Source organism: Rutidosis leptorrhynchoides, chromosome 10 (assembly GCF_046630445.1).
Source record: "Rutidosis leptorrhynchoides isolate AG116_Rl617_1_P2 chromosome 10, CSIRO_AGI_Rlap_v1, whole genome shotgun sequence".
NCBI classification, from domain to species: domain Eukaryota; kingdom Viridiplantae; phylum Streptophyta; class Magnoliopsida; order Asterales; family Asteraceae; genus Rutidosis; species Rutidosis leptorrhynchoides.
In genome coordinates, this window is record NC_092342.1 from 9,243,742 (window position 1) to 9,361,877 (window position 118,136).

Sequence of the window (118,136 nt, forward strand, 5' to 3'; positions counted from 1 at the left end):
TCCTTTATATATAATATAATATGTATGTATATTTGCAAAAATAAAAGAAAGAAAAAAACTTGTTACACACACTAATCACCGGCCTTGATATATAATAATAATAATAATAATAATAATAATAATAATAATAATAATAATAATAATAATAATATATAATATATAAATAAATAAATCATTAGAACATGTGTTTCATCAACTATTTAACTTAGTTTTCAGAGTATTTGATTAGCTATCTGCATTGTATCCAACAAACTTGTAAGTTATTGATCTCATCCTATTTTTCTATAAATTCAGTTAATTGTCATTACAAGCTCTTTTTTCGTATGTCATGAAAACTCCATCCAGTTTTTCGAATCATTTTTTCAACGGTTCTATGTACGAACCTGAAAATGTAAAACTTAATATAAGAATGATCTATCATTTTTAGCTTTGTATGATCATTAAGTTTACTGTGTTTATTCAATTAATCTTTACTACCATACTTTATGTGTACATGTGTGGAATTTGGATTCTGTTTGGATCCGAATCCAGTTCCATTCTTCAAATTTACGCAATATCTAAATCAAATAAGCTTCCTATATACTATTGAACGAGTATTAATGTCTTTATAGTCTAGTTTTGTTATTACATTTTTCCTGATACATATTCCATTTCCTTGTAGGTATAATATATGATCACACACCTTTTTGTTTTGTTAAGTAAATATGGACTTAATTTTCACTATTTGTTTTCAGGTAACTTATAATTATTAAACTTATTTATTTAACAATAATTAAGAAAGCCAGTATGACGAATACCGGTGATAACCACGACAAGCCGGAGGCATCCACATCCGGCACATCCACCGCTGGTGTTCAACATGACAAAGAAGACGAAAAAGAGAGTAGTAATACGGTGTCGTTTTATAAGCTATTTGCTTTTGCTGATTCCACTGATTACATGTTGATGTTACTTGGTACAATTGGTGCTATTGGAAATGGAATATGTATGCCTCTCATGACTGTTCTTTTTGGTGACATTATTAATTCTTTTGGTGAGAATCAGAACAGTCATCATGTAGTTGCTGTTGTTTCTAAGGTACATCAAGAAAAGTTACAATTCATATTTATTATATTATGTTTGGGTTAAGGCTACCAATTAGCTTTATATTTTTATTTTTGTTCCAATGTAGGCTATATACTCAGAAAAATACCATTGTACGTCACATACTTTCAAAAAGTGTTCTAACGTAGGCTATTGGTGACCGGTTACCTACGTGTGCAGTCCCTGGGGCTAACAAATGTTAATAAGAATCATTTATAGATCGAATTTATTAGAGTTTCATGTTCCTGATTACTCCTTCAAGCTTCGTGTTGCAACAGACCGTGTTAATCGTCTCTAAACAGAAGATCAAAAATTCAAAGTTTATGAGATTTTGGTCAACGATTCAATTGGACTGTTCTCGAATTTTCAGGTCTGGTGGTTTTTGTTCACGAGTGTTAGGTGATGGAATTAGAACAACTTTCAAGAAAAAATCGTATCCTAAAACCGCCTAAATGTTAACGTCCGTTAGCTTCAGGGACTTCACATACGTGTAACTGGTCACCAATAGCCTATATTAGAACACTTTTTGAAAGCATTTGACCTACACCGGTATTTTTCTGGGTATATAGCCTACATTAGAACAAAAATAAAAGTATAAAGCTATTTGGTAGCCTTAACCCTTTATGTTTTGTTGAAGCCCTAAGATAGTCTGATGGTTGGGGCTTTGATTTTCTCACAAAAGGACCCCAGGTTCAAACCTCACCATCAACATATCTTGGGTGGCCATGAAAAAGGGTCAGGCGCGCGTGTACAGTAAATTTATCTTATTCTTCTACCCGTTATATTATGTTTTGTTGATCGTTTATGTTGTTGGCCTATAGGTATCGCTGAAAATTATTTACCTTGGTGTTGGGTGTGGTGTAGCAGCATTCCTTCGTAAGTACATGTTTTATAACAAGATTATCTTTGAAGGCATTATTCAAGTTATTTGATTATAGCTTATTCAAGTACATGAGAATTTGTTTTTACGTTTTGGGATGATTTATATCCTTTAATAAACAGATTTGTGAACATGCAAGTAGCTGACCATTTTTAAAACACAGTGCCAAATAACCCCTTGCTTATGACCATATAAGTGCTAAAATGTTGGGTTTTATGTAGAGGTAGCAGCATGGATGATAACGGGAGAACGACAGGCTGCAAGAATAAGGAATCTGTATTTAAAAACAATACTCAGACAAGACATATCCTTTTTTGACAAGGAAACAAATACGGGAGAAGTAATGGGCAGGATGTCTGGTGATACGGTCCTTATACAAGATGCCATTGGGGAGAAGGTTAGTAGGTAAACCGAAATAATTTTTGCAAGCAACTCAAAAAAGACTCAGATGTACGTGGGCTATTCGGGTTATCCCGTGACCTTTTCTTATCATCATCTCAATATAGATTTATCAGATTTGCTGCTAAAATATCGATATTAAACCCGAACTCCCGGCGGACGGCTAGTGGCCCAAAGAAACGAAAGAATCGGTTACATTTTGCGTATATGTGTTCATGCCTTGTATAAAACATCCTATAGATGAGGGCTATATATAGGACCCCAATGATCCCTTAGTTAGGGTTGATAACCATATATAGAACTTCACATATGTACAAAAGAGTTGTGGAAAATATTTTGACCGTTTGACTATTTCGCTACGCTCTCTACACTCTTATGGCTTATTCATCCACATTCATCGATGTTCATTCCTAAAAGGGACAAAGTCTTTACATGTTGTACAAACTTAACTTGTACAAAAATTAGTAAATTATGATATATTTTATGGTTTTGAAGGTTGGAAAATTTATACAATTGGTGGCAACATTTATCGGAGCTTTTGTGATTGCATTTGCCAAGGGATGGCTTCTTGCGCTAGTCATGATGTCTTCGATCCCTCCGTTGGTAATTACTGGAGGAATTATGTCAGTAACAACAGCTAAGATGGCATCACATGGCCAAACTGCTTATGGTAAAGCAGCTATTGTTGTTGAACAAACAATTAGCTCAATAAGAACGGTAATGAAATAAGAATAACTAAAGTTTTACATCATGTTTATTTCCAGATGCATTGTTTACTGATCACTAATTTTACTTTTCTAGGTTGCTTCTTTCACAGGGGAAACAAAAGCTGTTTCTGATTACCATAAATCTCTTGTGAAGGCTTACGATTCTAGAGTTCATGAAGGCCTGGCAAGTGGCGTTTGTTTTGGTACAATGAAACTCTTCATATATTGCAGTTATTCGTTAGCTGTTTGGTTTGGCGTTAAGATGATACTTGAAAAGGGCTACACTGGTGGCACTGTGATGACTGTAATGTTTTCATTGCTAAGTGGATCCATGTGAGTGAATTTATTTTTGTTTCTCTTCTTTAACGAATTTTATACCTTGGAACTTTAATAATTAAATGTGTGGTTCAACAGGTCTCTTGGGCAGACATCACCTTGTTTAAGTTCATTTTCTGCAGGTCGGGCAGCAGCATACAAGATGTTTGAAACTATAAACAGAAAGCCTGAAATAGATTCTTATGACCTACATGGGAAAGTATTAGGTGATCTTCGTGGTGATATAGAATTAAAGGATGTGTATTTTACTTATCCCACAAGGCCAGATGAGGAAATTTTTAGAGGATTCTCTCTTTGCATCCCAAGTGGCTCGGCTACAGCTTTGGTTGGACCAAGTGGAAGTGGAAAATCTACGGTTATAAGCCTAATTGAGAGATTTTATGATCCTCGAGCAGGAGATATTCTTATTGATAATTTTAATCTCAAAGAATTTCAGTTAAAGTGGATTAGGGGAAAGATTGGTCTTGTTAGCCAAGAACCTATTTTGTTTGCATCCAGCATTAAAAATAATATTATGTATGGGAAAGATAATGCATCTATGGAAGAGATTAGAGTTGCAGTGGAGCTCGCAAATGCTGATGGGTTTATTGACAAACTTCCTGAGGTTTATAACTTGTTGACTTCTTCTTCTACTTTTTTTCTTATTTGTTTCTTTGGTTTATTATTTTCATGAACTTTTTAGGGTCTGGACACGATAGTTGGTGAGCATGGAATACAACTCTCGGGAGGGCAAAAGCAAAGAATTGCTATTGCCAGAGCAATTATTAAAGATCCAAGAATCCTTCTTTTAGATGAAGCTACAAGTTCACTTGATGCAGAGTCTGAGAGAGTTGTGCAAGAGGCATTAGACGAGATAATGGTGAATAGAACAACTGTCATAGTTGCACATCGTTTAAGCACAGTCAGAAATGCTGATATGATTGTAGTTATTCACAAGGGAAAGATGGTTGAGAAAGGTAGTTCTTATGCTTTCTGTTAAAAAATTTATTCCTTATTTTATTTCATTAATTGCATAAAAAATATAACGCGCTCGAGTCCGTATCTTCATAACTAATATGTTTGCAAAGAATGAAAACTCAAACTTTAAAAAATAGTTAGTTAGAAATAAATAATGAATGGTCAAAGTTACAAAACTAGATCTTGTTTACATAGACTATACATGCTTTTCATAGTAAAAACTTTTACAATTAGTAATTGTTGATTGACCAGGATCACATTCAGAGTTACTTCAGGATCCTGAAGGGGCATATTCTCAACTTATAAAATTACAAGATGTTAGCAATGTCTCAAAAGACCAAGATAACTCAGAAACTGGAAAGGACCTGAGAAGGCAGTCAAGTCCCAAATCAGTCCACCGACGGTCAATAAGTAGAGGTTCGTCAGGTAGTAGACGCCTCTCAGTGTCTATGTCATTCAGTTTACCTGCACACGTAGGTGTATCTACATCTGCCGTTGATATTGAAGAACAAGAGTCTTCAAAAAGTCATCCTAAAGTCCCACTTCGCCGCCTTGCCTATCTTAACAAGCCAGAGATACCTGTACTCATAATAGGTTCCATAGCTGCTATCATTAATGGAACCTTATTACCGCTTTTTAGCATTATGCTTTCTAACATGATTAAGACATTTTATGAACCACCTCATGAAATGAAGTCTGGTGCAAATTTTTGGGCATTAAATTTCGTGTTATTTGGATTGGTATCTCTTTTAGCTACTCCCGTAAGATCATATTGTTTTGCAATTGCCGGAGCTAAGCTAGTAAAAAGGATTAGACTGTTATGTTTTAAAAAGGTGATTAATATGGAGGTTAGTTGGTTTGATAAGACGGAAAACTCAAGTGGTGCAATTGGTTCAAGGTTGTCAATAGATGCTTCCAATGTTCGTGCTTTGGTTGGCGATGCACTTGCTGAGTATGTTCAGGATGCATCCTCTGTGGCTACAGGTTTAGTCATCGCTTTTTCAGCGTGCTGGCAGTTAGCTCTCATAATTCTCTTACTCATTCCCCTTATGAGTGTTAATGGTTATGTTCAGATGAAATTCTTGAAAGGGTTCAGTGCTGATGCTAAGATGATGTACGAGGAAGCAAGTCAGGTGGCGAATGATGCAGTCAGGAGTATAAGGACGGTGACTTCTTTTTGTTCTGAAGAAAAAGTGATGGAGCTTTATAGAATTAAATGTGAGGGTCCCAAGAAATTAGGGATAAAACAAGGTTTGATAAGTGGGATTGGATTTGGAGTGTCATTTTTCTTACTTTTCTGTATGTATGGAACCAGCTTTTATACTGGTGCTCGGTTTGTGAAGGCTGGAATAACTACATTTAAAGACGTTTTTCGGGTATTCTTTGCTTTGACTTTTGCTGCCTTACTTATATCCCAATCGAGCTCGTTTGCCCCAGATTCCAGCAAAGCCAAAAGTTCCGCAATGTCTGTTTTTTCCATTTTAGATAGAAACTCAGAGATTGATCCGAGTGATGAATCAGGAGAGAAATTGGAGACAATCAAGGGTGAAATCAAGATTCGTCATGTTAGCTTTAAATATCCCACCAGACCTGATGTTCAGATATTCCGAGATTTATGCTTAACTATTCGTAGTGGTAAGACAGTGGCGTTGTTCGGAGAGAGTGGAAGTGGGAAATCCACTATCATTCAACTCATGCAAAGATTCTACAACCCAGATTCTGGGTTCATCAAGTTAGATGGAGTCGAATTACATAAATTTCAGCTTAAGTGGCTAAGGATTCAAATGGGTCTTGTTGGCCAGGAGCCCGTGTTGTTCAACGAGACTATTAGAGCCAACATTGCTTATGGTAAAAATGGTGATGTCACAGAATCTGAAATAATAGCTGCTTCGGAATTAGCTAACGCCCACAATTTCATTAGTTCTTTACACGAGGGTTACGATACAGTGGTGGGTGAAAGAGGACTCCAAATGTCAGGTGGGCAAAAACAAAGAGTAGCAATAGCTAGAGCTATTGTTAAGAGTCCCAAAATACTACTATTGGACGAGGCTACAAGCGCGCTTGACGCTGAGTCAGAAAGAGTTGTTCAAGATGCGTTGGATAAAGTGATGGTTAACAGGACCACGGTGGTGGTTGCTCACCGATTGTCAACTATTAAGAATGCAGATGTGATTGCAGTGGTCAAGAACGGAGTGATCGTTGAGAAAGGAAAACATGATAATCTAATCAATATCAAGGACGGATTCTATGCATCTTTAGTTGCACTTCACATGAGCGGGGCCGGTCCTGACATATTTGATGCCCAGTGCGAAACGGTAAAAAAAATGCCCGTGCTAAAGTTAAACTAAATGTTACACGCTATTTCTATATTTCAATGTTACTTCATTTTTTGTGTTTATCTTGGGTAATCACGTTGACGGAAGAAATTCAACAGTCTTGATATTCAAATATAGATTGAAGTAACATATAACGAATTAAGGTTTGAGAAATAAATCAGTTACAAAAAACACTTTTGTACATTTCGCACTTTCATTTTAATAGTTGTATTTAATTATACTCTAGTTAACTAATACATAGTAAAAGATAGAAACTTGTATATTTCTAATGAAGATATCGTGTTATTTACTTATTTTATTTCTTTACAAAAAATTATTATTATTTTTTTATCAAACTATTGTCCTTTTGTTTTATCCTTTATTTTCTTTTTACAATTTAGGGTGAAATTATAAAACAATACAAGTTCAAGGTCTAAATTGTATAGTGTATATAAATTAAGGGGAGACTAATGAAAATATGCCATAAAAAGCAACGAGTGGGGCCCATCAATTCTTCTTCCCTAAATTTCTTCTTCCTTCTAAACATAAACCTGCAACTTCTTTTAAAACTACAAGTCCAAGTTTTTTTTTTTTTTTTTTTTTCATTTCAGTACTTCAAAAAATTTAATATAACATATATTATACATAAATTTATCATATAAATGCATATTAGTGTTCAAAATCAAATTTTTACACCCCTAATATTACAAATATTACAGATCTACGTTGCTCATTTGATGCCCCTTTTTAACTGATGCCCAGTGCAGCGGCACTGGTTGCCCACGGCCAGGCCCGGCCCTGCACATGAGTTCTAACCATTAGCTATGTTACATCAGCTCTAGCCTTATCTTTTCTGATTTCTTACATTATACGTAGTATATAGATATAGATAGAAGTAGTAGTATATGTTCGCATTTACTTTTTGCAAATTTGAATAGAAACATGTAAAGCAAGTGAAAACGAATTAATGTAAGTTTCTACACTTTTTGAAGAATATCAATGGCAAATCTCTCGGTTATATCCTTCCTCATATTATATGTATAATAGAAGATAATAGAAATAGATAATAGATATAATAGAAAAATAATATCAATCAAGTATGATTGGAGTCAAGTAAAGATTGGTTAAATATAACCATCTTGTTGATCATGATATGTAAAGTATTCTTCTTTTTAATAAAAGGATTAGTTCACAAAATCTGTTTATTCTATTTGTGTCTTCATTTCGGATGTCTTTGGGAGTGTGAACGATTTTGGTGAAATAAAGCCTTAAGGGAATCAAATCTAAGTATCTCAGTATTGATTTAGAAGATTTGAAGTTATAATTATTTTTTCGTATTTGTTACTATGACTTAAAATTGTGTAACATAATATTATTAGTGGATGAATATTAATTGCACGTTGTTGGTTGAAAACTTTGTGTACAAAAATATTCTTTAAAATTTAAAATGTATATAATACTACTAAATTTAACTACAAGACCCTATATATTTTTCAAGTTTATAGCTTTTTCTTTAAAGATTTAATTACACATATGGTCACTGTGCTTTGTAAAATCTTGCAACTTTAGTCACCATGATTTTTTTTTTTTGCAAGTTTAGTCACTATGGTTTGGAAATGTTGCACTTTTAGTCACTATGAATGACAGACGTTAGTTTGTGCTGTTTGACAAGGTCATGTGCTTGGCAAGTGATGGGTAAAATCATCATTTTACCATTTCTTTTTCTTTAACATTTTTCAACTTCATTCTACGAAAAATTCATATTCATAATCCATCCATATATATTTCGAATTTGTAGTTTTTTAGGGAGGTGATTCTAACACACTATTTTTTGATCCGAAACACTTTTGTCTCATAAACTCACAATTATACCCTTGAATTAATCTAGAGAGTTGAACTTATATTATTATTCTAAGTATAATTAATGGTATAATAGGTAACTAGTTAAATGACCTGTAAATTCACGGGTTTGTAGAATATTTCAAATAATATTATTACGGAGTACTTGTTAGAGCTTTAAACATACTAATATTTTGAAACATAACCAAACAATGGAGATAAACTACTTGAACATATTGATGTACTTAACTTAATGTACTTAACTTAGATAAAAATAAATTTACAAACTTGATTCTCATACCACCGCCTTCCAATTTCATCAAAGTTACTATTTTTCATGTCACAAAAAACTAGAACACAACATTTTATCAAGACATGTACTTAAGTTATTGGAAGGGGGTGGTATGATAAAGTCTAGTGCGACGTCTGCTTCTTCAATAGCAATTAAGTTATTGCTCTAAGAGCATTCCCAATAGTCTGTTAATATCTAGCCAATACTTCTAGCCAATAATTGGCTCCAATGGCACCATATTGTTAATCTTTAGCCAATGTATTGTCGTGATCAAATTCGTGAATTTTTAACTTTTATCATCATGTGAATTGTTGTTAAAAAAGTAATATAAAGTTGGAATAAATGGGCCAACATTGGCACTTGCATACAGAAACAATACAAAATAATTTTTTTTTTAATTTTTAATTTTTACTTTTTTAATTAATTTAATTTATTTTTTATATAAAAGTGGGTCCATGTGATAGTATGTTATGGTTGGGAGTGAATTGTGATAGGTTAGTGATGGAAAGAAAAAAAGAAGGAAATAGTGATGTGACGCTGATGTGACAGTGTGTTAATATGAAGAAGTATGTCATGAATGAGAATGCTCTAAGCAAGCCTCGGAGCCTCGGAGCCAAATTCAGGTTTATCAGCAGCCATGAACCAAGTACAATCTGTCTCTTTAGGTTGTCTTAACACACTCTGTCTTTTCTAGTTGTCTTAACACATTTCATTTATATTTATCATTATCTACATCCAACAATAAATTATAAATATCCTGAGAACATCTAACATTATGTCCCCCTCAGGTGATCCCAATCGCTGTTATAAAAAAAAACTTATATAGCTTATGTTACAAAAAATAAATAACAAAATGACATTTCAAAATCAAAAAGAAAAATGAAAAGGCATCAATAAAGACTATTTCAGAAGCCATACTTGTAACTTCACTAACAGTCCCCAAACATAGATCGACATGTTAGAAATCGGGGTTGTAAAACCTTCGTGCCTGAATCGGTAATGACTCCGGATTGATCTTTGAATCGTGTGAACACTTTCCTAATCGAATATTTCGACCCTATTAGCCACGGGTTACATGAAGTTTTGATTGGGATAAGACAAAGACAAGATTGTCGTCTTGGCTAAAAGATAACAATCAAACAATTGCATAGATGTATCTTCTAATTGTATGAAATTGAAAGCGTGTAAAATGATCAAAATTCTGGAGCCTTTTTCAAATACACAAAGGGTGTATTTATAATGGATCAAAAGGTTTCTTGAAAAGTCACAACCTTTGATTCACACCCATTAGTGACTTGATAGTTAACATTCATGTATTTAGACTTAAAATGGTCTAAAAACATGTAAAAACCGCAATTAAAATGCCCTGGAACAACCCAAAACGTTTGGGGTTCGAATTTGCCTTTTGGGTTGAAATGACACCTTTTCAGCGACTCAGTGTTAAGCCGCGCCGCGGGCCCAAGAGCCGCGCCGCGGGCTAACAAAGGACTAGACTTCAAAATATGCAAAAAGTCTCGACATGAAAATCATGCCTTAAGCCGCGTTGCGGGCCCAGGAGCCGCGCCGCGGCTTAAAGCTACTGCACACCAAAATTTTGTTTAAGCTCATTTTCAAGTGTGTTTAGCCTTTCAAGTCGCGTTTCGCATTCTTTCAAGTCCAATTCGCATTTCTTAAGTTCCAAACATTATTTCCAAGTCCAAAGGAAACCTCAAACCACCTCACGTTTTACGAACGTGTACTCCACACTCTCCGAATTCGTGTAACGTATCAATGGTTCGAAAACACTTTCAACATAGTAATCCAATCAATTAAAATGACGTTGGACCATGCTAAAATCACCAACAATTCCCCCCCATTTTAGTATGATCCTTGATTACTAAAGTACCAACAATTAAAAACTAATGCATAAGTGTAAATTTCACATGGATTGAATTTACACATAGTATATTACACGTGCAAGAATTCAAAAATCAGGGTGCTCTAATAGTTTGAACCCATCAATTCATTTGAAAACCTGTCAATAATATGTGTTAGTTCCATACTCTCTACAATTAACCCGACACTATTATAAGCCTTGTGTCTCAATCCTCTCATGAACATATCAAAAGCTAAGTTCCAAGCTTTCTTGAGGCGGCTTAACCTCATGTTCACATAGGTAGTTTTCTTTTAATCTTGCTCCCGCGATGCAATTTTTTCAAGAAAACTATTAAGAAGTATCAAACTTCAACCTCCTTTATCTCACGGGTCCGAACACATACTTTGGGATCATATATTAAATGTGTTCCAATCTTCAGATAGTAGGCTTTCCTCATTGAATTCAGCTCCTAGCGTTGTACTAGAAGGGAATTGGGTATCCCACTATGGAAGATTTAAATGGACTTCAATCCCACAACATTAACCAACTTTTGCGCGCTACCGGCTAATGCTTTCATCAAGTGATTTAGTCAAACTTTTGTTGTAGCCCAACAAAATCCACATACAACACTTCATTCGTGATAAACCTTACGAAACATAATTTTTCTAAGGCATAAGTGTCTAGACTTTCTTTGTTTCAAATACATGCCTTAGTCAAAGACATCCCGTCACTAGGGATCACCATGAACTTTTATCTGATTCATTATGACTTCAATCAATTTATCTTTTACAATCCTTTTAACCAAGGATTTTCCAACTTCTTATATATACCATAAGAAACTTGTGAGTACTCAAACCAATTGATTGATCAGTCCTTGCACATGTCCACTTTCCACAAGTCATCAATATAAACATATAATTTATACACACTTGATAATGTATCCCCATTATCCTTGTGTACACAATTATTATCATTACATTAGGCATGAGATTATAATTATAAACATACCCTAGTCAATCCACTTCTAAAACCAAGAAGTAATGAAAACAAGTTTATAATATCCATAATCTCAACATCAACCTTTTTGATCCAAGATACCCCATTTATACCAAGTGTTAAAATCCAACAACTTGTAGATGTATAATCCTCTTGATCAATAGTAAACTCAAAATAATTTAATATGCCTTAAGGATTCACATTGTGAATTAAACCATAGTCCATGATTGGCTTTCACAAGTATTAAAATACTTAAGTCCCATCACAATAAATTCCACTAGATTGTGCTTAATCTTTCCATCACCATGCTATATTGGTCACTTGATGTAATCACATACACCATACCACCAATTTCCTTGGCATATCGATACTCGAAAACAATTAAGAAACATCTAATCCTTCATATTAAAATATATTAGTTTCACTAACTTGTACCATTTTGATAAATCATCAAATGGTATGGACATACTTCACCAATGAATAAAGATTACATGGTCATTTTTATTAAGTAAAAAACAGTCACTTCACAACCATACAAAGTTGTCTTGTAACTTTTCCAACGGATTATTTCCATCCGTCAAATAGCATAACAATTGTCATCAATTAATCCATTGTCTCACCAACAATCACAATTGTCAATAATAGGGGGTCTTTATGTCAATATCCAAAGAATATGTTAACAACATTCTTTTATTGACACTTCCATCCATTTATAATTTATAATTGTCCCATAACAACAACATTCAATTCAATGGATCATTGTCCAAAACCCCGAAATGATCGGTTTACTTATCATAATCACAACACATCCTCAAAATACATGCAAACATGTATTCAAGACAAACACGTTAAGCAAAATAAAAAATTATGGACTTACACGCACATAAATTAATCCACTATGTGTTATCTCTACATGCTATACCACATGTATTAATTCATAGTAGTACATGAACTCAACTTTCTGTAATCATAATCTTGATCATTAATTTATGCCAATGAAATTAAACCACCAACATACATGTACGTAGATATATGTATTTTAGAAATTGGATACAAAGTCAAACATTGTGACTTTTCATTAAATATGTCTTTTTCCCACTAACCGCTTTTCTACCATCAAGAATTTATTTGGTCAAACATTGCAATCCTTCGTACACAATCACCGGTACAGCCATTGCAACAATTTCAATTTGTCAAAGTTGACTATTAATAATCATTGACCAATAAATACATGAAGCAGACAATTCCATTAAGCATCATGGGAAACTTAAATCCCTTTACAGGGATCATACACATAAATATCCAGATTCAATGCCCATTACACCATCAAGTTAATCATCAATATAAAACATACGTACAGTCACATGTATCATTTTCTAATATCCAAAATCAAGCATGAATATACTCATACCATGTTAAACTATATGTTAAAATATTAACATATCTATATAACATGATATTAATCCTTATCCTTATATATGCATCATGATAAAATAAAGGGTAAGAAATTGTGTACTTGTCATGATGAGTATGCCAATGTGCAGATTTATCACTTGAATCTTCAAACCATCAATTTGAAGATTATATCCCTTATGCACATCCAATTTGAATCCCACAAGACCATAATATCCTTTCATCAACACAATACAATTCCTTCACACTTCACACCAAATTGGAAGTCATTTCTCCCACCGTTTCTCCGGGCATAGAATGCACAAATATTCGATTAGATTGTTAAAAATCGAGGTTGTAAAACCTTCGTGCCTGAAACGGTAATGACTCCGGATTGATCTTTGAATCGTGTGAACACTTTCCTAATCGAATATTTCGACCCTATTAGTCACGGGTTACATGAAATTTCGATTGGGATAAGACAAAGACAAGATTGTCGTCTTGGCTAAAAGATAACAATCAAACAATTGCATAGATGTATCTTCTAATTGTATGAAATTGAATGTGTATAAAAGGATCAAAATTCTGGAGCCTTTTTCAAATACACAAAGGGTGTATTTATAATGGGTCAAAAGGTTTCTTGAAAAGTCACAACTTTTGATTCACACCCATTAGTGACTTGGTAGTTAACATTCATGTATTTAAACTTAAAATGGTCTAAAAACATGTAAAAACCGTAATTAAAATGCCCTGGAACAACCCCAAAACGTTTGGGGTTCGAATTTGCCTTTTGGGTTGAAAATGCACCTTTTCAGCGACTCAGTGTTAAGCCGCGCCGCGGGCCCAAGAGCCGCGCTGCGGGCTAACAAAGGACTAGACTTCAAAATATGCAAAAAGTCTCGACATGAAAATCATGCCTTAAGCCGCGCTGCGGGCCCAGGAGCCGCGCCGCGGCTTAAAGCTACTGCACATCAAAATTTTGTTTAAGCTCATTTTCAAGTGTGTTTAGCCTTTCAAGTCGCGTTTCGCATTCTTTCAAGTCCAATTCGCATTTCTTAAGTTCCAAACATTATTTCCAAGTCCAAAGGAAACCTCAAACCACCTCACGTTTTACGAACATGTACTCCACACTCTCCGAATTTGTGTAACGTATCAATGGTTCGAAAACACTTTCAACATAGTAATCCAATCAACTAAAATGATTGGATCATGCTAAAATCACCAACAATATTGCTAAGTAAAATAACAAATCCACCAAATTCCTAAAACTATTTTATAACAAAAACATCAATCTATAACATGACTTACCGATAAAAACCTTCAGGCCTTCATGTTGGAGCATGACTTCTAGAACATAAACGAAATTCTATTGGGGTAGAGAATAAATGCATGAAGATAATCAACATGAAAAGGATTGTTAATATTCTGTACATAATCAACATGCCAAGTCAAAAGCACTACTTCAAAACATGCCGAGTATACTCATGGAAGTATAGAGTTTTCAACATTTACTCATAAAAAATCATACCATACTACCAATCCTTGGTGATCCAACAAATATTATTTTCAAGTGAGGAGACACCTGTACCAACCTGGTTAAAACCAATTTAAAAATAGTCAAAACTAAAGCTAAATGTGGTGAATATAATTCATAGTTGGAAGGATAGGTATACATGAAGCTTTATATTCTCAAAAAGTGGTTTTCAGTCAGACATTTCTATTGTGAACTTGAAAATCAATTCCTGAATGCATGCCCAGGGAAGCAAACACCACTTTATCTTAAAAGATAATCATCTTATTATGTGTGCTCCTTAAAAAGTTGCAATTATTATCATCACTTTAGGCTGAAATAATACCATTGAAATCTTGTTCTTCAACATTTTCATAATTGATTGCAATCTTGTTCTTTCAAAACTTGAAATCTTGTTCATCAAAATTTTCATAATCGATTGTAATTTCAAAGTCTTTGGAATCTTAAAATCATATTGAAAATGATTAACAAACCTGAAGCGTACATTCCATTTAAAAAGAGCCGCACGAGAGGTGTATATCAGGAAGCTTTTAATAACACGAAGTAAATGAAGGGGAAAAAAAAACAAATCTAGCTTACCATTGTAACATTACCATGTAGAAAAAATTTCTTGCAGGTAATATGTAATGTTTTAGCTCTTACAACCATTTAACACTTCATGCCCCAGCCCAGCTATCATCATTTTCCTTTGCACAATCAGTCAAAAAAATGGAAACAATATTAGTAGGGATATTTATTATTTAAGGTAGAATGACAATAAGGAAATAAATGCAGAGAAACAGCATGAATGTGCATCTCTTGTTCAAGTTGTAATCAGGCCATAAACATTACTATTGAATAGTAAACCTTAAAGTTGAACTGATTTAAGATAGCGTAAAATATATCAAATATCTTCCACTAATGACATTATTTATCAATCAGAGAAGATTAAACTCATTGTAACAGAATATATAACCTTTAAAAATATTAAACTATAAAAAACAAAAATCAGTAATGGTTTAAGTATTAAAATCGAGGCCACAAAATGTAACGGAATTCATACCATATATTTCATTTCTTACAGACTTTTCATCAAACACCTTCCATGCACTTTCATAATAATTATACATAGTTAACCTGCGACATTTGCAACTGATCTAAATAAAAAGAAAATGAATTTCATCTTAGAAACATGAAACGACAAACTTCATCAATTTATATGATGCATGACATTAACAACAAAGAACAAATTGAGGATTCAGTTCACATAAAAAGCATATTGCAACATGTACAGTATGTCCTGAAGCAAACACACCGAAGAACTCACTATTAGCATATACTGATCAATAAAGTTAATGAACTTACACCGATTCAAAGAATGAATATAAGTCCAGCTGCTTAAACAAATTTTAATTAGCTGATTAAAAAAAAAACTGCAAGTGCTCTAAATTGGATGTTTGTGTTTTAATAATCTGAACTCATTAAATGAAAAAAAACAAAAACTAATATGGTGTAAGAATATTAGAGCATACATAGATACATAAATTGTACCTTAAACTTCTTTTATTGGGTACTGATCGACTTCATCACTATAGCATAAGCATACACCCTAAAAAAAAAAAACATTCAAAAAGATCAAAATTAGAAAAGCTTGGATCATAGAACAATGGACCAAATAAACACAAACCCGCAACTATTACATGATATTGGCCATAATTAAAAAACAACAACAATCTATAATATAATCAACATCAACACAAAAACATCACAAAATAGTACATGATAAATGGAGTATTAGAAGTATACCTGTATCAGTTTGAAATGTTGATTTCCACATACTCAATACCCAAATTTTTAGCTTTAAAAATCTGCAATGTCAATATCTTTAATAAAGATATGTGTAATATTCATTGTTATCACATAAAAGGAAAGGACGATGATTATATCCAATTACCACTTTAGCCATTGAAAGGAACTGGCAGGTTACTTTATACTCCCTACGTCCCACCACAAGTTGGGATGTTCTATTACAAGTGTCCACTTTGTATTTCAACCAATGAGAAGAGGGTTTTGATTGGTAGAGAATGAAGTTAGTGGGATTTACTAAAATTGTGTGCAAAAAGTAAATGGACACTTGTAATGAGACGGACATAGTAGTAAGATGACTTCTCTAGTTAGCGGTGGTTTTCCCAAATAAGACTAAATCTTTAGTGATTAACTTATTGATAAATAAAATTTCTTGTGAATGTCTAAAAAGAGTCCTCATACATTAGCAAGTCAATAAACCTTAAATAACAAAAAATAAAACTCTTAGCAAATGACTACTTACAAACATATTTCAAAAGTATGGCGCACATTAGCATTCTGTTCATCATGAACCCTTACTTCAAAAAATTAGAATTAACAACTTTATGTAAAATTATTGGGAAAAAAACAAAACAAAATCAAAAACAACAAAATAAATGTTCACAATAAATCCATTAGAAAGGCATAATCTACCTGGAATAACTTTGGTGTGATGATTGACGAAGCTCAAAGAAGCATATAATTGATTGACGAAGATTAAGATTGAAGAAGAAGTAACATGAACATTCAAGACTCGTGAAGCTTTATTGAAGTAAACCCTAGCTGGACGGGGAAGAAGATGAAGATGAAAAGGATTTATTACTCCGTATTATGATTTAGGGAATATAACCATAACGATTTGAATTAAATAATATAGATATACTAATAGTCAAAGCCCGTGCGTTGCACGATTTATCCCACATTTCAATAATCTGATAGTAGATTTAAGATTTAGGTATTTTGTTGCATGTTCTCTATGAAACCTTGTGAAACCATGTTATTGATGCTTCTGTTATATCATGTTGGTAGGATATCTACACTCCTATAAGTGAACATTGAACTAAAACCTTACTATAAATACATATAGCATAATTTAAGACAACGATTGAAGTTATATTCTAATCGGAATGATTAAAGAGTGCGGTTACCACCATATACTTAACACTTGAAGTCATGAAAAAATAAAATTATTACAATATGGAAAGTATCATGACCTTTTTAAAATAAAATTACGAAAAAGCTAACATATATCATATATGCACCCATGGTTATGATGGCATCATGACTGGCATAGTTAACTCAGATATTGGTCAATTTAAATATATGAATCTGAAAAGAAAACACCTAAAATGTAACAAACAAACCTTCATGTGGCATGTTATATCTTTGACTACAAAAAACGAACTAAAATGCATTTCTTAACACCGATTAAATCTTGTGACCCACGCGGCATGTTACCCATTTGAAAAACCAACAATGTTTGTATTTGATGATTTACCAAAGGTGAAAAACCAAACATTAACGACGAATCCTCCTACAAATGATGTTCATCTTTTCAAGTTGATAAAAAAAGCTAATTAATTGCATAGTTAATTATGTCATGATTAAATCTTCTTTATCTACTCACGCAGCAGGTATTGTCAACTCTCATTTTCAACGGTAAAAGTTAACATGGACATTGTGACGACCCCGTCAAAACACTTAACGGATCCGTCAGTTGGTCCCACAGCTTGATCGGACTTAAATGAATTAAATAAACAAAGTTGCATTCTTTTATATCAAATGTTTTCCAAAAAGGAAACAAACCAAAATATGTAGTTTCAAAACAACCAACCATAGTAATAAACCAAAAGTTGACACAAAACCTTGCCAACAAACCCACAAGTTTAAATTATCCAAAAATAGAATGCAAGCTTAAGTTTCATAAATTGTTTCATAAAATCTGCCCAAATGCATGCAGACTCTTCTAAACACAGCGGAAGCATCACAAAACTCAAATTCCTGTGAAAACATGCAAGTAAACTGTCAACACAAAGGTTGAGTGAATTATAGGTTTAAATAATAAGTAAACTTTAGACCACAAGATTTAAAAATGTTAGAAAACATTAAACATTATTCCATTATCAATGAGCCACCTGGTAACCACTTAACCCTTTATTTACCCTTGCCAAACACAATAAAAATATACACTTGGACAGTGTATCTACAACAAATTACGAAGTACTAAACATTCCGATTATAAATTGCTAGCGCGACTAGCTCGAAATGGGGTTGTCAAACCCGATAGATCTATCCGTAGGATTCGCGTTCACCGGTAGAAACCAATGATTACAGTTACCAGACTAGGGAATATTTTTGTCCAACTCACAATGAATAATTTAAATTTAATTGTCACTTGTGTCTAAACGTAAATAAAATGCATGAAATCACATCCCAAAAATATACTTTGAAAAGTATGTAAAAACGGGACTATAACTCACCTTAAAAGCAACAGAAGAAACCACACAAACAAGCGAACAGTAAATAGAGTAAAGTTATCAGGAACGATCACAACGCCGACCTATAAATAAAGCAGGTCGATATAAATAATTAACTTAGGTCAAGTCTTAGTATGATAGCTATTGTACATGTTGCAAGTAGACATAGAACAATACTCGGCAAGCATCGGTTTGACTGGAACAGCGTACGGACACATACTTTCTATTTTTAGAAAGTTTCTATTTTTAGCAGGTTTCCATTTTTGGAAAGTTTCTATTGTAGGAAAGTTTCTATTTTTGGAAAGTTTCCAAATTTAGAAAGTTCTATTTTTAGAAAGTTTTTAAGTTAGGAAAGTTTCCTTATTTAGAAAGTCAACAAAAGTCAACTAAAAGTCAAAGTCAACCGAAAGTCAACTCAAAAGTCAAACTTGGTCAAACATAGTCAACGTTAATTTGAAAAGTATAAGTTATAATAATAACATAAGTTATAATGTTTATTAAAGTTAAAAGTGTATAATTATGTCATAACATAAGTTTAATTAAATAAAATGAATTTTTAAAGTTAATATAAGTTGAAATGATATAATTAATATAACATAAGTAGTTAATTAATTAATTAAATATTAGTCATAATATAAATATTATTAATTAATAATAAATTTTAAATCATATCATAAGTATTATTAATTAATAATGAATTATTAATCATATCATAAGTTTCTAAATATAATTATTAAATCATAAGTATTTAATAATTAAATCATAATTAAATAATAATTAAGTCTTATAATAATTAAATAATTATTTAATCTTTATTATAAGTCTTATAATAATATTCTTATAAAATAAATTTAATACTTATCATAAGTATTTTCCATTAATAATAAAAGTGTTATTAATCATAAGTTAAATTAAAAGGTTAATTAAATCATAAATAATAATTAAATGATATAATAAATATTTATATCATAAGTATTAAATAATAATAATTACTTCTTTTACCATAAGAAATTAATTAATAATGAGTTTCATTATTTTTATCATAAGTTTTAGAATTAATCATAAGTTTTAATTCAAAAGTTCATCGGGTCGTATCTTGAGCCCCGGGTGTCGATTTCTGGCGAGCCTTATATGCATCTCCGCCTATTCAAACCACCTGATACAATCGTGCACTCAAGAACACACCAAGAACAGTCCTCAAGTAGTGGTAATCAGCCATGACACCACTTGGACCTTCAATTTACTCAAAACCGTGTTTTAGTCATAACGGGTGAACCGTGGCTCGGATTTAGGTGACCCGAACATGAAAGTTCGTCCCACCATCAGTCCTAACACACTAACACACCCTAAAGACTCCAAGGAAAGTCACAAAGTCGGACCAAACCTGTTTCATGTCAATCCACAATTCAATTTTAACAAAATAGTAATTTAATCATAACTAGGGCTCCGGGAATCGAAACGACATGAATTCAGAGTCTAAAATTAATGTCTTGATGAGAGGAACTCATTTACATACTTTATTTTAACATTTATCTCAGTCACAAACCCAGAATACACGAAAAAGCTGCTGTCCAGAATTTAACAAACCGAAAACATGTGATTATGAGTACATCTAAGCATACAAACACCATTACAATAATCCACAAACATCATACTACTAAATAATCATCAAAATACAGTAAATAAATGAAAAATTGAAAATTTTAGGGTTAGGGTTTATACCCTAATCAAGAAACGATTTATGTAATCGCGTAGAGAAGAACGAGAGGAACGCGTTGGTACTAATCACTCCTTGATCCAAGCTTTAATTTTAGATGATGATGGTGATGTTGGTGATGTATGGCGACGGCAAGGGGAGAGAAAAAAGGGAGAGAACAAAATAGAACTAGATTTTTGGATAAATTTAGAAGTGATAAGATAAAAATATCAAATAAAGAAAAATAAGGAGTGTTAACCCCCTCCCCCCCTTGGCTTCGGCCGAAACTGTAGTGACCCGAACTTTTCCATGTTTATATATATATTAAATGAAATTGTTATTTACATGATTAAGTGTTTCCAACATTTTAAGCAATCAAACTTGTTAAGACTTGATTAATTGAAATAGGTTTCATATAGACAATTGACCACCCAAGTTGACCGGTGATTCACGAACGTTAAAACTTGTAAAAACTATACGATGACATATATATGGTTATATATATAGTTAACATGATTTTATTATAAGTATGTATCTCATTAGGTATTTTAACAATGAGTTATATACATAAAAATGAGACTATTAATTTAAGAAACTCGAAAACGATATATATAACGATTATCGTTATAACAACGTCTTACTAGGTACATATGAATCATATTAAGATATTGATACACTTGGTTAATTATGTTAAATGATAAGTAAATATATTATTAAGTGTATTAACAATGAAATACATATGTAAAAATAAGACTACTAACTTAATGATTTCGGAACGAGACATATATGTAACGATTATCGTTGTAACGACATTTAACTGTATATATATCATACTAAGATATATTATATATCATAATATCATGATAATATAACAATTTAACATCTCATTTGTTATAATAAACAATGGGTTAACAACATTCAACAAGATCGTTAACCTAAAGGTTTCAAAACAACATTTACATGTAACGACTAACGATGACCTAACGACTCAGTTAAAATGTATATACATGTAGTGTTTTAATATGTATTCATACACTTTTGAAAGACTTCAAGACACTTATCAAAATACTTCTACTTAACAAAAATGCTTACAATTACTTCCTCGTTCAGTTTCATCAACAATTCTACTCGTATGCACCCGTATTCGTACTCGTACAATACACAGCTTTTAGATGTATGTACTATTGGTATATACACTCCAATGATCAGCTCTTAGCAGCCCATGTGAGTCACCTAACACATGTGGGAACCATCATTTGGCAACTAGCATGAAATATCTCATAAAATTACAAAAATATGAGTAATCATTCATGACTTATTTACATGAAAACAAAATTACATATCCTTTATATCTAATCCATACACCAACGACCAAAAACACCTACAAACACTTTCATTCTTCAATTTTCTTCATCTAATTGATCTCTCTCAAGTTCTATCTTCAAGTTCTAAGTGTTCTTCATAAATTCCAAAAGTTCTAGTTTCATAAAATCAAGAATACTTCCAAGATTGCAAGTTTACTTCCAAGTTTTCCAAATCCATTCCAAGTAATCATCCAAGATCAAGAAACCTTTGTTACTTACAGTAGGTTATCTTTCTAATACAAGGTAATAATCATATTCAAACTTTAATTCAATTTCTATAACTATAACAATCTTATTTCGAGTGGAAATCTTACTTGAAATTGTTTTCGTGTCATGATTCTGCTTCAAGAACTTTCAAGCCATCCAAGGATCCTTTGAAGCTAGATATATTTTTATCATTTCCAGTAGGTTTATCCAAGGAACTTGAGGTAGTAATGATGTTCATAACATCATTCGATTCATACATATAAAGCTATCTTATTCGAAGGTTTAAACTTGTAATCACTAGAACATAGTTTAGTTAATTCTAAACTTGTTCGCAAATAAAAGTTAATCCTTCTAACTTGACTTTTAAAATCAACTAAACACATGTTCTATATCTATATGATATGCTAACTTAATGATTTAAAACCTGGAAACACGAAAAACACCGTAAAACCGGATTTACGCCGTCGTAGTAACACCGCGGGCTGTTTTGGGTTAGTTAATTAAAAACTACGATAAACTTTGATTTAAAAGTTGTTATTCTAGGAAAATGATTTTTATTATGAACATGAAACTATATCCAAAAATTATGGTTAAACTCAAAGTGAAAGTATGTTTTCTAAAATGGTCATCTAGACGTCGTTCTTTCGACTGAAATGACTACCTTTACAAAAACGACTTGTAACTTATTTTTCTAACTATAAACCTATACTTTTTCTATTTAGATTCATAAAATAGAGTTCAATATGAAACCATAGCAATTTGATTCACTCAAAACGGATTTAAAATGAAGAAGTTATGGGTAAAACAAGATTGGATAATTTTTCTCATTTTAGCTACGTGAAAATTGGTAACAAATCTATTCCAACCATAACTTAATCAACTTGTATTGTATATTATGTAATCTTGAGATACCATAGACACGTATACAATGTTTCGACCTATCATGTCGACACATCTATATATATTTCGGAACAACCATAGACACTCTATATGTGAATGTTGGAGTTAGCTATACAGGGTTGAGGTTGATTCCAAAATATATATAGTTTGAGTTGTGATCAATACTGAGATACGTATACACTAGGTCGTGGATTGATTCAAGATAATATTTATCGATTTATTTCTGTACATCTAACTGTGGACAACTAGTTGTAGGTTACTAACGAGGACAGCTGACTTAATAAACTTAAAACATCAAAATATATTAAAAGTGTTGTAAATATATTTTGAACATACTTTGATATATATGTATATATTGTTATAGATTCGTGAATCAACCAGTGGCCAAGTCTTACTTCCCGACGAAGTAAAAATCTGTGAAAGTGAGTTATAGTCCCACTTTTAAAATCTAATATTTTTGGGATGAGAATACATGCAGGTTTTATAAATGATTTACAAAATAGACACAAGTACGTGAAACTACATTCTATGGTTGAATTATCGAAATCGAATATGCCCCTTTTTATTAAGTCTGGTAATCTAAGAATTAGGGAACAGACACCCTAATTGACGCGAATCCTAAAGATAGAACTATTGGGCCTAACAAACCCCATCCAAAGTACTGGATGCTTTAGTACTTCGAAATTTATATCATATCCGAAGGGTGTCCCGGAATGATGGGGATATTCTTATATATGCATCTTGTTAATGTTGGTTACCAGGTGTTCACCATATGAATGATTTTTATCTCTATGTATGGGATGTGTATTGAAATATGAAACCTTGTGGTCTATTGTTACGATTTGGTATATATAGGTTAAACCTATAACTCACCAACATTTTTGTTGACGTTTAAAGTATGTTTATTCTCAGGTGAATACTAAGAGCTTCCGCTGTTGCATACTAAAATAAGGACAAGATTTGGAGTCCATGTTTGTATGATATGGTGTAAAAACTGCATTCAAGAAACTGATTTCGATGTAACATATTTGTATTGTAAACCATTATGTAATGTTCGTGTGTAAACAGGATATTTTAGATTATCATTATTTGATAATCTACGTAAAGCTTTTTAAACCTTTATTTTTGAAATAAAGGTTATGGTTTGTTTTAAAAATGAATGCAGTCTTTGAAAAACGTCTCATATAGAGGTCAAAACCTCGCAATGAAATCAATTAATATGGAACGTTTTTAATCAATAAGAACGGGACATTTCAGAAACTTGCATGGGGGTGGGACCCATGGGTCCACTTTTGATAAATTATAATTTCCTGATGGCCCGAAAGCCCGAACGAGTCCCGAAACGCGAAAACACACTTACGCGATTAAAAATCCGGAAGGATAACAAACGCGTGACGAAAAATAAATATAAATACACTATATAATAATATGATCTTAAAATATCATATTTAAAACATTTAGGATTTAAATATCCCAAAAACTCGACCGTTGGTTTGAAAATCAAAAAGATTCGTCGGATGGAAATCCGCGAGACGTAGAAACGTATAAATTAAAATATGAATACAAATATTCACATAGCACATAATAATTTATATATATATATATATATATATATATATATATATATATATATATATATATATATATATATATATATATTACAAAAATAATAATATAAGTCATAGAAATGACGTGGCACACTAACAGTTAACGGCCGTTAAATAATTAACTGAAAAAGATAACGGAAAAAGTAGGGTCGTGACAGTACCTTCCCGTTACGGAAATTTCGTCCCGAAATTTAAGCAGGCGCAGGGGTTGACTCGGCATCTGAGAACAAATGCGGGTATTTCTGCTTCATCTGGTCTTCACGCTCCCAAGTGAACTCGGGACCGCGTCTAGCGTTCCATCTGACCCGAACAATAGGAATTCTGCTCTGTTTAAGAGTCTTAACCTCTCGATCCATGATTTCAACAGGCTCCTCAATAAAATGCAATTGCTTATCAACTTGAAGTTCCTCCAAAGGAATAGTCTGATCAAATTCAGCCAAGCACTTCTTTAAATTCGAAATATGGAAAACATCGTGAACAGCACTGAGTTCTTGTGGCAATTTCAAACGATAAGCCACCGGTCCAACTCTTTCAATGATCTCAAAAGGTCCCACGAAGCGAGGACTTAACTTCCCTCTTTTACCAAAACGGATTACGCCCTTCCAAGGCGAAACCTTTAACATAACACGATCACCAACTTGAAATTCAACATCTTTCCTTCCCTTATCGGCATAACTCTTTTGCCGACTTCTAGCAGTTCTCAACCTTTCTTTAATTTGTACAATCTTCTCAGTAGTCTCGTGAATAATCTCTGGACCTGTAAGTTGAGCATCCCCAACCTCATTCCAACAAATAGGAGACCTACATTTCCTACCGTACAAAGCTTCAAACGGTGTGGCTTTAATACTTGCGTGGTAACTGTTGTTATAAGAAAACTCAGCTAGCGGCAAATATTTATCCCACCCATTTCCAAAATCAATGACGCACGCTCGCAACATGTCTTCTAATGTCTGAATGGTCCTTTCACTTTGACCATCCGTTTGAGAATGATAAGCGGTGCTCATATCCAACCTAGTACCCAAGGCTTCCTGTAAAGATCGCCAAAACCTCGACACAAATCGACTGTCTCGGTCGGAAATAATGGACACGGGAACACCATGCCTAGAAACAATCTCTTTCAAATACAAACGGGTGAGTTTCTCCATCGAATCCGTTTCCCTAATCGGCAAAAAGTGAGCCGACTTAGTGAGTCGATCTACAATCACCCAAATCGCATCATAGCCACCCGAAACTCTTGGTAACTTAGTAATAAAATCCATAGTGATGCCTTCTCACTTCCACTCGGGAATTTCTGGTTGCACCAAAAGTCCAGACGGTTTTTGATGTTTAGCTTTGACCTTAGCACATGTCAAACACTTAGCCACATACGTAGCCACATCACCTTTCAAATTATGCCACCAATACAGCTCCTTAAGATCCTGATACATCTTTCCTGAACCAGGATGAATAGAGTATCTAGACTTATGAGCCTCATCTAAAACAAGTTGTCGAAGACCTCCAAATTTCGGAACCCAAAGACGTCCCGCAAAATACCTAGTACCATCAGCTCGTACTTCAAACTTCTTAGCCACCTTTTCTACATTCTCCTTCACGAAATTCTCCTCCTTTAAGGCTTCTTGTTGTGCCTCAAGAATCTACCAAACGAGGTTTGATCTAACCGTCATATTCAAGGCCCTAACCCTGCGAGGTTCAGTCCTTTCTTTACGACTCAATGCATCAGCCACAACATTGGCCTTACCCGGGTGATACAAAAGGTCACAATTATAATCATTCAACGTCTCAATCCATCTTCGTTGTCTCATGTTCAACTGTTTCTGATCGAGGATATGTTGAAGACTCTTGTGATCGGTGTACACAGTACTCTTAACACCATAAAGATAGTGTCTCCAAATTTTAAGCGCAAAAACAACAGCCCCCAACTCTAAATCATGAGTTGTATAGTTCTGTTCGTGAATCTTCAACTGTCGTGATGCATACGCAATAACCTTCTTTTGTTGCATCAAAACACAACCATAGCCTTGTCGCGATGCATCACAATAAACAACAAAATCGTCATTACCCTCTGGTAGTGACAAAATCGGAGCGGTAGTCAACTTCTTCTTCAAAATCTGAAAAGCATTCTCTTGTTCATCCTTCCACTCATACTTCTTCCCCTTATGCGTTAAAGCAGTCAGAGGTTTCGCAATACGAGAGAAATCCTGAATGAACCTTCGATAGTAACCTGCCAACCCTAAGAACTGACGAATCTGAGTAGGAGTTTTCGGGGTTTCCCACTTTTCAATCGCCTCAATTTTAGCAGGATCAACTTGTATTCCCTGTTTATTAACAATATGACCAAGGAACTGAACTTCTCTTAACCAAAAAGCACACTTAGAGAACTTAGCGTACAACTCTTCTTTCTTTAACAAATCAAGCACTAACCTCAAGTGTTCTTCGTGCTCTTCATCACTCTTAGAATAGATAAGGATATCGTCGATAAAAACAATAACGAACTTGTCCAGATAGGGTCTACACACACGGTTCATGAGGTCCATGAACACAGCAGGTGCATTTGTCAATCCGAACGGCATAACAAGAAATTCAAAGTGACCGTAACGGGTGCGAAAATCAGTTTTTGAAACATCAGATTCTTTAACACGCAACTGATGATAGCCAAAACGAAGATCAATTTTTGAATAAACAGAAGAACCCTGAAGCTGATCGAACAGATCATCAATTCTCGGAAGAGGATAACGATTTTTAACAGTGAGCTTATTCACTTCACGATAATCAATGCATAAATGAAAAGAACCATCTTTCTTCTTAACAAACAGAACGGGAGCTCCCCAAGGGGACGAGCTAGGACGAATGAAACCTTTGTCTAACAATTCACGAAGTTGACTCGACAATTCTTGAAGTTCGGAAGGCGCAAGACGATAAGGAGCACGTGCTACAGGAGCAGCACCGGGAACAAGATCAATTTGAAATTCTACCGCGCGTTGTGGCGGAAGGCCAGGTAAGTCATCGGGAAACACCTCGGGAAAATCCCTAACAATGTGTACGTCATCAACATTCTTCAATTCTTTACTAGGATCAACAACATGAGCAAGAATAGCATGACAGCCTTTGCGAAGATGTTTACGAACTTTCATACAGCTAATAAGATTTAACTGTGTGCATTTCTTATCTCCAAAGACCATCAGCAGCTCTCCAATCACATCAGTAATACAAATAGCCTTATCATAACACACGATCTCAGCACGGTTCGCAGACAACCAATCCATACCAATAAAAATATCAAAACTACCATGTTCAATCGGTATCAAATCTATCTCAAAATCCCTACCACCCAGATTAATGTTACATTTACGATGTACAGTCTTAGCAGTAAGTTCTTTACCATTAGCTACTTCAACAACATAAGTATTGTCTAAGGGAGTTAACAGCGTTTTGATTCTCGGACTTAATTTACTCGACACGAAACTTAAATCAGCCCCTGAATCAAATAGTACATAAACTAATAAATCGTTGACTGAGAACGTACCAGTAACAAGCTTAGGATCTTCCTCCGCATCCTTAGGATTAATGTTGAACGCTCGATCGCGTGCAGTTTCAGCAGTCTTCTTATTGGGACAAGCATCTCGAAAATGCCCCGGCTTCCCACACTCATAACAAACCCTTTGATTACTTCCATTATTCGATTTCCCAATACCATTACCGTTACCACCTCTATTACCAACATTATTATTATTACCACCAGCCGCGGGAGTAGCAAAACCCGGCAAAAGCACTGTACAATCTTTAGCAATGTGCCCTTGCTTGGAGCACCTCTTACAAGTAACTGTGCAGTAACCATCATGAGCTTTATAACAACGAGGACACACACGCTGATTTCTGTTGTTAGCACCCGAGGTATCCTGTTTCTTCTGCTGATTTTGATTTTGATTGCGGTTGTTATCCTACTTTCGTTTCCCATTATCAGCCTTCTTGACAACCTCCTCACTAGTTTCAACAACTGTAGTCTTGCTTCTTCTCAATACCTTGTCATTAAGTTTGTGGGCCATAGACATAGCCGCCTCAATAGTCTGGGGTTCACTAGACTCAACCCCGTGTTCAATCTTCTCGGACAAACCATCAATGTAAGCCTCAATTTTGCGGTCCTCATCCGCATAAACCCTAGGACACAGCAAGGTTAACTCGAAAAACCTTCGTTCATAGGCATCTAACTCGGTGCCATGCATTTTCAAATTCTTGAGCTCAACCTCTAGCTTCTTAAGCTCACCCCGAGGTCTATAGCGGGTGATCAATCTTTCCTTAAAATCATTCCAGGCCAAACCATAAGCTACATCACTCCCCAAACTACTAACCAAATTGTTCCACCATGTCAAGGCACTATCCTTGAGAGTGCAACTAGCGAAACTAACTTTGTCCTCTTCACGGACCCGACTGACCCTGAAAATAGATTCGATTTTCTCGAACCAACGAGTAAGCCCTATTGGTCCTTCCGTACCACTAAATTCTTGGGGTCGACCAGCCATAAAAGTTTTATGGGAGCATCCCACCTGGTTGTTGTTGTTGTTGGCGTTAACATTTGCATTTGCTGCCATAGCAGCAGCAATTCCTTCATTGATCAGGCGTTGCATACGCGCTTCAGTGGACTCTCTTGGAGGCATGATCTTCAAAATAGAATAACACATCCGTTAGTACCAAGAATAATACTAGTGTCATAAAGGAATAGATCAAAACACGAAAAGACTAACCATTAAGATATTAGTCAACTAACACTATGAGTAATAACATGACAGTTATGATTGTTATAGAAATAACCATCACATGCATACATATTTTATGATAACATCATACAACATACATAGCACCTAACATACATGAACATATATTACGCATAATATAACATGCCAAGAGCCACAACATCAGAAATAAAACATGATAATGATAATAGACGTCATAAAAATAACCATCCATACATAATGAAAAAAAATATCCCATAACAAAATCTTAATAAAATCCTCGGCAAAACGCCGTACATAACTCAAAATGTATGTATAAAAAGGACATTAAGTCTGATGAAATAGATAATCAATATGAATAATCATATCACATTCGCTTAGAGCGGGTGTGATAAGCTGGTCCAGCATGAGTCTCGGCAGGATCCTCATACTTGCGCAACTTCCCTTTCACAACATCCAACTCTTCCTTCAACACACGAACAGTGCTCTCGAGAGCCTCGAACTTAGCCTTAACTTCTTGATCACGCTTACGGTTCTCATCCTCAACCCTATGCTTGAAAGTGATAAAGTTACCCATGTCGGCACGGATCTCGTCCATAACTTCATTATGTGGCAAAGTGCGCAAACAATCACTAAGGGCGTTAATACGTGTCATCTCATTATAAGCCCGGTTCATATGAGTAATGGTAGAAAAATAGTAATGAACAGGATCATCGATCTCTGGTTGATTAGCACGGCGTCTAGCAGGAGACGGTGGAGCAGGAGCAGCAACTGAGTTATCGCTCGACGTCGACATCTGCAAACAGCAAAACCGCAAACCACATACCAAAAAGATATAAAAGCTAATAATATAACTTATACGAAATGAAATGCATATTAATGCTATAGCAAAAAGGTCGGGCTGTAGACTAGACTCTAATGCACCCTAAAAACCACGGGTTGACCACATTAAGACCGCCTAGTTCCCTACAACCAACACTCTGATACCACATGTGACGACCCCATCAAAACACTTAACGGATCCGTCAGTTGGTCCCACACCTTGATCGGACTTAAATGAATTAAATAAACAAAGTTGCATTCTTTTATATCAAATGTTTCCCAAAAAGGAAACAAACCAAAATATGTAGTTTCAAAACAACCAACCATAGTAATAAACCAAAAGTTGACACAAAACCTTGCCAACAAACCCACAAGTTTAAATTATCTAAAAATAGAATGCAAGCTTAAGTTTCATAAATTGTTTCATAAAATCTGCCCAAATGCATGCAGACTCTTCTAAACACAGCGGAAGCATCACAAAACTCAAGTACCTGTGAAAACATGCAAGTAAACTATCAACACAAAGGTTGAGTGAATTATAGGTTTAAATAATAAGTAAACTTTAGACCACAAGATTTAAAAATGTTAGAAAATATTAAACATTATTCCATTATCAATGAGCCACCTGGTAACCACTTAACCCTTTATTTACCCTTGCCAAACACAATAAAAATATACACTTGGACAGTGTATCTACAACAAATTACGAAGTACTAAACATTCCGATTATAAATTGCTAGCGCGACTAGCTCGAAATGGGGTTGTCAAACCCGATAGATCTATCCGTAGGATTCGCGTTCACCGGTAGAAACCAATGATTACAGTTACCAGACTAGGGAATATTTTTGTCCAACTCACAATGAATAATTTAAATTTAATTGTCACTTGTGTCTAAACGTAAATAAAATGCATGAAATCACATCCCAAAAATATACTTTGAAAAGTATGTAAAAACGGGACTATAACTCACCTTAAAAGCAACTGAAGAAACCACACAAACAAGTGAACAGCAAATAGAGTAAAGTGATCAGGAACGATCACAACGCCGACCTATAAATAAAGCAGGTCGATATAAATAACTAACTTAGGTCAAGTCTTAGTATGATAGCTATTGTACATGTTGCAAGTAGACATAGAACAATACTCGGCAAGCATCGGTTTGACTGGAACAGCGTACGGACACATACTTTCTATTTTTAGAAAGTTTCTATTTTTAGCAGGTTTCCATTTTTGGAAAGTTTCTATTGTAGGAAAGTTTTTATTTTTGGAAAGTTTCCAAATTTAGAAAGTTCTATTTTTAGAAAGTTTTTAAGTTAGGAAAGTTTCCTTATTTAGAAAGTCAACAAAAGTCAACTGAAAGTCAAAGTCAACCGAAAGTCAACTCAAAAGTCAAACTTGGTCACACATAGTCAACGTTAATTTGAAAAGTGTAAGTTATAATAATAACATAAGTTATAATGTTTATTAAAGTTAAAAGTGTATAATTATATCATAACATAAGTTTAATTAAATAAAATGAATTTTTAAAGTTAATATAAGTTGAAATGATATAATTAATATAACATAAGTAGTTAATTAATTAATTAAATATTAGTCATAATATAAATATTATTAATTAATAATAAATTTTAAATCATATCATAAGTATTATTAATTAATAATGAATTATTAATCATATCATAAGTTTCTAAATATAATTATTAAATCATAAGTATTTAATAATTAAATCATAATTAAATAATAACTAAGTCTTATAATAATTAAATAATTATTTAATCTTTATTATAAGTCTTATAATAATATTCTTATAAAATAAATTTAATACTTATCATAAGTATTTTCCATTAATAATAAAAGTGTTATTAATCATAAGTTAAATTAAAAGGTTAATTAAATCATAAATAATAATTAAATGATATAATAAATATTTATATCATAAGTCTTAAATAATAATAATTACTTCTTTTACCATAAGAAATTAATTAATAATGAGTTTCATTATTTTTATCATAAGTTTTAGAATTAATCATAAGTTTTAATTCAAAAGTTCATCGGGTCGTATCTTGAGCCCCGGGTGTCGATTTCTGGCGAGCCTTATATGCAACTCTGCCTATTCAAACCACCCGACACAATGGTGCACTTAAGAACACACCAAGAACAGTCCTCAAGTCATGGTAATCAGCCATGACACCACTTGGACCTTCAATTTACTCAAAACCGTGTTTTAGTTATAACGGGTGAACCGTGGCTCGGATTTAGGTGACCCGAACATGAAAGTTCGTCCCACCATCAGTCCTAACACACTAACACACCCTAAAGACTCCAAGGAAAGTCACAAATTCGGACCAAACCTGTTTCATGTCAATCCACAATTCAATTTTAACAAAATAGTAATTTGATCATAACTAGGGCTCCGGGAATCGAAACGACATGAATCCAGAGTCTAAAATTAATGTCTTGATGAGAGGAACTCATTTACATACTTTATTTTAACATTTATCTCAGTCACAAACCCAGAATACACGAAAAAGCTGCTGTCCAGAATTTAACAAACCGAAAACATGTGATTATGAGTACATCTAAGCATACAAACACCATTACAATAATCCACAAACATCATACTACTAAATAATCATCAAAATACAGTAAATAAATGAAAAATTAAAAATTCTAGGGTTAGGGTTTATACCCTAATCGAGAAACGATTTATGTAATCGCGTAGAGAAGAACAAGAGGAACGCGTTGGTACTAATCACTCCTTGATCCAAGCTTTAATTTTAGATGATGATGGCGATGTTGGTGATGTATGGCTACGGCAAGGGGAGAGCAAAAAGGGAGAGCACAAAATAGAACTAGGTTTTTGGATAAATTTAGAAGTGATAAGATAAAAATATCAAATAAAGAAAAATAAGGAGTGTTAACCCCCTCCCCCCCTTGGCTTCGGCCGAAACTTGCATGGGGGTGGGCCCCATGGGTCCAATTTTGATAAATTATAATTTCCTGATGGCCCGAAAGCCCGAACGAGTCCCGAAACGCGAAATCACACTTACGCGATTAAAAATCCGGAAGGATAACAAACGCGCGACGAAAAATAAATATAAATACACTATATAATAATATGATCTTAAAATATCATATTTAAAACATTTAGGATTTAAATATCCCAAAAACTCGACCGTTGGTTTGAAAACCAAAAAGATTCGCCGGATGGAAATCCGCGAGACGTAGAAACGTATAAATTAAAATATGAATACAAATATTCACATAGCACATAATAATTTATATATATAGATATATATATATATATATATATATATATATATATATATATATATATTATAAAAATAATAATATAAGTCATAGAAATGACGTGGCACACTAACAGTTAACGGCCGTTAAATAATTAACTGAAAAAGATAACGGAAAAAGTAGGGTCGTGACAGACATGGTTGGTAATAACATAACAAAACATTGATAAAACTCAAATATAAAAACTAACACAATACCAATGAAGATAATGGATGTGATATTGTGCTTAAGCGTCAACTAATTTTTTTAACCATTTATGTTAAATCAGATGTATCAATAATTACTTTGCCATTAAACATCATAAGAAACATACCATAATTTTGTATATTGCATCACAATTTTAAAGAATCTGACATGCTAATTTTAACAACAAAAATCTCAACTTCCACCACCAATTCTAGTTACAATTCGTATTATGAATGTTGCTATAAATGAAAAGTAACAATTGAAAAACTAAAATTTACAATTGTAAACTGCAAGTCAATTATATAATTGACCGTAAATTGATATAATATTAATAAAATGAAATGAAGCCAATTTGAAGAAAATACTTGGCAATAAAAATGTTCAGTATGAGAAAATACAAATTAAATGTAAGAGAGACATTTAGCTCACAACCTGAACTATTTTATGAAACAATGAAGCCCATACTTATCCATTCTTTTTCTTCTTTTGTTGATCAACAACAATTTTAAAACAATCTCTTTCCTTGGTAAGAGAATAAACGTGCAAACGTATCATTAGTAAACAAAAACAAAATATTTTGTGATGGTTGAAGATCATAGGTTCATGAATTATGGCTGCAAATAACGTGACTGACTATACAATCTAACCAAAATAATATAAATTTTAAATGGAAAAGAAAAAACATGTAAGCAACGAAAATCACAACACGATACATATTACCAGGCTTACCAGCAAGTTCATGCAGAACACTAAACTATCATATCCCTTAATGGTTTCTTATCAAGATAAGTAAACAAATGTGATCTTATTTTTAAAGTAACAAATTACACAAATATAATAAAAGCAAAAAAAAAAGTTTAATAGAAAGTTGATGTACATAAACTGAGAAGAAATCGACATGTTGTGCTCCTAAATATCTTTAGACTCCTTGTAACATCCCGTTTTTCCCGTACATATCGAAAGGTACATACTAAATCATTGTACGTTTGTAACTCGCTAGATTGTGCGAAATTGTATATATATATATATATATATATATATATATATATATACATACATACTTGATAATGGGTGCATATACAAGTTTATACGTGGGTTTTGATAGCGTTAAGTCTTGTGAGACCATTGTTGAAGGTTAGGCGAATATAGGAAGCGGGATTTAAGTGTACGAATTAAATAAAATCAAAATTTACTTAAGTTTGTCGAGGTGTCCAGGTGACGGCTAATGCCGCGCCGCGATAAACTGGGTCGCGCCGCGACATATAAAGCAATTCCAGATCAGAAGTTAAGTTAAAAGGGGTCGTTTTTCCTTCGTTAGGTCGCGCCGCGACAAATGGGCCGCGCCGCGGCACCTCTGCAGTTCTGACTCCAATTCTAGCTCAAATTAAATAAATTTAAGGGGCAAATTGGTAATTTAACGTGTAGATCTGATAGGAGCATTAAACCTCCACCACTTGTTCATTTAATTTAATTTCTTTTCTCTTTTCTTTCCAATTTCTCTCCAAAAACTTAAAACATATTTGGATTAAAAGTGAGATTTGAGTGTGAAGGATTAAGGGTTGATCTTTGGAGCAAGAATTAAAGTTGTTCCTTGCGACTCTAGCTACACGTTGATAGTCTCGGTAAGTTCTAACTCTAAGTTTTGAGTTTTAATTGGTTAATGGTTAGGATTTTGGTTACTAGAGATTTGTAAGACCCATTTGGTGGTAAAACGGGTGAGTTTGGGTTATGTTGTTGTAATGAAACCCTAATAGCCACAATCTAGGGTTTTGGCCTTGTGATTTGAGGTTGTAAGTGTCAATTGATGTTGTTAGTCACTAATGCACTTTAAGATTTATGAAAGAAGTGTTAATGAGTAAGTTTGACTTGATTGTGAGTCTAAGTATTATAAAATGGGTCAAAAGGTACTAGTTGACCTAATTAGATGAAATGGGTATGGATTACCCTAAGTTTTGTGTTAATTGAAGTTAATAGACTTTAATTCACTAATCTTAGTGATTAAAGTCAAGTCTTGGCCATTTATGGGCGGTTGTGAGTGTTGAGTCATTTAATGCAAATTGGGTCATTAAATGCTCAAGTGGGAGTATTGTGGTTAATCCCACTAGTTGTGAAATTGAATGTGCACTTAATGATTTAGGTACATTGTGTTGAAGCTCGAAAGTGCTAAATCATCTTCCTTGTGACAAGGTGAGTGGAATAATTATACGTTCATGTATATGGCGTGTTTATTTGTGAATGTTATGGTATGAACCATGTGCCGGTAGTGCCATAACATGTATGTGACGGATATGGGATGTGAACCACGTGCTGGTAGCATCGAGTGTGAACCACGTGCCGGTAGCACTATAAAATGAGGTGTGAACCACGTGCCGGTAGCGTCAAAGTGTGAACCATGTGCCGGTAGCACTATAAAAGAGTGAGACTCAAATGCGTATGGTGTGAACCACGTGCCGATAGCACCATAGCATTATGGTTAACCATATTGTGTTGTGATCGTTTAGCATTATATATATATGGTGTTGAGTATATGCTAATGAGATTTGGTGTCAATGTACGACTTGTTGGTATTTCGGGTATGATTGACTTGCTATGTGAGTTACATGTTTGTGCGAGGTATTTGGTATTTGTGATTGCAAATAGATGGGTTATATATATGTATGTATAACTATTGCATTCACTAAGCATTGCTTACCCTCTCGTTGTTTACCATTTTTATAGGTTCTGGCTTGGACAAGGGTAAGGGCATACGGTTGGATTAGTTGTCTCCCGTTTGTGTTGACAGGGGGTGCTTTTTGGATAGCTTTCGAAGTGGCCTAACGTTTTGGGTAGTTTAGCCTCAAACCATGCTCGAATGTCGTTTGGATTATAAACTATCATTGTAGTAGGTCAAACTTGCATTAAACTTAATTACTGGCCTTTGTGCCTTTGGTAAACATTTAAATTGTTGTACGTTTAAATGGAACTTGTGGAATGGTTTACATATTTAATTGGCGCGTAAATGTTTATTGTATAAAAGAAAAAAAATTATCGTATGGAATACGGGTTGGGTTGTTTCAAGTGGTATCAGAGCATGGTCTAAGGGATTTAGGTGACTTGAGATAGGTGGCTAGACTTGGACTTTATTGTGTGAGCGCTTTATGCGGGACTTGTAGGACTTTGGGTCTAATCGGGAATTGTTAGTGCTTTGGTTTATGTGAACTAACCTTGTGCTAATTGATTTGTGTTGTGTTTAGCAAGCATCGAGCAAGATGGATGTTGTACTAGCAAGTTAATGCGACGTGCTCGCGTAACAATGATTAGCTACCATTGTTACGGGTGCAAATTGTGTCAAACAAGTAATGTACGACGATTGTCGAGCAAGATGGAGTAGTGTGGTGTACATGTATATACTTACATGTTATGTCTTTTAGTTCTTTGTTTAATCTTTTCCGTTTTATAGAATAAAGACGAGAAACGGACACGATAATTATAACGGTGGTAAGAGTGAGGATGTTGAACTCACGGCCAAGGTTGAGGCAATCTTTAAAAAGTTAAAGAAGGATTTTCTTGACGATGTCCGAAAGGTCTTCCAAGAGTCGGTCGATGGACAAGTGACCGAAATGATCAACGATCGAATGAAAGCCGCAATAGAGGAGGCTTTAGAGGCTAGAAACATTTATCCTCGAGGTGAAGGGGTTGAAGGTAATGGTGGGGGTGGAAGGCGGGACTTCCACTACAAAAATTTCAAGGATACTCAACCTCCGATGTTTAATGGGGTGAGGGATCTATTGAAAAGCACTTGTTGGATTTCCGATATCGAGGGGGCGTTCCGTACCACGGAGTGTCCTCCTGAGAAGAAGACGAGGTATGGGTCTAGCATGTTACGTGAAGAAGGCAAGTTGTGGTGGGACGATAAAATTAATTTATATGGTGAAGAGCAATGTATGAGCTTGACATGGGAGGAGTTTAAGAAGGAATTTTTTCAAGAATACCGAACTTCTTTCGACCTTGATAGAATCTGGGACGAGTTGCATCATTTGCAACATGGTTTAATGGACTTGGTTACTCTCAAGTCTACCTTTTTGGTAAAGACTCGTTTTTGCCCGGAATATGTTGGTGACGATCACAAGCTAATGAAAGATTTCTACCGTACCTTGAACGATGAGTTAAAGGGTAAGATTAGTCGGGGAATGGCTAAGACTTTTGAAGAGCTATTCGAGTTGGCTCGGGGTTTTGAACCGGAGGTTCCGAGGAAGAGTGATTTCACTTTTTCAAAGAGAAAGTTTGAAGGTTCGAGCCATTCGAACTTTTCAAATAAAAAGAATAAGAAAGGCTCCGAAAGCTTAAATAATGTGAAGAAGGGTGCTTCCGGGGGTTTTGGGCCCACGTGTTTTAATTGTAAACAAAGGGGACACATGGCCCTTGATTGTACCAATGGCCCGAACAAATTTACTTGCTATAATTGTGGTAAGGAAGGGCACAAGAAGCCGGAATGTCCCGAGTTGAATAATGATCATGTTAAGAAATTGGAGAGAACGGCAGGCACGGCTAGGGGTTGCAACTATTTGATGACGAATGATGAAGCTAAGCAATCCAACGAAGTTGTCTCAGGTACTTTTATGGTTAACTCTAATCCGGCAAGGATTTTATTTGATAGCGGTGCAAATTTGTCGTTTGTGTCTCCAAAATTTGTGCCTAAACTTGATAGACCGTTAGCTAAGTTAAGTCGTCCGGTGGAAGTCGAAATAGCGGACGGCAAGATGGTGCTAGTGGTTGATGTGTGTAAAAATTGTGATGTTTTTTTGGTGCCGAAAACTTTAAAATTGATCTCATCCCTATGACTTTGGGCGATTTTGATATCGTTGTAGGTATAGAAGTTTATTCATGTGAAGACCCCTAGAGGGGGAGAGTTAATTATTCATGGCGAAAAGCGAAGAAGACTTGTGCTGATATGTTCTTTTGCGCGGGCACGACGTTTTCTTGTTAGTGGTGGCATGGATTTTCTTGCCCATGTTGTTGATACTCGTGACGAGCCACCACCTATTCGTGAAATTCCGGTAGTTAGTGAATTCGAAGACATTTTTCCGGATGAGTTACCGGGTGTTCCGGCGGAAAGACAAGTTGAATTTCGTATTGAGATGGTTCCGGGAGCTACTCCCATTGCTAAAACTCCTTATCGTTTAGCACCAACGGAAATGCAAGAGTTGTTAAATCAAACCCAAGAGTTGCTTGAGAAGGGTTTTATTTGACCGAGTGCTTCGCCGTGGGGAGCTCCGGTTTTATTCGTGAAAAAGAAGGATGGTAGTATGCGGATGTGCATCGACTACAGGGAGTTGAATAAAGTGACAATCAAGAATCGTTATCCACTGCCTAGGATCGATGATTTGTTTGATCAACTCCAAGGTGCGACGTATTTCTCTAAGATCGACCTACGGTCCGGCTATCACCAAATGCGGGTCCGTGAGGAAGATATTGAGAAAATGGCTTTTCGAACACGTTATGGGCATTTTGAGTTCGTAGTTATGCCTTTTGGTCTTACGAATGCACCGGCGGCATTCATGGATCTTATGAACCGAGTGTGCCAACCTATGTTGGACAAGTCGGTGATCGTGTTCATTGACGACATACTAGTCTACTCGAAAAGTATGAACGAACATGAACGCCATTTGCGTGAGGTTTTGAAGACATTACGAAGAGAGAAGTTATATGCTAAGTTCTCCAAATGTGAATTTTGGCTAAGGGAAGTTCAATTCCTTGGCCACATTGTGAACAAAGATGGCATTCAAGTAGATCCGGGGAAGATAGAGACGGTGAAGAGTTGGAGACAACCGACTACGCCTACGGAGGTCCGAAGTTTTCTCAGATTGGCCGGTTATTATCGTCAGTTTATCCAAGACTTTTCTAAAATCGCTTCTTCATTGACGAAGTTGACAAGGAAGAACGCGAGATTTAATTGGGAGAACGAGCAAGAAATTGCTTTTCAATTGCTAAAAGAGAAGTTGTGTCAAGCACCGGTGTTAATGTTGCCGGAAGGAGTGGAAGACATGACGGTTTATTGTGATGCTTCGTTAAATGGACTCGGGTGTGTTCTAATGCAAAGAGGTAAGGTCATCGCTTATACCTCTCGACAATTAAAGGAACACGAGACGAGATATCCGACTCATGATCTTGAGTTGGCGGCGGTTGTGCATGCGTTGAAAATTTGGCGCCATTACTTGTATGGTGTCAAGTGTACGATTTATTCGGATCATAAGAGTTTGAAACATCTCTTTAATCAACGAGATTTGAATTATCGTCAATGTAGGTGGATGGATGTGGTAAAAGACTATGATTGTGAAATACTTTATCATCCGGGCAAAGCAAATGTGGTCGCGGATGCATTAAGTCGAAAGAGTCATCACCCGGCGTTACGATTGGGATTGTTACGTATAATTATTACTAATGACTTTCTTGAAAAACTCGGCGTGATTCAAATAGAGGCTTACGTTCACAACAAGCATGCGGATCGAATTGTGGGACAATCGGAGTTCATTACTATGGGCTCGCGGGGTTTGTTGTCTTTTCAAGGAAGAGTGTGGGTGCCTAAGATGGGAGATTATCGACAAGTGCTACTTGATGAAGCACATAAGTCAAAGTATTCCATTTATCTGGGCGCAACGAAAATGTATCTCGATTTAAGAAAAGATTATTGTTGGTCGGGCATGAAACGTGATGTTGTGAAGTATGTTGAGCAATGCGTCACGTGTTTGCAAGTTAAGTCCAAGCACCAAAAAGCCGTATGGTAAGTTACAACCGTTAGAAATCTCGAAATGGAAATGGGAGTACATTACCATGGATTTCATCACAAAGTTACCTAAAACGGCGAGAACCCAATTTGATTCGATTTGGGTTATAGTTGATCGACTGACGAAGAGTGCTTTGTTTCTTCCCATTAAGGAAGCGATATCGTCGGAGACCTTGGCTAAGTTGTTTATCAAGGAAGTAATCTCTCGACATGGAGTTCCTATATCTATTATTTCGGATCGAGATACTAGTTTTACATCTCGGTTTTGGGAAAAGTTTCATGAAGATATGGGTACGCAATTGAAATTCAGCACGGCGTATCATCCTCAAACGGACGGTCAAATCGAACGTACGAATCAAACTTTGGAAGATATGTTACGAGCGTGCATTATTGATTTCGGTGGTAGTTGGGATGAGCATTTGCCTTTGGTGGAATTCTCGTACAATAATAGTTATCATACTAGTACCGGGATGCCACCTTATGAGATGCTTTATGGGCGTAGGTGTCGAACCCCGATTTGTTGGGGTGAAGTGGGACAAAAGGAAATTGGGAGTACCGATTTGGTTTTAGAGACAAATATCAAGATTGATGTGATTCGAGAGCATTTGAAAAAGGCTCAAGATAGGCAAAAATCTTATGCCGATAAACGTAGACGAACGATCGAATTTCAAGAAGGTGACATGGTGATGCTTAAAGTTTCTCCATGGAAAGGTATTATTCGATTTTGAAAATGGGGAAAGTTAGCTCCTCGGTTTATTGGACCATTTAAGGTTTTAGCTCGTGTTGGTGAAGTCGCGTACCGTTTGGAATTACCCGAAGAGCTTGCGGGGATCCATAATACATTTCATGTTTCCCATCTCCTTAAGTGTCTTGCGGATGATTCATCTTGGGTGCCATTAGATGAGATTGAGCTAAATAATAAGTTAGAGTATATCGAGGAACCGATTGCCATACTTGATGAGAAAGTCAAAAGATTGAGACATAAAGAGGTAAGGACTTTTAAGGTTCAATGGCGTCGTAGTAATGGTTCCGAGTTCACTTGGGAGCCCGAAGAGTTTGTGTTGGTTTATCTTCCAGCTTGTCATGCGGCTTGGATCCGGAGGACGCGCTCCGATTCAAGTGGGGGAGAGTTGTAACATCCCGTTTTTCCCGTACATATCGAAAGGTACATACTAAATCATTGTACGTTTGTAACTCGCTAGATTATGCGAAATTGTGTGTGTGTATATATATATATATATATATATATACTTGATAATGGGTGCATATACAAGTTTATACGTGGGTTTTGATAGCGTTAAGTCTTGTGAGACCATTGTTGAAGGTTAGGCGAATATAGGAAGCGGGATTTAAGTGTACGAATTAAATAAAATCAAAATTTGCTTAAGTTTGTCGAGGTGTCCAGGTGACGGCTAATGCCGCGCCGCAACAAACTGGGTCGCGCCGCGACATATAAAGCAATTCCAGATCAGAAGTTAAGTTAAAAGGGGTCGTTTTTCCTTCGTTAGGTCGCGCCGCGGCACCTCTGCAGTTCTGACTCCGATTCTAGCTCAAATTAAATAAATTTAAGGGGCAAATTGGTAATTTAACGTGTAGATCTGATAGGAGCATTAAACCTCCACCACTTGTTCATTTAATTTAATTTCTTTTCTCTTTTCTTTCCAATTTCTCTCCCAAAACTTAAAACCCATTTGGATTAAAAGTGAGATTTGAGAGTGAAGGATTAAGGGTTGATCTTTGGAGCAAGAATTAAAGTTGTTCCTTGCGTCTCTAGCTACACGTTGATAGTCTCGGTAAGTTCTAACTCTAAGTTTTGAGTTTTAATTGGTTAATGGCTAGGGTTTTGGTTACTAGAGATTTGTAAGACCCATTTGGTGGTAAAACAGGTGAGTTTGGTTTATGTTGTTGTAATGAAACCCTAATAGCTACAATCTAGGGTTTTTGCCTTGTGATTTGAGGTTGTAAGTGTCAATTGATGTTATTAGTCACTAATGCACTTTAAGATTTATGAAAGAAGTGTTAATGAGTAAGTTTGACTTGATTGTGAGTCTAAGTATTATAAAATGAGTCAAAAGGTACTAGTTGACCTAATTAGATGAAATGGGTATGGATTACCCTAAGTTTTGTGTTAATTGAAGTTAATAGACTTTAATTCAATAGTCTTAGTGATTAAAGTCGAGTCTTGGCCATTTATGGGCGGTTGTGAATGTTGAGTCATTTAATGCAAATTGGGTCATTAAATGCTCAAGTGGAAGTATTGTGGTTAATCCCACTAGTTGTGAAATTGAATGTGCACTTAATGATTTAGGTACATTGCGTTGAAGCTCGGAAGTGCTAAATCATCATCCTTGTGACAAGGTGAGTGGAATAATTATACGTTCATGTATATGGCGTGTTTATTTGTGAATGTTATGGTATGAACCATGTGCCGGTAGTGCCATAACATGTATGTGACGGATATAGGATGTGAACCACGTGCCGGTAGCATCAAGTGTGAACCACGTGCCGGTAGCACTATAAAATGAGGCGTGAACCACGTGCCGGTAGCGTCAAAGTGTGAACCATGTGCCGGTAGCACTATAAAAGAGTGAGACTCAAATGCGTATGGTGTGAACCACGTGCCGGTAGCACCATAGCGTTATGGTTAACCATATTGTGTTGTGATCGTTTAGCATTATATATATATATATATGGTGTTAAGTATATGCTAATGAAATTTGGTGTCAATGTACGACTTGTTGGTATTTCGGGTATGATTGACTTGCTATGTGAGTTACATGTTCGTGTGAGGTATTTTTTATTTGTGATTGCAAATAGATGGGTTATATATATGTATGTATAACTATTGCATTCACTAAGCATTGCTTACCCTCTCGTTGTTTACCATTTTTATAGGTTCCAGCTTAGACAAGGGTAAGGGCATACAGTTGGATTAGTTGTCTCCCGTTTGTGTTGACAGGGGGTGCTTTTTGGATAGCTTTCGAAGTGGCCTAACGTTTTGGGTAGTTTAGCCCCAAACCATGCTCGAATGTCGTTTGGATTATAAACTATCATTGTAGTAGGTCAAACTTGTATTAAACTTAATTACTGGCCTTTGTGCCTTTGGTAAACATTTAAATTGTTGTACGTTTAAATGGAACTTGTGGAATGGTTTACATATTTAATTGGCGCGTAAATGTGTATTGTATAAAAGAAAAAAAAAATTATCGTATGGAATACGGGTTGGGTTGTTTCACTCCTTTTATATACTACAATTTTGTATTAGTAATTAGGATGATTTGATTATCATTTATGGATCATATGTGTAATGAAGCGTAAGAAATGAAAAAGTACCGCATTTAATTGTGTTTAAGGCAATTAGTTAATGTAGGAATATGAAAAGGTGGTATATTATTCATTATTTAATATATGAAAATATGAAAAGTTGGTATTAATCTCAGGAGACTTTCACACATAATAATTAAAACTCATAGTAACACACTTTTTGTAAGTTAATGTAATGTTTCGATGATCGTATTGCTTGGCCAATGCCTGTATATATAGATACATACATGTTGAGCATATCCTACAATTTTGGAATGTATATGCAAGATCACCTATCTATGGAAATTATAATGTACAACTAATATCATATGTGTATACAATCAAAATAGACGTGTACAGCAAGTCGTGTGTATCTGTCTAATATAGCCCCTCAGGCTAAGTTGGAGGTGGACGAATGCTTAGACTGTTTCTAAAATCTTCAAATAAAATACGAGGTATCCCCTTAGTGAAAATGTCCGCAATCTGAAAACGAGTGGGAACGTGAAGAACACGGATGTGGCCCCGTGCAACTTTTTCATGAACAAAGTGTATATCCATTTCAATGTGTTTGGCGCGTTGATGCTGGATAGGATTTCTGGATAAGAAGATTGCACTCACATTGTCTCAAAAAACCAATGTAGCTTTCGAAAGAGAAACGCGCAGTTCTAATAATAAGTTATGTATCCAACAAGATTCGGAGACCACATTTGCAACCCCTCTGTATTCGGCCTCAGCACTGGACCGGGAGACAGTTGGTTGTCATTTTGAAGACCAAGATATCATATTATCACCTAAAAATACACAATAGCCAGATGTTGATCGGCGTGTATTGGGGCATCCGCCCCAGTCTGCATCTGTGTAAGAAACGGGAGACTGAATGGACGACCTGGTTAGTTGCAGGCCGAAAGAAAAGGTGCCCTGTATATAGCGTATAATTCTTTTAAGAGCATCCATATGACATTCCCTGGGATCGTGCATGTGTAAACAAACCTGTTGTACCACATAAAAGATGTCGGGCCGTGTAAAAGTGAGATATTGTAGAGCTCCACATAAGCTTCGATAGAGAGTAGGTTTTGAATATGGTTTTCCTTTAGAACTGCTTAGTTTTCCATTTGTATCAACTGGTGTCTTAACCGGATTGCAATTGACTAAATCCGCACGTTCAATTATTTCAGATGCATATTTGTTTTGATTTAAAAACAGCCCTTCGGAATTACGACTAACATGAATACCAAGAAAATAACTTAGGTTACCCAGATCTTTCATTGCGAATTCCCTAGCAAGAAGTGCCATGATAAATGTACATAGAGAAGTCGACGAGGTGACTAGAATAATGTCATCAACGTATAGTAACAGATATGCAGCTTCATTATTGCATTGATAAATAAACAGAGAGTTGTCGGAGCGACTATGTTGAAACCCAATAGTAGAAACAAACACACCAAACCTTTCATACCAAGCAAGTGGTGGCTGCTTTAAACCATATAACGAACGTTTTAGAAGGCATACGTGACCGGGTTTGTTATGGTCTCGAAAACCGTACAGTTAATGCATGTAAACTGTCTCATGAAGATGGCCGTGTAAAAATGCATTTTTGACATCAAGTTGATTAATTAACCATGATTTCGATAAGGCGATGCTTAGAACAACCCGTATGGTGGCGGGTTTAACCACGGGACTAAAAGTCTCGTTTCAATCAACACCAACTGTTTGTGTACGACCATCACCAACTAAACGAGCTTTGTAACGCTCCAATGAACCATCAGATCTAAATTTGTGCCTGAAAATCCACATACTACGAATAAATTTCATATCATTAGTTCTAGGTACAAGAATCCAAGTCTTATTTTCCATGAGTGTCTAATATTCGTCGGTCATGGCTTTATTCCAATGAGGGTCCAAGATGGATTCTTTGGGAGTGGTTGGATTAGGAGATAAGGAGGTGGTGTTTGACGGGTTAAATTGAGTTTTAGGTTTAAAGATGCCATGCATACTACGAGTGACAATCCGAGCAGGAGGTGGAGGTGGAGGTGGTGCGTTTGGTGAGGGAGCAAGAGAAGGCGGATTGGACAAGGGAGACGTATATTGTGATGAAGAGGAAGATTCAGTAGACTCATGAGTATGTAAAGGAGTCATGTGGTATGTATTATTTGAATAGGTGACTGAAGGAGAGGATGGGCTAATAGGATGTGTAAGCCCATATGTTTGGTCATTAGATGGTGATGGGCCGGGAGGAGTGCCGGGCCCAGTAGATGATGTGTTTGTTGTTGGGCTCGTGTGTAAGGGAGGCCCAGAAGTGGACTGATCAGTGGGTAATGGAGATGTAGAATGAGTGGTAGTTTGTGTCATAGGTGTGTGAGTGAATATTGGATTGAGTGGTTCTTGGAGGAATGTATAGTTAGAAGGTGTCGAGGAAGATATTTGAGCAAAGGGAAATTTAGTTTCGTCAAACAAAACATGAAGTGAGATGAATAATTTTTTGGTTTTTATATCATAACATTTATACCCACGATGATTTTGTGGATACCCTAGAAAGACACATGGAGTGGATCGGGGTTGAAGTTTATTTATGGTTTTGGACTGCAATAGCGGATAACATAGACATCCGAATATTCGAAGATGATCATATGAGGGATTTCTAGAGTAAAGGATTTGCTTTGGAGATTGAAATTTTAAGAGGCGAGAGGGAAGAATATCTAAAATATAAGTGGCCATTTGTAATATGTGATGCCAAAAAGAAGGTGGTATAGATGCGTGAGAGAGTAAAGTCCGTATTGTATTATTGATTGCCCGTATTTTTCTTTCAAATTTTCCATTTTAAGAAGAAGTGTGTGGACATGAGAAATGAAAATCCATACCGTTAGTGGCAAAAATTGATAAAAGGATTTATTTTTGTATTCTGTACCATTGTCACATTGAAAGGTTTTGATGGACTTGCCAAATTGGGTGTTAATGTAAGCACTAAATTTTAGAAATATTGAATAGACATCCGATTTGCTACCTATTGGAAATGTCCAAAGGTAATTGGAAAAATTATCGAGAAAGAGTACATAATAGCGATGTCCGGCTGTGCTTAATATAGGTGAAGTCCATAAATCACTATGTATTATGTCAAAAGGTAATAAAGTGCTCGAAGTAGATGAAATAAATGGCAATTTAATATGTTTTCCAAATACATAAGATTCACAAAGAGAATAAGACATAGTCTTATTACATTGAATAAATTCGTTATTTCTAAGTGAACGTAAAACATTAGCGCCCGGATGTCCTAGACGATGATGCCATACGTTGGATGGTAAAGCAATAAATGTAGATTGATGATTCTTTATTTGGCGGAGTGTGGAGGTGGTGAGTGGATATAGGTCGCCATGGCTATCACATCGGAGGATGGGCCTGCCCTTCGGGAATTCCTTTACAGTAAAACCAAAAGGGTCAAATTCCAAAGAAATTTTATTGTTAATAGATAAACGACGAACATAGATAAGATTTTTAATTATATTAGGAACATGAAGTATATTGCATAAGGATATAGTTTGTGAGGGGTGACGGAGTTGAGTATGACCGAAACCTTTGATTGGAATAGTTTGGCCATTTCCGACAAATACCTGTTTAGACAAACATATAGGAGAATAAGAGTTTAGATTACCTGAGCTAGAAGTCATGTGTGAAGTCGATCCCGTATCCATGTACTATGTATCCTCAGGTGGATGAAGTGACATTGTGTGCATTGCACTTTCGATATCATTAGGTACATAAGTTTCTGAAGAAACAGAGGGGGCCTGCGTAGGCCTGGAGCCCAATAAGCCTGCTTGATTTAAAACAGGCCTGGTCCAGCTTGATTGTGACAACCCAAAAATTTCCTACCAAATTTAAACTTTAATCTTTATATGTTTCCGACACGATAAGCAAAGTCTGTAATGTTGAATCTCAAAATTTTTAAACTGTGTTCATCCATTCATTTAACCTTGACCAAACCCTGACGATTCACAAACCATTATAATTGGATTGGAATATATATATATATATATATATATGTATGTATATATATGTATATGTATATATATATATATATGTATATATATATATATGTATATATATATATATTATAACTTGAAAACGTTAACAAAGTATTAGGTATAATACTTTACATGATCGTATTTGACGACGGAATTATAAGATAATATCAAATGATTGAATTATCAAGATACATTATTATATGATATACGTGTCTCTGTTGAGAGGTCCACTTTAATTTAGGAAACCTTTCCTTTTTAACGGTATTCGAAATATTTGGTAAAGTGATTTACAAGTAAGAATAAAAGTGTCAAGTAACGGGAACTAGACAAGGGTTAGTGGAGATTTCTGTTTGATTTCCAATTCATAATTTACAATATTATCCTCGTGACTTTTGATACGGTAACTATTAGCTTTCATAATATTTAATATGAAAGTAATACTATGGAATATAGATAACTTAGAAAATAGATATCGATGTTTTACATTAGAATGATTTCGTACGTTTGAGTATCCTTTAGACTTAACCCTACTATTCACGATTAAACTGTAAATTAAAAACTTGAAACCATTTATGAATATATAATTCTACTTTTCTAAAACATTTTATGATATAACGATTTCCATTAATTTAACATTTTAACAAAATGATTCTTAAATATATTTAGTTTTGGAAAATAAAATTATCATATTTATTTGATTTAGTTTCAAACGTACAAAAACGTTTTCAGTTTAAAAAGAACTTTATCATTAAAATGTATATAACTTTTATAAATATCTAGAACTACTTTTGACAACTCATTTCTTAACCAGTATGATAAAGATAACGATATTTATATTTTATTTTATTAAATATATAACGATTTAAATTAATATTATATATTTATACGCGTATTATACGTACATAGTTTTATACTTTCACTATACTTTAACTTTACCTTTACTTTATTTTTACTTTACTTTTACTTTACTTTAAATTTAATAATTCACTTTAATAATTCATACTTTAATAATTCATACTTTAATAATTCACACTTTAATAATTCATACTTTAATAATTCAAAAATCTATTATAAATAGAATTCAGTATGTTTCATTATTTCATAGAAACTTGAAAATACATTTCTCTAAACTCTCTCAATTGATTTACATATATATATTTACTCAGTATTATTTCAAGATATTATTAGTATACATAAAATACTACGACGGAGTTATGTTCAGGCGATTTCAAAATAAGTTTTCAAACGGGATAGAGCTAAGGAAATTATGGGTTATAGTATGGAGGTTATGAGTATTGTTCGAGGGTATTGCTCGGGAGGTCAACCTAACGTTCATCATTGTCGTTGCGTCTACGTACTTTCCTGCAATATTGAATCCCAATATTGATACGTGAGCACTCATAACTTAACTTTTATATATTATTAGTGTATCCCTGACTAGTGCTCGAGTATATAGGATTATGCATGCTTGTACGTTTGATATTGTTGTTAGTTAGGTTATGTTGAATCCTGAATTAGATACATATGCTATTGAGATAAGGTATAGGATATGCATGTCGTTGAAAAGCTAGCAAAAAATTAAGAACTTTTCATTTAGAACTCGTGTGATTTCGATGAACGGAAAAAGATATAGTCAACTGAATTATTATTAATTTTAGTATTATTATTGTTAAAATGATTATTATTTCTATCGTCGTTATTATCGTCGTCATTATTATTATCTAAAAATTATTATTATGATCATTATCAATATAAATATTATCATTAAAAATCGTTATTGTTATTATTAATACTAACGTAATTATAACCTAGTTATTATTATTATTATTATTATTATTATTATTATTATTATTATTATTATTATTATTATTATTATCATTATAGTAATTATTAGTATTATCATTAGTGTTATCATAATTATTATTTTTAAAACTAATATTAATATCATCTAATTAACATGATTAACATTATTATCATTATTATGAATGCTATATAAACGAAGACGAAAAGCTACTAAACAAATTGATTAGAAAATAATGAGTATAAGCGTCATGATGAAATTAAAATATTGTAAGATATTTGTAACGACCCGGATTTTTCCAATCGTTTTATACTTATGAGATTAATATTTACATAAATTAAACCTTACCAACATGATAAGCAATCCAAATTGTTGAGACTTGTGTTTTTGAAAAGAGTTTTACACAACGCTTGACCGTCCAATTTAACCGATGATATCACGAACTATATAACATACGATAATTATACGTTTGTGTATATATATGTATTTATATATATTTAACATGATCTAAGGATGGTTTAACATCTCATTGTGTACTAATGACAATGAGTTATAAGTATATTTTGAAACTACTAACTTAGGTTTTCAAAACGATAACTATACGTAACATTCTTTGATATATATACTTATAACCTATAATGCTTATACATGTATTGTATATATAATGTATTTAATCACTTTTTAAGGACTTAAATACATAAAACAATATAAGTATATTCACAAAAGATAGCTATATTTGAGTTCTCATTCCGTTTCCTCAAGATTTCTATACGTATATCTAGGGTATATGTACCCGTATCATACCCAGCTTCTATATGTATTTACTATTGGTATATACACATCAAATCAACATCCTAATCAATATTATTACTGCCCTAGATATGAGGTAACTAGGATTTGTCAAGTAGTATGAATTATTAGTAAGAAAACAAAATTAGGAATCCTTTTCTTTCTTTATAAACTAAAAACGTTTTTATGAATGAACACCATTTCTTCACTCTATTTTCTCATACCTACACCCTCATTTCTCTCTCAAAATACTCCTAACTTCATACTTGATCATCTCCAAACATTTTCCCCACCATTTAGCTTCAATTACAAGCCTTAAACACCATAAGAAAACTCTTTCAAGAACATATCAAAATAACCACCCATTTGAAGAAATATACTTCCAACCTTTTGATCTAACTCCACCACTCTTTGATTCCAAGATTTTTTCTTATCTCTTACAGTAACTTTGTCCAAGTAACTTGAGGTAGTAACCTTGTTCATAATCTTGTTCGATTCATAATTATATAGCTATCTTATTTTATGTTGTAAAATTTTAACAACAAGAACATAGTTTGAATGATTTCAAACTTGTTTATAAACTAAATAGATCCTTCTAACTTAAATTTTAAAACACTTCAAGACCTGTAATATATCATAATTATATGTTAACTTAACAAGATATAACTTGGTTTTACAAAGAACACCTTAAAAACTGAATCTACGTCGTCGGAGTGCAACCGGGGGCTGTTTTGGGTTGGATAATTAAAACCATCTTAAACTTTGAATTGGAAGTTCATGTTCTGGAAAAATGATATTTCTTATGAATATGTTAACACATAAAAATTTCATGGTTTAACTCAAAGTGTAAGTATTTTTAGAAAAATGATCATTAAATGTTGTTTTTATGATGGAAAATGATCACTTTCATAAGTTTTACCAAAGTTTGACCTATAACCTGTGATTTCAAATACAAACTAAGGTATTTTCAGTTCATATTCTTAAAATTTGACTCGATCCAAGGAAGTGGCAAGTTGAACCAACAAAAACGGAGTTGTAATGAAGAAACTACGACTAAAACAAGATTGGGTATCCGAAGCTAGTTTAGCTACGAAAATATTTGGAGATAAAGTAAATTAATCATATCTTTTCTAATTAATATGATATTTTATATATAATTACTTATGATTTGATTTTATATATTTCAGGACCACCCGTAAACAACACGAGAAGATTAATCATAAGACCTCATGATTGTACGCAACACGTCATTTGACAACACGGTACTTTATGTACGCAACACGTCATTTGACAATATGGTACCATGGGTCGAGATTAATTTTGATCAATACGAATACGATGGGGTCTTTATTTATTTTATTGAGCAACTAATTGTGAACCACTAACATCGGACTGCTAACTACGGAGTATTATAAGTATATATATATATATATATATATATATATATATATATATATATATATATATATATATATATATATATATATATATATATATATATAACGATTACTTGAAAAGAAAATATGTTGATATATTATATATATATGGTTAGGTTCGTGATATCTATCGGAGACCAAGTCGAGTTAAATACCTTCAAGGCAAAAGTGAGTATATAGTCCCACTTTTAAACTCTAAATATTTCGGGATGAGAATACATGCATTTTATGATTTACGTTATGGACACAAGTGATAAAAAATATATTCTACGTTGAGTTGTACCACTGCCATACTTCCCTGTAGCTTGGTAACTACTATTTACATGTGGTATTGTAAACGCGAATCCTGTTGATAGATCTATCGGGCCTGACAACCCCAACCGGACTGGACGACCAGTATTCAACGGTTGCACAGTACTTCGTTTAACTACACTTGGTACAGTGTAGTGAGATTTCATAATAAAGGGAATATGCGACGTTGATTAAATGTTAAGTATGGTTATCAAGTGCTCAACCACTTAGAATATTTTTATTAAAACGTTTATGTATATGAAATCTTGTGGTCTATATTTATAACGCTGCTAGCATTAAACCTATATCTCACCAACTTTATGTTGACGTTTAAAGCATGTTTATTCTCAGGTTCCTAGAAGTCTTCCGCTGTTTGAATATATGTTAGAGAAACCATGTGCATGGAGTCATACATGTTTTATTCGAGGAAGCATTGCATTCACAAAATCATCACCGTGTATTTATTTTGACTGCATTGTCAACGGAAGTATTCTTGTAAACTGTTATTTACGGTGATTGTCTACATGTAGAAATCATCAGATGTCGAAAACATTGAATTTTAAATATTCATTTATGGTATATCTTTTCAAAAGAATGCAATGTTTATAAAACGTATCATATAGAGGTCAAATGTCTCGCGATGTAATCATATGTTATTGTATTCGTCCCTATGGATTGGGTCGGGTCGTTTCATGTGGTATCAGAGCGGTGGTCTTAGCGAACCAGATCTGCATTAGTGTGTCTAACTGATAAGTCGTTAGGTTGCATTAGTGAGTCTGGACTTCGACCGTGTCTGCATGTCAAAATTTTGCTTATCATTTTGTGTCGAAAATCATCTACTTATCATCTGTAGGAAATTACCTGCTTATCATCTTAAGTCTAAACGCATCTTACTGCATTCATTGCATGAATGGTGTATAGACAAAATTCATAACTTAGCGTATTTGCTAATTCATATCTACGCGTATCTGTTACTGTAAACTTTGTCTGACATATTCCGTAAATCCCTCCGTAATCTATGAGATCTTTTGTTCTATATATGTGGATATTCTATATAATTAGAATACCACCCGATAGTCGGAAAATCATTTCATATCGAAAAATCCTTTATTCAATCATACGAAATGGAACTCGTCACTAGTTGAAGTCCCTCGGATTCCGATATGGAATACCACTCAAGCTCTGAAAGCAGTGTGACCGGAATGGATCAACCAATCAGTCATCATCTATTTTGGATGGATTGGGGATGGATTCGTAGCCTCCTCAATCATTGGAGACAAGAAGAAGGTGATCCCTTCCATCCACCAAATTGCCCTCTTGACGATGAACCTGAAGCACTTACCGGCGAATCTGTTCGAGAAACCATTTTCTCTCTCATTTCCAGAGTATCTCGTCACGATTATATACTACATCAAATTTTATATTTTATTTAGCCACTTGTTCGAACCGACAATCACCCCGGTGTAATAGAAGAAGTCAATGAGCTTCGCACTCGGGTAGTGGCTTTGGAGAATACTGTACGAAGGTTACAAACACCATCAGCAGCATCAGCAGCATAACCAGTACCGTCAATAACATCATCATCGCAAGCCTCAATACCCTAAGCACCAGCAGCATCACCGGCATCAATGTTATCACCATCATCAACATCAACAGGATCATTACCACCACCAACAATCACATCCGCATCACACGCCTCAATATCACCATCCGTACCTCGAATATCAACATCACACGCACCATAGATACCAAGAAGTACCAACAACAACAAACGATGAAGTATTGATTCATAACTTCATCGAAGAAACATTCTATGGTGATTATGTAATCTCTAAAGACATAGAGATTACCTATTTCTGCCTTAACCATAAATCAGATGAGTGGACAGAAATGATAAAAGGAAGAGTAGAAACCCTGACAAGAATGATGCGTAAGGTACAAGCTAGACTTGTTTTACCAACAGCATCAGCAGTACCCTTAGCCTCACCAACACAGTCAGTGCTGTCAACATCGTTAGAATCGTCAGCAACTTTAAAATCACAAGCTCCACCAGTTCAAGAATCACCGTGGACATCATCAATAACGCGTATATTGCATCAACGAGTTATGAAGTATTAACTCATTCTTCTGAAGAATTTATATAAATATTTTATATATATGAATTCGGAAACCAAAATAAATCTTTTCGTACTAAGCTATTAAGTATGAATTGAAAAAGGGTAGATACTACTCGTTTAAATTCATATTACAAATATGCAATGATGTACGTTCTTCGTCAGCAACTTAATCATCATTAACTACAATCCATGTTTCAATTCAATGAATTTCGTTTTATAATAAACCAAGTGTATTATTCAATAATATGTTTGATTTTACACTTTCATCTTCAATGTACTCGAAGCTTACTGGGAAACAACATTCATATCTTGCGAAGTTAGCAAGAGTTCAATGAGTATCAGCATGATTCACTAAGGAAATATATATAAGAATAAATAATGAAGTATTGATCCATAACTTCATTAATATTCTGTGAAGAATATGTGGTTCCTAATCGTTTTAGAGATTACTTATTCTAGCTCAAACCGAAAATCAAATGAGTCTAATATTATATTGACTTATTAAATTCATGATTACATCTGAAGAAGATATATATGTACATATATTTTCATAAAGATTGTAATAAAATTCTCTGGTACAAAACATTACTTGTGAATTTTTTTTTTAACGGGTAGGTAATACCCGAGAGATATATAAATTCACAATTAATATGATTATATTCTTCGACTCTGATTCAACAATCATCAACTATACTCACTACCTTCACAATAATATACATTCTTTCATAGAAATCAAAACAACCATTCTCATCCAAATTTGATTACGACAAAACGAAATCCAAGTCAAGACTTAACAGAAGACATCACTCTTAGGACTCTTACATCTTTCAAAACTATACTTTGACTTCAAAACTATGCTAGAACCTCATTCGATTCTTGGAACCCAGAAAAATATTTGTATCATTCAAAGTCCTAAAACATCATATGTATATTAGGGATGGTCAGTATTTGGTTTAAAACCGTGGAACCCGAAAATCAAACCGAAACCAAACCGGAAAAAAACCAAACCGAATTTGAAAAACGGTTTTCGGATCGAGTCAAACCGAAACCGAATTTGAATTCGGTTTTCGGTTTGGTTTTCGGTTTTGAAAATTATGAATTCGGTTTAACCGAAAACCGAATTCAAAACCGAATTCAAAATTTTTATATATCTATTTGTATATTTATGTTTTAATATCATTATCACTTGGGATCCAATCAATAATATATGTTTTCACTCATATAACGATTTGGTAGCTCACATTATAATTATGTTACTCAAATTATTTTGTTCTTCTTCTTAATAACAGAAACAGTAAACGTCATAATTAAGCTGTAAATATTAATAAATTGTCGGTTTCTGAATAATTTAATAGTACATCATTGTTTTAGGATATAAATAACTAAGACATCAATAACGTCACAATTAAACTACCAACGTTTTCAACTTTTTCATAATATTCGGTTTTAACCAAAAACCGAACCGAATCCGATTTCGAATTCGGTTTTCGGTTCGGTTCGGTTTTAACTTTGAATTCGGTTTTCGGTTTTGCCCAAAAAAATTTCAAAACCAAATACACCGAACAGAATAAACCGAACAAACCGAAAACCGAACCGATGAACACCCCTAATGTATATTAACGATTACAATCTATGATCAAACCATTCAAAATTCCTGAAGACACTTCAAACAATGGACAATCGAGATGATGATCCAACCACACATTACCCGTAGTCTTGCACCTGAAAAGCTCTCGAAACCAAGGACATAATTTAACACGTATCCACGTTAAATCTTTTAGCATTTATTAGCAAAAATAACTTTGCGATTCCTTTTCAAAATAGCAAATTTTGTCACAGTTTCAGCAAGTCAACCTCGACTTTCCATTCGAAGTAGCCTTATTATAACCTGTAATACATACGATTACCCTTTTGTTACCAGGGAACCTTTTATATTCCACGACATTATCAGCAGATGTACCAGCAACTCGTTACCCCTTTGGCGGAATCAACAATTGGTATTTTGAAGTCTCGCAGCATTTCTATTTCGGCAGTTATATATATATATATATATATATATATATATATATATATATATATATATATATACACACACACAACGTCTATCCCCAAGAATTACATATTTCAAATGTGAAGTTTCTGAAAAATGCTCCAGTCTACGAATTAGTGCTATTAAGTTTTGGAAAAGACTGATAAAGTGGTAAAGACAGTAAACAACAATTACAGTCAGAAGTTTGACAATAAAGAATAATAGATTGGAAAAGCTCGAACGAAAAATTTGGTACTGGAAAACGGATTGAGCAAAGTATAAAGGAGGTCGTGGAAAAATCACAATGACGAAATCTACCTTCAAAGGATTCAAATGATTCAGTGTCTGCTAAAACCGTTAGTAAACCTTACTCCTTATTCTAAACCTTCACAGACAGATTTTTCGCGTCATTCCCTGATCTTAGATATTCTAAGATATCATCGTATTTTTCATTATAAATATCTCCGATATTCCTGAAGATATATTCCCAACTATCCTCATCAAAAATCATTTATCTCTTCACAATATTTGCGTTACAACATAAAAAAAACTGTGTTAGTTTCTAAATTCTGAAAAATTCGAGTTTAAAATATGAATGTTTTGAAGTAGTGTTGGAAACTGAAGCATGAATTAGTATAATATAATGACACTTGATCAACGTGATTATATTACAGTAATTCATGCTGAGTTTCTAAATGGAACATAATGATTCACAGATCATAACGTCATCATGTGCCATGTTACACAACTCTTACATTCTACCCAATCTCCAAACATATTAAGAACATATCTCCCTGATATTTCTATCTTTTCGGACATTCTGGTAACTTACCAAATCAAGATCGTGCAATTACTATTTCCTTCTTAGAACATTAACTATGTTTATTTCAAAATCCATACCTACGAATTCCGGACCATTATTCGCTTGACTCGAAGTCGGGAAGAGGAAACAGAAGTATGGAACTGTTGAATATAAAAGAAAATATAAAGCTCGACAACAACAAATAAATTACAAACCATGTATATCAATACGTATTACAACGTAAAGGCATGGGAGAATTAACAATACTATAACCCCAAGGTAATAGTAGAAATAAATAAAATCCTCCGGAGGTAGATGAAAAAGAAGAATGACAGAGATGAAAGTTAAGAGTATATCCAGGATCAGTACCGGATGAAGCATACTGATAAATGTTTTAAAGTATGAATTGAGGGAGGAAGAATAGAAGGTATGAGTTGTAAGGAAATGAAGGGAGGTGGATTTATAGTAAAAGATCCGACAGAGCAATCAAAATAGATGATCTCATTTAAAGCGGATTCTAATTTTCTTGATTATCGAAGAATCAAATCTCATTATGAAGATTTTACTCCAAATCTCTTGAACTTGGAAATCAATCCTATCTACGTCAAAAGATATGACGAATCTATACCTACTCATTTCACCCTTTGGTGATAGCCTCACTCGTACTCTTCACAAAAATCAAATTGCTTTATCAATATTACTTGATGATAATAAAACTCTAATTTCCAACTCGTATACGTCATGAAAACATACTTATTGTCAGCCATGACCATCCCATTCAAATTTGGAGACGAAATTTATTTAACGGGTAGGTACTGTAACGACCCAGATTTTTCCAATCGTTTTATACTTATGAGATTAATATTTACATAAATTAAACCTTACCAACATGATAAGCAATCCAAATTGTTGAGACTTGTGTTTTTGAAAAGAGTTTTACACAACGTTTGACCGTCCAATTTAACCGATGATATCACGAACTATATAACATACGATAATTATACGTTTGTGTATATATATGTATTTATATATATTTAACATGATCTAAGGATGGTTTAACATCTCATTGTGTATTAATGACAATGAGTTATAAGTATATTTTGAAACTACTAACTTAAGTTTTCAAAACGATAACTATACGTAACATTCTTTGATATATATACTTATAACCTATAATGCTTATACATCTATCGTATATATAATGTATTTAATCACTTTTTAAGGACTTAAATACATAAAACAATATAATTATATTCACAAAAAATAGGTATATTTGAATTCTCATTCCGTTTCCTCAAGATTTCTATACGTATATCTAGGGTATATGTACCCGTATCATACTCAGCTTCTATATGTATTTACTATTGGTATATACACATCAAATCAACATCCTAATCAACATTATTACTGCCCTAGATATGAGGTAACTAGGATTTATCAAGTAGCATGAATTATTAGTAAGAAAACAAAATTAGGAATCCTTTTCTTTCTTTATAAACTAAAAACGTTTTTATGAATGAACACCATTTCTTCACTCCATTTTCTCATACCTACACCCTCATTTCTCTCTCAAAATACTCCTAACTTCATACTTGATCATCTCCAAGCATTTTCCCCATCATTTAGCTTCAATTACAAGCCTTAAACACCATAAGAAAACTCTTTCAAGAACATATCAAAATAACCACCCATTTGAAGAAATATACTTCCAACCTTTTGATCTAACTCCACCACTCTTTGATTCCAAGATTTTTTCTTATCTCTTACAGTAACTTTGTCCAAGTAACTTGAGATAGTAACCTTGTTCATAATCTTGTTCGATTCATAATTATATAGCTATCTTATTTTATGTTGTAAAATTTTAACAACAAGAACATAGTTTGAATGATTTCAAACTTGTTTGCAAACTAAATAGATCCTTCTAACTTAACTTTTAAAACACTTCAAGACCTGTAATATATCATAATGATATGCTAACTTAACAAGATATAACTTGGTTTTACAAAAAACACCTTAAAAACTGAATCTACGTCGTCGGAGTGCAACCGGGGGCTGTTTTGGGTTGGATAATTAAAAACCATCTTGAACTTTGAATTGGAAGTTCATGTTCTGGAAAAATGATATTTCTTATGAATATGTTAACACATAAAAATTTCATGGTTTAACTCAAAGTGTAAGTATTTTTAGAAAAATGATCATTAAATGTTGTTTTTATGATGGAAAATGATCACTTTCATAAGTTTTACCAAAGTTTGACCTATAACCTGTGATTTCGAATACAAACTAAGATATTTATAGTTCATATTCTTAAAATTTGACTCGATCCAAGGAAGTGGCAAGTTGAACCAACAAAAACGGAGTTGTAATGAAGAAACTACGACTAAAACAAAATTGGGTATCCGAAGCTAGTTTAGCTACGAAAATATTTGGAGATAAAGTAAATTAATCATATCTTTTCTAATTAATATGATATTTTATATATAATTACTTATGATTTGATTTTATATATTTCAGGACCACCCGTAAACAACACGAGAAGATTAATCATAAGACCTCATGATTGTACGCAACACGTCATTTGACAACACGGTACTTTATGTACGCAACACGTCATTTGACAACATGGTACCATGGGTCGAGATTAATTCTGATCAATACGAATACGATGGGGTCTTTATTTATTTTATTGAGCAACTAATTGTGGACCACTAACATTGGACTGCTAACTACGGATTAAGAAAATATTAAAAGTATTATAAGTATATATATATATATATATATATATATATATATATATATATATATATATATATACATATATATATATGTAACGATTATTTGAAAAGAAAATATGTTGATATATTATATATATATGGTTAGGTTCGTGATATCTATCGGAGACCAAGTCGAGTTAAATACCTTCAAGTCAAAAGTGAGTATATAGTCCCACTTTTAAACTCTAAATATTTCGGGATGAGAATACATGCATTTTATGATTTACGTTATGGACACAAGTGATAAAAAAATATATTCTACGTTGAGTTGTACCACTGCCATACTTCCCTGTAGCTTGGTAACTACTATTTACATGTGGTATTGTAAACGCGAATCCTGTTGATAGATCTATCAGGCCTGACAACCCCAACCGGACTGGACGACCAGTATTCAACGGTTGCACAGTACTTCGTTTCGGTGACTACACTTGGTACAGTGTAGTGAGATTTCATAATAAAGGGAATATGCGACATTGATTAAATGTTAAGTATGGTTATCAAGTGCTCAACCACTTAGAATATTTTTATTAAAACGTTTATGTATATGAAATCTTGTGGTCTATATTTATAACGCTGCTAGCATTAAACCTATATCTCACCAACTTTATGTTGACGTTTAAAGCATGTTTATTCTCAGGTTCTTAGAAGTCTTCCGCTGTTTGAATATATGTTAGAGAAACCATGTGCATGGAGTCATACATGTTTTATTCGAGGAAGCATTGCATTCACAAAATTATCACCGTGTATTTATTTTGACTGCATAGTCAACGGAAGTATTCTTGTAAACTGTTATTTACGGTGATTGTCTACATGTAGAAATCATCAGATGTCGAAAACATTGAATTTTAAATATTCATTTATGGTATATCTTTTCAAAAGAATGCAATGTTTATAAAATGTATCATATAGAGGTCAAATGCCTCGCGATGTAATCATATGTTATTGTATTCGTCCCTATGGATTGGGTCGGGTCGTTTCAATATTGATTTAGATAAAAATATCGTTTTCATTATTTTATTGTTATTATTATTAAAAGTGTCATTAATATTAAAACTATCATTTGTATTAAAAATTATCATTTTTAATATAAATATCATTGTTATTATACAATATCATTATTATTATCATTTTAGTATTATTATTATCATTAAAATTATCATTTTGAATAGAATTATAACTTTTATAAAATATTATTATTTTTAATATTAAAAAGTATCGTTATTATTAAGATTATCACGATTAGAATTATCATTTTTATCATAATTAATATCATCATTAGTAAATATAAATATTGTTATTATTATTAGAATAATAATAATAATTATTATTACAAAATAATACAACTTTTAATTATTATTATTATTATTATCGATATTATTTTAACAAATAAATATGTGTACAAAGATATTTTTACCACACGTAATATAATTACATTAATATTACATACCATTATATTTTTATGATATTAAGAGAACTTTATAAATTTTATTACTTAAGATATATAAAAGTATATTTTTATCATATATAAATTTTTAATATAATTTTTTTTAATAAATGACTTTTATTATTTACTTTAATAAAATCTGATAAATATATTTAAATATATATAAAACGACTATATTTAAGTTATATAATAAACACGTATAAATTTTGGAAATCATTTTGAGCTAAATTGACTTTTGTTGACTTTTGCATGATAATCTCGAGCATTAGGATTGTGATACACTATGACCTGACCTAAATTGTTAGACAGTTATTGACCAATATATAAATATATATAATTAACATAGGTTCGTGAATCTGAAGCCAACCTTGCACTTGTTCAGTGCCGTTATATGCATATTTACTACGAAATACAGTATTGTGAGTTTCATTTGCTCCCTTTTTAAATTCTTTTGCAATATATATCTTTGGGACTGAGAATACATGCGCTTTTATAAATGTTTGACGAAATAGACAGAAGTAATTGAACTACATTCTATGGTTGAATTGTTATACCTGATATCACCCTTGTTGAACTTGGTAGCCTAAGAATTGGTGTTTATTATAATTGCCACCAATTGACGCGAATCCTAAAGATAGATCTATGGGCTTTGACACGCCCCAGTCAGAGAATTTGAACTGCTTTAGTACTTCGATATTTATATGTATGGGGATATTCTAGATGCATTTTGTTAATGTCGGTTACCAGGTGTTCAATCCATATGAATGAATTTTAAACACTTATGAGTGTATGATTATTGAATAAATGAAATCTTGTGGTCTATTAAAATTATGGAAATGATGGATTACGATAAACTAATGAACTCACCAACCTTTTGGTTGACACTTGAAAACATGTTTATTCTCAGGTTTGAAAGAAATCTTCCGCTGTGCATTTGCTCATTTTAAAGATATTACTTGGAGTCATTCATGACATATTTCAAAAGACGTTGCATTCAAGTCCTAGAGTTCAATAAAGAATATTATTAAGTAAATGACAGATTAAGTCATTATAGTTTGGATATATTATGAATTGGTAAGCATACCTGTCAACTTTCGATGTAATGAAAGGTTGTCTTTTAAAAACGAATGCAATGTTTGTAAAATGTATCATATAGAGGTCAAATACCTCGCGATGTAATCATATGTTATTGTATTCGTCCTTATGGATTGGGACGGGTCGCTTCATCGATGTTGGATAAGGGCAAGGAGGAGGATAGTTCCATTGAGCCTGTTGGGCCTGTTGCCAATTCCATGGAGGCTGTAAAGCCCAATTAGGGTTGTTGTATTGAGCGTAACTGCGACCTCTTCCACGTGAGTTTGAGTTTCGACCTCGATAGTTTCCTCGGTTAGATCCACGACCTCGATAGTCATTTCCTCATGATGATTGATTCATAATAGCAACAGGTTTATTAGAGACTGGATTAGCAGTGGTGTTGATTAGGGCCGACTCTGAGGAAGTCGATGATTGAATTGTTTGTTTTTGTTTCCGGGCTTCTTCCAGAAGTAACATCAATCGAGCTTGATAAAACGATGGTAAAGGGGAGATGTGAGCTAATTGAGATCCAATGATATCATAATTATCATTCAAACCAGCGATTAATTGAAGAACCATCTTGGGATCGGATACTTTGTCATCAACGTTAGCTAATTGATCCGCAATTGATTTGAGTTCTTGGCAATAAGCGATACGTTTGGGAAATTATCGAGTTTGATGTTGGTGAATTGCTGATTTAGATATAGAGCTCGTGAACTTTTGTTGTCTTGAAAGAGGTTTTGAATTCGTGACCAGGTTTTGGATGCTGTTGAACCAGATTCGAAAATTGAATTGAGTACTTCAAGTGATACGGTACCATACATCCAATTGAGAACAATTGCATGTAGGTGATTCCAGGTTGCAGGATCTGGAGTGTTTGAGTTTACAGAGACAGTGGAATTAGACGATTGGGCTGGAGTGTTGATATGGTCGATGACATCAAAGGCAGTGCAGGTAATTTTAAATAGTTCTGCCCATGTAGTGTATTGTGATTTGTTGAGTTCTAGTGTAATAGGGATGTGGTTTTTGATGTTTGAAACAGTGAAAGCAGGATGGTATTTGTGATCAGCCATTGAAAAAAAAATTGAAGATGAAGATATAAAGGGTACGGCTACAGAAAGAAGAAGAGGGTGATTATTGGCCGGATACCATGTAAGTTAATGTAATGTTTCGATGATCGTATTGCTTAGCCAATGCCTGTATATATAGATACATACATGTCGAGCATATATGTAATGACCCAGAATTTTTCGACCAAATTATACTTATGAGATTAATATTTACATAAATTAAACCATACCAACATGATAAGCAATCCAAATTATTGAGACTTGTGTTTTTGAAAAGAGTTTTACACAACGTTTGACCGTCCAATATGACCGATGATATCACGAACTATATAACATACGATAATTATACGTTTGTGTATATATATGTATTTATATATATTTAACATGATCTAAGGATGATTTAACATCTCATTGTGTACTAATGACAATGAGTTATAAGTATATTTTGAAACTACTAACTTAAGTTTTCAAAACGATAACTATACGTAACATTCTTTTATATATATATACTTATAATCTATAATGCTTATACATGTATCGTATATATAATGTATTTAATCACTTTTTAAGGACTTAAATACATAAAACAATATAAGTATATTCACAAAAGATAGCTATATTTGAATTCTCGTTCCGTTTCCTCAAGATTTCTATACGTATATCTAGGGTATATGTACCCGTATCATACCCAGCTTCTATACGTATTTACTATTGGTTTATACACATCAAATCAACATCCTAATCAACATTATTACTGCCCTAGATATGAGGTAACTAGGATTTGTCAAGTAGTATGAATTATTAGTAAGAAAACAAAATTAGGAATCCTTTTCTTTCTTTATAAACTAAAAACGTTTTTATAAATGAACACCATTTCTTCACTCCATTTTCTCATACCTACACCCTCATTTCTCTCTCAAAATACTCCTAACTTCATACTTGATCATATCCAAGCATTTTCCCCATCATTTAGCTTCAATTACAAGCCTTAAACACCATAAGAAAACTCTTTCAAGAACATATCAAAATAACCACCCATTTAAAGAAGTTTACTTCCAGCCTTTTGATCTAACTCCACCACTCTTTGATTCCAAGATTATTTCTTATCTTTTGCAGTAACTTTGTCCAAGTAACTTGAGGTAGTAACCTTGCTCATAATCTTATTCAATTCATATTCATATAGCTATCTTATTTTGTGGTATAAAATTTTAACAACAAGAACATAGTTTGAATGATTTCAAACTTGTTCGCAAACTAAATAGATCCTTCTAACTTGACTTTTAAAACACTTCAAGACCTGTAATATATCATAATGATATGCTAACCTAACAAGATATAACTTGGTTTTACAAAGAACATCTTAAAAACTGAATCTACGTCGTCGGAGTGCAACCGGGGGCTGTTTTGGGTTGGATAATTAAAAACCATCTTGAACTTTGAATTGGAAGTTCATGTTCTGGAAAAATGATATTTCTTATGAATATGTTAACACATAAAAATTTCATGGTTTAACTCAAAGTGTAAGTATTTTTAGAAAAATGATCATTAAATGTTGTTTTTATGATGGAAAATGATCACTTTCATAAGTTTCACCAAAGTTTGACCTATAACCTATGATTTTGAATACAAACTAAGGTATTTTCAGTTCATATTCTTAAAATTTGACTCGATCCAAGGAAGTGGCAAGTTGAACCAACAAAAACGGAGTTGTAATGAAGAAACTACGACTAAAACAAGATTGGGTATCCGAAGCTAGTTTAGCTACGAAAATATTTGGAGAAAAAGTAAATTAATCATATCTTTTCTAATTAATATGATATTTTATATATAATTACTTATGATTTGATTTTATATATTTCAGGACCACCCGTAAAGAACACGAGAAGATTAATCATAAGACCTCATGATTGTACGCAACACGTCATTTGACAACACGGTACTTTATGTACGCAACACGTCATTTGACAACATGGTACCATGGGTCGAGATTAATTCTGATCAATACGAATACGATGGAGTCTTTATTTATTTTATTTAATCAACTAATTGTGGACCACTAACATCGGACTGCTAACTACGGACTAAGAAAATAATAAAAGTATTAAAAGTATATATATATATATATATATATATATATATATATATATATATATATATATATATATATATATATATATGTAACGATTACTTAAAAAGAAAATATGTTGATATATTATATATATGGTTAGGTTCGTGATATCTATCGGAGACCAAGTCGAATTAAATACCTTCAAGGCAAAAGTGAGTTTCATTTGCTCCCTTTTTAATTGCTTTTGCAATATATATTTTTGGGCTGAGAATACATGCGCTGCTTTTATAAATGTTTACAAAATAGACACAAGTACTTAAAAATATATTCTACGTTGAGTTGTACCACTGGCATATTTCCCTGTAGCTTGGTAACTACTATTTACATGGGTATTGTAAACGCGAATCCTGTTGATAGATCTATCGGGCCTGACAACCCCAACTGGACTAGACGACCAGTATTCAACGGTTGCATAGTACTTCGTTTTGGTGACTACACTTGGTACGGTGTAGTGAGATTTCATAATAAAGGGAATATGCGACGTTGATTAAATGTTAAGTATGGTTACCAAGTGCTCAACCACTTAGAATGCTTTACATACACTTGCGAGTGTATTATGTTTATGATTATGAAATCTTGTGGTCTATTAACATATTGAAATGATTGTTATGATAAACCTATGAACTCACCAACCTTTTGGTTGACACTTTAAAGCATGTTTATTCTCAGGTACGAATTAAGTCTTCCGCTGTGCATTTGCTCAATATAAGGACATTACTTGGAGCCGATCATCGCAATGGGACCAAATGTTGATGACTTCGTCCAGGTGGATTAGGACGGGTCCTTTCAATATCCTACAATTTTGGAATGGATATGCAGCTTGGCAGTTGAACGAAAGAATGAAAGCATTTCGGGTCATATTTTATTTTGTGTATTTGTTTTATACTTGGTTTTTAATTTAATTTGAACATTTAGCATTTCAGTCTTTCTATAATATTTATTTCATATCTAAAATTTTGTTCAACTTCATGCTTTGCCTAGATTTGTTTCTTATACGCAATTTTTGTCGATTTTTTTTAAGGCAAATATTATTATAACAAAACAAAAAGATACAACAGGAGGGGTGCTAAATGATGCTGTAGCAAAACCCCCCTCGAGCCAACATATTCGCAAGATATACACACATATTACAAAACAGCAAATGCATCAAGTTGCTAAGGTAGCAACAAGGGACATTTGCTAGGAAAGAAAACAACACGAATTGTTTTTCCAATTGTGTCAATCAATGACCCTCGACTTGCACCTCTTCGCGATCCAATCGTAAGTCTTCACTTGAATTTCGCTTAACGCTACCGGAGTATTCTAACATATATTTTCGAAAACTTTTAGATTCCTATTCTTTCAAATGAGATATCCACATATCCACTCAACCGCTTGTCAAATCTTCGCACATAAATCTGACATCCGATGCCTTCACTTCCTACGAAAGAGATTGTAAAAAATAATATATTATTTTTGAAATTTTTATTGTCGAAATTGTAGGTCTTATACTAGTTATAGTACATAACGAGTACAAAAAACCCGCGCTTCGCTGCGGGGTGGGTTTGATCAGTTAACGGTTGATTAATTGAATGTTAAAAAATCGGTTAACGATTAGTTAATTTAACGTTTGAAAAGGAAAGAAAAAGGAAAGTGAAAAAAGGAAGTGAAGAAAATTTGATCGGTTAACGATCCATTAATTCATCGGTTAAAAAAAGGTGGACGGTTGATTAATTAATGTTTAAAAAACGTTAACAGGTGGTTAGTCAAACCTGTGAAAAATAAGAATTGAAAATGGAAGTGAACAAATATAGTTAAAATTAATAATATTAAAGTAAAAAAAATAAAATAAAAAAGGTTATCAAACTACCCTCAAAGTTAAGGGTAATTACACAAATACCATAGTGAATAGTTGCCAAATCTCATGGCTTTTAGTATTATAGTATAGTATAGTATAATATAATATAATAACTGTAAAATTCAGTTACTTTAAAGTCAAATGTTACTAATACTATGTATATACAAATATTTTATGCATTTTAACGGCGTATTGACTTTCGTTAAAAAAATCATATGTTATTCCAGTATAATTTTTTTCAATTTTTTTCACTTCAGCAACAGATTACCTCTCTATACTAATAAGCAAAGTGGATACTCTCTTTCTATTGGTCGGTCACTATTCATCAATAGTAACCGACTACTATTCATCAATTTTTTTTTGTTTTTTTTTCACTTTACTTTTCATTTTTTCTTTTATTTTTTTTTCTCCCTTTCTTACTTTACTTTTCTTTCTATAATATTTACTTTTATTCTTTTATATTATAATATAATATAATATGCTTTGTTCGGACGAAATGGGGGACGAAGGAGGTGGGCGAGACTCTGGGCGGTGGCCTGGGCGGGCTCGTGCCATCAGCGCCCAGGCTGGGCGGACCTGGGCGGCTTCCCTGGGCGAACCGTTGAGAGGCCTAACCGTGTATTGACTTTCGTTAAATCCTATGTTATTCCGGTATAATTTTTTTCTCTTCAGCAACAGATTATAAACAAACACCATTAAATGGATAAGAAATTTCCACCAATACAATAAAAGATGTCATCTCTTACGCACCTTCCTTACCCAAATTACCACCGGAATCTATCTTCATTTCCGGCACCAATTTCCCGACACTCCGTCGTCAATCTCCGTAAGTTTCAGTTCCGATGCTCAATCGCCAATAGAGATTCCGCAACCACACCATCAATTTCCGATAATACTTCAAATTCGCATCAGCCGTTACTTGATTGCGTAATCGTTGGTGGAGGAATTAGCGGACTTTGCATTGCGCAAGCCCTAGCAACGAAACATGAGGGCGTAAGTGATTTGATTGTAACGGAAGCACGTGATAGAGTTGGGGGAAATATATCAACGGTTGAAAAAGATGGTTATCTATGGGAAGAAGGTCCTAATAGCTTTCAACCTTCTGATGCTATGCTTACTATGGTGGTATGTATATATATGCCATTATACTGTTTACTATATTTATTGTGATAATAATCATTATATCATCAATTTACCTTTGTGGACACTAACATAATTATGAGATTATTATGTTAGGGTGCAAACCAAAGTCTCACATCGGTCATGTGACAAAACAAATGTATGTATATAAGTTTAAGGGGAAGTCCCTCTATCATCGATTGGTTTTAGAAAAGGATGGACTCTTGAGCTTATATTGCAGGACATTGTGTTTGGGCTATGTGATCCTTACAACTGGTATCAGAGCTAGGCTATAGCCCCGATGTGGTGGACGGCGCAGTAGGGCCGCACCCCTGAGCGCACGGTGTGACGTGGCGCACCCCTCGGTGTTGTTAGCCATGAGTGGACACAGCTATCGTTCGAGGGGACCCTGACACGATGAGTTGATCCTGGAAGCCTTGTATCGAAATCTCCCTGCCCTCGGTTTCTAGCTTGGTTACTAGCTTAGTTACTAGCTTGGGCCATCTCGGTTTCTTTCACCACCATCTTCTATCATGAAGATCATCTTCTTACACTAGAAGATCAATTGAAGTGAGCGAGACTTCAATCATAGAATCATAGGATTCTTTCATGAGACAACGCCGCCTCACCGATCGATCTAGACACGTCCAATCCCGAACACACATGTCAACGACCATCCTCGTACAGAATTTTCGTCTATCTATGATTTCCTTCACCAACAAAAAAAGGAACTCCAACAGACGCCTTTGTAGACTATTCTTCAAGATACCCTAGTGCGAACGCCATCACCACCTTGAAGTCTACCATCTTTTCAACTTTCCGTTTTCTCGTTGGTACACTAACCTCCTCATAGCGCTATGAATTTCACAAACCCCATCTTCTTATCCCAAGCAAGCTCCCACTGTACGAGTAAGATTTAAATCGCAGCTTCGAGAAGAAACTTTGTTCGTATCACCGGTTACTCACAAATCTCTTTGTCATCGGAGAGTAACAAGTATTCGAAGCCCTAGTGTTACCGGAATTAACACACTAAACTTGAGAACATTGGAGAAACAAGTCGCTCAACCATCTCCACAACCCTACTAGTTATCTAACTCCCACTAGCTCGATAACTTCCGTCGGTAACCAAACTCTCACCGAGTTTTCGACACCCTCAACGATCCTAGAAAGCTCAAGTTCCCGGACTTACAAGATTATCCGCCCCTATCCATCATCTAAAGATTTCTATTGATCACCCTCGAAGAAAATCGCCCCCTTTATTGAAACATCAACCAATAACCGAGCAACAGTCAGATGCGTTCTATCCGACACCCTTCGACATCAATTTCCTTAGTGACAAGGAACTCTAACCCGCCCGCATATTCCATTGACTTGGAATATTCGACCATACACTTGGTCCCCCCGTTTCAAAACCTCCCCTCAAACCCAAGTCCATCTGGGCCTCCCCTTTAACGATAGTGCCTTAACAACTGGTATCTAGAGCTCAGGTTCTAACCCTAGCCGTCAATCATAGCTGTTGCTGTTACAGATCCAGTCGTTGCTGATTTTTTACAGATCAGATTGCAGGTTATTGCAGGTTATTGCTGCTGTTTTTTACAGATCAGATTGCAGATCAGATTGCAGGTGCTAAACCCTAGCCGTCACCAGACTCTGCTGTTACAGATCCAGATCAACCCTAGCCGCCACCAGACTCACCAGACTCTGCTGTTACAGATCTACTGCTACTGTTACAGATCAGATTGCTGTTGTCCTCAGATCCAATATTTTTTTTTTACAATGGCAGAAGAAGGAAGGATCAAAATCGACAAGTTTGATGGGCAAGATTTTGGGTGGTGGAAGATGCAGGTTGAAGATTTGTTATGTCAGAAGGATCTGATCGATGCCTTGAATGAGAATAAACCAGAAGGAATGAAAGACGATGAGTGGACACAGCTATCGTTCGAGGGGACCCTGACACGATGAGGATGAGTTGATCCTGGAAGCCTTGTATCGAAATCTCCCTGAGTAAAACTTGACTTCCAAGCTAACTTAATCTCCAAGCTAATTTGATTTCTTTCCTTTTGTTTAAAGTTTCCATATCTCAACATATTACACCTCCATGAGGCCGCTATAGGTTTTGTTTCCATATATTTGGTTTCATATACACATCCACGAGTTAATCGTTGTTTGAAACCTAAATAACAAATGGACTTGTATATGAAAGCAAAAACTTTGGCCACCTCATGGAGGGGTACAATCATCCAAAGATAATGCAAATACAAGGAGAAACAATACAATATGCATTGTGCTACCAAAATACCAATTATCTTGATTATTATCCTATGCCATTCTATCATCACCTATCATATGATATTGGTAAGTTACTAGTATTAATAAATATAATGATGATGTATAATATATGTATTTTTAGGTGGATTGTGGGTTGAAGGATGAATTAGTGTTGGGTGACCCCACCGCACCTCGGTTTGTACTTTGGGATGGTGATTTGAAGCCGGTACCTTCGAGTCCATCTGATTTTCCTACCTTCGATCTGATGAGCTTATCTGGGAAACTCAGAGCAGGTTTTGGTGCTCTCGGGATCCGTCCTCCACCGCCCGTTAGTACCTAAATCTTTCATTTCTTCTTTCACTTTGTATCACCATTTTATATATACATTCCAACAATGGTTACAGGATCATGAGGAATCCATTGAAGAGTTTGTTCGCCGTAACCTTGGTGATGAAGTTTTTGAACGCTTAATAGAACCATTTTGCTCAGGTAATATGATTTTTTCAGTTACCTCGTCTTTTAACCTGGGTTAAGTTAACCAAGTTGTATCATAATGTTTCAGGTGTGTATGCGGGTGATCCTTCAAAACTAAGTATGAAAGCAGCATTTGGAAAAGTTTGGAAATTGGAGCAAAATGGTGGTAGCATTATTGGTGGTGCATTGAAGGCACTTCAGAAGAAGAATAAGAGCAAAAAGATTCCACGTGATCCGTAATGTTCTTTGGTAGCCTTTTTTATATTTATTTATATTTATATTTTTAATGTTATATTATTGAACATAATGTATGGAAAATGGCAGGAGATTACCAACACCAAAGGGACAAACGGTTGGATCTTTTAGGAAGGGACAAGCAATGTTACCTAATGCCATTTCAAAAGGGTAATTACATTTCATTGCACGTCACGTTAGTTTTGCAACTGTTTTGATTGTATAATAATAGTAATGTGCGTGCTTTTAGGTTGGGTAGCAGAGTGAAATTGTCGTGGAAACTCAAAAGTATCTCCAAATTGGATAACAAAGGATATAGTTTGACATATGAAACACCAAATGGATCTGAGATTGTGCTGACTAAAACTGTTATCATGACTATTCCCTCTTACGTGGCTAGTGACTTGCTGCGTCCTCTTTCGGTATCTAGAAACTCAGATGAATTTTTTAATGATTTTTCAAATAATTATATAATAATGTATATATAGAAGAATTTTTATTTATTTATGGTATAAATACTCCTTTATTATTCAGATGGAAGCAGCAGATGCTTTGTCCCAATTTTATTATCCTCCTGTTGCTGCTGTATCTGTTTCTTATCCAAAAGAGGCAATTCGTTCCGATCGTTTAATTGATGGTCAACTCAAGGGTTTTGGTCAATTGCATCCTCGAAGTCAAGGAGTGGAGACCTTAGGTCACTTTCATCTCAAATCTCTATGTTTTTAAGATTTTGTACTTTATAAAAATGTGATTTTCTTTTTTTATATTTATTTTATGATTCCTTAGGTACTATATACAGTTCGTCTCTTTTCCCTAATCGGGCTCCTCCTGGAAGGGTCCTGCTCCTGAACTACATTGGAGGTGCTACAAATCCTGGTATTATATCAAAAGTAAGCAAACTCTTTAGGGTTTTATATTCTGCAAGTGTCAACATTAACCCATTTACATTCATAACGGGTCCAATGGGTAAACCAAAAAAACTTAAAAAAAGAAATGAATCAGATGGGTAGAGTAGGTTAAGTTGTATAAAAGTTGCCCAAACTCTATTATGTAAGCATAAACATCCCAAGTCATTTCATTCAAAGCATTACAGCGTATATGTTTCTGTTGTCATATTTCACACATAAATTATCTTTTGTAAACCTTCGGCAAAAAAGTATTCCGGGTCAATCTGATTCACCTGTCTTGACATGTATCCAGAAAAGACCCTTCTTTATGATACAACCTGCCTGCCCCACCCATTTTGGCACCTTCGGTGTGGTTTTCATATTTGAGTTTTTATTACCATTATGTGAACAGTTTGTTCTAAATTTGCGGTTGGTGACTGATTTTTTGAATGGAAACTTGTTTTTTTATCAGACTGAAGGTCAACTCGTTGAAGCAGTTGACCGTGACCTACGAAAGATGCTGATAAATCCTAAAGCAGGAGAACCGTTGACTTTAGGGGTCAAAGTGTGGCCTCGAGCAATTCCGCAGTTTCTGATTGGTCATTACGATAATCTAGAACAAGCAAAATGCTCTCTTAGTATGGGGGGATTTCGGGGTCTGTTTCTTGGCGGAAACTACGTATCTGGTGTGGCTTTAGGACGATGTGTGGAAAATGCTTATGAGGTTGCTGCTGATGTAAGCAAATTTTTGTCACAAGGCGTGTACAAGTAATTAGTACTTTTCGGAATATTAGTGCTAATGAGGTTAGTAAGTAATTTTTTGTCACAATAACATTTGTTTTGTAGGTTAAAATCATTTTATTCCAGGCATTGTTAGTTATTTTTGGAGACATTATGTAATTTGAGATGATACTAAATGAGTTGTCTACTATTGATTTTCCGCTTGTATCATGTGATCATTGTTGCCTTGTTGATGGATAATCTTCTTTTTGGGTGAGCCATTCTTGGGTGGGTCTTTCTTTGTAAAAGTTACCCAAAATAGTATAAAGAACGATCATCTATAATGCTAGTGAATAAAAAAAATGTAATTTTTATCCTTTTTTTTTTTTTTTTTTCTTTCTGAAAGTCACTAGATATGATGATGAAATTACATGAAAACGAAGTGGTCTAAGAGATTGTAGACCAAGTACTACTCATATTTAAATTCCGTGTTTCAAATAAAAATTTCTTGAAAAAACCAAGTTTCTTTTCTTAATAAGAGCGAATGAATTCGTGAAAAATAGAGATAAATATAAATAATATTACTTAGATAACATTTATTTATTAAAACTTTATGTGCTCAAAATTCGATTATAAATCAAAATAACTAAACCTTAATGATTATATATAATATATAATTTGAACTATAATGGATCAAACTGAATGATTTTGATTATAAAAAAAACCAACATGTAATTGGTTCTCAGTGCTATTTATTCACGGATTAATTCAATTCGATTAAGCACTATACAATACAAGAGTAAAAAATAATCACCCTCTCAGATAACTCGAACATTTTTTGAGAATCCTTGAAGCTGAAAAAGTAGAGTGATGTCAACATTTTTAGTAAATAAAAAAAGAAGAAAAATAATGTTTGTAGGGAGATCTTGAAAGAAATATCAGAAGAAATTATGAGAAAACTGTGAGAGAAACCTTGAAAGAGTGTAAATAAATTTGTGATACTAAAGTACGCTAAAAAAACATTGTCCCACTCCTTGCTAACAAATCAAACCAAACTTGAATGCTTCTCTCTCTCTCTCTCTCCAAAAAAACATAAAGTCATAAGATTTTAGAAGTTACAACAATAACAGACCCCCATTTAATTAACTAGACCCTAAAGTCTATTGTACAACACAGTTTAACTAGACCCTATTACACAATCATAGCCATTGATCAATTACAACAAACATCGAGTAAAAACGTGTCAATCAATACAAACATTGAATTATCGCTAAAACAACTGTTGAACAAACAAAAACTTGAAACACACCAAAACAGGTTCCACGAAGTCCTAACATCTCCAAACATGACGTTAAACCACAACGAAGATTCAAAGACCAACGACAAAATTCACCGCAAACCTCATTCAAAGCTCGAACCAGGAGTCACCCAGTATACTTACTGTAAACGGTATAATTACAACAAATATAAAAGGAGTTCTGAAAATTCCAATTCACCCCATTTATTCTATATTATACCTTATATCTAAAAGACAAAGCCCAAGTGAATAGTAGCTCAAAAATTTCACAAACCACCCCAACTCTTTTTCTTACTTACATTTTAGCCCAAAATAATATATAATAGCTAACTTTATGGTTTTTACAAACTTAGACAAAGCCCAAGTGAATAGTAGCTCAAAAATTTCACAAACCACCCCAACTCTTTTACTTACTTACATTTTAGCCCAAAATAATATATAATAGCTAACTTTATGGTTTTTACAAACTTATCACAAAGTTTTAACATTTTATACTTTAACCATTAAACTTCTCATTCGTTCTAAATCGACTACATACTTTATATACTACCTAATAGACAAAAAAAATTAATAGTCGCCAGTGGTGCTTTCGTTCTTTCACTTTTTTTTCCCCCTTTTCCACCTTTTTTTTAAAAAAAAAAGCCCTCATAGTTTGTTCAAATATTAAAATCGACCCCCCAAACAGGGAGTAAAGTGTTAAATACTCATTTTCATAAAAAAATTTAAAAAAACTACACCCAAATATTCAACGGGCCATATCTTCTCGCTCGCACCGAGTTAAATTTTTCTGAAACCATCGTTAAACTCGAAACAATTTTAGGAGCACACTGTCACTAACTATACGCAAATCAGACGCTTTTTAAAAAACGCTAAATATTTGAGGTACTTTTCATACACGTCGATTTTGCGTTAAATTTTTAAAAGTCGACAATTCTATAGTGAAACGCGGAGATATACATATATTGTTAATTTAAAATAACATTTAAATCTTTCACGGATTATACCTTTTAGTTCGACTCGAGTTGCGCTTCAACGATATCATCGTTAGCCACAAAATAATTTTACAAACTAAACCCAATATAATACATTGAAAACCGAACTCCGGCGCGAAGCGAGGGTTCTAACACCACTAGTTGACACTAATCTGAACAAATTTAAAAGTCTAAGGGGCCGATATGCATATAACGCATAACTCAAATTGACACACGACCCAAAATTTTCAAAATGAAACAATATTCGACCGTTGAAGTCTGTATATTTTAACCAAATCTATAGATACACAGATACACTTTTTAGAGCTAAGTTATTCAGCTCACATTACGAGTATTTTAAAAGGAGCTAAATTAGCAATTGTAATAATTTTAAGCAATCAATCAATGATGAGACGCCATGGCTGGCAACGGCCACTTCATTCTCTACAGGTTCAATTTCCAGGGTTTCAATTTCTGCTGTAATTTTGTTTTCATTAATTTCGCACGAATGCTTATTCAGATAGGGTTATTAGCTTCTGTAATTATAGTATACATCAATATCGCTTGATTATGATATTAATAAGGGTTTTATTAGCTAACGTAGTTTTGATTTCATCCATTTGCATTGTTACTGACTTGCGGTGTTAATTAGGGTTTGAATCTGTGATGTAATTTTTTTTTTTTTTATAATTTTTGCGTGATTGATTAGGTTTTATTTATTACCGCGATTTTAATATTCATACATTTTATGCAATTATGATGTTAATTTAGGGCTTTGTTGCTACAGATAGTAGGCATGGCTATATACGGTTTCTTAGTTGCTGCTTTCTATACCTTCCTAGGGCTTTTCGTTTATACTCGAACCGTTGTTATCGTTATTACCTCAATCTATTCCTTTACGGTAAGAAAAATTCTTCATTTTGTTGATTTAAGGGTTAAGGCTGCTCAAGGGCCATATACTTTTTATTTTGTCCCGATGTAGTCCATATACCAAAAAAATACTATTATAGGCCATAAACTTTTAAAAAGTGTATCGTTGTAGTCCATAAGGTAGCCGGAGGTCACCTTTTGTTTACATCGATACACTTTTGAAAGTTTATGGCCTACATCGATACACTTTTTGAAAGTATGTGAACTACATTAGTACTTTTTTTTTTGGGTATATGGACTACAACGGGACAAAAAAAATTTATACTTTTTTGAAGATCAACGGTTTAAAATCGATCAACCTTATTTATCAGGTCAATGGACTACATCGATACATTTTTTTAAAGTTTATGGCCTATAATAGTATTTTTTTGGGTATATGGACTACATCGGGACAAAATAGAAAGTATATGGCCCTTGAGTAGCCTTAACCCTTGATTTAACTACTAACTATTAATATTGTTGTATTTATTTATTGAAATGAAAATTTTGTTTTGAGTTTCAGGCACTGGCAGTTATGTTTTTATTTATTAGGTGTACTGCGATTGATCCAACCGACAAAACTAATTCTAAAAGGAAGAAGAAGAGGTCGAAGAGTGATTCAAAGCAGTTAAATTATGGTCTTTTACTAAGTCATATTGTTATGAGGTTTTTCACAAAGATTGAACGCAAGATCCTTAGGAAATTTATAAGGCGAAAATATCTTGATCCTTTGAGTACTACAGCTCAAATGGAGCCTCTGATTCCATTCCCACTTGTTATCAAGGATGATTCGGTTTCACCTGGCCCGTTACAAGACGATATCTCATTTTGTGCCCTGTGTGATTCTCAGGTTCAGTATAATTGACTTGTTGACCATTATTAAGTTCTCTTCAAGTATCTTGAACATGATATATATACTTGTTGACAGGTTAAAAAGCAAAGCAAACATTGCAGGACATGTAATCGGTGTGTTGAAGGGTTTGACCACCATTGCAGGGCAAGTAGATTTTTATACATGTAAAGTATTTTGCTTTCTTTCGTCACGAAATTTTGTGTATCCTGACAATTGTGTTAATGATTTCTTGTTTTAGTGGTTGAACAATTGTGTTGGGAAAAAAAACTACAGGACGTTTATTCTTCTTCTCGTCTCTGTCTTGTTAATGGTTAGTAACTAATTCAGTAATTTGCTACTTTTACCATCTCTTTTTCGGTTGGTACGAGACAAATATTGAGCCAAACTTTTGTATATCGCAGCTTATAATTGAAGGGGGGACTGCAATTGCCATATTTGTTAGGTGCTTTACAGATGCAAAAGGAATTGACATGGACCTTTTAAGAATGCTCCATTTTCAATTTCCAAGAGGACTTCTTTTAGCTATCTGTGTAAGTCGGTTTTTTGAAGGGCATAAAAAAAGATAACTTTTTTTTTTTCATTGCTGATTGGTTGTGATTTCAAAACAGGTTCTGCTGGTTTTACTGACAGCTTATGGTTCAGCAGCTCTAGGACAACTTTTCTTCTTTCATGTCGTCCTCATCCGCAAGGTATTTATTTTATAATACAATAACAATACCTGTTACACTATTCAAACACTAGAAACTGATTATTTGCAACATGAAAACAAAATAATCAGGTAATCAGTTGAACGCTTCTAAAACTTAATTGCCATCCAGGCTTTTTTCTATTTGTTTTTACTATCAGAAATCACACAAAAACTAATTGATAACCTCGGATGATGTTGTTAGGGGATGCGAACTTATGATTATATAATGGCAATGAAGGAAGAAAATCAGTTGCTGGAAGATGATTCAGATATGTCTTCTGATGATGAGAGCATAGATATGGATTCCCCTGAAAAAACAAGATTCACGATATGCAGAGAGAGAATACCAGAGGTATACTATGCATTATTTAGATATTTTGTTTGTGTGTATGACAAAACTATATATATATATAATTAAGGGATTTCACCTTGAAAATTTCAGAACCAGCATATACTTTCTGTAAGAATTGATAAAGAACCACCACCTGTAATAAAGAAGCAAGGTTTTCGTGCAAGTATAAGTCCATGGAAGCTAATAACAATGAGCCGTGAAAAAGCTCAACTAGCTGCTGATAAGGCCAGAGAAAAGTTCATGAGAGAAAAAGTAATAGATGAAGAAGATGATGATCGACTTAAGCCACTACCATTGGAGACAAAAAGTGGGCCATCTTTAATGACAGCAAACATAGATAACAATAAAGGTGTTGGTATTGGTGCGACTCCTCTTGTTGTAAAAGGGATGCTTTCAAGTCCCAGAAGACGATATTCTGTTTCTCCATCAACGAAGCAAAAGTATAAGAGTAATTTTGATCTTAAGTTAACGGAGGTTTCTAGAGAGCTTGAGACGTATATTTCAAGGAAGGTTTTGTGTTCTGTTGTGAAAAATGGTGATAACGAGCCGTCACCCTCTCCAAGATAGTTTGTGCACCTTCTCAGTCTTTGAGAAAGATATGTATCTCAATCTCAATCATTATTATTTTTATTTATTATTTATGCTGAATGTTGATTGTAAACGATTTATTGCACATATTAAAAAGTCTTTAATATTATAAGTTTGACAACTCAATTCAGGTCTTCATCTGAAAAGTAATAAGTTCTCATGTACACTTTCTTATGTATCTCAATTCTGGTCTTCACTAAACCAACAATTTATTTGGTCACCAAAGCCATTTCTGAAAGCAGTTACCTACCATGTACCGAGTTGGCAAGAGTTTCAACTTTCTAGTTGTTTTATGCCGAGCCAACTCTTGCACATTATGTAACAAAGTGACTCAATTTTGCGCTTTATCTAAGTTCATTTGTATCCATTTATAAAAAAGCGGGATACCCAAATCGGCAAAAGTGTGATACTTGGTTGTTATTCAATTAATGAACCTTTGCAAACCAAAAACTTGATTATGTACTGCAACATGAAATGTAGGTAGCCGTAACGCAATTCTACAGTACCTTTATATGACCATTCCTATCTAATTTAGATGACCATGATATACAAAATCATCTGCAGAACTTGATTTATTTAATGATGTACATGAAGAATCTCATTTACTATCAATGTCTGTTTAAGCACTGTGAAATATCTGCGTTACTCCATGTCATACGTTAGCCTCAGAGCTGACAGATGATGGTGGGGGCAGTGACCCATTTCCACCATCCTTGCGGGGTTTGGGCGGATCCTTCACCATCACGGGTTTAAACTGCAAAACAAAAAAAATCAGACAACAATCTTTTTACTTATATCAAGTAATTGAGTAATTTATAACTCTTCTATGGTAGCAACAAACCTGGTATATAGAATAAATAACATTTCTTCTAATCTGTGCCATCATCTCAATAAATAGATTGTAGCCTTCAAGCTTGTATTCAATAAGTGGATCGCGTTGTGCGTATCCGCGTAAACCTACTGCTTGCTGCACAAATTTAAGTGCTTGCAAGTGTTCTTTCCATAACCGATCTATGTTGCTTAATATCAAAAACCTTTCCGCTTCTTTCATCAACCCCGGAGCTTCTTTATCCACAATCTCCTATAAATCAACACTAAATTAACTACCAGAAGTCTGATTCTCGTTTTCTTTTATTAATAGTAATAAAAAATATTGACTACAAAACATAATATGAAGATATATGATGGATATAAAACTCACTCTTTTCTTTAAGTATGCTTCACGTCCACATACACGAAGATAATTCCTCAAATCTTCATAAGTCGAGCATTTGCTCATCAGTAAATCTGGAGTCAAATCATTCAACAGATAGCAATACCTGCAGTAAACCGAGTTCGATTAATCTTTATTCTTTACATTTAACACAAAGATGTAAATAACCATATATTGAAACTTGAACTTACTGCTGGAGCTTAGCAATAAGCTTTTCAAAATCCCAGTTTTCCTTGGGAGCATCAGAACCAATATTTGCCTGTAAATAATTCAAAAAATAAATGAATATTAAAAATTTATCCATCATTTATCATTTATTTGTATTAATTTAATTTAATAGGGAAATTTGAAGTATTATGATATTAAAACCTCTAATATGTCATCCATTGTGAGTTCAGAATACTCAATAAGCAGAGATTGAAGATCTTCAGATTCTAAAGCTCTTCTTCTCTCAGTATAAACACGGTCTCTTTGACTGTTTAAAACCTCGTCATATTCAAATAATTGCTTTCGAATATCAAAAAAGTAATTCTCTACTTTTCGTTGAGCTTCGTCCAGTGCTTTTGTCAACATTTTTGATTCGATTGGTAGGTCCTCAACTCTAAAAGCTCTCATCATACCCTAATAGTTTTAACGTTAACTAACTTTCAACGTAACCATATATTATTATTATATCATAACATCAAAAAAAAAAATAATAATAGAGTAAGCTTATACCTGAATTCGATCACCCCCAAATATGCGAAAGATATTATCTTCAAGACTAAGAAAGAAACGGGTACTTCCAGGATCTCCCTGCCTTCCACTTCGTCCACGCAGCTGTATATATTTCAACATTCAAATATTATCTTTTATTATTACATACAATTGCAATAGTTGTACATTTTTGCAACCTATGTGCATATCAAGTTGTACCTGATTATCGATTCGTCGTGATTCATGGCGTTCAGTCCCAACGACATGAAGTCCTCCAGCTGCTACAACCTTCTTTTTCTCTTCTTCAGTAAAAGTTTTATATTCTTTTGCGATTTGGAGGAAAGAGTGGCGCAATTTTGCAATTACTTCGTCTTGAGTGGGACCCTATAAATGCTAACACAACATTAGTTGTTGTTCTATGAAATATATAGTAAAGTAAAGTTCCATTAAGTGATTGATAAGATAATATATTTCATCGTCTATTAACAAGGTTTACCTTTTCACAAGCATAAGAAAGACGCTCTTCTGCTTCCAGCTCAGGTAAAGATCTCCGGCCCCATGAGCTGGCAGCCAACTGTACAGCTTCCTCAACCACCATGGAAGTTTCTTGTGATAGTGAACATGGGAACAAACTTTCACTTACCTGCAACAAATCGAAATGAAATAGATGAAATCACTTATTGGTAATAAGTTTATCCAAACTAATCGGTTACTGTATCTTACAGGGCCGGTCGGGAGTGTTGGGTAATGGGTCAAATCATGTTCAAGTTGAAATGGGTCATTTTTCATAGGGGTAAAATGGGTTGACCCACAAAAACTTCTTTATATTTGTAATATTCATTCATATAAAGTTGATGTGTAAAATGTAAAGGTAAAAACTGGATTAATATAACAATGACATCTTCGAATAAAATAATTTAGAAGGTTGTAACTACTTGTATGCATTAGTAATAGCTATGTGTGTCATTCAATCCATTTGACCCATTCCCTTTTTAGCTCAAAACTTCGATTGACCCGTTTGAGATAAAGCATAACCCACGTCTACCCATTAATAAAAAATTTGGTCAATATAGTATCTGATACCCAGACAAACAAACCTTCCATGTCTTTTTTGGGGGAGCTTTCTTCACGGAAACAAAAACTCCCTCAGCTGGCTTAACAACACTGCATAATTTATATTTATATAATTAAAGTGTTGTTATATAGTGAATTGCAACGTAGTGAACTAGTGATACATAAAACATGTACTCAAAAACCAGATTGTTGATTAAAAATACCATAATACCTTGGCATGAGTAACTCACGTAGCTTCAACCTAGCCATAAATTCTGCATTGCCACCAAGAATTATATCGGTTCCTCGACCTGCCATATTAGTAGCTATAGTAACTGCACCAAGCCGACCACTTTGTGCCACAATTTCTGCTTCTCGCTCCACATTTTCTGGTTTTGCATTTAATACCTTCACACAAATAAATATTGTTCAGACATTAGTGTATTTTTTTTAGGAGAAAATGATTGATGGTGATTTTGTTGGCAAACTGTGTAAAGAGGTTTGCGGTAATCATCTTTGGTTTCTGTTTGGGTGGAATCATCTTTGGTTTCGTTCATAAAAAGAAACCAACTTTCAAAATTCTGATAAAAACCACAACCTTAAAAAAAAATTAGTTTAAGGTAATTTGACCTAGTTACTCAACTTGTGAGTGGCTTTGACCATGTTAACTTTTTTTTTTTTCTGACATGGCAACTAAAAACCGATAACTCAAAAGTTTACCCTGAGTGGATTTTTTTTTTAATGTTTAGGCCTCTTCATGAGTACATATAGAGTCTGTTGCCCAAAACCATGGTTGCAAACGGCGGTTGTGGCGGTTTGATGACTAGCCCGTCTCGTTTTGCCCAAAAACGTCTAATTATTAGTCAGTCCACGCTAAAAAGTCAGGTCAAAGTGAGTCAAAAGTCGACTTTTTGTCTGACCAGGTGCTAGTATAAAATGGAAATACCAAGCCCATAAGAATTTATAAAAAACATTAAAGAAAACATATATATTATTTAAAAAAACACCACATCATCTTATATGTAAATCATTTTTTAAAAAAAAATATTTATGTTTGAAATATTTATATTTAAAAGTCAACGTTGGTCAACGTCAGTCTAGACCACTCCACTCGCGTTCTTTTTCAACCTTGCCCAAAACATAAATCAAAACAAAGTACATTTAAACTAATTGGGACTAAATACAACGAATTATCACCTCATGAGGGATTCCAGTTTCACGAAGTTGTTTAGACAATAAATCACTTTGTTCAACGCTAGTCGTGCCAACAAGCACTGGGCGCCCGGTTTTATTCATTCTAGAAATTTCTACAACAACTGCCTGCCATTTTCCTGTTGTTGCCCTAAACACCACGTCTGAGTCATCCTGCGGTTACCCATTTTGATCCTTTTCAAAACTTATTCATACATAAATGAAAGAGAGCAAGTGGAATATTTCAAAAATTCTAAACCTTTCGTATCATAGCCTTGTTTGTCGGGACAATTGTAACTTTGAGCTTGTATATACTCTCAAACTCTGAACTCTCAGTTGCTGCTGTACCAGTCATACCACAAAGCTTTGGAAACTGAGAAAGGTTAAAAGTGAAAACTTGTGAGTTTAAGAAAGGTAAATCAATCTAACTACTTCTATAAATGGGTCGAAAAGGTCAATAAAGGATTGCTATCAATAGCAACGGGTCAAACGGGTAGAAAGTCACACAAAGTGCATTATTAGTGCAACAGTGGATAAAACCACTTAACTCAATGAATTCGAAAGCTACAATTATTGTTTTAGTTAACTGTTAATGTAATATTTATAAGGAAACTTCACAGAATGATAAAGAAAAAAACTTTTTGGTCCGCCCAACGTCTCCATTTTGATACTGTAAAAAATTGCATGTTTCAGGCCAAAACAAATTTATGTGTTACCCAATCGCCCATATTGCCGCCTTCTACAATAAGTTCCAACCCGTTAAAGATGACAAAGATGCTTAGAACCTGGAGAAAGAAGTTCTGATAACTAATTGAGGCCAGAGTCACAGTCTCATTTTGAACGGGTAAGTTTTCTTTTGCTTCAACTGCCTGGTGGAGCCCATCACTCCATCGCCTCCCCTGTAATGTAACGCCATAAAAAAATATAATACTTTTCACATGAAATTGAAACGTTTACATTTTTTTGACAAAAATTCTAAGTTGCAAAACTGAATTACCTGCATAACACGACCACTAAACTCGTCAACTATGAGAACCTCTTTGGCACGAATTATATAGTTCACATCTCTAAGAAAAAGCTCTTTAGCTTTTATTGCATTAATGAGAAACGAAGCCCATTGTTCTCGGGGATCATATAGATCTTTTACTTCAAGAATTTCTTCAGCATCTGCATATCCTTGTTCAGTAAGTAAAACATTCTTCTGCTTCTCATCAACCTGCAAAATATACCATGATAAGAATTATATAAAATAAAAAAAGGAATATTTTTTTAACCATATTCCTATTTCATTACCGTGTAATGAATATCTCGTTCAAAAGCAGCAGCAATTTTAGCAGCTTTATAGTATTGTTCACTTGGTTTCTCAGCAGGACCTGATATGATAAGAGGAGTTCTTGCTTCATCGATCAGTATTGAATCAACCTCATCGATGACACAGTAATTGAAACCCCTTATTACAAGCTCCTCAACGCTCTGTAGGCCAAAAACATGTATATGTGAAAATGGATAATCTAAGAGAATATATATATATATATATATATATATATATATATATATATATATATAATACTGAAGTCTGCATAGCATAAAAATTACTTTCCATGGCAAGATTGTCTCTCAGGTAATCAAAACCAAGCTCACTATTGGTGACATATGTGATATCACATAAGTAATTCTGCCTCCTCTCTTCACTGGTCATATTTTCTGCCCAAATAACTCATTGTCACATATAATAGGTAAAGCACAATAAAGTTTTATTGGCCCATCTTATTTTACACTTATGCAAACCATTAAGATAGCAATATTAATTTAAAAAAAAAGTTGACAAAAAGTAAGGCATACGCTGGATTAGCCCAACTGTGAGTCCAAGAAAGCGAGCAACTTGACCAACCCATTCACAATCTCTCCTTGCAAGGTAATCATTAACGGTAACAATGTGAACTCCTTTACCACTTAATGCATTTAAATAAGCTGGTAAGATAGCCACAAGTGTTTTTCCTTCTCCAGTCCTCATTTCAGCTATTTCCCCTTTATGAAGCACCATGCCACCTACATGACCAAAAGTGAAATTTAACAACTTAAAGTCATCTACTTTTATAGCCCAAATCAGCCATTAAAATTGACCTACTTTTATAGCCCAAATGAGCCATTATATATTACAGTAGATATATAACATGTATAATAGCAAGTTTATGTTTTAGGTGTACACAATTACATTACATTTAATCTTCAATTCAGAACAAGGTATACTGATTAGTGTCATTTTTTTGATTTCAAATTTGATGATGAGGCAATCTCAATATTGAACAACATATGATTTTTTTTTCTTGGGAACATGAACGAAGTATGATGATTAGTGTATTCTACCTATTAGTTGAACATCAAAAGGACGAAGACCTAAAACCCTCTTTGAAGCCTCTCTCACTATAGCAAACGCCTCCTGCAAGACACATATAAACTAGTTATTAATTTCACTTGGATATGGAAAACTATTATCAAAACCTATACTATCCACATATGTATCTATATCTGTGCATTGTACATACATACATTGTGTTGGTAATAAACTGTGCTTACTGGTTTAATACAGTCCAAACATCTCATAATCCTACGTTAATGGCATATTTCCTAATCCTACACTAATCATTTTCACATATGACATATCAATATATATATATTTAACCATTTAAATGCATTACTATATCAGTGATAAGCAGTGGTTACATGTATAATATAGAGCCCATAATATCTCCTAATATGATATGATGATAATCACATATACACAATATCTTGCTATATTATTATACTCATTAGATAAGTGATCAGATACGCTTACAGGTAGAATAGAGTCCAAAGAGTCTGGCGATTGTCGAGCTCGTTGCTTCAATACACTTGTTCGATCTCTCAATTCAGAATCCGAGAGTGAAATCAGCTCCGATTCAAGCGAATTAATAAGTGCAACAGTTGCTGCATATTGCTGTCTAGTAGACTCTCCGGTATCTGCACCACTTTTGAAAATTCCGCCGAGTAAACCTCCTAACGACGCTGCCGGAGCAGCCGCTATCATTTTCCGGTCTCGTTGAACGTAATTATTACTATGATAGTACCTGTGTTTGTTACTGCAACTACAATTTGTGCATTCTCGTAATAGTGTAAGTTTTCTAGTGAAATTAGGGTTTAGGAGATGGTGTATATTGGGGAAATTGGAAGGATGAAATGAATAAGAAGATGATGATGATGATGATGTGAAGTTGTTGCTGTGTGATGTTGATGTGAGTGCCATGGAATTGAAGTAATTATTATTAGGATTGATGATGATTTATTGTTATGTGATTCTGAGTTTGTGTGCCATGAAAGAAATGGGGAAGAAGAAGACGACGAGTGATTGGGGGAGAAAATAAACAAGTTTAACAGATTTTTGGATAAGGTGTTTCATAGCAGCAAAATAACAAGAAAAATATAACAACTTTATGATGATTTATTTATTTATTATTTTTAATTGTATTTTTATTTTTATATAATAATAAATAATAATTTATTATTTATTATTATATTATATTATATTATATTATTATATTGAAATGTATTAAATTAAATTTCAATATACAAGAATTTGTGGATTTATAATTTGTTAAATATCCAGTAATTTTCATTGAAGTATTTAAAGTAGAAATATATCTTCTATGTATCTATGATGTGAGATGTGTACACATTGTTCATTCTGTTTACGCAATTCATATGAAAGATTTATGACATCTAGTCATTTTTTTTCTAGTCTAGGCTACATTGCAAGATTCATTGAAAAGTGTTTGGTTTTTGTGTTTTGTTCAAGGGATTTGGCCATTTGTGTGTAAAATTTAACATTATCAACAACATAAGATAAGCATATACGGTAAGCCTCTTTGTTAGCCATATTCTTCATAAAAATACAGACCAACTTTAAGAATAAATCGAACACATTTGAGTAGCGTAATTGAAACATTTTCAACAGATCATACGTCGCCACATATTTCGATGCATAACAATTCAGATATTGACTGAATATCTCAAGTCATATAAACTTCAAGTATGGACAAACAATTAAGAAGGTACATTAGCAATGGAGAGAAACTAACTTGAAATGTGTAAAAAAAATACAAGTATCAGAAAGCATGCTAAACATACAAATTATGACATCTCATGACACATTGTTCAATCTGCTACAACATAATCTCACACTCTAATGCTCAAATCTTACATAGAATACCAATCTCCAAAATTGCATTCAAATAGTTGTGTGACCAATCAATCGGACATATGTAATTATGACCTTATGAAAAGGTTTGTGGTATACATTATACAAACCTTTTTAAGACAAAATGCAAAAATTACTTTATGGTCTTCACGAACTTCCATATCTGGTTACTTACTTTAGTAAGACAAAATGTATTTCAAACATACATGCATGACTATAAACCCAAGGTTAAAAAACTTCCTTGCAGATATTTCATCAATCTTCTTCTTCAGGGATTTGGAATTCAAGGTCCAGTTTTCTCTTCAGATAGCTTCTGTCAGCACTGCAAGGTATCAAAATAACAAGATTATAAATATTAAACAATCATCTTTATGACAAATAATATACTTGCATATTGGCATTAGATTAAACCAATTAAAATCTTTAAAGTTTTAAACTATTAATAACTTTATACAGTTTGTGGGGGACCTATCATAAACTATATTCCATCTTGATGTAACTCTGTGTCATGCTTAGACTTTGATGTCACAAATAAAGCTGATGGGGGACCTACCAAAGTATGAATCTTTTAAGAAATGTGAATACAACAATAGTTGCATACAGATCAAAACAAAATAAGAGAAGAAATAATAAAGCTGATGCTATATAATATTTATTTACCTGTTGATTGTTGGTCTAACTGGAGGTTTTGCATCAAAAACAGAAAAATCTAGTGACATTGGTGCGGGCCCACTTCTTTCATTACCGATACCATGATCTTCAACCCTATCAACATATCCTTCTGGATGTGAGGCCACTCGTTTCGACTTTCTGGTAGGCGATAATACAGTAGGACCGAAATCGTTCGGCTTCGATTCTACCGACTCCTTTTTCGGTGGGGGCCTTGGAAGCAAAGCCGGTTCAGTAGGTGGAGGACCAGAAGAAAAGTACCTGCCAAACAACCGTATTTTAGATTAAAACCCTCAAAGTTCACGGATGGTCCATGTGGTTTGTATAGTAATCACCGGTGGTCCCTGTACTTTTTTTCTAGTCATGGATGGTCCCTGTGGTTTGCATTTTGAATCACCGATGGTCCTTGTGATGCATATCCACAGGGACCATCCTTGACGAAAAATGCAAATCCTTGACGAAAAACGCAAATCACAGGGACCATCCTTGAGTGGAAAAAAGTACAAGGACCACCGGTGATTCTTGATACAAACCACAAGGACCATTCGTGATATTTTGTCTATTTTAAAATTAGAAATTAGCAGTTACCTATGTTCTAATGCTTGTTGTGCTGAAATTCTGGCCTTTGGATCATATGCAAACATCTTGGATAACAGATCCAATGCATCATCACTAGCCATTGGAAACAACGTCTTAAGTGGCTGCCCGGGAACAAACTGGTACTCAACGTAATCAGGGAGATAAATCAAATCTGGCCATTGAGATGGTTTTGGAGTCCCAAATGCAGCAAATATTTTGCCCAATTGATCGATATCACTGCTACCCTATGTTTTCAATAATAGTAACATAGCTTTAAAAAACTTATATTTAAAATAATTAGAGCAAGTTTAGGTGAATGAAGATAACACTAAAAGCATGAATGAACTAACCTGCAGAAAAGGTCGGCGTAAAAGGAGCTCAGCAAATATACAAGCTGCAGCCCAAACATCAACCCCCGGCCCATATTGTTTTGCACCAAATAATAGCTCAGGTGCTCTATACCATCGAGCAAAAACCTAATCATATATATTAGTCAAAAGATGGTAGATTTATAACACCTCTACATATTTAAGATACAAAGCAAAAATGGTTATAAAGACAAAAGGTCAGCAGCTATGTACACTATATGAATTAAGAATATACTTAATCCCATAATTTTTCTTGAGATTGAAAATAGACAACAATATAAAACGTTTTCACCTAAAATAACAATGCCTTCTGAACTCTGGTAACATAATATATTTTAATGCATTACTAGACGGCGGCTAACCTCTTTTATAAACTTTGTCAAAACAAAAACTTGTCCCATTTATTGATAAAAATGAAATGAGAATACATACCTGGTGAGTGAATCTTCTGTCGGGACTACCAAATATGCGTGCCAGACCAAAATCTGCAAGTTTCAGTTGTCCACCGGGTCCTATTAAAAGATTGTTTGGTTTCATGTCCCTGCCATTAGAAATTTATTTAAGGCGGTCAAGAAAAGTCAAAGATGGTAAAAAGCAAATAACTTTTGTAACATAGTTTTATCAAATCATAACAGTTGTTTTCACACAACCTGTCAAATATAAAGATGTATCGGTGCAAGTTACCTATGCAAAACCCATTTCTTGTGACACACAGCAAGTCCTTTCAATGTCATTTGAACGTATGACTTTATATCAGTGGGTGAAAGAACAATGTTTCTATCCCGAATAACTGCTTCAAGATCCGTCTCCATAAACTCAAAAACAAGATGCAAGTTCCCTTTATGAGGAAAACAATCAGTTAGCTCTATAATATTTGGATCCTTGAGCTCTTTCAGTAACTTTATTTCTCTAAGAGCAGTAAAATTGACCCCTTCCTTCTGCTTGCCAAGACGAATTTTCTTTATAGCAACCGTTTGTCCCGTCTGTTTCAAAACCCAATAGTTAGGGTTATACCACATAGGTAAGATTGGCCCAAGGTAACATATGTACCCAACCAAATTTAATCATAAATCTAGACTAGATTCTCAATCAACAAAAAGACACATATAATGATACATCATTCTGACCAAATGGCAATTGGCCTAGCGGTATCGAGGTGCCCCTCTGACCTTTAGGTCATGGGTTCAAATCCCGGGGTGGACATTGGGTAATATTTTTGTAGAAATCGTGTTAAGTGGGTGCGTTTTTAAAAATGATACAGTATTCTCATTGTTTATCAGAATTAGGCCTCATAACCATTGTTTTTGTTAGAAATATGAGATTAAAACACCATTTTCTATCAGTAAAATGGAGGAAGAGATAAAATATATCACTAATAATTATCCATACATCATGGATCTTCAAAATCACCAAACAAGATCCAAAGTTCGATGACTATATAGTCATATATCCAATGTGAAGCATCCATATCATATTTCAGTGACTGTAATTCTACAGTATAGTAGCAGAAAACCCTAATTTTCAAATTACAATCATACAAATCCACACTCGCAAGTTATACAGATATATGTACATAATATGTGTATTATTTAGTATAAGAATACCTTAGTATCAATGGCTTTGAAGACAACACCATATGTACCTTCTCCAAGAACTTCACGTTTCAAGTATCGCTCAGCTACTTTTTTTGTTAACAACTGATCCAAATCCGTCATCTCTTTTTCCTAATTTTTAGTTAATTTTGTGTTCAATTCAACAATATTTTGGTTAATTCAAGATTCGTAACCCTCGCATACCGATTTCTTCACGCATGTATGATTGTACATTCACCTAAAACCCTAAGGAGGGATGAAAAGGGGAATTGTATATTACTGGCTTCTCGAAGTTAAAACCCTAGAAAATGATTTAGGTATGGGGGAAATTAAGAAGGGTATCTACTTGATAATTCTTATTTAATTATTTTTTTCGAAAAAGCATAATGAGATTAAAATAGATCCGAAATCAACAAACAGGGAGGTGATTGTTGCTGCCAATTGTTCTCCTTCCAGTCGTCAAATCTAGGGCGTCGGAGCATTTGCTTTGACGTGTTTTTGCCGAAATTGTTGTCGGCTTTCTGTCTTTAGGTCTTTTATTCAAAAAATGGCGTTTTTATGCTTCTTGGTTGCTGTTGTGGTTGTCTCACCGAAAACAGGTGGTGTGGTGGCCAGAATCCATTCGGATTTTCGTGGCCATACGTGGTTGGTTGATTTAGAGTGGGTTTGGTTATAGGTTAGCTTTGTTGGTTCCGTTCTGCTCCATTTTCCTGTCGTCGTTTCTGGGTCGGGTTGAAACCACGTTGTTGCCGCCATAGTCGACTGTCGATATTCAAAAATGAGTTTCTCTAGTGTGGTTTCTCGAGGGCTTTTTGAACGTCCATTCGGTAGTTTGGTCTGTATTAGGAAGCTCCTTCGGTTTGCTGGGTTTCCCGGTGGACGAAGCTAGCTGGTTCGCTGATGATCGATTTGGGTCGGGGTAGTGCAATTGTGTTACGGATGGTCTTTCTCGGGCCTGGCCGGGTTCATGGGATGTATATTAATTGTTCGGATTCTGCAGAGATGTAGTTGGGTCGTGGTTATGGTTTCTAATGCTTGTCAAGTTGTATTAGTATTTGAATAGTTCAATTTCAATGTCTGTAGATTTTGTGCTCGTTCACGAACTTCAGATCATCATATTTGGTCAATGATGTAATTTGTATCCTGATTTTTTTTTAACAGCTTGGAAATTTTATTAAAACTAGCAAGAAGCTAGAGAATCACAACGACATTAAAGGATTATATAACCAAACATTCCAATTAAGATTAACTTTCTTATAACGGGAAGAAAGCCAATCAAAGGACGATAAAACAATAGTATCTATAATATGACACTTTTTAAATTTGTTTGGCTTGTAAATGACCCCATTCCTGAATCGCAACAAGGTCCACATAGTTGCAAAGCAGATAACTTTGATAACCAAGGATTCTTTCGGATCTTTAAGAGAGACTGTTAACCATTGCCACGTATCATCAAAAGTTTGCCATTTTGGAATATCAACTCCCGTCCAGGAAGCGATGTATGCCCAGACGCAAGTAGCAATTTCACATTCGAAGAAGATGTGGGGAAAGTCTTCAACCTGTAACGAGCAAGACGAGCATAAAAGGTTTTGAACCACAACGCCCCTATCCAATAAATTACATTTATCTGGGAGCTTGTTATGTCTAGCACGCCAAAGAAAAAAATTCACTTTTGGAGGAAGCAAATTGCACCATTGAAAAGTACGAGAACAAGCATCAGAATCGTCTAACACCCTTCGAAATTTGCTAACAGAAAAACAACCTTCACGAGTCAAGTTGCAAACCCATTTGTCTGGTTTTTCCGAGAAAGTAACACCATCAGTAGCAGCACAAAGGTCGATCAGCTGTTGGTTTTCTAAACCTGATCGAACATTCCTGCGCCAAGCCCATATCCACTCCTGATTATGATGACGATCACCAACCTTGCAAAATTTAGACGTTTCTAAAGCAAATAAACGAGGAAATTTGGTCCTCAAAGGGATATCGTTTATCCATTTGTCGTACCAGAAGGATGTGTCTACTCCGTTACCTATTTTAAGAGACAACACATTATTAACAGAGGGAAAACTATCATGAATGTCAAGAATAACTCGATTAATAACAGCCCATGTTCCACCATAAACGTTGTTAACAGGAGGGGAATAACCATCTAGTTGAACGCCGTGAATAGATTTGATCACATTTACCCAAAGCCAATCTCTACACATAAGATATCTCCAACGCCATTTGTATAGAAGAGCTTTATTGAGAGATTCTATACTAACAACCCCGAGGCCACCTTTTTCTTTAGCCTTGAGAATATCATCCCATTTAATCCAATGTATTTTTCGATCCTCCTTTGAGCCTCCCCATAGGAAAGTCGCTCGAAGAGATTCTAGGTACTTGAGCACTCCTTTAGGCACTTTAAAGATAGAAAAGAAATAGGTCCCAAGAGCGCCTAGGACCGATTTAATAAGAGTTAAACGACCGCCATGAGTAAGGAGGTTCACTTTCCACGTTGCAAGACGTTTTTCAACTTTTGAAATGATCGGTTTCCAATTGTCAATGAGGTTCATATTGGCGCCAATGGGGATGCCTAAGTATGTGAAAGGGAAAAAAGCAGGTTTGCAACCAAAAGTACCCGCCAATCTATTAATTTCATCCAATGGAATACCGATACCAAGAACGTTTGATTTATGAACATTAATTTGAAGACCAGAGACCAAGAAAAAGCATTCAAGAATAGTGATGAGATTTCGAAAATTATCATCACTCCATTCACCGATAAAGAGTGCGTCGTCAGCAAAAAAACAGTGAGACATGAGGACTGCATTATCATCACCACCCACGGAAAGACCCTTGTAAATATTATGCTCTATAGCATCCATCATAGCCACATGTAAACCTTCCATACAAATTAGAAATAGAAAAGGAGACAAAGGATCACCTTGACGAAGCCCTCGACCGATTTTGAATTCCTCCGTCGGGCATCCATTAACCAACACCGAAGCAAAAGAAGAATTAAGGCATCCTTTGATCCACATAATCCACCTATGGCCAAAACCCAGATGAGAAAGCATGTCGACCAAGAAATCCCAACTAATCGAGTCAAAAGCTTTTTCAAAATCAACTTTAAGAAGCATTGCTTTTTTCTTTTTTCGCTTACACCAATTGATGGTTTCATTAATCATCAAAGGGCCATCAAGAATTTGACGACCCTTAATAAAGGCCGATTGTTCCCGACTAATAATCCCATCAATAACCTTTGCTAAGCGGTTTGCCAGTAATTTAGCAAGGATTTTGTATTGAATCCCGATAAGGCTAATAGGACGAAAGTCTTTAACGAAAAGAGGATTATCAACCTTAGGGATCAATGTGAAAAAAGAGGAGTTACATCCCTTTGGAATGAAACCTGTAGTATGAAAGTTATGAATGAAGGCGCACACATCGACTTTGACAAGCTCCCAGAAAAACTTGATGAAACGAAAGGAAAACCCGTCGGGACCAGGGGCTTTATCATCACCACAATCCCACACTGCTTTCTTAATTTCGAAATCCGTAAAAGGCTGTTCCAAATCAGTAACTATATGAGTAGGGAGAGGACTCAGATTTGTACTAGGATGATCCAATTTAACAGTTCGAGCATAACAAAATTTTTCTTTAAAGAAAGTAAGGAATGTATTTTTCACAATCGGTGGAGAGGTTAACCATTCTCCATTAGCAAGAACACCCGAGATAGCAACGTTTTTCCTATGGCGTTTGATTGAAGTATGAAAAAGGATGAATTCTCATCCCCGTAACGATTCCATAACTTTTTATTTTTCTGAGCCGCATTGAGAGAATCTCCTTTTTCGATAAAAGCAAGTTCATTAAGGATATTAACCCTCTCATAAGAAAGAGTTATATAGTTTCCTCCATTCGCCAAATTAGTATCGATCATATCTAGAGATTCTAACAGGTACTTTTTTCTAGCACCACACGAATTGTGGTAGTTGCTGTACAATGTCTTTAATTGCTTCTTGACAAACTTAAGTTTGTTTTTAAAAGCTATAAAAGGGTTGCTATCAACACAAGAGTTCAACAGAATAGGATCATTCCAAGCTCTCTTCACAACATCTTCAAATCCTTTAATCGAAAACCAAGAAGCAAATAGCTTAAAAGGAGTAGGCCCATAATCCAAGTGTTCGTTAAAAAGCACAATCGGGCAATGGTCTGACCACAAATTTGGAAGAATACGCCCAACCATATCCGGATATGCCTCAGAAAATGAATTAGATAAAAGAAAACGATCAAGCTTTGCTCGGCTATCACACGATTTACTAGATCTAGTAAAAGCCCGACCACCCAAAGAAATGTCCACCAATCCAGAAGATGTAATGAAATGATTAAATTCATTAGCCGATAAAGGACAAAAATGGATCCTTGTCGTTCATGAGCATCCCGAACCACGTTAAAATCACCAAAAATAGCGTATTCCCCTTGATTATTAAAGATGAACTCGGACAACAGAGACCAAAGCCTAGCTTTTTTTGATCTTTCCTGCGGAGCATAAACATTAACCAGAAAACAACGAGTGGAACAATTGTGCCTACAACCCTCTACAATCAAAACGTTTTCATAAGAGATGATACGTTTCTTTATGAAGCAAGAAGGGTCCCAAACAGTAAGAATGCCACCAGATCTTCCTCTGGAGCATGTGGTAGCAACCTCAAAAGAATTATTACCCCAGAGACTTAACGATAAACAAATCCAAACGTGTTAATTTAGTTTCCTGTACACCCAGGACATTAATTTTGTACTTGTTGCAAATATTACGAATCCATTTTTGCTTATTATTATAACTCGCTCCTCCTCCAATGTTGATAGAAAGAATATTCATTAAACAGGTTTGTACACACCCATTCTAGTCAACATACTCTTCAAATCTGCTTGACTACCATTCATATCATAACCAAGTGTCATACCAACTGAGATTATCTTATCTATATGATCAGCCAAATCAGATTCTGAATGGTTCTTGTTCTGATAATTATCGATACTAGACGATACAGATTGTGGACGCTGTGTATTATTAGAGACTCTCGGGGATGAAAAACGTACCCCATTAAAACCCGGAGGTTTAGACAGAGAAGAAGAGCATTGCGCCTGTTCATTGGGATCAACAGTATCTTTAGCACAAGGTGAGTTGCCATTGGTCTCCCCGTTGTGATCATCTTTGTTCACCGAATAATCCTGAATAGGGTACTCACCAGTAGTGGGAACTTTATCAGGTTTACATACGTTACCTATGTTAACCAATTCTTCTTCTTTATGTTCTTCAAAGAATGGAGGATTCGTATTAGGGTCACAATACGAGTCTTTAACAAATTCTCCTTCTTCCAGTGATTCATGGCTCGAAGAATCAGAATGAAGATCATTAACATGGGACCTATCTTCAGATTTATCAAACATCGATTCGTTAATAACCTTCAAAATTGATGGACTCCAATCCCCTACTTCTTTGACAAGAACAACATAATCTTTCTTTTTCACAGTTATGATCACTCGTTCATGAATTAGATCAAGTGAAGTAGTAAGGATACACACCTTTCCAATACTTTTTTTATCTTCCAACTCAGAATCTTGAAAGAGAACCTTGCCAAAATGAAAAGCTACTTTATTGAACACATCGTAGTTCCACGCTACAGCTGGTGATCCAGAAATTTCAAGCCATATAGATCGTTCCTTAATAGTGAAAGAGTCCGAATAAGGGCAGATCTCAGAAAGCGAATTAAGAACAAGAAGATTCTTCATGAAGTTGGTACGAGATTCAACATTCGGATGTTCAATCCATAACCAAGTCCCCCCCCATGTACTGCACATTAAGAGAATCAAAGCCTTCCTCATGCCAAATGCGATTAAGAAAAGGAATTTGAGGAGGAAAGGAAGCCTTCCCAAACAAGATTAAATCCGAATTTTCCATTGAAATTAACTCATCATCTTCAATATTAATTCGCTTCAGTGGGTGTAATTGATGAGTAGGTTTAGAACCACCCACTACAGAGGCGTATGAAAAATCATGCAATTTAACTTTAGTAGCAGAATCATAAACCTTCGGTTTCACAGCCGGTTCATGATTGCCATAACGATCAGAATTAATTTTAGGATTCGATTTATCAAATCTAGCCAAAGAAGCGAAAAGGTGAAAATTACCTACCCAGATCGAGGAGATCGATTTTTCAATTTCTTTGATTGAAGATACGTTTAGGAATCTAACAAATGCAAATCGCCTTCCATTCTTCGTCAATTTACGGGCAACATAGACATCGGTCACCCTTCCATACTTAGAACACAGATCTCGTAGATCATTAGATTGAAAATTATGAGGAAAGTTAGTGACGAAGATATTGGTAGAGATTTTGGATGTGGATTGGTGGTCATTGTATGAAGGTTGAGACATATTGATCAGTGTGAAATACATATATTTATAATATACATATATTTTCGTAAAAATAAAAATAATATACATATATTGATCATTGTATGAAGGTTGAGATTTTGTATCCTGATGATCTATTTATAATATACATATATTTTCGTAAAAATAAAAATAAAAAAATAGGCGATCTTTCCACACCATGATTTAATTCATCCACAGTAATATACATAAAATTCCTCTATTACCCCTAAGCTAATACTTCGTAATTTATTCAAAAAACTCAAAATATCGCAAGCCAAACTAGAATCCTCATACGCATTCTTTCGTAAAGCAACTTACGCTTACTTTATATGTACTGCATATATCAAACAGATGATGTAAAACAATAATTCAGTATGGTAGTTCTATTGCTATAATGCATAGGAACCAGAAACAGAACCCCTTAAATTCAACTAAGTACATCGAATATAACTATTCCGAACTTAAATGTTCTTAGATTCTATAGCCGCTGGTTTATTGAGATTATCTTAAGCTAACAGAAAATCCATTCATAACCACTGTTTTTGTTACAAAATTTTAGAACATATTAGCAACTACAAATGTTCGACAGGGCAATCACCAGTTGACTGTGATGTCTCGTCAAACGAACAAAAATCTGGTGGGAAGAGTCCCAAAATAGACCTAGACAGTGGTTGTGTAGTTGCAGTCAATAATATTTGGCGGAGAGAAAAACATGGAGGTGGCTGGAAATCAATTTCCGGCATGATGGGTTTTAAGGCGGTACGTCGGTGATCCAACACCGGTGAAATTAGGTGGGTTAGGTTCGTACAAAGATTACCAGTTTAATGGTGGTGGTCACTTCTTCTAACTCGCATGTACCATGAAGTGATTACAAATTTAGAGTTATGGGATGTTAGTTTGTGAATCATAAAGAAGTGAGAGAAAGTCGGAAGAGGTGTTTTATGTCATTGGAGTACAGAGCTTTATTTGTCGTTTTAATTTAATTTTAGACAAAATTACCCAAATCGTTCATGTATTTTGATCGTTTGCCCGTTTCATCCCTATATTAAAAAGCTGCATTTTCCATCCTTAAATTTAAAATATGGTCTCAATTTCATTCCTTGCTTAACATTAAGTGAATGCATGTGCCAGGCACGTGACTTAATAACTACTACATCTTCTTCATCATGTTAAAGAGCACAAGCCCTAATTTAGTCAACCATTTAAATAATTTTAACACATATCACTCCTATTCATCATCAAATTTTCAAACTAGAACTCTATCAAAACCCTTAAAATTATATGACAAACACCATATTCTCCTCCCCCAAACACAATTCAAAACTCTATCTTCATCTTCCGCAAATCAAAAATCTTCCTCAAATCAAAGAGCATTCAAAACCCTAGAACTAAATTAAAATCTACACAAACACAAAACTATTGTGAATATGAGCAACAACGCAACACCGGTACCAAATCAAGTGACTTTACTTGACTATTAGACAAGTATATATGGTATGAGGGTCAGAATAGCTTTTGCTGAAAAGGGTATTTCATATGACTACCAAGAACAAGATTTAAGCAACAAAAGCCAGCTTCTTTTAGACTCGAACCTGATCCATAAGCAAATCCCAGTTCTCATCCACAATGGTAACCCCATCTGTGAGTCTAGCATTATCGTTGAATATATCGACGAGGTTTGGAACGACCGTTGTTTCCTTCTCATCCTTATGATAAAGCTCGTGTGAGGTTTTGAGCTAACTTTATCGACAAGAAGGTACGTTCAAGGTTTCTTGATTTGTGATTAATTAATCTTTTATAAACTTATTATTTTATAAAAATGTAACTATACCAAATTGGGAGAATTTTGTGCACTCTAAAAGGGGAAGAACACGAAGCTGCTGGGAGAAATTTAGCCATAGTCTTCCACTTCCTAATTCACCCTTTAATATTTGGCCATAAATCTTACTTCTATTGTGCTACTGCCTGCTGTTTTAGGGAAAGTGAACTTTGGTGATGACTTTGGATTATTTACAAAAAATACTCTAAACTCTCAATATAATCATATTTTACCTTATTTAACAGACTATTGACTTTCGTTAGGGTGAAGGATGAAATTGGGACCAGAAAATGCTTTTAAGGATGAAAATTGCAGTAAATAAAACACGGGGATGAAAATGGATAAAATGGAAAGACACAGGGACGAAATGAGTAATTTTGTCTTAATTTTAATTGAATTGAATTAGAGGGTATTATAGGAAGTCTACATAAATTCGTGCGGATGGAGTGTGGAATATATATAACTAATATAAACAAAATCAAAATGAGATGTATCCAAACTAAATAATTTAAACAAATGACCTCACCAACATAATGAAAAACTCATTTGCCAATAAAAGTATGGTTCTTATTTATATGTATTAAAGTATATATTAATTTGAAAGAATTTCAAAAGATAGCTTTAAAAGATATTTTTAAGATTTTTGGACGTTCATATTTTAATTGCACGTTTAAGATTAATGCTACAACTTGTGAAGAATCAAAAGATTTTTTTTTTTTTTTTTTTTTTTTTTTTTTTTTTTTTTTGAAAAGCCGACAAGTAATTTTATTAATTATAGGAAGTTACATCTTACAATAAGGATATCCAGTATCCAGACTATACACACTCGAAAAAAGAAATGTACAGTAGTTCTAGAGCTATAACAATAACGAGCAGTAGATGAAGTGAAAAAACTCGAGAACCAGGAAGGTTTTGTGTAGGAAAAATCTTATCGTCTTCGACTACAAGCATAGTGAGGGCAACTTGTCGAGACAAGCTGGGTTAGAAATAGGTGACACGGTGTTGACTTCAACGGCAAAGTGTTCTATACTATCACACTTAGCCACGGAACTATGAAGTAGTTTTAGACTAGAGCAAAAAACCTACATTTATTAACCAATTTTTGACATGGGGTTGACATCGAAAGCAATGGGGTTGGAAAGCAATGGGGTTGGTAATCCATTGTAGCCAATCTAAGATACCTTTCTTCCATCGACAATTAATCCATTCAAAGCTTTTTGTTTGTATATCGAAAACAATCTTTGGGCAACTTTGATTGTTTTTTCCGAAGATGATTTCGTTACGGTTCTTCCATATGAAATAGCTCGTGGTCCACATGACCGCTTGCCAAATTGCTAAGCCGGTATGCGTGTTAAAGGAGGGGTTAGAGCATTTGGATAGGTCTTTAAGAGTTGATATATTCAAGTTATTTAGACTCCATCAATTGCTAACTCGGTTCCATATTTCAGCATAGTTTTTACACGAAAGTAAAGAGTGATGGAGTGTTTCTAGGTCATCATCACATATTGGGTATCTCGTCGAATGCAAGTCGATACCTCGTTTGTCAAGTTCGATTCGTATGGGAAGTTTATTTTGTTTTGCTCACCAAATAAAAATGCCAATTTTTTGTGGGATTAAAGGGTTAATGATGGTTGGATCAGGCGAAGGTAAGTTAACTGTACCTACTTCATTGATATGCTTTGTGAAAGCATTAGTTGAGAAATAGCCATTGCAACCAAACCTCCAAATCAATGTATCTTTCTCGTTAACAGGTTTCTTCATTTTTTTAACCAAATCGACTAATGTGGCAAGCTCTGTTTCGGACCTCCATTTGGGTTGTGTGTTCCAAGCCAAAGTTGCAGTAATAGATACTTTGGCCCCAGCTGATTCTTTCACTCACCAATACATCTTTTTTTGATTCAAGGTTGAAAGTCTCGGGTAAGTATATTTTAGAGGTTCGGTTCCACACCATTTGTCACTCCAAAAGCTTGTTTCCATTCCATTTTCTACAATCTTAACAAACTCATTAGAAATATCACACCCTAATTTCATTAGGGGTTGCTCGATTTTAATGATATTATACCAAGTTCTACCCGAGAATTTTTTTTAGTTTATTTTCGGGTATTGAAATTGAACATCCCAACCCTCCACTTGGCCCGTAAATACCTTTAATCACTCGTGCCCAAAAAGAGTTTCTGTTATTAAGAAATTTCCACCACCATTTTGTTAAAAGTGCAAGGTTTTTTATTTTTAAAGAGCCAATATTTAAACCTTCGTCATCGTATGGTAGTAAGATTTGGTTCCAATTTACCCAAGCCATTTTTTTCTCGTCAAAAGACCCGCCCCAAAAGAAATCACGTCGCATACCTTCGAGGTCCTTTATAATTCCCATGGGAGCTTTGAAAAGAGAGAAATAGTATAAAGGAATGCTACTTAAAACGGATTTGATAAGTGCAAGTCTTTCTTCAAAGGATAACGACTTAGCCTTCCAATTGGCTAATATTTTATTGAATTTCTCGAATACGGGTGACCAATTATGGTGCAATTTTAGGTTGGCACCAATTGGAAGGCCAAGGTAACCAAAGGGAAATGATCCTTCTTTACAACCGAACCATGAAGCAAGATTATTTTATCCAATATTTGAGGTTCCGATTCCGTACATACAACTTTTAAAAAGATTTATATAAGTCCCGATAAATTCTCAAAACATTTAAGAATCTTCAAACTGTTTCTAACTTCAAGCTTGTTCCATTTTCCGAAAATAATGGTATCGTATTGTAAATGGGAAATAATAACTTTTTCTTTTTCGACCTCTACCCCAGTAATTAATTTTTTCTTAACCGCCATATTTAAAAGTTGGTTTAGTCCTTCACCCGCTATTATGAAAAGACAGGGGGATAGAGGATCTCCTTACCTAACACCCTTTTTAGGCAAAAATTGGTCGGTGGGAGAACCGTTTATAAGAATTGAGATCGAAAGTAGATGTTAAGCAAGATTTTATCCATTAAATCCATTTTCGTTCAAAACCCATGAACCTTATTATAAAGGTTAAAAAAAATCCCAATCAATACAATCAAAAGTCTTTTCAAAATTAACTTAAAAAAAGAATCAAAAGGATTTAAATATAAAGGAATATAACATTTTATTATTAGTACATAACATTTTATGTTTTCAGTTACTTTTTAGGATTAGGAGATGATTTAACAATGGTAATTCATATTCATAATTACAAACAATTTTACTCTCATTAACAACCATATATACATGTCTTGTTTTACCCTTAATGTTAATTTCATCAGATAGTCTTATAAAATTATTTAAACATGTTGAAACCTATATCCTCATTTTCCCCCTACCATGTCACTTACATCCATTATCGATTCTCTTAATGAACTTGATACGATTTGTTGTTCGTTGCTTGATTCATCCATTGAGTAAAGTATGATTAAATTAAAGAATGAATGCAAGCACAAATTGGTTAGTTACTGAATTTGTTCATTAACGCCTTAACGGAATTCCATAGAATTATCGGAACGTTTGGTGGCAGTTATATTAAGAATATATTGAGGATGATTTTACCATAGTGGAATGCATCGTCTATTTTGGTTGAAATAAATTACTAAGTATCCACATTTGACTTTCAAAATCTTTCTACGTTAACTTTAACCATAAATATTTTTATTTGTGTTATGTAATATTTGATAAAATTTATATGGATGGATTGAGTTTATAATGCAGCTTTTATTTATATAATTGTTATCAAATAATATATAATATAAATAAAAATATTTATGGTCAAAGAGGGGTAAGTTTGAAATTTAAAAAACGGTGACGTATGGTGGCTAAACATGCAGCCTTTTAGCTACATTTATATGCAGCCAAGATTTACCCATCTTTACCTATAATTTAAAGGTTAACAAGATTTACTATGATTTTTACCTAGTATACGCATGCTTAATTTATCAACTCAATTTGACTTTGATAATAATAATAAAATAATTAAAGTAATTATACGTCTAAAAAAGATTGTTATACAGAGTCCAATTATAACCCAATCTTTGCAGACACAATGTATATATAAATATACACAAACTATATATCATACATACATAAAAATATAAATCAATTATCCTCTCAACGTTATTTGAAAAGTCATCGCCAGGTATGAACTTAGCTTAACTTTTTTTTCCTTTATATTTACTATATACTATAATATAATATACAATAATTATAAATAAATAAATACTAGCTTAAGACCCGCGGATTCGCGGGTTTCGGCCATAAAAAAATCTAAAACAAATCAAATTATGTGTTGTTTCATGTAAAAATTAACTCTAATCATGTATAATAATGAAATGAAGACTAAAAATGTAGTTAAACAAAAAATATATATATAATAAGTAGAATACAAACGGCCACAACAACAACAACAACAAAACTCAATCCCGCATGTGTGAGGTAAGTGGGAGGTGGGACGTAGACAATCTCCTCCTCTATCCTAGAAACATTCAGTCAAATATAACCAAAGTTCTAATGTATAATAAAATATAATTGGTAAGACGAATTGGATATCTTGTTGTCCAATTATTTGATGGTAGTAGACTATTTATTTGGATCTAAGTTTATCGCTGACGACTTTTTCATACATTATTCAATGCCAAAAAGCATTTGAAGTAGTTATTAAGGGTCAACATTGAAGCAACTTGTTGATTTTCTTTCAATATCCTTCGTATTTCCGTCAAAAAATAAGAAAATTATTATTGTATCAAAAAGAACTATATTATTACTTTATACGGGAACAATAAAAATCGGATATTTTCAAAATTAAATAATTATAAAGGATGATAACCTCAGTAACATAGCCTACGACTTTTATACTGGCATGCTTAAAACGTTATTATAATAGCTGTAATTTAAATAAGTCATGGACATTCAAATTTTCCACAATCATACTGGAAACATTGTTCTAACGTTTAACTCCTAGCCCATCCCAAGTAGTGGGCAAAGAGACTCTTCTCGGACACTGTCAGTTATTTGGCACAAGACTTTCAAAATGGTTTACTTATAAATCTCTCTATAATAAACTATGAAAATTTAAAACCTGATACCAATTTTGATGGGACATTGCCACTTAAGCATGCGGCTTTAAGAACACTCATAGGATTTTGAGCAATGTACCACTCTTTATGCTCTTCGTAGAAACACTACTCAAATCATTTAATCATTCATTTACATTTTAGAATTCTCTCTTGAAAAACCATATGTAAAAGTATCATAATTGAATAGCGTAAGATCTCATATAGGGATGTAAATACATAACTGACCACTTATTATAATGACCCAAAGAAATCTTCAGATAATATAATTTTTGTCACTATCGTCCTTGTAACGGTCCAACTGATATATGGACCTTTTTACTAACTTCATTAAATTTCTGTCATCAAACACTTCAGAAAAATACAATAGTTCATATCTACGGGTAGGTAACTCACATCTTCAATGAGGTCATCGAAAGCATTCAATCTATTCATTTAGTAATGTTGCTAAACATCTTTGTTCCACCACTGAAGCCAATATTTGTAGAAAATATCATCCACCCACTCCACATACGAATAAATAATGAAATAAATGTTTAAATTGCTACCAAATTAATTCCATAAAGAATTCCTTATTTTGTCTGATGATGGAACATACAAAAACTAATTAAAAACAGTTGTGTGTATCACTCTGTATGTTCCCAAATTAACTCACTTCAAGACACATGAAGTTTCTTTCCACCCGAAGTCAACAAAAAATGGTAGCAAAATAATCCTTAATTGGATACACATACCTGATCAGCAAGAAAACATACTCAGCAACAAAGTTAGGACACCACGTATTATGCAATTGCTTCCTCTTTTTTAGAGATGCACCACCAACAAAGAAACATAATCAGTAAGAAAACATAGATATTACTACTATAAAATAGAGCGTCCCATATTTTATTCCTATAATATTCTCTAGATTGCAAAAAAGTTGCACAATTGATAAAACTAATTAAAGCAATGATCATACCCATTTCTAATACATAACTCATACTTGATCAGAGACAGAGTCTTAAAGATTAGCTTAAAATGAAATAAAAATAAATAAATAATGGACAAAAAGTGATGACATGCTACCTGACCCGCCCATCTTGGCACCTCCAATATTTTAGAAAGATTTAAAGCAATTAAAGGAATAATTACAATTATAGTCTCCCCACCTTCACAACTAATTATAGCAAATAATAACTTTATAATCTTGAATTAGTTAGAAGAAACAACCTAGGATGCGAACGAAACTCCTCATCCTTTTTCTTAAATCTTAAGTAATTAGTACGAACAAAATATATTTCGATTGATCATTTTACTCGATACTTTTTTCAAAGTTTCCCTCCTGCAGAAATCTCACCACATTGAATAGAGGATCTACTGCAAAAAAAATAAAAAAATAAAATAACAGTAACACATTTAAACTAATGGCTTCAACATAGTTAAAGAGCAATTGCATTGAAAAGAGAGTACGTCTCTTATGTTAACATTAAAATCATGGAGAACCTCATCTCCTCCTTTATTGTCGGTGTATCCCCGATTCATTCGATCGACTGCATAACAATTTAACATAATTCCGTAATCAAGCCCTAGAAAATTCTTTGTAAAATCATCACCCTAAGATTCAATTGTAGCAAAAATAACATACAATTATTTATATTTGAGTAATTGTCAACCTTATATCTTTACGGCAAGGCAAATCATCCAATCATATGAAATGTGCCAAACAGATAACCAATCTCTCAAAATATACCGTTTAAGCATATAAGCACGGTTTGATCATACCTTTAGAACCATTCCAAGTGTTTATTCATGTAATACAACTAATCTGATGGGGACAAAAGCAAGTGCTTTTTATGGTATAACACCACCCACTAATGCCCTATAACTAATTTCAATCCAAAATATATATAAGATGACAACCTACAAATATTAGTGTAGATTCAACTGTAATTCTATAGAATTGCACATACCTCCCTTTATAAACACCTTTGTTAAAATACTCAACTGTACTTTTTATAGTGTAGATTCAGAGTATTAAGTGTACAACTTCAATGACAGGAACAATAAAAAAGATACTAACCGATGTTTTTGACACCGTAGGAGATCAAATATTGAAGTAGAAATTAATGAAGGAACACAAATAAGAGAAACATAAGCATTAGTATTAAGAATAAAATGTGACGCCCCGTACAAAACCATCATGTACGAATCGTCAACAACAGGTCCATTACACGGTATAATACTACATTCTGTTTTAAAACAAGTTTTGCATTCATGAAAAGATAACGTTTTACAAAAGATAATGTGACACAAAGGTCGTTACAAAGCCATTATTCAAAATAACCTAAGTTGCGAATGCAAAATAAAAGTTCCATGATTGAGACATCTCTAAGTAATGCAGCGGAAGTCTAACACAGCGAGTCTGTAACAGCAAGTCTATAACACCAAGACATCAAGTCTAACAGCAGAAGCAACAACGTCTAAGCACCTAAGAAATACATGCTTAAAAAGTCAACACGAATGTTGGTGAGCTATAGTTTGTTTGTAATCAGTATTGTAATGTAGACCAAGAGATTTCAGTGCTTCAACCAACATTTCAAATCAGTATTTCAAATCAGTATGATAAAGTATATATTTATTCGTGGGCACCCGGTAACTAACTTAACGTAAAATAAATATCACCCCCTAAAAGTACACTTGGCTAGTGTGTATGTCCTCGAAGTATTAAACACCCGTTAAATGCTAGCGTGACTAGCCCGAGTGGGGAGTCAAACCCTATGGATCCATATCTAATATTCGCGTTCACCGGTTCAAAAACCAATGATTAAACGTTACCGTGCTAAGGGGAATCTTTGTTCTGTCATATCACCCACTGATGTGTGCAGCGGTGTATATGAAATACTATTATTTTTATTACGAAATACGATACAATTTACACAAGTTTTATTTATTTATATAGATGGGATATACTTAAACCTTGCTACAACACTTATAGGCAGTGTACCTAATCGTAGAGTAGTGTAGTTTTTAATAAGTCCGGTTCATTCCACAGGGAGCTAGCTAAGTTTAACGCTATATTTTTATTAACTATATATATATATATATATATATATATATATATATATATATATATATATATATATATATATATATATATATATATATATATATATATATATATAAGTAGTAATATTATTATAAAAATGGGGTTTACCGTTTAATGACCGGTTTGTCGATTTTAAATAAAGCGTAAAGATAAATGACGATAATTAAAATGCGTAAAATAAATAACAATGACGAAATATAAAATTGCGAATAATAAAATGACAGTAATTAAAAGTACGATGAGAAATACAATAAAAGAATTATGCTTATTTAAACTTCCGTAATCATGATGTTTGACGTTTTGATTTTAATTAATTGTTACCCGGGTTAATTGTCCTTTGTCCTGGTTTATTTGATACCTATCTAGTTTTTGTCCATAATAGTCCATCAGTCATAATTATAAGATATTCGTCAAATTAACCTTATTTTCGAAGTCAAATATTCCAACTAATTAGAGACTTGAACTGTAACAAGGTCTTAATACTTTGTTAATAATTACACCAGGTTATCGACTGCGTGTAATTCAAAGTTTTAATACTTTGTTAACAATTACACCAATTACCCTTGTATGTAATCCACCCCTGTTTTAATTAGTCCATGATACATTAATTTATTCACTTGGCCATAATGAATAATAAATTACCCAATCCAATTGATTAAATTAAATGATTGTAACAGATGTCGTATAAACGTCACTAAATAGGACATTCATAATCATTTAATAATTATTAGATTAACTAATTTGAAGATATGTTCGACAGATTTCAACAAGTTGTCATTCGTTATTAGACAATACCCCCCATCTATTAATAGTCCATAGTCCAATGTTCACAAGTGTCGGTCTTTTGTTCAAACCCAAATTATGGTACAAAATCCAATAACCCAATCTTAATTTTTAGTCCAACATCACGATTACTTCGGCTCAAATAAGCATAATAATAACTTAGTTACAAGACATTAATTTAAAAAGGAAGAACATAGCTTACAGTGATTATTTATCGCGTAGCGTTACACGGACAGAGTTCCGACTTATAAAACCTTAAAACATTTCTTACAATAACTCAATTATTATTAAAGTTAATTTAAACTTAATATTATAAATATAAATATATATTACATTGATCAGAGGAAGGAAAAGAAAAAGATGTGTAAAACTCGTCCGAAAAATGCTGAATTTATAGACTTGGCAAGGATTCTGAAGCCATGCGATCGCATGGAATTTGTTCTTCCAGGCCATGCGATCGCATGGCCAGCTGGGTGCAGATATTTTTTATTCAAAACGTGGGCTGCTGATTAATTTATAATATATAATATAATATATATAATTTTATATAATTTTATATATATTATATTATATTTTTGTGCCTAGTTGACTTGTAATTTTAGCTCCGTTGACTCGCATGTTGATGCTCGGTTTATGTCTCGGTTCCTTTCATACGCATAGATATCTTGTACTTTGCGTTCCGCGACTTGTACTCTTGTAATTTTTAGACGTTTCTCATCAATAAATTGAACCACTTGGATTGTATCTTGTACATTTGAGCTTTTTGGTCATTTGCGTCTTCAAATCGTTGTTTTCTTCTTTTGTCTTCGCACTTATTTATTTAAACGAATATTACATAAAAATAGAACAATTGCAACTGAAAACTTTACATATTGGGATGATATTGCGACTAAATATATGTTCATTTGGAGCACTATCACCCACACATATATAAAGTTTAAGTACTCGTGTCTAGTATGTAAAACATAAAAAGGGCATGTATTCATGAGTTTGTAATTCTCAATCATTAAGGTCAATCTCAAGGATTGAGTAATATCAGGCTTAAAAGCTGATTTTTAATCTTTAAGGATATTATCCTTTCTGGAGGTCTGATTCATTAGTCTTATCAAGCTAATTTGCACGGCGCCCTCCCCATTTTACGAGACAGATCCTCTCATGGTTAGGATAAGTCTGACCACTTGGCGACCCTGTTTGATGCTGAGGTCCGTGGATTTCCTGCTGATTTTAGAGATGACTTTTCTAGATTTTTTGTCAACCTACAGTTGGTCTGGACGACAACTTCCTGACCTAAATCAAGAAGCGCGTGTCTTTTTTGGAAGACTTTACTTCCTTTTAATGATGGAATTGATTCATCGTGTAGATCCATCTTTCTTTCAAATATATTACAGTAAATCGGGTAAAACTGATTAGTTTAGTCCAAAGCAAAAGTACCTGCAATAATCTTGTACAAATATGTGATATATGTTTTGAAGAACTTGGTAAATTCTTCCCACACTTAGCTTTTATTTATTCTTTTCTTTGCCTTTTTATTATCCTTTATTCCATTTTAAATGAATTCAAGTATTTTGGGTTGTTTCTCCATTTATGTTCTCTCTGAGGTAACAATAATTTCGGCATTAACACCTAGTTTTATCGTTCATAAATATGTATAAATATGATTTTGAATTCATTCAAATTTTCACAATTTTTTTCTTCTTCAAATTTTCACAAAAATTGGCAATTAAACTAAGTGTAAACCCGAGAGAATTTATAACCCTTCCCCACACTTGAGATCATGCAATGCCCTCATTTGCATGAAATCAGACTATAATTATAAGTTCATGAGGGTGATTAGTGTAGAAAAGTGATTAAAAATACCGATTTTGCAAACATATTGTTTTATATCACATTTGATATTTTACGTCTTGTCGTTAAAATTAGTAGCTTTTGCTGAACTTAATGTCAGTCTTTGAAAGTGCGATGTTTTATCCTATTTTGTACATAAGATAAACTACAAACATACATAATATTTTTATTATATTTTTCTTTTATAAAACCTTTATTTATTAAAACAATTTAAATGAATAATTTTTTTTAAAATTTTGTTTCCTTTTACTTTAGGTAGTTTCGGTATGTTTACCTAGTCCGTCCCTCAAAAAAATTTAAAATTTGTCGTTTTTAAAGCGATTGTTTTAAAAGCAAAGATTTTTGGGTTTTTTAATTTTTTTGGTATACTTTAGATCAATAAAATTAAATAATGATAACAAAATTTTTCGCTCCGCCATCGGGTAAAGCAATTTCGATTCCATGACCTAGTCTTTAACTTACGACGAATTTTAGAAATAATTTTTTTTAATGAAATAAAGTAAATTTTTGTTTTTTTAAAATCACACAAAAATTAAATTTAAAAAACGTATTATTTTCATACAAACCTACAAAACAAAATAAAATTCAGAATGGGGGGAGAAAACTAGTTCTTTAGTGTCTGCTAGTGGAAAAGACCAATCAGATTCCATTCTCGGAACTACACGAGAACAGAACAACTAACTCTAGACAGCATTTTCTTTTTAGAACATTTGAATCTCCCCACACTTAGGTAGCCGTGGTTTTGAAATTGTGATTAACTTCATTGTCAATTTCTTTTGGACCATAATCAACTTGCATATCTGTGACTTTTGCTTTAAGCTATTGGTCGAATTCCTGTGTAATTTCCACAAATTCAACTAGTTTCGCCTTTTCTTTAGGCGAAAAATTTGATACTAACCGGTTACATAACTTAAAGTTCCCCTTGGTTCTAGCATCGCGAATCCGTTTAATAAGTTTCTTCATTGAACTATTAATAACGGGGTCATTTAATTTCGTATCAACAACGGGGTTCTTTGTTATCAGGTCATCATTAGGTGTTACTTCATTTTCCCCACACTTAGGCATTTTATTATTGTTAAGCACTACCATTGGAGTTGGTAAAACAATATGGTTCTTACCAATCGTTTTTGTTGGTTCAACGGTTTTGGTTGGTGGAGATTTAGACTTTCGACTCACAAAGGTGATTGATTTTTCATCATTACTAAGTGTCATTCTACCCTCTCTTACATCAAATAACGCCCCGGTGGACGCTAAGAATGGTCGACCTAAAATTAGAGGAATGTTTGAGTCCTCTTCTATGTCAATAACAATAAATTCGACTAAAAATGTTAAATTACCCACTTGAACGGGTAGGTTGTCAGCAATTCCAACTGGGTACCTAATGGTTTGATCAAAGAGTCGAACATTCATCTCTGTTGGACTTAACTCACCTACTCCTAATCTCTTATATAATGAAAGAGGCATAACACTCACACTCGCACCTAAATCTGCTAGTGCATCATACATGACACAATCACTAAGTAGACAAGGAACAATAAATTCACCCGGATCACCCAACCTGGGTGGAGGTTTTGGTGGAACTGTCTTCACCGGGTTTATCTTTACGATTTTTGTTACTTGCACTTTCTTATTCTTCTTCTTCTCTCCAGAGGTATCACACACTTTATTACCTATCACTTGCTCATACTCAACTCCTTTTCTTGGAAACGGGATGGGTGGTCTGCATGGTGCCACCACTGGCTTTACATACTCAGGTGGTGGTGGTGGTGATGTGCGTAGAGGTGTATACAAAATAGTTATATTTTTACAAGAAAATACTATTAAATATGATACAATTTTACACAAGTTATTTATTTATTTATAGAGTGGATATACCTAAACCTTGCTACAACACTTATAGGCAGTGCACCTAATCGTACAATAGTGTAGTTTTTAGTAAGTCCGGTTCGTCCACAGGGAACTCGCCAAGTTTAACGCTATATTTTTTAACTTATAATTGTAAAAATACAAAAATATATATAAGTAATATTATTATTATAAAAGGGCGTTTTTACCGTTTAATGGCCGGTTTATCGATTTTAAAACTTTAGTCGCAGTTAAAACCTAATGTAAAATATTAAAAATAAATATAACTTAATTTAAAGCGTAAAGTAAATGACAATAATTAAAGTGTGATAAATTAAAGTGCAATTAAATAAAATAACAGTAAATAAAATTGCGATAATTAAAAAGTATGATAATTAAAATGACAATAAATTGAAGTGCGATAATTAAAAGTGCAATTAAATATGAAATAAAGGAAATTAAATATGAAATAAAGGAATTATGCTTATTTAAACTTCCGTAATCATGATGTTTGACGTGTTGATTTTAGTTTATTACCATGGGTTAATTGTTCTTTGTCCTGGATTATTCAATATGTTCATACGGATTTGTCCATAATAGTCCATCAGTCATAATCATAAAGTGCGGAAGTCTTCGTCAAATTATTCTTATTCCCGAAGTCAAATATTCCAACTAATTGGGGATTCGAATTGTAACAAGGTCTTAATACTTTGTTTAATGAATACACCAGGTTATCGATTGCGTGTAGTCCAAGGTTTTACTACTTTGTTAACAATTACACCAATTACCCTTGAATGTAATCCACCCCTGTTTTAACTAGTCCATTAACTATTAATCCAATCCCGTGTCCGGTAAAATGAACAATTATTGGTATTTATAGATATTCCGCCCACCGTACCCAGTCAAGCGTATGTGGTTATATATAAATATGTCAAATTATAAGTCTATATATTAAATTAACGAGGTATCGTTAAGTTAATATAAAACCCATTAATAGCCCATAGTCTAATTTCCACAAGTGTCGTTCTTTTATCCAAACCCCAATTATGGTCCAAAGCCCAATTACCCAATTTTAATATTTAGCCCAACATCACGATTACTTCGGCTTAAATAAGCATAATAATAACTTAGCTACGAGACATTAATTTAAAAAGGTTGAACATAACTTACAATGATTAAAAATAGCGTAGCGTTACACGGACAGAATTTCGACTTACACCCTTACAACATTCGCTAACATACCCTTATTATTATTAAAATTAAAATTAAAATTAAAATTAAAATTATAATATATAAATATATATTACGAGATAGAGAGAATGAATTGAAAAAGGTGTGTTAAATTGATCACCAAACTGCGAAATTTATAGGAGTGTGACCAGATACTGTTCACCATACGATCGCATGGTTTTATAACTGCCAGGCCATGCGATCGCATGACCTGCTTTTCCAGCTCACATGAGCTTGTTTCCTAGCTTGCCGACGGTTTAATAAATAAATATAATATATAAATAATTTTAAGATTTATTTAAATATTATATTATATTTATGTGCATAGTTGACTTGTAATTTTTAGTCCGTTGCGTCGAGCGTTGAGAGTTGACTCTGGTCCCGGTTCTGGATTTTCGAACGTCTTTTCGTACAATTTAATATCTTGTATTTAGCGTTTTGCGTCTTGTACTCTTGTAATATCGAGATGTTTCTCATCAATAATTTGAACCACTTTGATTGTACTTTATACTTTTTAGCTTTTTGGTCGTTTGCGTCTTCAATTCGTCGAATCTGTCTTTTGTCTTCACCTTTTATTATTTAAATGAATATCACTTGTAAATAGAACAATTGAAACTAAAAGCTTGTCTTTCTTGAGGAATAATGCTATGAAATATATGTTCGTTTTTAGCATTATCAGGTGGAGTTGTAACTTCTTCATTGTTACTCACATCTAAAACCTTCCCATCTTCTGAAGCTGGGTTTTCAGAATTTGTTGACACCATATTAACATTCTCATTCCGAGGATTTACTTCAGTATTACTCGATAGCTTTCCTTGTTCCCTCTCACTCATCATGCTAGCAAGAGTACCTACGTGTTTTTCTAGATTCAAAATGGAAGCTTGTTGAGTTCTTAATGACTGATCAAACCTCTCATTTGTTTGGGTTTGAGGTGTAATAAATTGTGTTTGAGATTCCATTAGCTTTGCCATCATTTCTTCTAGATTTGACTTTTTCTCTTCGGTTTGTTGTGGTGGTTTATATAAACCAGGTCTTTGTTGATTGAAAGTGTTGTTTTGAGTTGGTTGGTTATTCGGACTTTGTTGGTTGTATGAGTTATTGTTGGGTCCATTTGGATTGTAAAGAATGTTTTGATTTCGATTGAAGTTTAGCCTTGGTGGTTGATAATTATTTTGATAATTATTTCCCGGCCTTTGGTTCATGTAGGAAACATTCTCTCATTGTTCCATCGTTTGCTCGATGTGACAATCTTTCGTTAAGTGTGGTCCACCGCATTGCTCACAACTGATTCGTATTGCGTGAATATCTTTATTCATCTTTTCCATTCGTCTCTCAAAAGCATCTATTTTTGCGGAAACGGAATCAAAGTCATGGCTAGAATCGGCTCTAGCCGCTTTAGATGATCGAAAGATATCTTTTTCCTGGTGCTACTCATGTGAGTAGGAGGCTGTGTTATCAATAATTTTGTGAGCTTCGGTTGCTGTTTTCTTCATAATGGAACCACCAGCTGTTGTGTCGATGTCTTTTCGTGTAGCAACGTCGACACCTTGGTAGAATATTTGTACTATTTGATAAGTGTCTAAACCGTGCTGAGGACATCCTCTCAACAACTTTCCTAATCTTGTTCACGCCTCATATAATGTTTCATTTGGCTTTTGCGCGAACGTAACAATTTCTCATTGAAGTCTCACGGTTTTAGATGCCGAAAAGAATCTTTTAAGAAAATTTTCAACTAAGACATCCCATAGGTCAATCGCCCCTTCAGGTAACGATTCTAACCAATCTTTGGCTTCTCTCTTTAAAGTCCAGGGAAACAATATGAGATAGATCTGTTCATCCTCAACTTCTCTGATTTTGAATAGAGTACAGATCCTATTAAAGGTTCGAAGATGTTCGTTTGGATCTTCTTTTGGCGTACCACTATATTGGCATTGATTAGTTACCATGTGTAGGATTTGTCCTTTGATTTCATAATCTGGCGCATTAATGTCTGGCTTAATAATGGCGTGACCTTGGCCAGTGCGTGTAGCTCTCATTCGATCCTCCATACTTAGGGGTTCGGTTACTTCCATTTTTGAATTTGTTGAATACGAATCACTAGAGGATTATGATTTAACGGTTTGTGGTTCAGGAGGAATGATTAGTGGTTCAGCATCTTGGAATTGTCCTTGAATATCCTCCGGGGTTTCAATTGTGAAGTCGGGTTCAAAAAATGGATTATAGAAAATTTGAATTGGAGTACTTGTTCGACTAGATGATGATTCTAAAGAAAACTCAACAGCGGCAATATTAGCTAGATGTCTTGATCGGGTTACAGGTGGTGAACGTATGAAAGGTGGTGAACGTTTTGCTCGGTGCATTCACTGAATATCATATTAGTTATAAAAATAAAAATTATATAAGTTATTAAATTAATATACTTTTCTACTTTTGCCCACGTTTCGAATAGCCAAAAGATGCAGCAGTGAGCCAGGATCTTTTAAGTCGGAAAATCCACAACTCAACCACTAACAAATTCAACTATTACTACGAAGCAGAAAATTTTGGATGTCTATTAATTTAACCGCTTAAAATAATTTTTCGTCGAAATTTAAAGAAAATAAAGAAAATTCCAGGACTTAAAAAACTAGAGCGTAGAAATGAGAAAGAAAAAGAGCGCGTCGAAAAACGTCAAAAAATAAAAATAAGAAAGAAAACGTTGAAACTTAAAAGTCTAAAAACTAAATCTAAAAAGTTGCACCTAAAGGTATTAAAGCTTAAAAGGAATTCTATATCCAAAACGACAATAACTTAAAAGGCACTAAAATATATAAACGGCGTCGCAAAATGCTAAAGCGCCTAAATCTTAATCTAAAGAAAAAGCACTTAAGAAATTTTACGGCAAAGTCTTAAAAGCTAAAAATCTACGGCAAATCTATAACTACAAAACTAATATTACGAACGATAAATATACAAATTACGATTAAACGATAAAAAGACAAATTATAACTAAATTGATAAAAATACAATTTTTTTTATAAAAATATTATTTTTATATTTATATTATATAAAAATATTAAACTATATAATTAATAATAAAAACTTAAACTAAATATTACAAATTAAATATTAAAACTAAAAACTAATTATTAAATTAAACCTAATAATAATAATTAAAATATTAAACCCTAACGGCGCAATTAATGCTGGGATCAGACCTGTCAGATACAACCATGCGGTCGCATGGAATTAAGGTATCCGGCTCATGCGATCGCATGGGCCTGGATTCGAGATCAGTTTTGGGCTTCGATCAGGTTCGGCCCAATCTTATTTTAATTATATTTATTTTTCTGATTTTAATTTATAGAAAAATATTTATATTAATTTAAATAAACTAAAAATAAATAAATTACTTATTAGTTTTTATAACTAAAAAAAAACTTTTTAATTTAAATACTTAAAAATATAGAAATATATTTTTCTCTCTTTTTTTTATGTTTTTATATTTTTATATTTAAAACTTATATAAATATATTTTTACAAAACTAACTTAAAAACTAATTTTTTTAATAGCGTTTCGCTTAGGCGTTGAGTGTTCCCCGGCAGCGGCGCCAAAAACTTGATGTGTGCAGCGGTGTATACGAAATACTATTAATTTTATTACGAAATACGATACAATTTACACAAGTTTTATTTATTTATATAGATGGGATATACTTAAACCTTGCTACAACACTTATAGGCAGTGTACCTAATCCTAGAGTAGTGTAGGTTTTAGTAAGTCCGTTTCGTTCCACAGGGAGCTAGCTAAGTTTAACGCTATATTTTTATTAACTATATATATATATATATATATATATATATATATATATATATATATATATATATATATATATATATATATATATATATATATATATATATATATATATATATATATATATATATATATATATATATAAGTAGTAATATTATTATAAAAGGGGGGGTTTACCGTTTAATGACCGGTTTGTCAATTTTAAATAAAGCGTAAAGATAAATGACGATAATTAAAATGCATAAAATAAATAACAATGACGAAATATAAAATTGCGAATAATAAAATGACAGTAATTAAAAGTACGATGAGAAATACAATAAAAGAATTATGCTTATTTAAACTTCCGTAATCATGATGTTTGACGTTTTGATTTTAATTAATTGTTACCCGGGTTAATTGTCCTTTGTCCTGGTTTATTTGATACCTATCTAGTTTTTGTCCATAATAGTCCATCGGTCATAATTATAAAATGTTCGTCAAATTAACCTTATTTTCGAAGTCAAATATTCCAACTAATTAGGGACTTGAACTGTAACAAGGTCTTAATACTTTGTTAATAATTACACCAGGTTATCGACTGCGTGTAATTCAAGGTTTTAATACTTTGTTAACAATTACACCAATTACCCTTGTATGTAATCCACCCCTGTTTTAATTAGTTCATGATACATTAATTTATTCACTTGGCCATAATGAATAATAAATTGCCCAATCCAATTGATTAAATTAAATAATTGTAACAGATGTCGTATAAACGTCACTAAATAGGACATTCATAATCATTTAATAATTATTAGATTAACTAATTTGAAGATAGGTTCTACAGATTCCAATGAGTTGTCATTCGTTATTAGACAATACCTCCCATCTATTAGTAGTCCATAGTCCAATGTTCACAAGTGTCGGTCTTTTGTCCAAACCCAAATTATGGTACAAAATCCAATAACCCAATCTTAATTTTTAGTCCAACATCACGATTACTTCGGCTCAAATAAGCATAATAATAACTTAGTTACAAGACATTAATTTAAAAAGGAAGAACATAGCTTACAGTGATTATTTATCGCGTAGCGTTACACGGACAGAGTTCCGACTTACAAAACCTTAAAACATTTCTTACAATAACCCAATTATTATTAAACTTAATTTAAACTTAATATTATAAATATAAATATATATTACATTGATCAGAGGAAGGAAAAGAAAAAGATGTGTAAAACTCGTCCGAAAAATGCTGAATTTATAGACTTGGCCAGGATTCTGAAGCCATGCGATCGCATGGAATTTGTTCTTCCAGGCCATGCGATCGCATGGCCAGCTGGGTGCAGATATTTTTGATTCAAAACGTGGGCTGCTGATTAATTTATAATATATAATATAATATATATAATTTTATATAATTATATATATTATATTATATTTTTGTGCCTAGTTGACTTGTAATTTTAGCTCCGTTGACTCGCATGTTGATGCTCGGTTTATGTCTCGGTTCCGGATTTTCGAGCGTCCTTTCGTACGCGTAGATATCTTGTACTTTGCGTTCCGCGACTTGTACTCTTGTAATTTTTAGACGTTTCTCATCAATAAATTGAACCACTTGGATTGTATCTTGTACATTTGAGCTTTTTGGTCATTTGCGTCTTCAAATCGTTGTTTTCTTCTTTTGTCTTCGCACTTATTTATTTAAACGAATAATACATAAAAATAGAACAATTGCAACTGAAAACTTTACATATTGGGATGATATTGCGACTAAATATATGTTCATTTGGAGCACTATCACCCACACATATATAAAGTTTAAGTACTCATGTCTAGTATGTAAAACGTAAAAAGGGCATGTATTCATGAGTTTGTAATTCTCAATCATTAAGGTCAATCTCAAGGATTGAGTAATATCAGGCTTA

At 33.8% G+C, this 118,136-nt stretch overlaps 7 protein-coding genes and 1 long non-coding RNA gene across 9 annotated transcripts; 3 read left to right on the plus strand and 5 right to left on the minus strand.

Moving 5' to 3' along the window:
• The first annotated feature begins 786 nt into the window (after positions 1-786).
• On the plus strand, positions 787-6,710 carry LOC139870011 (ABC transporter B family member 11-like). The gene is made up of 9 exons (XM_071857865.1): positions 787-1,077; positions 1,905-1,959; positions 2,185-2,360; positions 2,858-3,079; positions 3,164-3,402; positions 3,484-4,009; positions 4,088-4,361; positions 4,615-4,743; positions 4,840-6,710. The coding sequence occupies exons 1-9, from the start codon at positions 787-789 to the stop codon at positions 6,708-6,710; spliced, it is 3,783 nt and encodes a 1,260-aa protein (XP_071713966.1).
• A 7,787-nt stretch (positions 6,711-14,497) lies between these two features.
• Positions 14,498-16,485, minus strand: LOC139873517 (uncharacterized). Of its 2 annotated transcripts, XR_011767367.1 has the most exons (5): positions 16,368-16,485; positions 16,113-16,170; positions 15,625-15,698; positions 14,725-15,268; positions 14,498-14,643 (listed from the first exon to the last, which is right to left on the minus strand). It is a non-coding gene; the product is annotated as an uncharacterized lncRNA (long non-coding RNA). The 2 variants fall into 2 exon arrangements; XR_011767366.1 differs by having other exon boundaries at positions 14,498-15,268.
• A 28,041-nt stretch (positions 16,486-44,526) lies between these two features.
• On the minus strand, positions 44,527-45,621 carry LOC139870012 (uncharacterized mitochondrial protein AtMg00810-like). The gene is made up of 2 exons (XM_071857866.1): positions 45,475-45,621; positions 44,527-45,237 (listed from the first exon to the last, which is right to left on the minus strand). Exons 1-2 carry the CDS (start codon positions 45,619-45,621, stop codon positions 44,527-44,529), a joined length of 858 nt encoding a protein of 285 aa, XP_071713967.1.
• Positions 45,622-62,951: 17,330 nt separating this feature from the next.
• LOC139870013 (uncharacterized) lies at positions 62,952-63,413 on the minus strand. Its single transcript, XM_071857867.1, has one exon. The coding sequence runs from the start codon at positions 63,411-63,413 to the stop codon at positions 62,952-62,954; it is 462 nt and encodes a 153-aa protein (XP_071713968.1).
• Positions 63,414-68,055: 4,642 nt separating this feature from the next.
• LOC139871882 (protoporphyrinogen oxidase 1, chloroplastic) lies at positions 68,056-73,297 on the plus strand. Its single transcript, XM_071859628.1, has 9 exons — positions 68,056-68,500; positions 70,905-71,090; positions 71,167-71,251; positions 71,325-71,472; positions 71,561-71,641; positions 71,721-71,892; positions 72,005-72,164; positions 72,257-72,360; positions 72,830-73,297. The coding sequence occupies exons 1-9, from the start codon at positions 68,108-68,110 to the stop codon at positions 73,127-73,129; spliced, it is 1,629 nt and encodes a 542-aa protein (XP_071715729.1). The 5' UTR covers positions 68,056-68,107; the 3' UTR covers positions 73,130-73,297.
• A 2,381-nt stretch (positions 73,298-75,678) lies between these two features.
• Positions 75,679-79,339, plus strand: LOC139872747 (protein S-acyltransferase 18). The gene is made up of 9 exons (XM_071860673.1): positions 75,679-75,795; positions 76,133-76,246; positions 76,778-77,104; positions 77,183-77,251; positions 77,346-77,417; positions 77,509-77,637; positions 77,716-77,796; positions 77,998-78,147; positions 78,238-79,339. The coding sequence occupies exons 1-9, from the start codon at positions 75,751-75,753 to the stop codon at positions 78,712-78,714; spliced, it is 1,464 nt and encodes a 487-aa protein (XP_071716774.1). The 5' UTR covers positions 75,679-75,750; the 3' UTR covers positions 78,715-79,339.
• Positions 79,079-86,295, minus strand: LOC139872746 (protein translocase subunit SecA, chloroplastic). The gene is made up of 19 exons (XM_071860672.1): positions 85,725-86,295; positions 85,256-85,328; positions 84,731-84,937; positions 84,489-84,592; positions 84,182-84,361; positions 83,886-84,104; positions 83,674-83,787; positions 83,148-83,261; positions 82,895-83,062; positions 81,930-82,105; positions 81,742-81,808; positions 81,141-81,287; positions 80,864-81,028; positions 80,666-80,767; positions 80,318-80,569; positions 80,140-80,207; positions 79,937-80,054; positions 79,577-79,816; positions 79,079-79,489 (listed from the first exon to the last, which is right to left on the minus strand). Exons 1-19 carry the CDS (start codon positions 86,169-86,171, stop codon positions 79,388-79,390), a joined length of 3,063 nt encoding a protein of 1,020 aa, XP_071716773.1. The 5' UTR covers positions 86,172-86,295; the 3' UTR covers positions 79,079-79,387.
• Positions 86,296-87,065: 770 nt separating this feature from the next.
• Positions 87,066-90,680, minus strand: LOC139872345 (cyclin-dependent kinase D-3-like). Its single transcript, XM_071860199.1, has 7 exons — positions 90,343-90,680; positions 89,423-89,721; positions 89,171-89,279; positions 88,721-88,846; positions 88,380-88,615; positions 87,783-88,052; positions 87,066-87,444 (listed from the first exon to the last, which is right to left on the minus strand). The coding sequence occupies exons 1-7, from the start codon at positions 90,451-90,453 to the stop codon at positions 87,378-87,380; spliced, it is 1,218 nt and encodes a 405-aa protein (XP_071716300.1). The 5' UTR covers positions 90,454-90,680; the 3' UTR covers positions 87,066-87,377.
• Positions 90,681-118,136: the final 27,456 nt, after the last annotated feature.

Coding starts and splice junctions, on each gene's coding strand:
- LOC139870011 (XM_071857865.1), top strand. CDS start 787: ATGACGAATACCGGTGATAACCACGACAAGCCGGAGGCATCCACATCC. Junction 3,403..3,483: donor TCATTGCTAAGTGGATCCAT/GTGAGTGAATTT, acceptor GTGGTTCAACAG/GTCTCTTGGGCAGACATCAC. Junction 4,362..4,614: donor GGGAAAGATGGTTGAGAAAG/GTAGTTCTTATG, acceptor TTGATTGACCAG/GATCACATTCAGAGTTACTT.
- LOC139870012 (XM_071857866.1), bottom strand. CDS start 45,621: ATGGAAAATAAGACTTGGATTCTTGTACCTAGAACTAATGATATGAAA. Junction 45,238..45,474: donor GTGATGGTCGTACACAAACA/GTTGGTGTTGAT, acceptor GGTTTAAAGCAG/CCACCACTTGCTTGGTATGA.
- LOC139870013 (XM_071857867.1), bottom strand. CDS start 63,413: ATGGCTGATCACAAATACCATCCTGCTTTCACTGTTTCAAACATCAAA.
- LOC139871882 (XM_071859628.1), top strand. CDS start 68,108: ATGTCATCTCTTACGCACCTTCCTTACCCAAATTACCACCGGAATCTA. Junction 68,501..70,904: donor ATGCTATGCTTACTATGGTG/GTATGTATATAT, acceptor ATGTATTTTTAG/GTGGATTGTGGGTTGAAGGA. Junction 71,642..71,720: donor CCTAATGCCATTTCAAAAGG/GTAATTACATTT, acceptor GCGTGCTTTTAG/GTTGGGTAGCAGAGTGAAAT.
- LOC139872747 (XM_071860673.1), top strand. CDS start 75,751: ATGATGAGACGCCATGGCTGGCAACGGCCACTTCATTCTCTACAG. Junction 76,247..76,777: donor CCTCAATCTATTCCTTTACG/GTAAGAAAAATT, acceptor TTTGAGTTTCAG/GCACTGGCAGTTATGTTTTT. Junction 78,148..78,237: donor GCAGAGAGAGAATACCAGAG/GTATACTATGCA, acceptor TGAAAATTTCAG/AACCAGCATATACTTTCTGT.
- LOC139872746 (XM_071860672.1), bottom strand. CDS start 86,171: ATGGCACTCACATCAACATCACACAGCAACAACTTCACATCATCATCA. Junction 82,106..82,894: donor AAACTGGAATCCCTCATGAG/GTGATAATTCGT, acceptor ATTTGTGTGAAG/GTATTAAATGCAAAACCAGA. Junction 80,768..80,863: donor CACGACGAATCGATAATCAG/GTACAACTTGAT, acceptor AAATATATACAG/CTGCGTGGACGAAGTGGAAG.
- LOC139872345 (XM_071860199.1), bottom strand. CDS start 90,453: ATGACGGATTTGGATCAGTTGTTAACAAAAAAAGTAGCTGAGCGATAC. Junction 89,722..90,342: donor TCAAAGCCATTGATACTAAG/GTATTCTTATAC, acceptor GTTTTGAAACAG/ACGGGACAAACGGTTGCTAT. Junction 88,616..88,720: donor TACGCCGACCTTTTCTGCAG/GTTAGTTCATTC, acceptor TTGAAAACATAG/GGTAGCAGTGATATCGATCA.